This window comes from Xenopus tropicalis, chromosome 1 (assembly GCF_000004195.4).
Source record: "Xenopus tropicalis strain Nigerian chromosome 1, UCB_Xtro_10.0, whole genome shotgun sequence".
NCBI lineage: Eukaryota > Metazoa > Chordata > Amphibia > Anura > Pipidae > Xenopus > Xenopus tropicalis.
The window spans coordinates 29,853,961-29,998,139 of NC_030677.2; the positions used below are offsets into that span (position 1 = coordinate 29,853,961).

Consider the following 144,179-nt stretch of genomic DNA (forward strand, 5'->3'; position numbering starts at 1 on the left):
CCCTATTGGGTTTATTTAATGGTTAAATGATTCCCTTTTCTCTGTAATAATAAAACACGACCTGTACTTGATCCCAACTAAGATAAATAATCCTTATTGGAGGCAAAACAATCCTATTGGGTTTATTCAATATTTAAATGATTTTTGGCAGACTTAAGTTATGAAGATCCAAATTACAGAAAGATCCCTTTTCCGGAAAACCCCAGATCCCGAGCATTCTGGATAATAGGTCCCATACCTGTACAACAGTTCAATTACAGGGAACCATGCAATAAAAAGGTCATTGTGATATGTGCCGTTGCTGTGTAATGTGAATCAAACGTTATAATACAAATTTGTTAAATGACAGCTTTGCGCATCTTTTCCAGGACAAAATGTTCCTATAAACGTGCCCTAAACAGCCTTCAGCTTCATGATTTATGCCTCCAGTGCCTCCATTTGTTCAGAAGTTCAAACAGGAATTGCCTTTTAAACAAATATACTGCAGTGTTTTAAAGGATAACGCATTGAAGCCAAATCTTGCCAAGGTAAGTATTATTCATAGTGTAATCAGATTGCTTTGGAGCCTTGTCCTGTCATAACGTACGACTGGGTTCCCTACAGAAAAGCAATGCTTATTAAAGATCTTAGGATACTTTTATGTTCTCTAAAGTCCCATAAAGGGACACGAGGATGTGGCACTTCCCGTATCCCAATTTGCATGAGTAAGATGTGTTACTATGGAACTGCTTTTATTAAAGCCAAGAAGAAAAATGAAAAGTATTCAATATGATACACTAGAAAATCATTTGCAACTGCTACACATCATGAATCCTAAGTTATGGAAGGCATCATAAAAAAAGCTGTTTTGCATAATATATAACTGAGTATTAGAGCTGAACAGTCTATTTATGGGAGGATGGAAATCACAGCTTCAAATTATCGTCAAAAAATAGATAAAGTTGAAAATCCTTCCGAGATGACACGCGGGCTATATCACATTCTCAAACAGCTGCATAGAGCACATAATATTTTCATCCTGTGAAAGAAGAAAAAATGAATTTATGACCTGGATGTGAATGAAGGAAATCAACTAGTTGAAAGTATGTGTAAAAAAAAACCCAAAAAACTAAAATTTTTGTCCAAAATGAGCATTACAAGGAAAGCAAATCCCCAGAAATATGCAACGGCCATGTCTTTGTTGCCCCATGTTTTTCTTGTCCCATCTACATCTTTTTTTCTCCTCCCCTGCAGCCCAGATGAAGCATCCATACAGTACCAAGCTTATTTTATGAAAATTGTTAGATAAAGACACAGATGGGAAACATTAGGAAGAACAAAGGGCCCAGGGCCACATGTTGAGTATATATATATATATAAAGTCCAGTTTATCGGCACTCACCATACGCAATAGTCAGAAGCTGGGTGCGCATCAAATATCACATTCGCTCCATAGAAGGCACTCATGGCATGTAGGCTATGAAGAAATTCTTTATTGATTCTCCAAATCAACGCGTTTTGACCCACTAGGGATCTGACGTCCTGACGACGATCCCTAGTGGGTCGAAACACGTTGATTTGGAGAATCAATAAAGAATTTCTTCATAGCCTACATGCCATGAGTGCCTTCTATGGAGCGTATATATATATATATAGGCTGTTTATGCTACTTTGAATATATGTTTTGATTTTTCACAAGAAATCCCGGAGTTGCTGGTCTTTTTTATACTATATATATATATATATATATATATATATATATATAGTATATCAGTAAATGTTGCCCTTTTACATCTTTTCCCTTGAGCCGCCATTTAGTGATGGGCTGTGTGCTCCCTCAGAGATCAGCTGACAGGAAATAATGCAGCTCTAACTGTAACAGGAAGTAGTGTGGGAGCAAAAGACAGAACTCTGTCCATTAATTGGCTGATGTCAGCAAACATATGTGTACCTTTGGTGTGTTTGTGTGCACCGTGATTCATATGATCCCAGGGGGCGGCCCTTAGTGCTTAAAATGGCAATTTCCTATTTAGGATTACCCAATGGCACATTCTACCAAAAAGTATATATTTTTTAAAATAGTTTTTTTAAATGAAGCAGGGATTTGCATATTATCTGGTTTATACACTATATTTTTTATATAGACCTAAATTGTTTGGGGTATAGGTTTTCTTTAAGGGTGTAGCTGGAGCAGGCCATGAATGTCTTCTTGGATGCACCCTAGCTTGGCATGATTCAGGTCACTAATGGGCACAAGGTGCTACAGAGTTAGAACTAAAGCTTAAAGGAATACTGTCATGGGGAACATATTTCTTTTTTTTTAAATGCATCAGTTAATAGAAATTTCACATGGGACTAGCCATATTCTTCAATTCCCAGGGTGCCACAGCCATGTGACCTGTGCTCTGATAAACTTCAGTCACACTTTACTGCTGAGCCCCCCCCCCCCCAGCAGCCAATCAGCAGAACAATGGGAAGGGAGCAAGATAGCAGCTCCCAGTAGGTATCAGAATAGCACAGACAAAGCTCATTTACTGCTTTATTATTTGTGCCGAGCCCTAAGCTGATTACCTTCTCTATAGCTGCCCACTGAGCAGGTACCATATCGCTGACACTCTAAGGTTGGAGAGATGCAAAGCACAGATGGGTGCCAGATGCAGATACTCTGTTACTGAGCACTATCACTTGTGCCAGAGCTTTTAATAAATGATCCCTGTAAAAGCCTCTGCTGCAAAATTGTAAAAGTTACAACCTGTAGCTGTAGGACATTTGCTGAAGTAGTTTACTAGAGTGTCACAAAATCAATATTATGCAACAAAATGGGAGGAATAAGCAAACATGAATTCCTGCAAGGAGATGTTTTGGTTCCAGATCTTGAGGTCCTGGGGTGACCTGGAACAAACTCAGGAAATCTTGCTGGAAATAAGCAAATTTGTCTCAGAACCCTACAGAGCTACCAGGCCTGTAACAAAGTGGCTGCGGGGGAATACAGCATGTCCAGCCAGCTCATTAAATTACTGGCCTTCAGTCTCCTGCTTGGAGGCGCCAAATTAAAACTGATAAATTGTGTGTCTATTTCACAGCAAAAGCATCATTATGCTTTTAATAAATACGCACATCTGCTGGATTTTAATTTTCCTGGCAAAAGCAAAAAGCAGGGGAGTTTTACCCAACACGAGAAGAAACATTATGTCCCCTATATTAATAGTTACGGATAGGAGTACTGCTTCCTCTTGTGCCACCATAAAGAATGTGATTCCATGCACACATGTTTATTTATATGACAAATTTTATTAAAAAATAAAAGTAAATTAACTATGTAGAGAATTCAGTTGCGTGGCTTGTCCATGCAGTGTGGATGTGCTTTCTTACAACCCGTTGCTCCATTTATGTAATTCCTAATCTACAAGTGTGAGCCCTAACATAATGTTGGAGCTGGTGTAGAACTATATCTCTCAGGGTAATGTCAATAAAATAGGTGCCGGAGATTCTTGAACTTAAGGAATAAGAGCTTTTTTAACAGGATCTTGACTAGAAGTACTTGAGAACAAACAGGTACAGAAGATAGGATATGACGCCCCTCATATACTCACAAAAACAGCTTTAAGCATTTAGCACTTTGCCCCTCAGGGTCAGACATCGAACAGATGATTATTTCAACTGGAAAGTATTGCTCCCAGCTTTTTCAGGATTGTGAAGGGGAATCTAGACAAACTCCTCTAGTCCCTAGGTCTGTGCACTTGGTCCTTATTCTGGGCAGTGGTGCATTCGGGATTATAATCCTTTCTAAATCTCTTTGGTGGAGCTCAGGCTGCTCATGTAGTTAGCCTTGTTCCTATTTATCACACCTGGGGGGGAGCATTTACTAACGGTCCATTTTTTTTAAAAGATTTTTTTTCTACTAAAACTCACATTTTAATGTTAAAACATTTTTCATGATTTATTATGTGACATAACCACAACAAATCTGATAGAAAATATATGCCATTAAAATCACGTAGAAGTCAAAGGCAGATTCTCCTTTTACAGGTTTTAGAGGTTTTCACGTTTTTTTTCTGACACAAATTTGTGCGACAATATGAAAAAGTTGCTGTTTTTTTCCAAATCTTTTTTTGTTCGTGCTTTTTCAGTTTGGATTATTTAATACAGGGATCCCCAAACTTTTATACCTGTGAGCCACATTCAAATGGAAAACGTTTTGGGGAGCAACACAGACATGAAAAAAGTTCCTGGGGTTGCAAAAAAGAGCTATAATTGGCCATTTCATAGCTCCTATGTGGACTGGCAACCTATAGAAGGCTCTGTTTGGCTTTACACTGGGTTTTATGCAACCAAAACTTGCCTCCAAGCCAGGAATTCAAAAATAAGCACCTGCTTTGAAGCCACTGGGAGCAACATCCAAAAGGTTGGCGAACAACATGTTGCTCACAAGTCACTGGTTGGGGATCTCTGATTTAATAAATGACTGACATGCATGGAAATGACTTTAGTTGTGGTTTCAAAAAATTCCAGAAACACGAAAATCCAAATGTTGAGAAATGCCCCAATGACCAATGTTCCCCTCTGTCTCCTCATTCCTGCTCAAATGCATTCTCTCCCAGAGCACATATATGCTTTATCTTATATCCTTTAAAACAGTGACACCCTCTGGCCAGTGTCTGAACTGCCAGGGGCATAGTTTAACCTAGAAACAGGAACTTGTGCATTTTCTATAACTATGGACCCTTTTAACTGTCTAGTTGACTGCCTAAGAAAAGTGGTAGCCATTTTACCAGTCCCCAACACAAACAATAAAAAATATTTTGGGTACCATTCATTTCATATATGGGGGCTCATTATGAAGTGAACAGAAGGATCCCCAGCAGTCTGTAGATACTGTATGTTAAGATTTATAGAACCTTTTCTGAATGTCAGAAAGATTTTCATAGAGAAAATGTTAGTCATTGTTATTGGGCGCAACAAATTTTTGCCCTGAGTGCTCTAGTAGCTTTTACTCAAAGAGAAATCATTTGTGGTGCATTCATTTTCCCATATCTCTTTTTTTCTTACTTTTTGGCAGCTCTCTATAAATTCTTCTATAGTTACCACTCCATCCTTATTAATGTCCATTTTCTGCAAATGAAAAGAAAAAATGATCCATGTATATTTTTTTTAGCAATACAGCTGGTAATATTAGAGATAATTCTGCAATACATTCTTACCTGGAAGAAATTCTCCACGTGTTGTCTTGGTGTTTCCTCCCTGACAAGAGGATATGTGCACTTTCCCATCATGTCATAAATTGATTTCATTATATCAAACATCTCCTAAAATAAATGAATGGTAAAGGGACATTATACTGGCCACCGTAAAATGTTATTTGTAGATAAATAAGGTTTTCTGGGGGTTTTTATGAGCTACCTTAAAATGTATCTGCCTGTTTTATAATGACTCGTTGATTACTATATATATATATTGCAATATAAATTTAGGGATAAAATTCCAAAAACTTAAACTCAATTGTCTCGGACCTTTTTCTAGGTGCCAGCAGATGCATCACTTACTGTATATACTCGAGTATAAGCCTAGTTTTTCAGCACCCAAAATGTGCTGAAATAGTCACCCTCGGCTTATACTCGAGTCGGGTGCCATGGGTCCCTCTAGACTAGCACCCTCTGTCCTTTGTGTGCAAATTAGGCCACCCGCAACCAGACCCTCCAGTGCCTGTTGTTTTTGTTGACCCTCTTCTCCGCTTACAGAGCTAGTTTACTGTTTTTCTTTGAAATAAATATTGAAAAACATATACCCCACTGATGCCTCATTTAATGTAATTTTATTGGTATTTATTTTGATTATTAAAACTAAGCAGTAGCTGCTGCATTTCCCACCCTAGGCTTATACTCGAGTCGATACATTTTCCAGTTTTCTTAGGTAAAATTAGGTACCTCGGCTTATATTCGGATCGGCTTATACTCGAGTATATACGGGTACATCAAATCTGTTAAAAAGGGAATGGTCCATAAAGTATACCAATCAGTGGGAGAGTTCCCACATAAATACACCTTGACCAGATATGTTTCAGTTTATCCTTTCCAAAATGGATCATTTACACTCATTTCAGAATACACTGTTATTCTTCTTCATTTATATTTGGCCTGACATTTTCTCTTTTACAGCTAATGGACATCAACCTGAAGAGATCCAGCAGTGGGGTTTACAGCCAGAAATGTACGAATATGCCACTAACTCATTCTCTACAAGCACAGTAAGTCTGGGATTGTTGTGGTCTCTCACAGGGTTCAGCAGTGCTCAGACTTGGACACCTTTGGCTAAAACTGTGAGCTTTATCTACCCCATCTTTATTCCCTACTTTTTCTGACCACTCTCTCTAGCCCCCTTTCCAATGTATCCCAAATTAGAAGCTTAGCCTGTCTACAAAATAGGTAAATGTGTAGTATGTGCATCAAAGTCCTCCTTCTATGGCCAGGCATTTACACACTGACCCAGAAAGTCAACACATTGTCCTGTTATCTTTTATTTCCAAAACAGTTCCTCTGTTTATTACACACACAAGGATCCAATCAACAATTTGGAGAGAGGGGGAAATATTGCAGAAGTATATGAATTATTCAATGTTTATGATCTTGATCTTGAAATATGTTCCTGCAATAACTATGCTAATGAGAATGCACAGAAGCAACCATGATTTAGTACAGTCAGTATGGTTGCACATTTCCTATGAAAACAGAGTTTAAAGAAGTTACCTCTTTAGTTATGTATCCATCTTTGTTTATATCATATAAATTAAAGGCCCAGTTGAGTTTTTCCTGAATTGTGCCTCGAAGCAATGTAGATAGACCGATTACAAAATCCTGCAAAAATAAAATAGGTCTTGGTACATTGATAGTGACAATTATACTGGGAAATAGCATGTGAACAATAAAAAGTATATATATATTACTGTATATACTCGAGTATAAGCCTAGTTTTTCAGCACCCAAAATGTGCTGAAAAAGTCACCCTCGGCTTATACTCGAGTCGGGTGCCAAGGGTCCCTCCAGACTAGCACCCTCTGTCCTTTGTGTGCAAATTAGGCCACCCACAACCAGACCATCCAGTGCCTGTTGTTTTGTTGACTTTCTTCTCCACTTACAGAGCTAGTTTACTGTTTTCTTTATTTAAAAACATATACCCCACTGATGCCTCAATTAATGTAATTTTATTGGTATTTATTTTGATTATTGAAACTTAGCAGTAGCGGCTGCATTTCCCACCCTAGGCTTATACTCGAGTCAATAAGTTTTTCCAGTTTTCTTAGGTAAAATTAGGTACCTCGGCTTATATTCGGATCAGCTTATACTCGAGTATATACGGTAGTCTACAGTGAACCATTTTGAATGAGTTCTGTATAAACTGATTAACAGAAAAGGCCTATGGAAATAAATCAAGGGTGGGCCACTCCGTCCGGCCTGGTCCTCCCCCTCCCCCCCATGCATGTGAATATGCGGACACACACATGCACTGACAGTCTGGATAGCGTGGGGCGTGGTGAATATCTACAGCCGGGGGTAAGCGATCCTGGACTAGGGGTAGGCAGAACAGGTACCTAAAATAAAAGCCTCAAATAAAGAAAGACAATACACAACACATGTTTTAACAAAGAGTGAATACAGTGTACAAAAACACCATCATAATAATAATGTGCAAAAGGACAGCAATACAATTTTCATTTCTATTTCCAAAGTGTCACCACAATATATAATAATATATACCATTTCCTTTCCCCTGGGCCAATTTTCCAGTCGGTCATTATAGCACATATCTTGTTTAAAAAAAAAAAAAAGGTGAAAAAAAACCTAAAATTTTTCGAATTGTCGCTGTGAAAACCTGACTTTATCGAAATGTTGCTGCGAAAAAATCGAAAACCAGCATCAAAAACCCGAAACCTCTAAAATTTCAAGACAAAAGAAAGATTTTCAAGGAAAGGAAAGGGACCTCTGCCATTGACTTCGACATGGTCTCCACAAGTTTAAACTGGTGAATTGTCGGATTCGGATTTTTTTGCGTTTAGACGCATAGTAAATCTTGAAAAAGTTGCAGTGTTTTTTCCCTGTGACTTTTAATGATTTTTCGAGAGAAAAAAAAAACAATGGTTAATAAATGGGCCCCTATAACTTATGTTACCTGGGCCCCCTACACTAGCCACTAGAGTAAAGGGTCCTCTGTGCTTCACTTCTGAACTTCTCCTCTTCTTTCATCAGCCCAACCCATTCCTGTTTGCTAGAATTCTCTTGAGCTTCCCTCTCTTCAAATTAAAGAATCACCTGTTTAAACAACCCTATTTGGCATTCCATGAATTCTTGGTCAACAAACCATAACAATGTATCATCAATTATTTTCAACAAACCCAAAGGAGAAAAAAACCCTATAAATGAATATGGCTAGAAATGCCATATTTTATATACTGAACTTATTGCACCAGCCTAAAGTTTCAGCATCTCTTCTAGTAGTAATGGTCCCGGGCTATTAGCTTGTCACAGGTACTCCCCATCTTGGAAAGTGTCAGTGACACTGCACATGCTCAGTGGGCTCTGGGCAGCTGCTGAGAAGCTAAGCTTAGGGGTTCTTGCAAATTATCAAGCAGCAAATGAGGTTTGTCTGTCATATAAGCTGATGCTACAGGGCTGATTGTTACATTTTGATGCTGATTGCACTGGTTTCTGAGGTACCATGCAGTAACAATCTGTATTAATTACTAATAATTAATACACAATATAATAAGCTTTATATTGTGATATTTATATTCTATATGTACAGTATAGTGTGACATTTATAATCTATATATACAGTATAGTGTGACATTTATAATCTATATATACAGTATAGGGTGACATTTATATTCTATATATACAGTATAGTGTGACATTTATATTCTATATATACAGTATAGTGAGACCTTTATATTCTATATATACAGTATAGTGTGACATTTATATTCTATATATACAGTATAGTGAGACATTTATATTCTATATATACAGTATAGTGTGACATTTATATTCTATATATACAGTATAGGGTGACATTTATATTCTTTATATACAGTATAGTGTGACATTTATATTCTATAGATACAGTATAGTGTGACATTTATATTCTATAGATACAGTATAGTGTGACATTTATACTCTATATATACAGTATAGTGTGACATTTATATTCTATAGATACAGTATAGTGAGACATTTATATTCTATATATACTGTATAGTGTGACATTTATATTCTATAGATACAGTATAGTGTGACATTTATATTCTATAGATACAGTATAGTGAGACATTTATAATCTATATATACAGTATAGGGTGACATTTATATTCTATATATACAGTATAGTGTGACATTTATACTCTATATATACAGTATAGTGTGACATTTATATTCTATATATACAGTATAGTGTGACATTTATACTCTATATATACAGTATAGTGTGACATTTATATTCTATAGATACAGTATAGTGTGACATTTATATTCTTTATATACAGTATAGTGTGACATTTATATTCTATAGATACAGTATAGTGTGACATTTATATTCTATAGATACAGTATAGTGAGACATTTATAATCTATATATACAGTATAGGGTGACATTTATATTCTATATATACAGTATAGTGTGACATTTATACTCTATATATACAGTATAGTGTGACATTTATATTCTATATATACAGTATAGTGTGACATTTATACTCTATATATACAGTATAGTGTGACATTTATATTCTATAGATACAGTATAGTGAGACATTTATATTCTATATATACAGTATAGTGAGACATTTATATTCTATAGATACAGTATAGTGTGACATTTATATTCTATATATACAGTATAGTGTGACATTTATATTCTATATATACAGTATAGTGAGACATTTATATTCTATATATACAGTATAGTGTGACATTTATATTCTATATATACAGGATAGTGAGACATTTATATTCTATATATACAGTATAGTGAGAAATTTATATTCTATATATACAGTATAGTGAGACATTTATATTCTTTATATACAGTATAGTGTGACATTTATATTCTATAGATACAGTATAGTGTGACATTTATATTCTATAGATACAGTATAGTGTGACATTTATATTCTATATATACAGTATAGTGAGACATTTATACTCTATATATACAGTATAGTGTGACATTTATATTCTATAGATACAGTATAGTGTGACATTTATATTCTATATATACAGTATAGTGTGACATTTATATTCTATATATACAGTATAGTGTGACATTTATATTCTATATATACAGTATAGTGAGACATTTATATTCTATATATACAGTATAGTGTGACATTTATATTCTATATATACAGGATAGTGAGACATTTATATTCTATATATACAGTATAGTGAGAAATTTATGTTCTATATATACAGTATAGTGAGACATTTATATTCTTTATATACAGTATAGTGTGACATTTATATTCTATAGATACAGTATAGTGTGACATTTATATTCTATAGATACAGTATAGTGTGACATTTATATTCTATATATACAGTATATAGTGACATTTATATTCTATAGATACAGTATAGTGTGACATTTATATTCTATATATACAGTATAGTGTGACATTTATATTCTATATATACAGTATATAGTGAGTGAGTCCCTAAGCTCAGGTAAGTGACAGTAGCACAGAGTATGGGCAGGGAATCAGCAGAAAAGAAGATGGGGGGCTACTGGGGCATCTTTGGGGGCACAGATCTTCCCTACTAAAGGGCTGTGGGTGCCTTGGGCTGGTACAGAAGCACAAAGCATAATTCTTTAGTTAGGCTTCAGTTTAAGAGACTGATTCAAATGTAAGTATTTTCCGCCATTCTAATTTTGAATGTTTGATATTTATTAAGCACACAAAATTCAAAAAACTTGTAAAACCTGTAGGCTTTGAGGAAACCCATAATGAAACAATAGCTGAATAGAGCAACCCTATTCTGTCATTTTTCTGTTCTGTGATGAGAAATGTTTTGGGCAAAATGGTTGGTTGGTATTTAAATGATCATAAATAAGATGTGCGCAACAACATCAGGTTACATTACACATAGTAAATGAGAAAACATTCGGACTGTGTTCTCATTTCTTCCCGCTGTTTTAATCACACAATGTACAATATGACTGATTTGGATTAGACCCTGAAATGACATTTGAATAAATGTTTGTGCTTATAAATATGTGAATGTGTTTAGGAATATAAAAAAGTGCGCCCAAATCCAGACAAGACACAATAAGCACCTTCCTCATAATTTGAAATAAACTCATCAGACTAATGCAAAAGGTTATTGTTATACATCAAACTGATTTATCTTTGTATGTTATCATTTCAATTGAGAATTATTACTTTATATTATTAGTTTTTATGTGTCTGGTTCTACTATGTGGGGGGGCATGAAATATTGTGAGCCGGGGGGATGAAACCATTTATGAAAGAATATCCTTGTTTTATTCCTACATGTGTTTTATGAGTATGGGCACATGTATTCTTTGTATCTTTGTATCTGTACCCCAATATTAGCCAGATATATTCCCCTAATTTTTACATCAACATTCATTCAGATTCACCTTTAACTAATACAAACACTTAACAGCTTCCGACCACAATTCCAATCCTATCCATTATCCCTAGAGAGTTTGTTGTTTTTTTTCCGTTTATATTGTACTTATTTTTATTGCATTTTATAATCAAGCTGTGGTGCAATGTATAAATGAGTGTACTGAGTAAGTGATAATGCACAGCATGCACAAAGTAATGAAACTTTTTTACAAAACTTTTACACATGAAAATCTCTTTTCTAAAATGTCAGCAAATACAACAGTAAGAAAAAGCCAAAAGACCATAATTACAAGTAGTAAGTTAATATTAGAATTCAGCCTATAACGATGAGAGTGCGACATTCTGGTATCAGCAAGCTGCAATGCTTTATACAGTGGCTTGCAAAAGTATTCGGCCCCCTTGAACTTTTCCACATTTTGTCACATTACAGCCACAAACATGGATCAATTTTATTGGAATTCCACGTGAAAGACCAATACAAAGTGGTGTACACGTGAGAAGTGGAACGAAAATCATACATGATTTCAAACATTTTTTACAAATAAATAAATGCAAAGTGGGGTGTGCGTAATTATTCAGCCCCCTGAGTCAATACTTTGTAGAACCACCTTTTGCTGCAATTACAGCTGCCAGGCTTTTAGGGTATTTCTGTACCAGCTTTGCACATCTACAGACTGAAATCCTTGCCCATTCTTCTTTGCAAAACAGCTCCAGCTCAGTCAGATTAGATGGACAGCGTTTGGGAACAGCAGTTTTCAGATCTTGCCACAGATTCTCCATTGGATTTAGATCTGGACTGTGACTGGGCCATTCTAACACATGGATATGTTTTGTTTTAAACCATTCCATTGTTGCCCTGGCTTTATGTTTAGGGTCATTGTCCTGCTGGAAGGTGAACCTCCGCCCCAGTCTCAAGTCTTTTGCAGACTCCAAGAGGTTTTCTTCCAAGATTGCCCTGTATTTGGCTCCATCCATCTTCCCATCAACTCTGACCAGCTTCCCTGTCCCTGCTGAAGAGAAGCCCCCCCAGAGCATGATGCTGCTACCACCATATTTGACAGTGGGGATGGTGTGTTCAGAGTGATGTGCAGTGTTAGTTTTCCGCTACACATAGCGTTTTGCATTTTGGCCAAAAAGTTCCATTTTGGTCTCATCTGAGCAGAGCACCTTCTTCCACATGTTTTCTGTGTCCCCCACATGGCTTGTGGCAAACTGCAAACGGGACTTCTTATGGTTTTCTGTTAACAATGGCTTTCTTCTTGCCACTCTTCCATAAAGGCCAACTTTGTGCAGTGCACGACTAATAGTTGTCCTATGGACAGATTCCCCCACCTGAGCTGTAGATCTCTGCAGCTCCCCCAGAGTCACCATGGGCCTCTTGGCTGCATTTCTGATCAGCGCTCTCCTTGTTCGGCCTGTGAGTTTAGGTGGACGGCCTTATCTTGGTAAGTTTACAGTTGTGCCATACTCCTTCCATTTCTGAATGATCGGTGGAACAGTGCTCCGTGGGATGTTCAAGGCTTTGGAAATCTTTTTGTAGCCTAAGCCTGCTTTAAACTTCTCAATAACTTTATCCCTGACCTGTCTGGTGTGTTCTTTGGACTTCATGGTGTTGTTGCTCCCAATATTCTCTTAGACAACCTCTGAGGCCGTCACAGAGCAGCTGCATTTGTACTGACATTAGATTACACACAGGTGCACTCTATTTAGTCATTAGCACTCATCAGGCAATGTGTATGGGCAACTGACTGTACTCAGACCAAAGGGGGCTGAATAATTACGCACACCCCACTTTGCAGTTATTTATTTGTAAAAAATGTTTGGAATCATGTATGATTTTCGTTCCACTTCTCACGTGTACACCACTTTGTATTGGTCTTTCACGTGGAATTCCAATAAAATTAAATCATTTTTGTGGCTGTAATGTGACAATGTGGAAAAGTTCAAGGGGGCCGAATACTTTTGCAAGCCACTGTACATATTCAGTGTAAATACCATTGCATTGCCAATAAGAATATGCCTTGAATTGGGAGAACCAGAAATAGACTCCAAATACCAGTCAATATGATTCAATCCAAGTTACTCTCCAGACCAGTGATCCCCAACCAGTGGCTCGGGGGCAACATGTTGCTCCCCAACTCCTTGGGTGTTGCTCTCAGTGCCCCCAAACCAGGGAGTTATTTTGAATTCCTGACTTGGGGGCAAGTTTTGGTTGAATAAAAACAAGATTTCCTACCAAATAAAGCCCCCTGTAAGCTGATAGTGTGCATAGAGGCTACCCAATAGCCAAACTTAGCCCTTATTTGGCTCCTCCATGAACTTTTATGGTGCTTGTGTTGCTCTCCAAGTCTTGGTTGGGGACCCCTGCTCCAGACATTCATCAAATGAATCAGTGGCTCTGCCTGACAATAACTGGGAAATATAATCCATACTTTTACATTTATATACCACTGTAAAATGTGACCACTGCCATAGTCAGATATGTGGAAATGGTCATTAAAGAAACATTGGCACAATATTTATAGCAGTATTCTCCTCACCTTAAAAAAATCAACTGCAGTCCTAGGAACAACACACTCAACTTGAATTTCAATAGTCAGAAAATACCACATTGTAAATACTTTATACAAACCTACATCTGTGTACCTGTATAAATCCATACATAAATGTATTTATGCCCTTCCTTCCCCCCACATACTGCCTATTGGGGAGATTTGCTCAAACTTGTATTGGTAGATTCAAGGCAGACAGGAGTCAGCAACACCAAATTGCAGATTCAAAGCAGTTTATCTCAAAGTCCATTCTACAGAGTCACCAGTTTAACAGAGAAATCACCCTCACTCCTGTGGGGGCTAAACAGGGATCCTCCACCCCTAACAAGGTAAGGCAGGGGCCATTAGTGCTCCCAGCTCCTTTTGATCTTCAGCAGCTCTTCAGAGAGACACCATCTGTCCATGTAGCCTATACACACACTGAGAACCCAAACTTCCACCCCCAGCATGAGCTGCCTAAGGCTAATTGTACTTAAAGGGGAACTAAAGCCTAACTAAAGAAGTAGGCTAGAAATGTTGTATGTTATGTTTTGGGCTTCTGTACCAGCCCAAGGCACCCACAGCCGTTTACACATACTCTGTGCTGCTGTCACTAACCTGAGCTTAGGGGCCCGCTCACTATATACTGTATATATAGAATATAAATGTCTCACTATACTGTATATATAGAATATAAATGTCACACTATACTGTATATATAGAATATAAATGTCACTCTATACTGTATATATAGAATATAAATGTCACACTATACTGTATATATAGAATATAAATGTCACACTATACTGTATATATAGAATATAAATGTCTCACTATACTGTATATATAGAATATAAATGTCACTCTATACTGTATATATAGAATATAAATGTCACACTATACTGTATATATAGAATATAAATGTCACACTATACTGTATATATAGAATATAAATGTCACACTATACTGTATATATAGAATATAAATGTCTCACTATACTGTATATATAGAATATAAATGTCACTCTATACTGTATATATAGAATATAAATGTCACACTATACTGTATATATAGAATATAAATGTCACAATATACTGTATATATAGAATATAAATGTCACACTATACCGTATATATAGAATATAAATGTCACAATATAAGGCTGATTGGTAATAAATACAGATAATTACTACATGGCAGCTCAGAAACCACTGCAATTAGCATCAAAATGTAATAATTAACCCTGTAGCATCAGCTTATATGACAGGCCAGGCTCATTTTCTGCTTGATAATTTGCAACAACCCCTAAGCTCAGCTTCTCAACAGCTGCCCAGAGCCAACTGAGCATGTGCAATGCTGCTGACACTTTCCTGGATCATTGCTGCTATTGAGATGCTGAAACTTTAGGCTGGTGCAATACGTTCAGTATATAAAATATGGCATGTTTAGCCATATTCATTTATAGGGTTTAGTTCTCCTTTAACCAGTCCCTCAATATGTATAAGTGAGAAACCTAGGAGCAATGTACACTTTATCCCATTTGCTGCTTTCCCAGACAGTGCTTTACAGTATCAGTATTGTCCACAATTCCCAAAAGTAGCTGAAGTCCCACAAACAACACTTTAACCATTTCAGCATCTGAAAGCTTGCGAGCCCATGTAGAAGTAAATGGGAGCCATTTTTATGCACAGTTTGAACTCTGAAGTCAATTCGAGTTTTTTCCATTTTGCACATTTTTATATTTTTTATTCGAAGTAGAAAAAAAATACAAAAATTTCACAAATACGAATTTTAATGAATAACCCCCTATAGATTATAGAATGAAAAGACAAAAGCATATTTTGTATAATGTGCCCAAATGCTAGGACGTATATCAACCAACAGGCTATCCCCTTTGATCAATACAAATTTGCCCACACCCGAAACCACGTTTTTATTATTTCTTAATCCAATGAAGTGGAACTTGTTTGAATTTTTATTTTGTGCAGTGATGAAGTACAGGGCTTCTCTGTCTAACACAGCAATATGGCACCTCCCAATGCTGCCAGAGCATACAGAGAGGGATTTCCCTAGCGCCATCTAACCACCTTTTCCAGAGGCAATAAACCAACTCCTATAAATATATAAACACTCAATTATCCACAAATACGGCACCTTGTAAATCTGATACATAGTTAGTAGGTTAACCATGATGTGTTTTTTCCCCATTTTTTGAAGCCCATAACTATTTGAAAGAGATGAGTTCATGATTTAACGCTGATTAACTGTCTGGATTACATCTTGTGCAGTGAAAGTAACGGATAGGCCTGGGCTTTGTCATTTTATTTCTGGGTCACAATGGACAGAAATATAGCCTGGTAATCCTTACTGGCATATGTTATTGTAAGCACACATGCCTATACCTAATAAAATATCCATACAGTATACATGTCTATTTGCAATAAGAATCATATGGCTCTTTAAAAATACAGGACCTATTATCCAGAATGTCTGGGACCTGGGGTTTTCCAGATAAGGGATCTTTCCATAATTTGGATCTCCATACCTTAAGTCTGCTAAAAATCATTTAAAGATTAAATAAACCCAATAGGATTGTTTGCCCCCAATAAAGGGTAATTATATCTTAGTTGTGATCAAGTACAGGTACTGTTTTATTATTACAGAGAAAAGGGAATCATTTAACCATTAAATAAACCCAATAGGATTGTTTGCCCCCAACAAGGGGTAATTATATCTTAGTTGGGATCAAGTACAGGTACTGTTTTATTATTACAGAGAAAAGGGAATCATTTAACCATTAAATAAACCCAATAGGGCTGTTCTGCCCCCAATAAGGGGTAATTATATCTTAGTTGGGATCAAGTACAGGTACTGTTTTATTATTACAGAGAAAAGGGAATCATTTAACCATTAAATAAACCCAATAGGATTGTTTGCCCCCAATAAGGGGTAATTATATCTTAGTTGGGATCAAGTACAGGTACTGTTTTATTATTACAGAGAAAAGGGAATCATTTAACCATTAAATAAACCCAATAGGGCTGTTCTGCCCCCAATAAGGGGTAATTATATCTTAGTTGTGATCAAGTACAAGGTACTGTAAAAAAGAGTGTATTTATTCTTTACCTTATCCTTTACTCTGGTTACCTGTTGATATAAGGACACATACCTGCTGCCTTTATTTGTTAAATGACTTAACTCACCTCAAAACTTACAGATCCATTATGGTCTGTGTCGAATGCATTAAACAGAAAATGTGCGTATGTTGATGCGTCTGTGAATGAAATAAACAGAATTAAATTGCTTTTCCACTTTCTGCAAAACAAAGCACTATAGTAGCATTGCTGTTTCATCTTATGGCTGTATAACTTGCTGCAGGGAGTGCGCCAATGATGTTTATAATGCATCTTGCTAATGTTACTGTTTATGGTAGAATTCCATGTACATTTGTGACATTACTTGTAACCTTTACCAATAAAATGACACCTACAGATGGAGCAAGGCTGATGCATTTGATTTAACACAATGCAAAATGTAACAACTTTCACACTACATGACACACAAGTAAGTATAAGAGGGTTAATTATGCAGGGTCAGACTGGGCCAGCCGGACACCGAGGTAAAAGCCCAATGGGCCCTGTTGTCCCAGACCCCATTCCCATCTGCCACTACCCCTACCTTTGCTCCCCCACTGCCCTCCCTCAATCACAGTGAAGTATAAGGTACATGTGTGTGGGGGAAGAGGGGCTGGCAGTAGGTGAGGGGGCAGGCGGGGGCCCGTAAGCAGGTGTGAGGGCCCCAGAAGTAGCAGCCCCAGTGGGCCTTGCACACCCCAGTCTAATCCTGTTAGAGGGCACCAGATAATGTGCAATACATTTAATAACCTGTATCTGTGCTTAATGGTGAAGAAGTAAAAGAGACCTTTAGAATGCCCAAATAAAGAGGTTGTGCTCTAAGTACAATTAGTATTGAAAATAAGAAAACCACATACTGTAACACGTGCTATATTGCTATTTTATAAGTACCACTGCTGAGTGTGCACAGATTAATTAATTTGTCTTTCTAGATTCATGATGATTACACTAAGACCTTGTATGTTTTACTGACTGGGCTGCACATAGGTGTGTGTATAGTGTAATTATAGCATGTGGGGCATTCGTGCAATGTTAGGGTGAAGACACACAGAGCTACTAAGTAGCAGCTACTTGTCAAAGCTACTAAAAGCCAGAAAATACCCTGCCATAGACAATACTGAGAATTGCCTCAGCTAAAACACATGAAGAGACAGTTATCAGTAAATGATCAGCATTGTCTATTTCTGTAGCAGTGACAAGTAGCCAGACAAGTGTGTAAGTGCAGTAGGAGAATGAGAGCACTACAATGTGCCTTCACTATACGTTACCTCTTCTCCACATGATATTGTCTCACACGTTTGCTCTAATTGCTCCGTACTAATCTGCTTTTCCTGTAACTTCTTTCCCTTATTCTCAGTTACCTTTATAGTGAATAAGTACAGTAGGTGCCTTTTTCAGAAATGGCCAGCAGATGAAGACAGAGAGCACTATTTCATTCAGTCCATAACTACTATAGTTACGTGAATGACAGGGTGCACTGGGGCATATACATATAGACTGCAAAACCTGTATGTGTCAATCTTTCCTTCTGGGTTCACTTTTTTTTTTTTTGTATATTTATAGTTTGGTCAGATCAGTCTCACTTCAATTATACTTGCATTTTTTATACTTTATTCTGCAGAACATAAAGCCAAACTTACAAGTGGTTCTACCCCAACACCCATCAATTTAATGGTGACCTGGGCCTTTAAAAATGGCTGTTGGCCTGGAAATTTCTCCCCTATAAAAGCTACAGTGGGGGAGCATCAGCCCATAAGACCAATCCTTTGGTCAGAAACTGGCAACCTGCCTATGAAAAATATAAAGGAAGGTGAATAGTTAAGACCGGCATATGGAGTTTACCTTAACGTGGTATGGTGGCTTATCAGTTTAATAATCATTACCCCTAAAACTCTGTTATTGAAATTATGTTAAAAGAATTACTGATAAAACACAGGGCCAGGGAATGTGCATTGATCCAAACCTCTCTTTTTGGAATGTATATATTTATATAGGCACACTTCCAGTATATAAACACCTTAGCTATAATAATGAATACCCCCTATTGTAAAATATAAAGATAGTCTAAGTCACCGAGGCGTCCCATGCCCTGTATAAAAGCACTAGCCTTTATATGACCCTGTGATTCCTTGGGGACTTATAATATCTTATATTTTACAATAGGGGGTACATTATTCACAATATAAACTATAAAAAAGACATTGTCTTGTAGTCTCACCACATCATTCTCTCTCTCTCTCTCTTTATATGAACCTGCCTATACTTTATATTACATAAATCAGAAAAAAATATACAGTAAGTGTATGGAAAGACCGAGATGGAATCTGCTTGTCTTAATTATCTTTTTGTCTGTCTATTATTATTATCATTAGTAATAATAATAATAAACACATATTTATAAAGCCCCAACATATGTTGCCCACTGTGGGAGCTTATAAAGATGTTATCATTCAGCCGATTGAAGAGAGCATTCCATGAATAGGAAAGTAGGCTACATATAAGCAGTTAATATTTTATCATAAAACAAAGTATTCCTGAGTATCAGTAGTTAGAAAAGTGCCAATTTCGGGCAATCTTCAACATCTGCTGCTTGCATTATTTACATATTTCAATTGCGGCTCTCTGTATTGCTGATACTTTGCCATCTCAGGGATGCGCTAGGGTAAAGCGCGGATAAACAAGCCCTTATGTTTTCTAAAGCTGTTGTCGAATGTTTAAGTACACTGAATCCATTCCCAGAGTAATAGTTCTACCGCATGTGTAAAGACTGAATTCTGGGAAGCTGGTTCTGTTTATATAGAAGCATTGGGAGAATGTGCATAACTCACCTCCTTGTGGGAAGAACTGGGCATAGATATCCTTAAAGGTCTCTTCATTAACAATCCCACTGGGGCATTCCTATAATATGAAGTTTAAAGAAAAACTCATTAGTGTATATGTACATATTGCATACATGTTATATTTACTATCTTGCAATATTCGAGTATATGACTTGTTTCAAAAACATATGCTGAATCTGTACTTGAATCAGGACCCTACAGACCCTTCTGAGATTAAAGTCCCCAACAACTGCTGGGTCTGCCAACATCACACTCCAAAATGGAAAAGATTTGTATTAAGACATTGCTGCAGCCAATATTTCAGGTCCTTTCCCACCTTAGGCTGATGCCACACGAGGCGTTTTTACGCTGCGTATTTTCTAATTCTCTCAGCGGCTGAAAAACGCCCGATATCATCATCCATAGAAATAACTTGAAAAGACTCGAAGCAAACCGCACAAAGCAGAAATACGCTAGAGAACGCCTTAGCATGGATTTTTCAACTGTTGGCCGAAATACCCCAGTATTTGCACAGCAAGCTATTCCTATGTATACACAAAGGCAGCTGCCAGACCTAGAGGAAATACATGGCATTTTTTACTTTTTCGCACTATTAGCACCATTGAAACGGGATTTGCTACGTCACCAGTACTAGGCTGAAAAACGCCATAGTCAGGGGCTGTGTGGCTTGTGCTGCGTTTTTAGGCTGAGAAAAAACACAGCGTAAAAATGCCTTGTGTGGCATCAGCCTTAATGCTTTCTCTCTTGTTGGTCCTTATGTCTAGAGTCCTATCCCTTTTTTAATCCACATGGAATCTTCCCTCTTCCTCTTCAACACTAAACTCAAAGCTTTCCTTTCAAAGTACAAAGCCATTCACTCCTGTTTCTCACCAATTGCCTTCACTTTTTCTGCATATGTTTCTTGATAAAGACCAACTGGGGGTCAATTATAAACACTATGCCAATTTGCACCTGAGCAGTTACCCATAGCAACCAATCAGGTGTTTGATTTTATTGTTCTACTCACAGCTGGCTTAAAAAACTAATCTCTGATTGGTTGCTATGGGTTACCGCCCAGGTGCTAATTTGCCCAGCCTTTATAAATGAGCCCCAGTCCACATCCACTACTTTCTCCCACTATAATGCTTTTTCTATCCCTATCTATCCCTTATTTCCTACATATAGAACCTTTCCTCTTCCTTTGCAAAATTAAACTTAAAGCTTGCCCCTTGGAGCACTTACACAACAACTGATTAATTGAATTATGTTAATGTCCAATGTGTTTTTCTGCTTCATTTCATTTTTTTTTTTTTTGCTTCAGTTTGTAAAATGTTTTTTTATGTTGCAAATCGTTAATGTTATGTTGCAACTTTATTGGCAGTTATTGAACATGTCCAGGTCACGATATGGTGGATCCATAAACTGGTGAGTTTAGCCATGGAGGCTACTGGTAGCCTAAAGCTTCAGCTACACCTCCCATGTCTTGTGATTCCTGTCATAGGGTCATATTTTGTAACTGCCTTATGAAAACAGGATAATGGTTAATTAATTTAATAAAACTGTGGTCTTTTCTTACCCAAAAAGTATGTTGCTGTCTAGTTAATGTGAATGGGGTGAATGAACTGTTGTTGCTCTCCATTTGGTTCTTCAAGGCCATGTATGTGATAGCAATTTATAAAAAAAAATGTTTTTGTATAGATAGAATCATACTAGGAGACAGTTTTAAATGAGTCTCCTCATTGGATATTGAGGGCTTGATGGTCATGGCATCACTTCCTGTATGTCTTTGATTTACTGTGTAGGTCTAGGCATATTACCAGGGTATATTTTCTTTGTACAAGAAGGAAAGAATTGAAACATAATATGAAGTGGAAGCAAATGTATAGTGTTCCTGTCCATCTCCTACAGGTCTAGTGTAATAACATCTATAAAATCGTTACTGTATCATTCCAACTACAATCGTTAATAAAACCTGACGGCACTACATATTCCAGTCAGAAAGCCCAGCAGTGCACAAAGGGTCCATGGCAGACTCAAGCTGCACGTCATCAGCTGCCCTTTGCCTATTCATTTGGTGCTTTGATTCAGTTGGCTGCTTCATTCAATTCAGATCTTAGACAGAATGGCAGCCACGTCACAGCTAAGGGTATTCATTGGTTTGCTCCCACTTGTTGGCAATCACAGCTGAATACTTTGTATTAATTGAACATTCCGTGTCTATCTTGTGCTTTCCAACTTTGTTTTTAATCCCATTGTATAATGTACATATCTCACTTGTGCTAATCTGCTGTATTTTCCTTTGAACAACCAAAAGCCAAGACCATTGCAGCACTTTCCTCATAAGTGTGTCAATATCCCTTCTTGTGTTCTGGGGATATAAATCTTGTCTATTAGAAGCTTTCCTAAACCTTTGTCTTACTACCAAATCTGTAAATCATTCCAACCCTCACGGCATTATACTCATCAATTACTTCTCCCACTCTTATTGGTCCTTAAGAAATTCCTCTTCCTTCTAGAAACATTTATATTCCATTCCTTCAAACTATTCTTTGACCATCTGAATGCTTTTAAAATGTTACTTTTTGTAACATAGGACATTAAATAATGAAAAAGTCCAATTTTTTATAGTGTACAGAGAAATCTATTCTAAACATTATTATAGTTCATTAAAAAAAAAACCCCATTAGAAAACCCCATGTCTTCCAAGTGCTCCAGTTTCAAATACTAGTTTTTTGGAGACTTGTAAAGGTCAGTATAGAACCCTGCCAATCAGCATACTTTAGATTGCAGAAAAAAATGCCATTAACATTAAGTTTACCCCAGAACATTTAGGAATATATTAAAAATGAGAAATTATAGGGGTCATTTATGGCTGCAAATGCAGTGAGCAAAGTGCAATTTTGAGCTCCATGGTTTTTATCCCCACAATTCCAGCACCCGAGGCAGTATGATTGGTGTCTGACAGCTATTTCATGTTCAGAACAAGCAATTTGTTATTACAAATCTTACAATTTCAGTCTGAATGTTAGTTTTAGATTGTTGCATTTAAACATACAATTCATATCCGAACATTCGTTGGAAGAAGACTGAAGAAAAATCTGAATGTGTATGGCCATCTTTAACCTAAAGGTGAGCCACCCCTTTCCACTAACTCTGTTTGTGTTGCATAGGTGTTACCTATTTATAGGAATATACAGTGGTGTGAAAAACTATTTGCCCCCTTTCTGATTTCTTATTCTTTTGCATGTTTGTCACACAAAATGTTTCTGATCATCAAACACATTTAACTATTAGTCAAAGATAACACAAGTAAACACAAAATGCAGTTTTTAAATGAGGGTTTTTATTATTTAGGGAGAAAAAAAATCTACATGGCCCTGTGTGAAAAAGTAATTGCCCCCTGAACCTAATAACTGGTTGGGCCACCCTTAGCAGCAATAACTGCAATCAAGCGTTTGCGATAACTTGCAACGAGTCTTTTACAGCGCTCTGGAGGAATTTTGGCCCACTCATCTTTGCAGAATTGTTGTAATTCAGTTTTATTTGAGGGTTTTCTAGCATGAACCGCCTTTTTAAGGTCATGCCACAACATCTCAATAGGATTCAGGTCAGGACTTTGACTAGGCCACTCCAAAGTCTTCATTTTGTTTTTCTTCAGCCATTCAGAGGTGGATTTGCTGGTGTGTTTTGGGTCATTGTCCTGCTGCAGCACCCAAGATCGCTTCAGCTTGAGTTGACGTACAGATGGCCGGACATTCTCCTTCAGGATTTTTTGGTAGACAGTAGAATTCATGGTTCCATCTATCACAGCAAGCCTTCCAGGTCCTGAAGCAGCAAAACAACCCCAGACCATCACACTACCACCACCATATTTTACTTTTGGTATGATGTTCTTTTTCTGAAATGCTGTGTTACTTTTACGCCAGATGTAACGGGACACGCACCTTCCAAAAAGTTCAACTTTTGTCTTGTCGGTCCACAAGGTATTTTCCCAAAAGTCTTGGCAATCACTTTTTCACACAGGGCCATGTAGATTTGGAGTTTTTTTTCTCCCTTAATAACGTAAACCTTCATTTAAAAACTGCATTTTGTGTTCAATTATGTTATCTTTGACTAATAGTTAACGGTTTTTGATGAGCAGAAACATTTAAGTGTGACAAACATGCAAAAGAATAAGAAATCAGGAAGGGGGCAAATAGTTTTTCACACCACTGTATATATATATACAGACAGATCATAGCTTAGTAGTACAATAGGCAGATATGCATAGTTGCACTATGGAGAAAGTTTCCTTCTGTGTAGAGGGCACACTATTATCTACAGATTCTCTCTGAAGATGTTTTGGAGATTCATTAGTGATTCAAAGCCAAGTCCTTTGTGAATAAGTTGTCTGGACTGTCGCTGTATGTATAATTCCAGCTAATTCAAGTGAAAAGAGCCAAAGATAACAGGAAAATATTCTGTTTAATTACCCTTCACCTTTCTTTCAGCAAGCTTTTAGATATTTATTCAAAAACTGAAGAATGCATGCTCCTACCTAATGTACTGACATGAATTGAAATGTTACTTTACCAAACCCTTGATAATGCTGGTCTGGTACAGAAGATGTTTATCTAGAATGCGTTCCACATTGAAATGCTAACAATATTGCTATTTTGTATCATTATGAATATAAAGCAGTAGCGACATGCAGATATTTATTCCATTATTTATTCCATAGAAATCTGAAAAGCAAACAGAAGAATAATGGGATGCAATTCTTAGGGAAGGGGGGTTTAGTCAATAGTGCAAAGTATAAAAAAGAAAGAGCCATGAATTCTTCATCATTACTTTATATCTATTATTACTGTAAATGTTTAGCATTCAGATTTGTCCCACTGGGGCAATGGCCTCATCAACAGCAGGTATAATAATACACTAAAAGGCAATGTTACATGAGTGTAGTGCTAGGCCAACAAAACCGCACCTCCTTAAAGGGGCAGTTCACTCTACAGTTAAAGTTTAGTATAATTTGGTTTGTGGAATTCTAAAATATTCTTCATTTTTCGAAATATATATACAGGTATAGGACCTGTTATTCAGAATGCTCGGGACCTGGGGCTTTCTGGATAAGGGATCTTTCTGTAATTTGGATCTCCATACCTTAAGTCTACTAAAAAATTATTTAAACATCATTTAAACCCAACAGGATTGTTTTGCATCCAATAAGGATTAATTATATCTCAGTTGGGATCAAGTACAAGTACTGTTTTATTATTACAGAGAAAAGGGAATCATTTAACCATTAAATAAACCCAATAGGGCTGTTCTGCCCCCAATAAGGGGTAATTATATCTTAGTTGGGATCAAGTACAGGTACTGTTTTATTATTACAGAGAAAAAGGGAATAATTTAACCATTAAATAAACCCAATAGGGCTGTTCTGCCCCAATAAGGGGTAATTATATCTTAGTTGGGATCAAGTACAGGTACTGTTTTATTATTACAGAGAAAAGGGAATCATTTAACCATTAAATAAACCCAATAGGGCTGTTCTGTCCCCAATAAGGGGTAATTATATCTTAGTTGGGATCAAGTACAAGGTACTGTTTTATCATTACAGAGAAAAAGGAAATCATTTGTAAAAATTATTTGCTTATAATGGAGTCTATGGGAGATGGCCTTTCTGTAATTCGGAACTTTCTGGATAATGGGTTTCCGGATAAGGGATCCTATACTTGTACTTTCTTTGCTGAATCAGGCTTGGAATTGAAACTGCTGTCTGGCTGCTAGGCATTCATTACCCTACCAATCAGGTAGAAGTCAGTATGGAAGAAGAATAGGAGAGAACCTGAAAATAAATCCAACCTTTACAAAAGATAAATTCAAAATAAAACTGACCCTCACATTCACTTTCAGTTGTAGGCTGGAAATAGGCAGAAAAGGAATGCTTATAATTCAAAAACCATAGAAAAGCAATAATAATTCTGCAAAGCCACTGTGTCCGCTTCAGCTCACTTTGTCATTCAGCTGAAAATAAATGGTCAATTCACAGTGTTTCCTGGTGGCTCTTTTCCCATATCTTTTAGTTCAAAATCCACAACTTATCAATATTTGCTTGCATGTATGGTGGGGGGCAGGAACACAGGCACCCCTTTCTATGAAGCTAGAGAGCTCCAACAGGAGCCTGCATGTACCACCGACCTATAGGAAAACAAAGTCCTACTTGGACTATTAGAGAAGGAAAAATGTTCTTCTTTGAAGCCTCTTTCAAATTTGCATGTCTTGTAACATATGTGGCTGGAACCCTATGCTACTATCTCAGTCTTCTCTTCTGCAGTAGTTATCAGTCTTAGGTGTTTGGTCAACCTCCCTCAGCTGCAGCTTTTATTAGGCATTGAGATAAGTAGATGCCTAAGATTCAGAGGGCTTATCTGCAGACTGGTAACTTGTTTATTGCAACTTCTGGAGCCCTATTTATTGAGGTCATGTTGACAAAGTGGATATACTGGCATTTAATACATCTAATATTACAAGTTTCATTTTTACTGTAATATAGAAAAAACATCAGTTACCTAGTTGTTACATTTACTGAGGAAAAATGGCTGTGGGTTTCAAACTCCCACTGGTGCTTATAGTTATAGCAGTGAGCACTATAACAAATGAAAGGAAAATATCCCAAAAGGCCAGTTAACCAGACTGTAGAGAAATGGTACTGGTATGAATAAATGAAACAAAATCCGTTTAAATACAGGTAGTAAAAAAAGGCTTCTAGAATGCATTACAGTACATTCTTTGCTGTGTATAAGCATGGGAGCATTGAGGGAACAGTGATCATAAGGTAAGGGGTCATTTATATAACAGAACGTAGTGTGGATCATTCAGAAGGGCTCAACTTGATGGATTGTTGTCTTTCAACCCAAATTACTTATATTGCTATGTAAATATATGACAAGAAATCTGCCCCATATTGTGCCAGAGGGATTCTTGCTTAACAGTCATAGGTCAGAAAGGGAATTTGCCCTGGGCCTTCAGCATCACAGAGGCTTCTAGGGGGACGATGTTGATAAAAGCAGAGAGAGAATATCTCTAACAACTCTATTTATGGTGTATAGGTTCAACCTGCAGCCCTTAAGCTGTTGTTGTATTGCAACTACCCACAATTCCACCAACAGCCAAAGGCTGCATGGTTACTTGAATTAACTTGGCTGTTGGGATACTGGGATACTGGGACCTGCACTTTAACAACAGCTTTTGAATTTCTGGTTAGATGTCCATTAGCTCTGGGGCCCTAGTCTTCCTGCACATTATGGCGCTCACCGCAATCATATTCAAAGTTGCTAATTAATAATCCAGTAGGATTCTGAGCTATTTTATGTTTGTTATAGGTTAACACAATTGTTTTCCCTGATGTAACACATTTAAGGCTGATTTATGAGCTATTGAGGTTCTGGTTAATATAAACTGATGAAAGATATTGTAGGAGAATTCCTGAATTCAGGAACAAATGTCAAAAAAATGTGCAGTTGAGGAAATACAATAATTAAAGGTCTTAAAAACTAATTATTATTATTGTATACAGTGGCTTGCAAAAGTATTCGGCCCCCTTGAACTTTTCCACATTTTGTCACATTACAGCCACAAACATGAATCAATTTTATTGGAATTCCACGTGAAAGACCAATACAAAGTGGTGTACACGTGAGAAGTGGAACGAAAATCATACATGATTCCAAACATTTTTGTTACAAATAAATAACTGCAAAGTGGGGTGTGCATAATTATTCAGCCCCCTTTGGTCTGAGTGCAGTCAGTCGCCCATAGACATTGCCTGATGAGTGCTAATGACTAAATAGAGTGCACCTGTGTGTAATCTAATGTCAGTACAAATACAGCTGCTCTGTGACGGCCTCAGAGGTTGTCTAAGAGAATATTGGGAGCAACAACACCATGAAGTCCAAAGAACACACCAGACAGGTCAGGGATAAAGTTATTGAGAAATTTAAAGCAGGCTTAGGCTACAAAAAGATTTCCAAAGACTTGAACATCCCACGGAGCACTGTTCAAGCGACCATTCAGAAATGGAAGGAGTATGGCACAACTGTAAACCTACCAAGACAAGGCCGTCCACCTAAACTCACAGGTCGAACAAGGAGAGCTGATCAGAAATGCACAAAGTTGGCCTTTATGGAAGTGTGGCAAGAAGAAAGCCATTGTTAACAGAAAACCATAAGAAGTCCTGTTTGCAGTTTGCCACAAGCCATGTGGGGGACACAGCAAACATGTGGAAGAAGGTGCTCTGCTCAGATGAGACCAAAATGGAACTTTTTGGCCAAAATGCAAAACGCTATGTGTGGCGGAAAACTAACACTGCACATCACTCTGAACACACCATCCCCACTGTCAAATATGGTGGTGGCAGCATCATGCTCTGGGGGGGCTTCTCTTCAGCAGGGACAGGGAAGCTGGTCAGAGTTGATGGGAAGATGGATGGAGCCAAATACAGGGCAATCTTGGAGGAAAACCTCTTGGAGTCTGCAAAAGACTTGAGACTGGGGCGGAGGTTCACCTTCCAGCAGGACAACGACCCTAAACATAAAGCCAGGGCAACAATGGAATGGTTTAAAACAAAATATATCCATGTGTTAGAATGGCCCAGTCACAGTCCAGATGTAAATCCATGGAGAATCTGTGGCAAGATCTGAAAACTGCTGTTCCCAAACGCTGTCCATCTAATCTGACTGAGCTGGAGCTGTTTTGCAAAGAAGAATGGGCAAGGATTTCAGTCTGTAGATGTGCAAAGCTGGTACAGAAATACCCTAAAAGCCTGGCAGCTGTAATTGCAGCAAAAGGTGGTTCTACAAAGTATTGACTCAGGGGGCTGAATAATTACGCACACCCCACTTTGCAGTTATTTATTTGTAAAAAATGTTTGGAATCATGTATGATTTTCGTTCCACTTCTCACGTGTACACCACTTTGTATTGGTCTTTCACGTGGAATTCCAATAAAATTGATTCATGTTTGTGGCTGTAATGTGACAAAATGTGGAAAAGTTCAAGGGGGCCGAATACTTTTGCAAGCCACTGTATATAGCACTATTATTATACATAGTGCTTTACATAGTAAAGGGATACAACTACAAGACCAAACAATTGACATATACAGATTATCATTTTTTCAAAATGATTCACAGTTACAATTAGATATTGTAAGGGGAAGGGCCATGCTCATGAGGGCTTACAGCTACAGTGGCTCAGTAGAAACATGCTGCTCACCAACCCCTTGGATGCTGTTCTCAGTGGCCAAACAGAGCCTCCTGTAGGCTGTCAGTCCACTAGGGGCTACCAATAGCCAATCACAGCCCATATTTTGCACCCTAATGAGATTTTTGCATGTTTGTGCTTCTCTCCAACTTTTTCTGTGTTTAAATATGGTTCACAGGTTGGGCATACCCAGCTTACATTCTAAGTGGGACAGGAAGTGAGACATATGGTGAGGGTAACTAGAGGGGCTGTAGAGTTCCTGTTGGTTAGTAAAGCGATGGCAAGTACATTATAGGAGTTTAATACTAGTAGTGTGTGAGCAGAGAGTAGGGGGGCTCATGGACAGTCAAATTGCTAAGGGATTAAGTTAGAGGCATGAATGAGTGACTTTAAGTGACTGTCTGAAAGTCTGGTGGCTCTGAGAGGGTCTAATGGAATGCGGCAGAGGGTTCCAGAGGATGGGTGGAGCACATGAAAAGTTCTGGATGCGAGAAAGTAATGAATGAGGAGGTGTACTTTGTTATTATGATGGTTATATACAGTGGTGCGATACTGGTCAGCACTTTGTAGGTGAGTACAAGAATTCTGAATTGAATCCTGTATATGACAGTTAGTCAGTGCAGGGACTGGCAGCACTTATGGAGTGGGAGGAGAGGTGTATGAGTCTGGCAGTGTTCATGAGGGATTGGAGTGGGGTCAGTTTATTCAGGGGAAGCCCACAGAGCAGTGAGTTACAGTAGTGTAAACGAGATCTGAGAAAGGCATGGATGAAAATTTTGGTTTCATGTGTTAGGAAGGGTTGAATATGAGAGATGTTGAAAGTGAGTGTTTAAATGTGGGGAATGAAAAAGAGAGTCAAATATGTCGCAAAGACAGCAGACTGGGGGTATACTGTTATTTTCCACACTAACAGTGATGTCGGGCAGGGAAACAGAGTTGGGAGGTGGAGACATAATCAGTTCAGTTTTGTCCATGTTGATTTTTAGGCAACAAAATTACATAAATGCAGAAATTGCTGTTAGACAGTCAGTGAAACAAGCTAGAAGTGAGGACAGGTCAGGAGAAAAGAGGGGAAACCCAAATGAGCTGATTAGAAGACCAGTGGTATCGATTGAAAATAGGAGGGGTCCAAGAACAGAGCCTTGATATAAATAGGCTGAGGAGTGGAGGCTGTATACGAGACACTGAAGGATTTATTAGAAAGATAAGAGGAGATTTGAGACAGAGCAGTTTCTTAAATTCTTAATAAGGACTGAATATGGAGCAAGAGAGAAGATCAACAGTATTAGAAGCAAAGTAAAAATTGAATGGTGGGCCTTTAATTTAGCAGCAAGTAAGTAATTTGCTACTACAGGTTTGGGGTCCATTAACCAGAAAACAAATTTTGTAAAGGCTCCTTCATAGACTCCATTTTAATCAAATAATTCAGATTTTCTCTGTAATAATAAAACAGTACCTTGTACTTGATCCCAACTAAGATACAATTACCCCTTATTGGGGGCAGAACAGCCCTATTGGGTTTATTTAATGGTTAAATGATTCCCTTTTCTCTGTAATAATAAAACAGTACCTGTACTTGATCCCAACTAAGATATAATTACCCCTTATTGGGGGCAGAACAGCCCTATTGGGTTTATTTAATGGTTAAATGATTCCCTTTTCTCTGTAATAATAAAACAGTACCTTGTACTTGATCCCAACTAAGATACAATTACCCCTTATTGGGGGCAAAACAGCCCTATTGGGTTTATTTAATGGTTAAATGATTCCCTTTTCTCTGTAATAATAAAACAGTACCTTGTACTTGATCCCAACTAAGATACAATTACCCCTTATTGGGGGCAAAACAGCCCTATTGGGTTTATTTAATGGTTAAATGATTCCCTTTTCTCTGTAATAATAAAACAGTACCTTGTACTTGATCCCAACTAAGATATAATTACCCCTTATTGGGGGCAGAACAGCCCTATTGGGTTTATTTCATGGTTAAATGATTCCCTTTTCTCTGTAATAATAAAACAGTACCTGTACTTGATCCCAACTAAGATATAATTACCCCTTATTGGGGGGCAGAACAGCCCTATTGGGTTTATTTAATGGTTAAATGATTCCCTTTTCTCTGTAATAATAAAACAGTACCTGTACTTGATCCCAACTAAGATATAATTACCCCTTATTAATCCCGCTGGTAGCCCATACCTTTATTAGCACGTGTGCAAACACCTAGATACTCAGCAGCATCCAACGAATTGACAATAAAGTGTAAGTGACAATAAAAAGAAATCAGTAAATTTCTGATAAATGACTATGTTTGAGTGCCTACAAGCGCGTGTACATTACAATACCTGAAGCCTTTTGTGCCAAAGATGACATTTTCTTGTCTATGGTTAAAAAAATTTTTGTTTGAAACTTTTTACAGTTTCATACATTATTTATACACTCTTCTTAGTTTTATTTCAACTGCAATGTATACTACAGTTATTTCCAGCTGTGTTTCTGCAATGCTGTTTCCAGTCACTATATGAACCTTCTGTTTTCCGTCTATTTTCCGCAGAGTTCTGTGGCTTTTAAAAAAAGTCCTATAAACACATGAAGCCAGAGTGCAATGCAGTCTCAGCTACTGTAAATGGGTTTTCTACTGCAGTTTTTTTTATTTCAAGTAGTTTCAGTTTAAATTAAAATGCCACTAATGGAGTTGTTCATCTTTTAATTAACGTTAAGCATGTTGTAGAGCAGGGGTCCCCAACCTTTCTTACTCAGTCAAATGTAAAAAGACTTGGGGAGCAACACAAGCACCATAAAAGTTCATGGAGGAGCCAAATAAGGGCTAAGATTGGCTATTAGGGGCCTCTATGCACACTATCAGCTTACAGGGGCTTTATTTGGTAGGAAATCTTGTTTTTATTCAACCAAAACTTGCCCCCAAGTCAGGAATTCAAAAATAACTCCCTGGTTTGGGGGCACTGAGAGCAACACCCAAGGGGTTGGGGAGCAACATGTTGCCCCTGAGCCACTGGTTGGGGATCACTGTTGTGGAGAATGATAGAATGATATTCTGAGACAATATGTTGGTCTTCATTTTGTATTATTTGTGGTTTTTGAATTATTTTGATATTTATTCAGCAACTCTTCATTTTAGAATATCAGTTTAGAATTTGCTAGGTTCCAAATTACCCTAGCAACCAGGCAGTGGTTTGAATGAGATAGGGGAATATAAATAGGAGAGGGTCCAAATAAAAAGATAAGTAATAAAAAGTAACAATAAATAGAAAATTGTAGCCTCATGGCACAATAGTTTTTTTTAACTTTTTGGGTCAGTGACCCCCATTTGAAAGCTGGAAAGAGCCAGAAGAGGAAGACAAATAATAATTCAAAAACTATTAAAAAAAAGGGGGGGGGGGAACAAATGAAAAGTTGCTAAGAATTGGCTATTCTATAACATACTAAAAGTTAACTTAAAGGTGAACCACCCCTTTAATCATGCCAGTCAGGCTCTAACATAGAGATTTCTTCCTTAGGTGGGCATTACAGAGGAAAGACCCGAGTGCAAGATTTAGGTTGCACGCTGCTATAACTCTATCCCCCATGTGTGATATAAGGCACTAAGTTTGCCTAGGAGTCGTAACCCACAGCAACCAATAAGATGTTTGTTTTTAAACAGGTGACTAGAAAATGCTACATTCTGATTGGTTGCTATGGATTACTGCTCCTGGGCAAACCTAGTGACTTTTATTACATAACCCCGTAAAATAGCAGGGCTATAGCTATCCCTTGTACTGTAAGGGGCCTTCAAGATCGCATTTTCTCTTGTGGTGAAAAAACAAGATCTCGATTTTCCCTCAGCAGCTAAATCCTGGTGAGCATCAGTAGAAGGCAATGGGAGATGCATTCTCAACATTAAAGTTATTTTATTTTGGAAATGGAAATATTATTTTCAATCAAGTTTTCCATTTTTTTGGTAAATATTCTAGTAAAAAAAAAAATCTAAATCACAAACAAAAATCTTTTTTGCTATCAAATTTCTAAAAACGTATAAATAGGCCTCCCCCGTGTCAGTTATGGTATGTAACCTGCATGTTTGAGAGATACACCCTGTACAGTTCTGCGGAATACTGTATGTCGGGTACTTTATTAATAATTGTAAATAAATTCTGCAAGCTGATTAGGAACTAAAGGAATCCTGATCCTATTTGAACTTTAAAGTTGATACTGAAGCCAAGATGTCTGACAACCTCTGTATTGGAGACTAAATGGAGTAGTTTGGCTGCACTGCTCCCTTTCTGCAGACTCTAGATGCAGTAGATAAGAGCCCCAGACTGACTCACTTAGAATGCAAATAAATATAGCTTCCCACAACCTGCTAAGAAACCCACAGCATGCTGATAAAGGGCAATATGCACATTTATTTCTACTGTAACACCTGCGATATTGCTGAAAAAGGAATTTTATTCTCCCTGTTTTTTTTTTTTTTTTTTAGATATTTCCAGGAGAATAAGACTATGGACAGGCTGCTGGGAAGGTTCTTTTATGGAAGAGATACCTGGAATTCTCATTATGTCCTATGGTACTTGCGTGTGTGCATTAATGTCTCCGTGATGGATTGTAATGATGATAGAGAGCAGCACATTTATGGGTTACACGACACACAATAAAATATATTTTTAATAGCTGGGTTTATTGTTTGATTTAAAAAAAACAAGCACTAATTCTTCTTGTCCTATTCCTGTTTTTTTGCATGTAGTATTGCAGAGGATGTATGGGATCTGTTATCCGGAAGCCCATCATCCAAAAGCTCAGAATTACTGAAAGTCAATCTCCCATAGACTAAAAGTTATTTGTACCTTGTACTTGATCCCAACTAAGATATAATTAATCCTTATTGGGGGCAGAACAGCCCTATGGGTTTATTTAATGGTTAAATGATTCCATTTTCTCTGTAATAATAAAACAGTACCTGTACTTGATCCCAACTAAGATATAATTAATCCTTATTGGGGGCAGAACAGCCCTATTGGGTTTATTTAATGGTTAAATAATTCCCTTTTCTCTGTAATAATAAAACAGTACCTGTACTTGATCCCAACTAAGATATAATTACCCCTTATTGGGGCAGAACAGCCCTATTGGGTTTATTTAATGGTTAAATGATTCCCTTTTCTCTGTAATAATAAAACAGTACCTGTACTTGATCCCAACTAAGATATAATTACCCCTTATTGGGGGCAGAACAGCCCTATTGGGTTTATTTAATGGTTAAATGATTCCCCTTTTCTCTGTAATAATAAAACAGTACCTGTACTTGATCCCAACTAAGATATAATTAATCCTTATTGGAGGCAAAACAATCCTATTGGGTTTATTTAATATTTAAATATTTTTTTTAGTAGACTTAAGCTATGGAGACCAAAATTACAGAAAGATCCCTTATCTGGGAAAAGACCCCTTATCCGGAAAAGTCCCAAGCATTCTGGATAACAGGTCCCACACCTATAATATACCAAAACTATATATGTGTGCTTGGATTTAGGCATGACTGAGCTTCGTTATTCCGTGTCTCACACCCAAGCCTGGGTTTCATACCTCTGTATATAATTTAAGGCACGTGCTGCGCAATGTGATATTCCCTCATCTGAAGTCAGATGTCTGGAAATTACACGGTTAAGTAGATAATTTCCTGTTGAATGATACAAATGGAGCAATAAACCCCTAAAGTACTGTCAAAAGCTCAACTTAAATTTACTTTCCTTTACTTCCTTTAGTCTTTTACCATAATATTATGCTGAGAATACTGTAGAGTTGTTCTGTCTAAGATTTTCCATGGTGTAAGCCAAGTATACCCTATTTCACATGTTTGGTTGGCTGGCTTATTATAACCTCATGGAGGGCTATATCTAGCCTGTACCATATGGACTACCATTTTTGGTGCGGGTTTGTTGCCACAATGGATATCTCTGTCATAGTGTGGGTGAGCACCTCACTTAGGCAGCACTTGCCAATCAACAAGTGACTGATAGCCCATTAAACAATATCCAACAACTTCCTTTTGGGTCTAAGTTTGAAACCTTGGCATCTGTACCAGAAATCAACTAGAACACCAGTCATAAATCTTGATAGTATTACTGGTTTACCAAGACTGTAAGTCCCCAGTGCAAAACTGTCCAATAGGCCCCTCCTTTTCTCTGTATGGCACATCGTTTTTTCACGACTTGGCTTCAGTGGGCCTTTTACACTTGTCGTTGCTCTGGTTCTCAGTGTAATAGTTCTGCTCGTCATAATTTTTTGTTTCATAAGTCGTACTGCGGTTCCCAGATGAGACATAATTGCTTATTGATTGCTTCACTATACTACCTAGGCTAATGCTTCTATGGTGGGTGCAAGGGAGGGAGGGAATGGAGTTTGGCATACATGAAAGTGCTTTAATAGAAATGTGCTCCCAACAGAGGTAAATGGTAGGCACACACTGTACAGTATCTATAAGTCACCAATGAACGTCCTTTCTTTGGTGCTAAAACAACCTTTATTTTTTGGGGAAGGCTTTCCTCTAGATGTTCAAAAATTGTTGATGGGTTTTGCATCCATTTATATGATGGCCGATCAAGCCTGGTTTACATCAGCATTCCCATTTGTCCCACAGGTGCTCAGGTGGGTTGAGGTCAGGGCTTAGACCCATCAAGTTCTGTCACTAGTGTCTCTACAAACCCATTCTTTATGGACCTTAGTCTTACTAAAATAGGGCCTTCCCCAAACTGTTGACACAAAAAGTTAGAAGCATGGAATAGCCCATGAATGTGATTGTATGATGTAGTGGCACCTATGCTGGCAATAATGGGTTACAATAATTAGGAGCAGTGTCTGTATACATTTGGCCATATAGTTACAATTTCTCCTCCATCTATTCTGCATTGCACTGTTTAGAATCTAGCTTTGGGACACATAGGAGCCAAGCAGCAGTATAAGTCTGAGAAACAAAGAGCACTATCTTTGTACAAAAATAAATATGTCAATCATGGATGACAGGTGTCAGCACGTGGCCAACAAAGCTACCAGCTGGGCATCTCTGTAACACTACCATTGCGTGTCCTAACAACGTTATCAGGCATCTCACTGCTTCTTTAAACCCAACACTGAAAATCCTGAAGAAAAAATCATTATTCATGATTATTATATGAATTGGTTTGGAGCCGTTCTACTGACATAGGTTTAGCTGCAACTCCAACAAGCGCATAATGGCCTTTTCATTAAATAAATATAAAGAAAAAGAAAATGGATGTCTTGCTCAAACATCTTGAAAATAATCAAATCTCACCCCTAAATTGGGATCAATAGCAGCAACTTGTATCCCTTTCAAGGCCAGAGGGATATGTAATGCATTCTAAATCAATGTTTTATTGGATTAAAATAAATAGCAGCAAATCTTTGTCACTGCAATGCCAAGGAAAGCAACAGGCACCATACATCATGGGAACTCCCTCCAAGGCTGCTTCCATCACAAGAGATAATTCAGTGAATATAAAAGAGATGCTTTTTTCCCCAACTTTTGTTTTTCCACAAACAATTTTACTATTGTAAATGAGTACGATACTAATAATGGGGAAATATATAAAATGGTCAAATGCATTGTGGGTATTCACTCAAATAGCATAAGAGGCAATACTTTTTTCAAACAAAAAGTCAGTAATTCCCAGTGTAAGATCAGGCAGGTATGCTCCTTTGTTTTATTCATAGAAGGGGTTTTCCCCCTAGACAGGGCACTTTTCAATTTCATACAACATATACAAACAAACAAACAAAAGGTATTTTTTTCTGAAACCAGACCAGACTGGTTCACTCTAAATATGTAGGAATATGTATGTTTTCTGCTCTCCAAGCGCCACTGGCTTGCTTCCCACTTTCTGGAAAACGTACTCACTCCAAGCCCCGCCCCCCTTTTTTCATAGATGAGGATCATTATGCCACTATTATGGATAGACAATTATACAATATGTCAAGAAAGATAAATAATGAGTTTATCTCCATCAATTGATGCTGAACAATCTTGTTTTTGCCACTTTGGCAACTTTAAATATGCAGCAAATATGCCTGCATTTTGTGAAACTTTTCAAATAATTTAGTCACATCTAATAATGACAGTAGGGGTGATTTATTAATCCCCAGGAACGTGTGCTAGAGAACCAAGGGGCAAAATTGTACCCCTTAGTGCTCATTTACACTTGCTTCAGTGGCTCTCAGAACCACACACCAGATGAAAATTCTGGAGCAAAGTGCAGAGCACAGTACTAGCAGGCACCAAGTAGCCCCATACTTAATGACTGCCATAGGGCATTTGGTAAACACAGGGTTCTCCCAGGATGCCGAGCCTTCCTGCTCTCCCTAACTTGTTAGATGATGTTAGTGGTGGAAGATAGGATGCCTATGTGCCTTCCCCCAGCTGCCCTTCATAAATACAGAGCTGCAACATGGTTGAAAGTAGAACATTAGTCTAGCAAAACATCTCTTCCAGTATAAAAAGTACAATACTAGTGATGAGCGAATCTGTCCTGTTTCGAATCATTCCTGTTTCGGCAAAACAGCGAAAATATTGTGCGTCCAAAAATTCTTTTGACGCTCAACTATTCTTTTGTCGCCCATGACTATTCTTTTGATGCACAACTATTCTTTTGTCGCCCGCAACTATTCTTTTGATGCGCGACAATTTTTGGACGTGCGGCGAATCCATGGTGAAACATTTCACCCATCACTATACAATGCACTTTTGAATAGATGGCATATCACTGCAAAACATGTTTAAATAGAAATATCAAAAGATACATTGTTGTATTGTGATTAAATAAAGTCAATTTTTTTTTTCCTCCAGAAAAAACCCTTATACGTTACTCCTTGCCTAATCCAGTACTTGATGGTGGGTGGTGCTGTCCCCATCCCAGCTTATGATTGGGTGTGTGAGGCCCAATGGGGCTCCAACACCCGCTCAGGGGGCCCCATTGCCTGCCTGCTCACCCCCAGCCAGCCCCTTTTCCCTCTTGTGCATCTAGACTTACTTTGCCGTCATTGGGGAGAGATGGCAGTGGGGAAGCAACAGTACTTACAGGTAGGAATTGGGTCTCCGGGGCCCACCGGGGTTTTTCCCAGTGTCCCACTATCTCAGTCCGACCCTGCCCCATCCTCACTTGCACTGATAACTTTATGTGCAACTCTGGTTGAGAATAGTGTTTACACAGACCAAGGTCCCCGAGGAGCAGAGACATTTTTCAATACTGAATAATACTTTTGGAATACTGCTGTTTGATATCCTTAGAATAAATAAGCAACATTTTAGTGCCTGGTTATTTACACTTTTATTGATATCTAACAGGCATGTGGGAATATTTATATATTCTATATATTTATTATATATTATCATATTTATGATCATTTCCTTTCCTGTTTCGGCAAAACAGCGAAAATATTGTGCGTCCAAAAATTCTTTTGACGCACAACTGTTCTTTTGTCACCCATGACTATTCTTTTGATGCGCAACTAGTTATGATCATTAACTAAAAAGTAGCAGTAGTAACAGAAAAAGTCTCAACACATTCCATTAAAAATATAAATATTAAGTTATGCAAAATTGTGAGCTTATTTTAGTAAAAAAAATGCAGTAAGGGAAGTATAACCTTTAATTAAACTGTTTCATTAATTTTTTATTTTTACCGAACAAAAATATTTTGAGCGGTGGATTATCCGACAGATCAAACTAGCGCTAGAAATGTAATATAGCTAAATCAGTTCGTTAAGTAAATGCCACGACGCGGATAACAGGAACCTTTTTAATGAGTAAAACTATTTTGTAGCTTAAATTGCCAAGTTATAGGTCAATGACAAGTGAAAGGTCTTACGCTGACATTTGGCTCGGTGGCTCATTTTCCCTATTTACACTTGCTAAAGCATTGCTTGGTATCAAATGCAAAAATGATAATGTCACGCAAGGTTTTGCTTCGGTATCAAGTTAAAAGTACTATATACAAATAATTTATATTTGTGCCATACTCTACTAAAGAAACCTAGCATGTTATTTTGTACATAGCAAACCAAGGTTTATTAAAATATTAAACCTTGAAACCATAGAGAAGTGCAAGTGTGATAACATTGTCCACAGTTGTGAAATTTCCAGAATGTTGGTTCTTTATGGTGTCACTTGTGTCTAAACAAATGCAGCTTTCCATGGTTGATAGAGCACATTAGCACATACTGGGGCTTATTATAAACACAGGGCAACTTTGTACCTGGGCAGTAACCCATGGCAACCAATGAAATGTGGCCAAAACAAGCCACTGATTGGTTGCTATGGGTTACCGTCCGTGGGCAAATTTGCCCAGTGATTATAAATGAGCCCAATTGTCAGAGTAACTTTAAAGTATCTTATAACTACTGTACATTTCCTTTATCAGGCAAAACTTGTTTTTTGGGTTTATAACCCTTTTTATTGTCACATTTTCCTTTCCTTTTAAGCTGCTGAATACACAGATGTTGATGGACCAGTCTGTCGAGAGACAACTTTCTATTCTTCAACTCATTGGATTTTTATCTTTTGTTTATCTTAAATAATTGATGTCCTTTTTAAGCAGGTATACAGGTATGGGATCCATTGTCCGGAAACCCGTTACCCAGAAAGTTCTGAATGTTCTTGACTCCATTATAAGAAAATAATTTTAGTTTTTAAAAATGGTTTCCTTTTTCCTAATAATAAAACGGTACCTGTACTTGATCCCAACTAAGATATAATTACCCCTTATTGGGGGCAGAACAGCCCTATTGGGTTTATTTAATGGTTAAATGATTCCCTTTTCTCTGTAATAATAAAACATTACGAGTACTTGATCCCAACTAAGATATAATTACCCCTTATTGGGGGCAGAACAGCCCTATTGGGTTTATTTAATGGTTAAATGATTCCCTTTTCTCTGTAATAATAAAACAGTACCTGTACTTGATCCCAACTAAGATGTAATTAATCCTTATTGGAGGCAAAACTAGCACATAGGGTTTATTCAATATTTAAATGATTTTTTATTATTTCTTTTTTTAGCATTTAGTATGGTATGGAGATCCAAATTATGGAAAGATCCCTTATCCAGAAAACCACAGACCCTGAGTATTCTGGATAACAGGTCCCATACCTGTACAGCTACCAACAGAATTTGAAATCAAAAGCTATCAAGCTATTTTCTAAAAACCGACTGTAGTTACTGTAAGCGTTAAACATATAGGATTAAATTCACTTTTCATATTGCACCCAGGTGAATATCTTATTGACGTGTTGCAGTAGGTTATAATTGGAAATGAGATAAAAAAAAAAAAACCCTTACGTTTTTGAAACCTCTGTATAAAATCTGAAGCTCCTTCTTTGTAAACTTGGTCTGTGCTTCCAGCAGTTCAAGTGCCTCCGGGCGATGACGCACAGTCGCCGTCTCCAATTCATCTTCCACGTTGTCTAAAGAAAAGCGAGGAATAAAACTAGAAAGATTAATATACATTTAACATACACTGATTAGATGAAAACTGAAAGAGAAGTCACCTTTAAAGAGATTCCCCATGGTGCCTAGCTGCAGCTTCTGCTTTAAATTCTTTGTGATTTGCTGTGGTTCCATAGAACATTTGTCATGGTGCGAATACAATGCTGCATTTGATTACACAACACTAAAATGGGTTATCTTTGTCCACAAAGGGACAAATCTGTTTATAGGAAACCATTGTGTTTTATAAATACAAGTGACGTATAGCACAGAATGGGTATAGGACCTGTTATATAGAATGCTTGGGACCTTGGGTTTTCCAGGATAAAGGATCCTTCTATAATTTGGATCTCTATACCTTAAGTCTACTTAAAAATCCAATAGGATTGTTTTGCCACCAATAATGGTTAATTATATCTTAGTTGGGATCAAGTACAGGTACTGTTTTATTATTACAGAGAAAAAGGAATCATTTAACCATTAAATAAACACAATAGGGCTGTTCTGCCCCCAATAAGGGGTCATTATATCTTAGTTGGGATCAAGTACAGGTACTGTTTTATTATTACAGAGAAAAGGGAATCATTTAACCATTAAATAAACCCAATAGGGCTGTTCTGCCCCCCAATAAGGGGTAATTATATCTTAGTTGGGATCAAGTACAGGTACTGTTTTATTATTACAGAGAAAAAGGAATCATTTAACCATTAAATAAACCCAATAGGGCTGTTCTGCCCCCAATAAGGGGTAATTATATCTTAGTTGGGATCAAGTACAGGTACTGTTTTATTATTACAGAGAAAAAGGGAATCATTTAACCATTAAATAAACCCAATAGGGCTGTTCTGCCCCCAATAAGGGGTAATTATATCTTAGTTGGGATCAAGTACAGGTACTGTTTTATTATTACAGAGAAAATGGAATCATTTAACCATTAAATAAACCCAATAGGGCTGTTCTGCCCCCAATAAGGGGTAATTATATCTTAGTTGGGGTCAAGTACAAGGTACTGTTATATTATTACAGGGAAAAAGGAAATAATTTTTTTATAACTAGAATTATTTTCTTATAATTACGTCTATGAAAGATGGTCTTCCCGTTATTCAGAGCTTTCTGGATAATGGGTTTCTGGATAACAGATCTCATACACTAATTAAAATGTGTTCTTTTGATAAAGAAAGGGTAGTCACCATTACAGATAAATCTAACATGTTAAACATTTGATACAGTACCACAAAGAAGGTTACTGGTTAAATTGCTGGAATATTGGCCTGGAACATACTATATGTAAAGTACTTGGATAGGCAACTGGTTGAAGGATAGATTAAATCACATAGTGGTTATAAACTGAACAGTGCACTGGGGTCAGTCCTTGGTCTGTTTTTTAACTTGTCTAGTAATGACCTGGAAGTGGACATTGAAAGTACAGGTATAGGGTCCATTGTCCAAAATGATTTTGTCTGGATAAGGGGCTTTTCTGTAATTTGGAAAATTTGCAATTCATATCTGCTAAAACATGTTCAACCATTAATTAATGTTATTATTGCAACTTCATTATCACGAAGTACAAGGCACTGTCCTACTGTTACAGAGAAAAAAGAAACTAAATTGAAAACTTCTAACTTGTTAAATAGTAATGAACAAATCTGTCCTAAGTGCGGAAAAGTTTGCAAAAAGGCAAAAAATTCAAGAAACTCAGCTACCCCGAGTCTTTTTTGATGGGCGCGGGTTTTCTTGACGTGTAGAAAGCGTAGAAAAATGAAAGTTTACTACTTTTACTCACTTTACCAGCTTTCACTAGTTTTAGAAATGTTTGCTTTACAATTAGTTCTTTACCCATCCATTGGATATAATAGGATGGAACCTGGTAATGGATATTCTGCATTTTGTCAATGTTAAGGGTTGTTATACATAGGTGAAGTTATAGACATCTGAGAATGTTCTGTGTTAAAATTGTCAAGTTTTATCTATTAATGACATTTAAAAATAAAAAATAGCCCAATTTGACAGATTTTACAACTTTGCTGCTTTAAAAAAAGGGGCCCCAAATCCCACATATTTTGTATTATTATTATTATATATTATTTTATAAATACTATCTTCATTTTGGAGAATATTTTTTGAATGTATAAAGTAGTGTTAAGAGACATTTTTCTATTGCAGTGCTGTCCAACTTCTGTGGTACCGAGGGCCGGAATTTTTCCGACCTACGTGGTGGAGGGCCGATAATGGAAGCCAGTTTTGACTACTCCCCTTTTTGAAACCGCACCCACTTGAACACACCCATGTTATCACATGACCATACCCATATTAATGGTTGTAGTACAGCAAAAACTTGCCATACTCTGCCTGCCCTACCCTGCCTGTGTGTGCCATACTCTGCCTTCCCTACCCTGGCTGTGTGTGCCATACTCTGCCTTCCCTACCCTGCCTGTGTGCCATACTTGGCTGGTTTGTGCCATACTTGGCCTGTGTGTGCCATACTCTGCCTGCCCTACCCTGCCTGTGTGTGCCATACTCTGCCTTCCCTACCCTGCCTGCATGTGCCATACTTTCACTGTGTTTGCCGTTCTTGGCTGGTTTGTGCCATACTTGGCCTGTGTGTGCCATACTCTGCCTTCCCTACCCTGCCTGTGTGTGCCATACTCTGCCTTCCCTACCCTGCCTGTGTGTGCCATACTCTGCTTGCCCTATGATGCCTGTGTGTATGGCACACACATGCAGCCTACAGTGACACAATGCTGGCACTGCTCCTACAGTCTGCACAATAACTATTGTATATATTAAAAAACTTTTTAATTGCAGTACCACCTCAGTATATGTTCTTTTTGTAGTGTGCAGGGATTATTTGTGGGTTTCTACTGCTCCTGAGGTGTGAACAGGGGAACAATGGGGGTGATTACAGCCTGAGCCTGAGGTGTGAACACTGCAGGGGGGGAACAATGCAGAGATTAAAAGGTGTAAACAACACAGGGGATTACATATTTAAACAATACAGAGGGATTACAGCCTGAATCTGAGGTGAGAACCATGCAGGGGGCCCAGTTAATCACAGTACTGATACCATTTAAAGCTTACACAAGAGTAAGCCATCAAAGCAGCCAGACAGGTGGGGGGCCACACAGAGGGGGGTCGCCAGTTGGACAGCACTGTTCTATTGTGTTTGGCTGGCAAGTCTTTGCACTCTGGCACCATCTAGAGGCAGGATTTAACTCTCAAAAAATGGTGTCTGGACATGGAGAGACAAAATGTGAAAACTTTCTGGCTGCATCTGTAATTTGCACTGCAAGAAAAAGGGGTTTAATACTGCAGAGAATGAATTCAATTCCTTTCAGCTTAAAATCTTTACTACAGACTTAAGTACAGCATTTTATTCCCTGCTCCCATTCTATCACAGAAGAACTGCATTTCATAAAAGTTCATAAGGTCCCAGTCACGGCGGGTGATTGCGGTAAGCACTGAAACCCTTGGTGAACAAGCACAAAACTACTTTAGAGACAATAAGTTGAATGTTTCAAACTTGCCAAGAATCCCTCCGAGACGCTGGTTCATTTTCTATTTACTTTTAAAGTGTCTTATCTTCTGTGCGGCATACAGCAATTTTCTGTTTCATACAGTGTCTGTGCGAGTCTCTATATCTTTGTAAGCTTTTCATTTGTTTGAATGGATAGCGGTATTATATTTTCTTCTTTGCTTAATAAGTTCCTCTAGAGTTGATCCCTGGAGAAGCTATTAAATTTGAGGAATGATATACACTAGTGTTGGATAAGGACAGCTTTGCCATAGAATAACTCCATGTTTTTTATTTCTTTCTTTGTTTTATCTCATGTTTTTAGTCAGTGGAGTTTTGGTTTAATGGTAACTCGTAAAAGTGTGTCTAAGGGGAATTGAAGAAACCAGAGCTTTCAAAGAAAGCTGGAAAGTGTATTTTATGCCCTAATGCAACCTTAAGTTCACGACTAGTTCAAATGCATCTGTAGTACCAAAAATAAAGCCCACAATTTTGGCTTCCCATTGCAGTTTTAACTATTACAGAAGGCATTTCTAAAAGTCACAAACCTAGGGACCCATAAGGTAAAATTAGCCCTATGGCTTTAAATCCCTACAGGTTCAGTTCCCTTAGTTGCTGGGCAGAAGGGAATGTATCTAAGTAAGTTCATTAACATATTCATGCTATTGGCTAGCAGGTATGGTGACCATTTCCTGCCTCACTTTGATATAGTGCTGGTAAAGGAGTAACACCTTCCTCTTTCCTTCCACCTGAGGAACAGGGTGGATGTTGCTGTGAACCTGGGGCACAGGCCTAGTTAAATTCGGGGAACAGAGCCTCGTGAATGAGGCATTAGATAGAGGCAGGTGTAGCTCCCTTTATAGGACACTCTAGGAGTGTAAGGCAGTTAGGGTTGCGCTAGAACAGGGGTGGGCAAACTTTTTGGCTCAGGGGCCACATTGACTTACAGATGGGCTGGCCAGCATTACGCTGTTTCTGCTCGTCAGTCCCCAGAGGCCAAGTCTCGGTGATGAGACTTGCGGAGTCGGTGGGCCAGATTAAGAAGACCAAGGGGCCGGACGTGACCCGCGGGCCGTAGTTTGCCTACCTCTGAGCTAGAAAGAGCAGTTCTGAGCTCCTACATAGGACTGGCAGTTTTGGAGGTATCTCTCCCAGGCCATATTGCCTGTAGTGTAGGGATCCCAGTGGATAGGGAATCAGGATAGAGAACCCTGAGGGGATCCACTACGGGGTGTGTCGCAGAGGTGGAGTGAGATTCCTGCCAAGTCTGCCCACAGGGGAGTGTCAGTCTGTATTGCACTCTGTATGTGGTGTTGCCTGTACCACTGGCCTCTGAGAAGCTGTATTGTGAGTAATCCTGTGGATGTTAAATAAACACTTGTTATTTTGTTCTTTGCAAGAACCTTTGGCGCCGTTTTTTTAATTTTTCTGTATAGAAGCAAGAGAGGTGTAGTTGCACAACACCCTCACCTTAGTGTAGCAGTGTTTTGACTTTTTCTTTTCTCCCCATGCAGTTATGAAGATATGGTTTATTCATGTGACTCCTCAGTCAATTTCTTACTTGCTGCCAACAACTCCATCATGCTGGTTGGCAGCTGGGCATTACAAACCGCTGACTCTATCTAGTTGATGCTAGAATGTGCTGGTTGCAACAGAAAAATCAGTTTGAAATTCACAGCAAGTTAAGTGGTTTATTGTAGGAAATACATTTAGAATTAGATTATGGACAGATTTCTCAAAATAAAGTTTGTGTTTTGTGATTCGAGAAAAAAACATCTGAAAAACTCTGAACACTTCTAGAATATTCTTCAGAACCCTGAATAGCTAAATACTTTCTATAGAAGTCATGGGGAATTGTCTCAACCAACTTTATATATTTATTTATTTTCTAGTTTATTACGGAGGGGGATTTATTAACATTCAGGTTTTTGTGGTTCTATATTTTTTAAAACTATGACTAAACTTATTTCCATGAATGGCATTTACTGAAAAAAACTCCAAAAACCTCTAAAACCATCATCTGCCATTGACATTGACTTCTACATGATCTCGACAGGCTTTAGCTGGTGTATTTTTTTCATCCAGAATTGTTGCGGTTTGTCGCATAATTTGCATTAACAAAATTGGGTTTTCGATGACAAAAAGCCCAAACCGAAAAAATCTACCATTAGTAAATGCATAAGATGTTTATCCTCTTTGAAAATTATTGGAACAATGTCATTTTCGCTTGTGTTTGAGTTTTTCTCTGCAAAAAAAATTTGGACTGTAAATACTCTGTTTGAAAATTTTTCATCTTTTTTTTCTAGTTTTTTCTTTTTTTTTCTCTCCTTTTTCATGAACTTGAATAATGTTTAAAAAAAATCAAAATTTTCCATATTTGTTAAGGGGAAAAATTTGCAAGGTCTTGTAGAAGTCATTTGGAGCTGTCCTAGGCAAAATATTACCTATTTAGTCAAGTCAAGGTTTTTGTGTTTTTCTAAATTTTTTAATTGTTTGTGAAATATGAGGTATTCCTTTTTTATATTCGGGGTTTTAAATAAATAATGTAACTTACTTTTTTTTTTAAATTCGAGGTTATTCAAAGTAAGAAAAAATAAAAAAAATTACTTAAGTATGAATTTTGATAAATAAGCCTTCATGTCTGAGAATATAGATATAATTCTCTATGAACAAGAAAGGCCAAAACAGGGCAACTTCACTATGTCTAGACATAGACTATAAGGTTGATAGGATTACACATGACAGCCATCAAAAATGTGAAATAAAAAATTAGGGAAGCACCGAATCCACATTTTTGGATTCGGCCGAACCCCCGAACCCTTCATAAAGGATTCGGCGGAATACCGAACTGAATCTGAATCCTAATTAACTTGTGCTAATTAGGCTTTGGAAGGGTTAAATCTGGGAAAAACTTCTGTGTTTATGTGACAAAAAGTCACATGATTTTAACAATTCGGATTCAGTTCGACCAGGACCATGGATTCAGCCGAATCCGAATTGTGCCGAAAAAAGACGAATCCCGAACCGTTTTTTTGTCCCGTCCTGTTCAGCTATAGTTGTTAGTCTGTATCTATCTTGTTCTATTCCAAGAGTAGACATGGGGTTATTTTAGTTAAGCAATTAATATTGCCTCCATCAGGGAATACAGACTCTGAATGTAATTTTCCTGGGCACAAACTGTAAAAATGAAGGATACACTTTGGCAGGTACAATACACAGCATAAACTATATTGCAACTCTATCCCCAAATGTAATTAACATTCACAGCAAGGTTACACTAAAAAAAACTGTATTTTCTGTTTTTGAATTCAATGTAATGATAATAAAACATACAAAAACAACTTGTCGTGTATTAGGCTTTTGTTCTCTGCAGTTGTGATAAATTGTAATATTCTGCCAACTGTAGCATATTTGGGAAAGTGTTTGGATGTGCAAGAACATAAAGATTCTTTATATATACTCGTATATATTTTGGGGGTTGTTTATAAAGTTATCTAAAGAATTGTTGAGAGGATTACAACTGACTGTCGATTTGCACACTGCAGTTTGTAGAGTAAGATTGTGCATAATATATAAAGTTGTACAATGGTTTTTCCCAATAATGTAAATACAAGCTAAATAGTTTTAGCGTTTAAATTCTTAAAATATGGGGGGGAGGGGGCATAAACACTGGGATTTTTGTGGTTTTAGAGTTTTTTGAAACACAACTAAACCCATTTCCATGAATGTCAGTCATTTATCAAAAAATCCAAATTGAAAAAGCACAGATGAAAAAAAGATGTGGAAAAAAACAATAACTTTTTAATTTTGTTGCATGAAAACCTCGACTAGTGGTGAGCGAATCTGTCCCGTTTTGCTTTGTTGAAAAATTTGCAAAATGCATATACGTTGCCTTTTTTGACACAGCCACGCCCTTTTTTGCGCGACCATGGTTTTCTCTAGTGACGAAATGGGGAATTTCGCTGCGAATCCATCACTAACTGTGACCATTTCATACTGTCGTACAAAAGGCAGTGTCTAAAAAAACGTGAAAACCTCTAAAACTATGAAGTGAAGAAAGATCTTCCTGTTGAAAAAAGGACACGTGCCATTGACGTCTACAAGATCTAGACTTTGGATGGCCTATTTTTGCCTTAGGATTTGTCGTGGTTTTGTTGCATAATAAACTGCAAATAAATTGAGGGTTTTTTTGTGAAAAAGTCAGTTTTTCGCATCAAAATCCAAACCAAAAAACTTGAGCGTTAGTAAATGCCCCCTTTATTGTAGAATAAAAAACCTACGTCAATCTTGGCAATTACGTTGATCTACTTTCTTTCATTAGCCAGATCAAAAATCGTCATTCGCGTTGTTAGAAAGAGCCACAAAAGCACTTTTACACATAGAATTTCCATATATTCTTTGGCATGCTTTGCACACATGGGTGTTTTATATACTGTTCAACTGCTTAACCCCTAAGGGGGATATTTATCATGCTGTGTAAAAAGTGGAGTGAAGCATTACCAGTCATGTAGCTCACAGCAGCCAATCAGATGCTTTGCTTTGGTTTACTAACTGTTGAAATCTAATGGCTGATTGGTTGCCCTGGGCAACATCACCGGTAATGCTTCACTCCACTTTTTACACAGCATGATAAATATCCCCCTATCTCAGTTCTGCAGGTATTAAATACACACATATAAATAGGTTAATAACCGGAGGTAGAGAAAATAATGGAAACATCTGCCTTAAAAGCATTAACCAAGCATACTATAATGGAAGATTTCATAGCAGATCTCATACCTGTAGAAAAAAGTCACATCATTTTAGAGCTGGTATTTATTGTTTTTGTTCCATTTCACCTGGCTCACAGTATATTCCACTGGTACTCCCTACTCCCTGTATAGTAGTATAGGCACAAATCTTGTGGTCATTATTATTGGGGATAAACTAAACCTGAATCTCTCTCAAAAGAGGGGATGTACCAATTTCCATGTGACCTAAATTCCTTCTTTCCCTAACTATATGCTCATGATTTGTTAAGGTTACTATATTCTTGCCTTTCTCCTAGTAGTAGAGTGTTTGCCTGTCTCTTTCTTACAGCGCCTGTACGTTTTCTCATTTTTAGGCTGTACATTGTTTACCTCATTTCTCAAGACAGATTGTGTCTTTATTGGGTTTATTTATCTTTCTCTTACAATGGGCCTTTTTGCTGATTTCTTTCTAGCTTTAATATTGTTCTGTTCAAGTGTCCTTTTTTTATCTTTTAAAAGAATGTGCAGTGTGAGATTTAGGCCTGTGCGCTCTCCCTGTCTCACTCCCATCGAAACCAGTTTCTGTCCCTTTGCCTGGAAGTTGCCTTCTATTGCTTATAATCTGCCATGACTATTGGATTTGACTCTGGGCTATGGCGCTTACTGATGCCTTAATCTTTGCCCTGAAAATAGGAGCCTGGATCTGAGACTGGATACACAAAAGCTGTATCTTTCTACACTGGGTCTGAACTTCTGTATGAAAACGTGTGGCATTTGTCATTGTGAAGTCCGCTGTTTTAGAGATTAGTTATGCTATTGCCATAGATTTTTACTTGCAAAGGTTGAGAAATAGTGATGGGCGAAATGTTTCGCCAGGCATGGATTCGCGGCGAATTTCCGCATTTCGCCATTGGCGGATTGTTTCATGAAACGCATGAAAAAATTTGCTGCGGAAAAATTTGCCACACGTCCAAAAATTGTCGCCGGGGTCAAAAAAGAATAGCCGCGGGCGACAAAAGAATAGCTGTGCAACAAAATAATAGCCGTGCGACAAAATAATAGCCGCGGGCGACGAAACTATAGCCGCGCGACAAAATAATAGTCACGGGCGACGAAATAATAGCCGCGGGCGACAAACAATAGCCGCGCGACAAAATAATAGCCGCTGGCAACAATTTTTTTTTGTCGCACAACATTTTCACAAATTTTTCGCTGTTTCGCAGCTCTTTTGAAAGATTCGCTAATTTTTCGGCGAAGAGAAATGGAACAGATTCGCCCATCACTATTGAGAAATGTTTTTTTTTCTCTAGCCTCTCGATGCCGGTTCAGTGTAGGGTTGCCACCTGTCCGGGCAGGACTCACAGCCCCGCCTCTTCCCCGCTCATGATGTTGTGGCTCCACCTCTTCCTCTGCCCCACCCCCTGTCTGGCTAAGAATGCCGGCAGAGGTGGCAACCCTAGATCAACACTCAACCCATTTTTGACAACTAGACCTAGTGAGGAAGAATCAAGAAGTGCCTAGAGGCAATGTATACATTTGATTCACTTCCTACAAGTAGGAGGAGCTTTAATACCCAAGGGTTAGTACTGGCATTGGGAAAGACTTATTATTTATGAAGCTAGAAAACTAAAAGGCAATTTCAAAATTGTTTGGTTTTGACCCTGCTTTCCATTATATACTGTAAAGGACAAACAATATTCAACTTAAATTATTACATAATAAAAAAAACCACTATGATGATATGTCACATATCTATTATGGTGACAAATGGACTTTCCCAAGTGAGAAAGGCAATAATATGCAATACAAAATACATTAGCTCTGATCATTTAAATACAATTTAGTTGAGAAACTGCAAATTTCCAACTGGTAAGCAAAATTAATTAGTATATTAAACGAGACTTGCTTTGAATATCCATAGACGTCGCACTGTCAGCCAAGCAAGGTAAAAGCTTCAATAACCTCTCCTTAATACTACATTTAGTGCTGCTCTCAGTGTAGCGCAAACCTAGAATATATATATATATATATATATAGCAAGTCAAGTTGCAGGAGATTTGTACAGAGAATGATGAACACAGTTGTGTAGATAATTTCCAACACAATCTGGCTACAGTATATATGGGTTAGCCTGAACTGAAATAAACATAAACCACAGTACATAGTATCTCATTAACGTGGCTTATTTTATTGCCCAATTGATGTTTTTGTGCTGATGACATTTATCATCTGCAATACTCAGAGTTAAATGATATATGAGAATTGGCAGACGCTGAAAATTATTTACACATCTCTAATGCCAAATTCAGATGGAGAAACAAGCATGTTATGGCAAACTAAGGATGAACCACATCTTGCATGCAGTTTGGATACTCATCAAAATTTCATTATTTGGAACCATTGGGAGAAGTCTCTGAGTGTTTGTTACACAGGCTAAGCTGTGTTTGGATGCCTAATTAGCTACACTACCTCGTGTATTCTTGTTTAGGATACAATTATAAATAATATATACATACCTCCCAACATTTGAAAAGTGTAAAGAGGGACAAAAAGAAATGGCGTGCATAGCCTGGCAAATTGTTTTTGACCAGAACCATTTTTGTGATCTCACCCCCTAAATACCACTCCTATTTTTACAAAATTTGGCAGATTATTTAAAGTTTGAACACATCTCTGCCAAAAACTACTTGTCTAATTAAGTTTGAGAAACTTTGTATCTTTTTTGGCATTCAGTGCAGGAGATCAAAGGGAAATGAGGGACTTTTTTTTAGCAGGAACCAGGACTGCAGGCTGAGCTGTTAAAATCAGGACTGTCCCACAAAAATCGGGACAGTTGGGAGGTATGTAATACATAATATGTAGAAATAATGAAGTACAGTAACTTTAGAATATAGAGTTCTAGTGTAGCCCAGAAAAGTCTCTTTATCCAAGGGTCATAATTAATGCAGTTGTGTGCCATGTGACCCAAAAGGGCACAACTCATAATGTTCTTGCTACTGTACTTTACTTGTATCATTCCTTTTTTGGCCTTTTGGCACCAGTATTGTACAGGTCCATCAGTGGTGTATCCTTGTACAAAATCTGAGTAAGCCCTTATTTTACCACTTATACAAATAACCCTTGTGGATATAACAGGGCAATATCCCTATTGTTTAACAAGAGTTTAATGACTGAACATGCTTTTTGCCTATTGATTCAATCATGGGTTTTGCTATCTCTCAAGTTAAACAGGAAAATGGGAACTATACCATGTAAGGTCCCTGGGAGGTAGATAATTGGATTACCAGTATTGAACCCCCCTCTTTTTGCCCCCTTTTTTGTACTGTTTTGTCTTACAGATAAGCTAAAGTCAGTTGTGCGCTGGGAATCAAATTATCTCCCTTGTAAGGAACAAACATGGAGTAGCTCCATTTCTCTGTTTGCTAATAAATAACAAAAGCGATATATTTTTAGTGATTAATCAATAGACAAAATGGAAGTTCAGTACAAGCCATATTTTTGGACTTATGTTTAACAAGGGGGTATACGGTCACTTTAACAGGTAAAAATAATTAGGGGCAAGTTATGAGGAGAATGGTTTCACCTGGTAGGAATCTGTGGCATTTTGCATTTCTGTAAGTGCTGAAAAGTTTTGCAAATATGAACTAGAATTTCACCATCCGTTTCATTTCACCCTCAAAAAAATGTTTAAAAAAAACCCCTACTGGTTTCATTCCATTTGGCATGAGAAAAATCTTGGGAAAAAATACCAACTGACTCAGATTTGATGCATAGAAAACATCCTTTGACGAATTCTTTAGGCAACATTTTGCCAAATTGGGGCAGTTTTGCTCATGACCACTAAGACTCACCGACTTTATCTACCAATGGTATTTTAGCGAGAGAGCAGGCATTACTTATCTTTTGTATAAGTTTAGTGATCTGCACGGACACATTTTTGCTGTTCTATAAAGATGGATGGTTATTTTGACAGGCATAAAACATGCAGCCATGCAATATATTTATACTTATTTTCCTGGGTCTTAGCAGAGCAGTCCTATCTGATTTACTGTACCCATTACACTGACTTTATTACATGCCAGTTCATTTTTGCTCCAGTTTTGTTTTGATACAAAAACAGAGCGCATTCATCCTTGAAAATATTCAACCAATATGTTTTTGAGGAAGACCAGGCTTTTCCCTTGAACCAGAGTTCTAATATATCTTAGCTGTTATTTTGTTTTCAGCATAAATAATGACAGCACTAAATGTGCTCCATCACTGTGCCATTAATGATAAGCTGCAGTAAGACTTGATATATTCACAAGCCTGGAAATATGTAGCCACGAGTGCAGCCACTATAAACGCAGCTGATTATCTTGTGTTCTTTTTTAATTATATACTCAATCAAAGTTATGTTTTGTGAATGAATTCTGAAGCTGTGGTTCCGTGGAACAGATGTACTCTATATAGAGATAAGATAAATGTTTACATAGTTATATAAGGTTCAACCCTTCCAAGTAAGCTCAGAACACACAGACCCATACTGACCTATCTATACACTCACATACAGACCCATACTGACCTATCTATCCACTCACATACAGACCCATACTGACCTATCTATACACTCACATACAGACCCATACTGACCTATCTATACACTCACATACAGACCCATACTGACCTATCTATACACTCACATACAGACCCATACTGACCTATCTATCCACTCACATACAGACCCATACTGAACTATCTATCCACTCACATACAGACCCATACTGACCTATCTATCCACTCACATACAGACCCATACTGACCTATCTATCCACTCACATACAGACCCATACTGACCTATCTATACACTCACATACAGACCCATACTGACCTATCTATACACTCACATACAGACCCACACTGACCTATCTATCCACTCACATACAGACCCATACTGACCTATCTATCCACTCACATACAGACCCATACTGACCTATCTATACACTCACATATAGACCCATACTGACCTATCTATCCACTCACATACAGACCCACACTGACCTATCTATCCACTCACATACAGACCCACACTGACCTATCTATCCACTCACATACAGACCCACACTGACCTATCTATCCACTCACATACAGACCCACACTGACCTATCTATCCACTCACATACAGACCCATACTGACCTATCTATCCACTCACATACAGACCCACACTGACCTATCTATCCACTCACATACAGACCCATACTGACCTATCTATACACTCACATACAGACCCACACTGACCTATCTATCCACTCACATACAGACCCATACTGACCTATCTATCCACTCACATACAGACCCACACTGACCTATCTATCCACTCACATACAGACCCACACTGACCTATCTATACACTCACATACAGGCCCATACTGACCTATCTATCCACTCACATACAGGCCCATACTGACCTATCTATACACTCACATACAGACCCATACTGACCTATCTATCCACTCACATACAGACCCCTACTGACCTATCTATACACTCACATACAGACCCATACTGACCTATCTATACACTCACATACATAAAACATATGTACCAACATTAATACTAACTGTAGATATTAGTATCACAATAGCCTTGGATATTCTGCTTGTTCAAGAACTCATCCAGGCCCCTTTTAAAGGCATTAGCAGGATCTGCCATTACAACATCACTAGGAAGGGCATTCCCCAACCTCACTGCCCTCACTGTGAAAAAACCCCTACACTGTTTCAAATGGAAACTCCGTTCCTCCAGTCTAAAGGGGGGGCCTCTGGTGCGCTGATCGTTTTTATGGGAAACCCCCCCCCCCCTATCTGCCTATAATCCCCTCCAATGTACTTGTACAGAGTAATCATGTCCACTCGCAAGCGTCTTTTTTCCAGAGAAAACAACCTCGACAGTCTAACCTCATAGTTTAACCCTTCCATCCCCTTTACCAGTTTAGTTGCAGTCTCTGCACTCTCTCCAGCTCATTAATATCCTTCTTAAGGACTGGAGCCCAAAACTGCACTGCATACTCAAGGTGAGGCCTTACCAGGGACCTATAAAGGGGCAAAATTATGTTCTCATCCCTTGAGTCAATGCCCTTTTTTATACAAGACAGCACTTTATTTGCTTTAGTAGCCACAGAAGGACACTGCCTGGAATTGTTATCTACAAAGACCCCCCTGCAGCAATTTATTAGATTTGTGCATCACGGACATCTGACCCACAAAAGCGAACGCAAAAAAGTATGAACTACAGTATTTTAAGCTGCACTTTCTAACTTTTTTAACGTTTCAACTTTTAATTTGATCGTTCTCTACAACTGAGCCACGTTTATGCCAGCAAACAGATTGCTTGGCCCTAATCCCAATTTGCAGACACACAGTTTTACAATTAGTCCTAACCAGCACGAAATATGGATTTGGAATCTGTCAGGTTTGGCTTGGGAGAGCTTGCAAGTCTGAGCTTCTGGGTGGATGGGATAATTTGAAGTTGATTAAAAAATGTTTTCTCTTAGCTTGAATGTTCTTGGCAAAAATTGCTGTAGCGCCCATTGCCTTCTATGTTTTCCATTCGATTTTTTTTGCACTTTTTTTCATTCAATAAAGATCGGAAATCTGAGGTTTTAATACCATAATTGAAATTCATGAATTAGTGCAAAAAAATTGAATCATAGTAAAAATTAAACTTTAATAGATCAGCCCCGTAGATAGATTTTATTGATGCAAAAATGTGGATATCTGAATTTGGAGAAAAATAGTCAGAACAAATTGAGCAATGGAGTATACAAACGCATATCAGAGAAGACTTTAAGATTGTATTACAGGTATGGGACCTTTTATCCAGAATGCTCAGGACCTGGGGTTTTCTGAATAAGGGGTCTTTTCATGAACCCAATAGGATTGTTTTTCCTCCAATAAGGATTAATTATATCTTAGTTGGGATCAAGTACAGGTACTGTTTTATTATTACAGAGAAAAGGGAATCATTTAACCATTAAATAAACCCAATAGGGCTGTTCTGCCCCCAATAAGGGGTAATTATATCTTAGTTGGGATCAAGTACAGGTACTGTTTTATTATTACAGAGAAAAGGGAATCATTTAACCATTAAATAAACCCAATAGGACTGTTCTGCCCCAATAAGGGGTAATTATATCTTAGTTGGGATCAAGTACAGGTACTGTTTTATTATTACAGGGAAAAGGGAATCATTTAACCATTAAATAAACCCAATAGGGCTGTTCTGCCCCCAATAAGGAGTAATTATATCTTAGTTGGGATCAGGTACAAGGTACTGGTTTATTATTACAGAGAAATGGAGATCATTTTTAAAAATGGGAATTATTTGATTTAAATGGAGTCTATGGAAGATGTGGAACCGGTTTCTGGATAACAGATCCCATACATGCATACAATAATTTTAAATAAAGATATCAGGTTTAGAAAAACCTTTAGAATAAGGGTTAAATCTGAGCAGAATATTTATGTTAAAGCTTTAATTATTTTGTAAGCATTTCAGGTTGATGCCATGCTTTCTGCCACTCAGGGAAAGCTTCAGTAGACTTCCATTTTCCGAGCATCAGTTGCTGTCTAAAATAGGCTCAAGCATCAGACAGGAACACAGCCATTCATGTGGAAAATGGATAGTTAGGAGTCTCAAATAGAAAACCTTAACTTGGAAGAGATACAATTTCATTGCACCTGACAAAAAGAAACCCTTACTACTGCCAACTTTAATTATGGAAATCCAATGTACAAATGAAGATTTCATTATGTGTACGGCCATCATTGCAGCAGGATACAAGAACAATGATGTAAGCATTACCATATAAATTAAAAGAACTCCCATGCAGCCCTTCCCGCTCTTATTAAAGAATAATCATGCTGGAACCATACTGTACTTTTATTTGTACTTTTTATTTGCATGGGAAGTGACAATGAGAAGTATGTATCAGTTATTTTTTAAGTGTTTTTTTGTTTGCAGTAATGTGCAGCATTGGCTCGTCAAGGCTTCTCAGCAAAGCACAGCTTTTTCTAAAAATAAAGACAATTTATAATAGCTGAAGCAGAAAAAAGCACATCCATCAAGTTCAACCTTTGTTCTTTCCTTATTTTGATCTGCATTATATATTATACAACACATTTATAATAATATTACTGCTTTGCAAACAGTTTTACTATTTTTAAAAATACTATAGACCTGGGCAAGTGTTGTGCAGTCAGGGCTGGCGTTAGACATCTTGGGGCCCCCGTACCAGTTATTTATCTGGGTGCACGTTGCATAGGGCTGAAAGTTTTGAGCCACTCCCCTTGTGAGCGCTACACAAATCAGCTAGCAGGTTGGTAGGTTTTGCTAGAACAAAAGGTTAACCTTGATGGATACATTTTTTTAAATCACAGTAACTATGATACAAACTCACAAATCATTTTATTGAAATGCAGGGATTTAACTATAGAGGAAACAGACCCTGCAACTGCTGGGGGGCCCAGGAACTATAGAGTACAGAGTTTAGGGGCCCAATAATTGGATATTCCCCTGCTGAAAATCATACTCAAGTCTTTCCAAGTCACTTTAGCAGCTCTTGTGGCTGGCCAATTCCCCTAACAGCAGCCTTACTAGTTATCTAATGCTGTTCTGTGCGAGACAATCTTAAGGCCTTGGTGGACCATAGGCAAAATAGTGGGCTTAAAAAATACCCCATCCATTTTACCAAAACAGAACCCCGAGGTGCCACAATAATTACTACAGAAAATAGATAATGAGTCTATTAACCCCAGACATGCCACTATAATCACTATGTAAAATGGATAGCAGGCATATTAACCCTAGATGTGCCATTATTGTTGCTACAGAAAATAGATAATCAGCATAGTAATCTCACGTGTGCCAGTATAATTACCAGATGGCCAATGAGCACTCCATTAATCCCAGACAAGCAAGTAAGATCACTTAAAAATAGCCATTGAGTCCAGACATGCCATTAAGAGCAGTACATAGATTCAAAAGCATTACAAAGTTTTCCAGTTTCCTTTCTCTCTCAAATACAGTTGTATATGGTATATATATATTTATATATATATATATATATATATATATATATATATATATATATATATATATATATATATATATGTATGTAGGGATCTCCAAGATTGGGCCCCTAGGATGGGTTCTCCTTTGACAGGCACTAGAGGGTGGCCTTAGGGAATTGGACACCTAAGGGTGGTCCTAGTTGTTTTTTGTGTTAAGAAAGGGAGTATCCCTGCAGTTCAGGGTTATGGCCACAGGGTGGTGCACACAGTATATAAGGCTGTGCAGCCTTGTGCAGCCAGGTCTTCCTGCCTGGGACCCTCTGGCAAGAGGCCAGCTACAGGCCAGGAGTAGTTAGTGAGCTAAAGGTTATAGACCGCTCTAGGAGTGGTAGATAGGCTATTTAGCTGGGCAGCTTGGCCCCTACAGGAGATTTAATGAGATTAAGATCTCCCAGCACTGATTGCTGGAGTCAGGGAACCAAGTGGTAGTAATAGGTGATTTGCCTAATCCAGGGGATAGCCGGGTGATATTCCGGGGTGAGGTCTCAAGGGGGTGTCCGCTTGGCGGGAGTACCGGGAAGTGCCCTAGAGAGGGGCTTCTGGCGTGAAGTACCGGAGGGAATCCCAAAAGAGGGTCATCTGGCTGGAGTATTGACGGTATCCCAGGAGAGAGGGTCCCCTAAGGAAAAGAGTGTTCCCTGACGTGTTCTGTAACTCCTGCAAAGCCTATCTGTCATTCATTCTGCAAATAAAGAAATCACTTGGTTCGGCATAATACCAGAGTGCATTGTCTTACTATCTGGAGGATCCACACTGCCGGGTAAGCAACTACCCCAGGGAGGGGGCAAGGTGCCAGGAGTGCTGGGAGTCCCCAAAGCAGAAGTATAATATCAAGTTCTCAGGAGGGGAGTTATAGTTCAAGCTAACCCTATCCTGGGTGGAGGCACGCCAAATAGTACAGCAACATCTGTTCCCCATAGTAAGCGGGGCTCAGGATCCCTGTAAGCGCCACTAGATCTCAGCAGGTAGCAGCACATTCTCTAAAGTGGGCTACATATATATATATACTTTTGCAGCACTGGCTGACAGGTTCACATGCAGACACACAATTCAGCAGCTGGAGGACAGCAAGTTTTATTTTTTCACTTTTACTTCTCCCTTCTCCCTTGTAGTCACTCCTTTCCTCTTCTTTTCTGAATACCATATTTTTAACTCTATTTTCTGTTTCTCTCTTCCCTTATCAACTGCCCTTCTGCCTGCAGTACCTCTGCACTTCAGAACAAACAAACTTGCAAGACATCACATCAGTCGGGCACTAGAAGGTAAACAGCTCAGCGCAAAGGCCCCCTGCATCCCCTTCCCTTCCTGTGCCCTCCAATTCAGCTGTGAAAAAATCCAAGATGGCTTGCATTCCACAGTGGAACACACAACCATCTTGGATTTTCTCCAAACAAAAGAGTCAACGGCAGTGGCAGCATGTAGGGGCATGAGTGAGGGAGGGACTATTAAATTAAAAATAAAATTGTTGCACAATTGCACCCCAAACCACTGGGCCCTGGGCAGATGCCCCTTTTGCCCATGTACAGGCCCTGGCTCTGTGTTGTTAACCCTTGTACACAAGTTACATGTAAATTGTTATGTAAGATAAGCAAGTTATGTTTGCACTGTCCAGCCAGCATCCCCCTTTTGTCACAATTTATCCTGGTACCCTGAAAACAGACCCTCAGGTAACCCACTGACTGAAGCCCTGAGTGCAATTATCAGATGTGATAACTGCACTATCATTATTTTTCCCATCATTTATATTTTAGAAAATCATATCAGCACCCCACCCATACCCCTGATTTCATTCTTATCAAAGAGTCCTAATTGTAATTATCAGGGGCTATTTCATAAAATCTTCAGAGAGGAAAATAGATAATGAAATAGAATTTTGATAATCTTCTTGATTCTAAATCTTCACTTGTCTCTATTAACCTTGCATAAAGGATTGGCTGAAACATGTATTTCTAAAGTAAGATACTGAAGTCCAAGTCACGGCTAACTTTCTGTGTGCTAAAGAAACATAAATACAGGCACATATTGTCACGATCTGTGAAGAAGGAACCCTGGAACTGCTTAGAAGACCCCTGCTGGGACTGGTCTTTACAGATGTCCGTTTGGGACCCTGAACCTTCTTGGTGCGGACCAACAGGGAGCCCAAACATTAGAGGACTGATCAAAAGCACAGTCAGTGAGTTTTCAGATTCAGTTCAGCCAGGACTGTGGATTTGGGCGAAACCAAATCCTGGCGAAAAAGGCCGAATCTTGGCTGAATCCCAAACCGAATCCTGGATTCGGTGCATGCCTAATATACAGAAGCAAAGCTGTTTTTAAAGCATCCCGGTATGAGCTCCCCTGCTTTTCTATCATTCCCACCATTTGTGCAAAACCTTACATTCCTGAACTGGACAATACTGAATTTCCATTTCAAGTTCTGTAGAAATCTGCCCATACAATTTATCAATATAGCAATCAGTTCTAATAATTGTCATTATTTACTTTTAATCATGTTCTAGAATGTCCTTAATCATGTTATAGAATATTCTATTCCTAGCAACTTCGCAATTGGTCTTTATTACTTTTTATAGTTTGAAGTTCAAGAGTTACACTATGGATGTTGTTGACAAAACAGAAAAGATAATCTTTCTAAAAGATGTAATAAAGAACATTTGAGATTTACAGAGTTAACAGTCCCTATGGCTTTGAATCCCCTACAGATTTCATTCATAGTTACTAGGAAGAAGCCTATGTATCTAAGATATCTTGTTATTGGCCCATAGGTTTAGTGATGACTTCCTGGCACACTTTAATATAGTGATAGGAAAGGTGTGGCCCTTTCTCTTTGGCCTTCCATTCTCTCTCTCAAGGTGGATGTGTCTGGTGTCAACAAATTCCAATAATAGTTCTGCCCTAGAAGGACAACCCTTCTAGTGAGGGGGAATTAGCTTTTGTCATAATACCTTCTGGGAGTGTAAAATAGTAAGGCAAGCTAGATTGAGCATCTGGTGCTCCAACTAGGACTGATAGCTGGAGGTAGCTCTCCCTTAGGCAATACTGGCCTAATGTAAAGGGACCACTGAACTGAAGAGGGATTTAGGCATTTCTGCTGTAGGGGATCTGGACTACTATGCTGGTAACCTAAAGGCATATCTTAAAACCTACCAAGTCAGTCTCCACAGTGGTGTCACATGTATCTGCTCAGCAAATTATAATTGTCTGTATAATCTACCTCAAATGATCATGTGGTGTATTCAACAAGCCTATTTTGGTTTGTTTACAAAAACCTCTGGCATCCTATATTTGTATTTCTTACAACCGCAGAGAGGTGTAGTTATAAAAAAAAACATTTCATTTCCTTCTTCACTTAACAAGTTCCCCCCTGGGTAAAAGAATCCAGTGTAAACTATGTTTTGCCATCACTAGCTGGACAAGATATGCTACAATTATTAAATATAAGGTGGAAGTCTTGAAAGCAATTGAGTTCAGTACATCATGCTTAACACGTCCTAATTATCCCTGTATGGGAACGTGCATGGCCCTGAGAGATTCTCATAAAAAATGGATAATGTTTTTATTTGTACTCATGTACAGTAAGTGATAGTATTATATTCTTATCTTCAGCTCCAGCTTAATTACTCCGATTCTTTGTGTTTAACAAGGCTCTTGTTCTGCTCTATATAACAAGTGATTATTACAGCGCATCCTGTGATTATTATTTACCCTTTGCTTCATAAAACAACACTGGTTGTGAATTTTTGGTTTTAATTTGAAGCCCTTTAACCTTTGTTGTTTTCATTGTGGAACAGTGTTTATCAGATGAAGCTGCAGGGCAAACAGAATGACTTGTATAATTACAGAATTCAAATGTAGACAGAACATTTAGAAGGAAAACGTTCAGATATGAAGTTTGCTTTTAGTTCTTCTACCTCTTTGATGGACTTGGAACCTAACGGGGAGATTTATCAATGCTCAAATTCTCATTTTTGTCGCAATTCAAACTCATGAATTCAGAATATGTTTACAAAAACTTGAATGTTTGATATTAATTGAGGGCAACAAATCCAAAAAGCTTGAATGTGAAACGTCTAAAGCCATGTAAGTTCATGTAGAAGTCAATGGGAGTTGGTCTAGGCAAAAGTTTTGCGTTCTTTTCAGAAAACAAATTTGATGCGTTTTAGTTTTTTTATGGTTTAATTCGACCACGTTTCTTGATTTAAATTTTTTAATAAATAAGCAAATAAAAACTCTTTAGTTGATATATTTGAAACTGGTAAATAAGCATTTTGGGCTTAAGTAACCACAATATACTAGTTACAGATGGGCCATTGCATCTTTAACATTTCATGGCAGCCTTGATACTCTGATATTGACTGAACATACTCATGTCATGATCAGGGGCGGGCCAAGCCGACCGGGCGCCCTAGGCAACCCGGTCGGCCAACTCCGCCCACCTCCCCGCCCCGCGGAGCGATTAGATCGGTCATTGCCTCCGCCGCTAATGACAAGCGGCGGAGGCAATGACAAAGTAGCACTAGGGGTAGGCAGGAGAGGCTCCTGCCTGGTGCCCCTCAATCGTTGCGCCCTAGGCAGCTGCCTCTTCTGCCTACCCCTAGTTCCAGCCCTGGTCATGATAATCATGTATTATATCTATCTGTGCATCATGTAAAAGTTTTAGATCTGGCACATTAAGTTGCATGGATTCTACTGAAAATCAGTGTCTTACTAATAATATATAATAGTAATATATATACTATAATATACCTGATACAATGTTTATGTTTTATTGTCTTCTTTGTGCCAATTTGGTGATAGGACAAAAACCTACCTCTGGCAACTTTCACAGCCCTGCTTTCAATGAGAAATGTAGCCCTTTTAGTGTAGTGATTGTTCTCTACACACAACCCCTCACCCCTATAGTGCTCTCCCTTTTACCCTCTTATAACTGCTTTACTTTTGAAGGAAAAATGCAGTCAGGATGGAAGGATTTTGGATAAGGGGAAAGATAAGAGGGAATTGCATGGGAAAGTGAGGACAACTGAAAAATAGGAATAAGTAGATGAAGGGGAAAGAAGACTGAAATATAGAACAGGTAAAAGAGTCCCTGCAGTTGGCAAAGAAAAGGCTGGACCCAGTATAATGTAGGCAAGCCAATATGCTGGCAAGGAACTAAATCATGTGCCTAACAGGAGCTTCCTGGCATTCTTCTGATCAGTGATACTGTATATCTATGTGGTTTTAAGAAATATTTATTTTATCAAGTACATTCAAGTCCTATGTTTTTTTTTTTAACTGATATTTGATTTGAGAACAAAACTGTCATAATCATTTAGGTGTCGTGCAACTGATATGTCATCCATATAGTAAGGAATATGTCCCATGTTCTCACTAGGATGGATTTTTAATTTACTTTAGATTATGTGAGATGGGACTGGCCTTATTCCAAGACACAATTCTCACCCCTTTCTCACAATATAGCCCTTTATTGCTGTGTTGGTCCCCTGTGCACTTATAAAATCAAAGAATGATTCTAAAAATAAAAACAAATATCTAGCCTTAATATACCTTGAACTTTTATATGTTACATTGCTATCAGTAATGCAGAAGCACACAATTCCCAGCAGGCTAACAGGTGTTACATTACATATATTAAATGAACTCAATATATAATATCACATTCATGCAGTGAAACCTTTCAACCATTCTCCAAGACCACAATGAGGTGTTTTGAGAGCTGTGAGCCTGGCACAGTTACCAGCCGGGGTATGAGTGCACCCCTATTGTGCATGTGTTATGGAAAAATCGGCAAAGTATTGTAAAGCTGTGGGAACTAGGCATAATGATGGGAAAACCGGGGGGAGGGGGGGTGATAGCGCTGAAGTTTACAAAGGCTAACATAGAGGAAAGTATTTGGGCTCTAGAAAAAGATAGCAGGCAATAGTCTAAGCACCTCTCAGACATTAGAATGAGCCTTTCCTCAGAAAATAAACTCTAAAGCATGTTTTAAAAATGATTAATTGGTTATTTACATGTTATTTTTAGCCCCGTGGCTGATGTTTTAACTGCTAGGATAAAGGAAGTAGCCAAAATTGACTTTTTTTTCATTGGCAGCTGCTTCACAATCACATGAATAGGAAACATCCGTCCTCAGGAATGTAATCCAGCAATCCCCACCAGTTGACCCTTTATGGAACAGTGTACAGTTAATTTTTATTATACCATAGAAGGTCCTATTCTTAGTAATCTTCAAATTTGTCAATATTTTTTTTTTTGTTCTTTTTTTTATTTGCCTTCATCTTCTGCCTCCTGCCAACATTCAAATGGGAGTCACAGACCCCAGCAGCAAAGAATAAAATAGCTCTGTGTGGCTATCATTACTGTTACTTTTATTACCTATTTATTACCTATCTTTCTTCTGTCTCTCTACTATTTATCTTTCTGTCTCTCATTTAAACCACCACCTGGTTGCTAGGATTAATTACACCCTAACAACCAGAGAGCTGCTAAAATTGCAAACTGAGAACTGCTGAACCAAAGCTAACTAATTCAAAAACCAAAAAAGGAAGAAGAACATCACTGTCTGCATATTTTACTAACAGTACATTTAAAGGGGACATATCCCACAAAAAGCACATATGTTCACATTAAAAATCCTGTGGTCAGAAGGCAGCCCTGTCCATATGGCGGTGCAAAAAGTATAGTGCTCCTTTGTAGGCCGTCCGTGCTCCAACCCTTACAAGTTATGTAGGGGTAGGCTTCCCCACTTGCCGTCATGAATACAATGCTGCTAAATGTGAAGTGCAGGTTGTTCCCAACAAAAAACATACCCCATGCTCATCCACAGGCTTTGCACCCTGCCCCATAGAAATAAATGATCCATAATGTCTTTTACAAGTCTTGTATTATTGCACCCACTGGAAATGGGTCATGGGTATATACCGCCTTCTGGGTCATGAGTATATACTTCCATGTTCATCATTCACATGTGCATTCATGGGGGCAGAAACTTGCACAAGATGGACAGGGACCTCTGCGCTGGGTCTCATTTACAGCACCAGGAGCAATAGGAAGCTTAATGCTAGGTGTAGATAGTTTATTGACTGCATTTTTGTGCTTAAACTGCTCGCTTAATTGGCACATAATTTTCTGTGCCCCGACTGGCTATGAAATGTTTTATTTCTCTGTATTTTTCCTCTCGTCTGCACTAAAAGATAATACATTTAGAGAGTAAAACACTGGTCAAGAACACAACATTAATTTGGCCAATGTTCCCAAAAACCAATAATAGCGAAGAACATGAAGCCTAAGGGAATCATAATTATAAATCTGCAGCAAACCAAGCAAAACAAACAAGCTAAATGTCTACATGAAAGGAAAATAAAACCTGTCCCCAGAGTCCCAAGGAGATAAAGAATTTCCATTATACAGTCATGTCTTTTACTGAATATCTTATTAAGGTACAATATATAGGGGCTTATGGGATAATACAAGCATTTAGCTCCCAAAATGTCTTTTCAGATCACAACAGAGCTCTTGATTATTCTGGATATAATTTATTTATAAGAGCTAACAAGTCCGGTGCAGAGATTTATCCCTGATCATGGCTGTCTCTCATCCAAAGTTATTTAGGAAGAAAAGATTGTAAAATTCATTTCCATTCCAAGGAAAATAATAATGGTGAATCAGTGTTTCACAGAACAATGATTGCTGCCAATGGGTTCTTTTAAAATATATACTGTGACTGTATTTGTCATATACTATATATGACAGCACTGAGCAACCTGTGGCTCCCCTAGTTTTTCTAAACTGCCACTGACATAACAGCATACAGCCATCACCCTGAGAATGTGGCTAGGGAGAGAGAGGTTGGAGAGAAAGAGAAAGAGAAGAGAAGGAAGAAAATGGAAAATGGCAATGTGAAAAAGGAAAAGAGATAAAAGGCTGAATAAGAACATATAATAGAGAGGAAGAGGACTAGGTATTTGTGAATACAAGCCAATGGAAAATGGTTGTACAAATAGGTTAGACAATTTCAACAATATACATTTGGCAGACTACAGGCTGACCAATAACAGGATAAAGATACTACAAAGATCAACTTCAAGGCAGTTAATAAACCAACCACATTCTCCCAGCCCCTCCTACCCCAGAGTGCCTTAAAAACTGGGATAAGTGGAATTAACTGGAGATTACTAGCCCTATAGATAATCTTTTGGAAACACCAGTGCAACTAATTTTTGTAGGATATAACAATAACTAAGAGCAGGGCATTGAACAGGTGGCTGTGCAAACATATTGATATTTTTGGGTTACAAACAGTAAGTAAATATTACTGGGCCCCACATCAAATTCAATTTGGGGTCCCAAAACATTGGTAAATTGACCTGTTCAACTGAATTTGCTCATTAATTAGGGCCTTACTGGGCCACCGACGCACCTGATAAAAAGGTTTTAACTAGGTCTAGTAACCTATAGCAACCAATCATTTGCTTGACAGTGTAGAAGATGTTGTTCAACAAGATCTGGGAGCCTTTACAGGTTGGACACCACTGATTGGACTTATTCTCAATTTGTTGGTATCAGTAACTATGTTTTGAACTGTTTTTTAACATTGTCCAGAACCTTCTATATTAGGATTCCACAAACCAGACTAAATATAATCTTGAAAGCTTGGACAATGTTAAATAATGATATAGATCTATATTTAACAAATTGATTAAAATAGCCTATTGAATAATTCAGCCATCAAACTCATGCTTTTAAGATCAATGTTTAATAAATCTGCCCTAAAGGTAACTGTCCTTCCTCAGTTCCTATGACTTTGTGTCTCTGGCCACTCAATTCCCCATTTGCAATTTTCAGATTCTATTTTTAAAGATAGTGTTTAAGTAAATGTTTTAACAAATCTCTTGTCTCATTGAGAGATTGAGAATTGCCATGTGAGTTGGTCTATATGTCATACTGTATGTCTACAATTAAGCCATATGTCCAGAAACATTGTCACTAAAATGCATTTAAGAAGAAGGAGACAATAATCTAAAAGAGTATGTACAGTGTGTGTCTATTTCTGCCATGGAAAAATGGCTTCTTCTTGCATTGTAAATATTCAGGTTTTATTCAGAAGGACTAAAATGAATTTAGAGAGATTTATTCCTAATTAAACAACCGCGGTCTTCATTATGAGCCAATGTCTGCAGCCAAGGTAACCATGGAAATGCTATCATTCTGATGATTTATTGGAAGTAAAATTGTACCAGCCTTTGAGTTTGAAACAATGAATTAACAGCCAACCAGACTACACATTTCCAGTGTTCATTAACTGATTAGCTATCTTATATGTCTATATTGTGGATATATTGACACTAACCTGCCATTATCTAGATTTGCATTATCTAGTGCAAAAGAAGCCATTACTTTTTTTCACATTATTAAACAATACTTTCCATTTATCTAGGCTGTAATGAGTAAATGTATGTTTTTGATCACCTCTGGAACTTTTACAAATATTACAATTCCCCTAGCTATTAACTGTCAACTGTGACTGTCAGCTTAAAGAGAAAATATACCCCTGAGCATTGCAGGTCTCTATTAAAATATATTATATAAAACAGCTCATATGTAAAGCAGTTTTTCATATAAAGTTTTTCCATAACAAATATATTCTAACAGTATGTGCCATTATATAATCCCATATTGAAACATGGACCAAACACTCTGATTTGTATAAAGCACTGTGCTCACACACAGACACATACACGCTAGGTTTATCTTACAATGAAGGGACTGGGGCTCCCTTGCCTCTTCCTATTACTGTTACAACCTACTTAGGGCAGCAAAATACTGTTTGCCTGAGGTCTCACTCATATTGATTTTCAGAAGCATATAGGGCAGGGATCCCCAACCTTTTATACCCATGAGCCACATTCAAATGGAAAAAGTGCTGGGGAGCAATGCAAGCATGAAAATGGTTCCTGGGGGTGCCAATTAGAGTTATAATTGGCTATTTAATAGCCCCTATGTGGACGGGCAGCCTACAGAAGGCTCCGTTTGGCATTATATTGGGTTTTCATGTATCCAAAACTTGCCTCCAAGCCAGGAAATCAAAAGAAGCACCTGCTTTGAGGCCACAGGGAGCAACATCCAAGGGGTTGGTGAGCGACATGTTGCTCATGAGCCACTGGTTGCGGATCACTGATTTAGGGTATATAGTACAGAAGTATATAGTGTAAAAAGCCATTGTTTCTCAAATGTCACCCTAACTGGCATTCAGAATTGACCCAGGGGTTGCCACCTGGCTGGTAAATCACCACCTAAGGCTGGGGCCATATTACAAATTTATGGACCAACTTGAAATTTCCCATACTTCCCCGATGTGTTCCATCACCCAACTCAAATTTAAGGCCTTCATTCTCACTCTTCTAAGACACAGCTCCCCACCTGCCAGATCCTCCCACTTCCTGCCCCATCAACCCATTTCCAGCCCCCCATGATGTCACTGCCTGCCCTCCTCCAATGCAGACCTCTATGTCTTACTAAAAGATGTGACAACCTTACTTGGCCCTCAGCCACTGTTTTTACTCCTAGTTGGGTAGTCTTGCAGCCTTACAGTTTGGGGATCAGTAATGTAGAGGAAGATAATTTTTAAAGGAGTTAAATAAGGTTGGGTATATATTTTACAAGTTGCACAGAGAATTTAATTCCATCTAGATAAGCATTACCAAGCTGGCTGAAAAATGCCTTTTGAAAGGGCCTTGGTGGATTTCCTGAGTTCCCTGGGCTCTTCCATTTGCAGTTTTTCTGCCATGATAGCCAGGCTCTGACTGGAAGGTTTGACTGTAGTTTTACATAGCTCCCTTGCTTGCTGAACGCTTTCTATATTTCCACTCTGGCTTACTCCCAGCTGTTATTTCTGTCATGTTTCTGTGAACTACAATTGTGCTAGAACATATATATTTTTTTTTTAGAAGACTCTGCCATTTTGAGAAAAAACATTGATTTCTGTACGTCTACCACAATATTATAAAGAAAAACAAAATATTGATTTCTGCATTGTGTGGCATCCAGTCAGCACTCTGAAACAGCTGCACAAAGTACAGAATTTGTTACATACCTCTTCCTACTAAGAATACTGAGAGCATATTTAACACTCTTTTCATAGAAGGGCCCCTTGAGGTTAGATAGTGTTATCCTATTCACACCCTCACAAATATTGACAATATAAGAAAAAAAAAAGAAATAAAGTCTAACACCAAAGGTCAACCGTATTCCCCATGTCTATTGTTTTTGTCAATAAGATTCATTGCTTTTTTTTTGTCCATTTGGAAATAATATTCCTGCAATAGAAATATCCTGGAATCCCTCAGCAAATAGTCTGTGTAAAGGGTCTGAAAAGTATAAAATATTCCCTTTTCACCAATGAGTCAAGCTAAAATTATACCTATGGACATTCCAAGAAACAAGGTACCCATCTTGCATTGTTTGCCCCAAGTTTGTGGGGAGCACTAACCTTCTTTCATTATGGTGCACATCTTCTATGAATTGTGTTACACCATGGTAGGCATTCGGGAGTTTAGTGCGAGAGCATTCTGGAATGTAGAGGATCAGCCATATGAAATATTGGTATGACTTTCATTTCTATTACAAAATTGTGACACAATGAAAACTGGGGCTCTTTAATAAACAACTTGAATTCTGGGAGCAGTAAGGGAGGCAATGCCTTGAAAAAAACTGCAGGCAAAGTGCAAAACCCAGTGGACAATTTGCTCTTTTTTTAAACAATACAGTGTTTGTAGCCAGGATATAGGCAGGTATATGAAAATATAGGGGTAATTTCAAAATGCAAGTGCAATGGGGAAAGTGTATTTTCTCCCATGGGAAACCTGGAGCTACCACTGGGCGCAAACAAATCTGCTACAGACCCCCATGGTCCAGGCTAAGGATTACAGGCTTTAAAGAAAAACTAGAATGAATATTTAACCAACAAATAGTTTATATCATATTAAGTAGCCTTTTAAAGAATCTTACCAAACTGGAATATATATATCAGTAAATATTGTCCTTTTACATCTTTTCCCTTGAGCCGCCATTTAGTGATGGGCTGTGTGCTCCCTCAGAGATCAGCTGACAGGAAGTGATGCAGCTCTAACTGTAACAGGAAGTAGTGTGGGAGCAAAAGGCAGAACTCTGTCCATTCATTGGCTGATGGGGCCTAGCATGTATGTGTGCCTTGGTTTCTTTGTGCGCACTGTGAATCGTACGATCCCAGGGGGCAGCCCTTAGTACTTAAAATGGCAATTTTCTATTTAGGATTACCCAATGGCACATAACACTTAAAAAGTATATTTTTATGAAAATGGTTTATTTAGATGAAGCAGGGTTTTACATATGAGCTTGTTTATGCAATATATTTTTATACAGACCTACATTTGTTTGGGGGTATAGTTTTCCTTCAGCTGACAATGGGGTCATTTATGTACAGTGAAGGTGAATTTTTATTATATATAACGTTACTTCTATACGCAGCGCTGTTCATTCAAATTCTCCGTTCTACATGACATTATCACACATACAAGCCACAGACTGACTAAGCATTCACATTCTCCCCGTTGGCAGACAGTAGATAGACTATTATATAGTTGTCAAGCACAGCAATAACAGCAGAAGGTAGCACAGATATGCATTCACTCTGCATTGCAATATGACTAATTATATTTGAGTTCAGGATAATGATGTTTTGTCCAACAGAAGTTAAGGTTGTATATTGTATAACAAGCAGCATTCTGTTAAAAGAAATTGTCACTATAACAATTATTTTACTGTAGAAAAAGGAGAGAATATTCCTCATTTTCTCACCAATATACAAGCTCTTTTAAGAAAAGAATATCTTGCCTGATGCTTCCTTTACCATCAATTTTCTTTGCAGTAGTGAAAGAACCTATTATTGTAAACCCAATAAACTTATTAGATCTTTTCATACAAATGCATCTTATTATGCAGCTGTTTTCGGAGTAACAAAATTCCCAATTTAAGTCCCATAAAGCACCCGCAGAGTGTTCTGCGCTGCCTCTTAATGTCATCCTGCCAAAATATGTGTGTAGAGACGCAGTAGAGCTTACCAACCCCTGCTTTACACTTGGCTTGGCTGTAGGAAATGTCTTGCTTTGGAGATTAATGAGACATCCTTACTAGGGGAATATGCAGCAACCAAATCTGTTTGTGTTTTCATTTTTAGCTTCATCCATACTAAAGTTTATATAAAAATGACATTTTAACACCTTCTAGGTTAAAGGAACTGCCACTATTGATCTCGCTGGAAATACGAAGAGGAAAGGCAAAATGATCTGAGTCAATACACGGACACTGCTAATAACTGCCCACAGCCTGCTATGGGGATCAGCTTTGCCAACCAGTTGATTATTTGGCCTTCTTTGAAGGCTGTGACAGCTCTAAATAATCACACACACCAGGGTTTCTACTCGTATCAAATCAAAATATAAAAATTAGCTATAATGAGTCCTTGATTCTTACTGTGGAACAATGTTGCTCCTTAAAGGAGAACTAAAGCTTTACAAAGAATAAGGCTAGACATTATATTAATTATGTCTTGGGCTATTTTTTAGCCCAAGGAAAGCACAGGCCTCTAGCAGGGAAGAAGCTGTAGCACCTAAGAAACCCCCAGTAACTTGCCCTTTTTTCTGTTGGTTCTCAGCACAGGATTACTTTATCCACAGCAACCCAGAACATAAAGAGCATGCAATCAAAATGGCCATCTAAGATATCTAAGATAACAAGCGCCTGTGGACAACCTGGAAGGCATTAATTGTTTCCATAAAGGGGCTGCTGAACCTCGAGTAGTACAGTAACTTCTGCATATATAATACAGCATTTCTAACCATATTCATTTTAGGCTGCAGTTTCTTAAAAAAAACACAGTCAATACACTTAATGCATTGGCAATCCTCACTTTAACTACACCTTCTATAGCTATCTATATCTTGATGTAGTGCCTATACAAAGACAAGTCAAGGCAATACCACAAAGACCTCGCATTCCCATACACAACAGCTTTGTACATAAAAGTGCTGAATCCCAACTAATCCTAAATGCATAAATCCCTATTGTTGACAAAACAATTGTTCAAATGTTTTTAAGGGCAATGACAGATGGGAGGTTTTGTCGCCCACGATTTACAAAGTTTGGAGTAATTCAGAGTAGGTCATGGTATGGGTATGTTTTCCAGTGGTGATTCACATGTTAGCATGTTAGCAGGTGGAGAGGAAACAAGGGATATTTTGTCACCCACTATGGCAGAGACTAAACCTTGCTCTTAGTAGACTATGGTGGTACAAATTACCATAGTGCCCCTGCCGCACCCGCCACAGCCCCCACAGGGGCCCCCGCCATGCCCCATAAGCCCCTGCAGGCGGCCCAGACCGACCCTGCTCCTATGTCATGTTACTACGCTTAAGTTGTTATGGGTCAGAATGCAGGGAATAATATGCAATATCTATTCATATAGAATAGTCTGAATGTAACTGGGCATTCCTTGGATGTATAAAAGAAAGAATTAAAGCTGTAACAACTCAGAGGGAAAGAAGATATAAATATCAAAAGAGACAAAAACATTTAGCAAGGCACCTTGCCCCTTTCAAATGTACTGCTTGTACCTTACTCCGTATGCAGTGCTGAATCAGCAAAATATTCCTACACTGATAGTACATAAATGAGTCCCCTGCTTAAATAATTGTATTTATTCATTCTATTGTTGTTACCTATGGGCACAGCAGTTCTTACTGCATTCCCTATTTATATGGAGAATGCACAGTTTCTTGGTTCTGTCACGCAGCACGTACAGCTCCAACTTGGGAGCCTGAAATGTAACCGAGTCTGGGGAGAGCTGTAAAGTAAAATTATTGATTTAGAAATGGAAGAATTTGTTAAAATAGCAAGTAGTTGTCATAAGTATTGTTTCTGAGACATAAGCATTTGTTTTATAAATTAGGCAATGCTCTTTCTTTCTAAACTGTACAGGTATGGGATCCCTTATCCGGAAACCCGTTATCCAGAAAGCTCCGAATTACGGAAAGCCCGTCTCCCATAAACTCCATTTTAATCAAATAATTCAAAATTTTAAAACTGATTTCCTTTTTCTCTGTAATAATAAAACAGTACCTTGTAATTGATCCCAACTAAGATATAATTACCCCTTATTGGATGCAAAACAATCCTGTTGTGTTTAATTAATGTTTTATTGATTTTTTAGTAGACTTAAGGTATGGAGATCCAAATTACGGAAAGACCCCTTATCTGGAATACCCTTGGTCCCGAGCATTCTGGATAACAGGTCCTATACCTGTATAAGGATATAAAAGAAAATATTTTGAAGTTCCACAACCTTTATAAAACTACTCACCCTGCAGCTTTGAGCTTTTCTGTGGCCACACAGCTGTTGGCTTAACTAACTGACATACTTCAAGTATATACATTAAAGTATATGGGATCTGTTATTCCAAATGTTTGGTTCCTGGGGTTTTCCAGATTATGGAGTTTTCCATCATTTGGATCACCAGATCTTAACGTCTACTAATCAACATTCAAACACTAAATAAACCCAATAGGATTGTTTTGCCAGCAATTTGGATTCATGCAGCTTAGTTATCTTTAGGTACAAGGTAGTGTTTTATTATTACAGAGAAAAGGAAACTGATTAAAGAAAAATAGAATTCATTGCTTAAAGGGGACTTTATGAGAGAATAACCCTATCTTGGCCAGTCTTTCCCCATAACTGAGACTTTCCATACCCTTTGCCAGCTTAGTTGCCCTTCTCTGGACCCTCTCTAACTCAATAATGTCCCGTTTGAGCACTGGAGACCAGAACTGAACAGCATATTCTAGATGGGGCCTTACCAGCGCTCTGTAAAGGGGAAGAATAACCCCCTCCTCCCGTGAATCTATACCCCTTTTAATACAGCTCAAAACCTTGTTTGCCCTTGCAGCTGCTGCCTGGCATTGCTTGCTACAGCCAAGTTTATTATCTACAAGGACTCCCAGGCCCTTCTCCATTATGGATTTGCCTAGTGCAGTTTAGTTACCCAGGCTCCAGTAAGTCTCCACAGCCCTGGATGATAACAAGGGCCAAGAGGGGCATAAGAGGGCAAAAAAAACTGTTATTTGCTATAGCAGGGAAACAATCCTTCCTGACTCCAAGATGGAAATTGGAAAAGTCCCTGGATCAATTTGTACTTAGAGCTTTTTTGCAATAAACCTGTGTTTCCTCAGTTGCTACAAACCATCCAAACATGCTCCATGCCCTTTGCCTTCAGCGTAGGCCTATGCTCTGGGCAGAATCGCCCTTATTTGCTAAACCTGGGTACCCTAACTTTTGATGGCTTTATCTGTTGAAACTGTTGTTTCTTACTCTATATGAATTTATGTATAACCCTGACAAAAATGAAGGTTGGAATACAGATCTATATGCAATGCAACAAATCCAAACAAATACACATTGAAAATAAAACAACCCTACTGGATTTTGTTTAATGTTTAAATACAAGCCATAATAATCCATATTACAGAAGGAACCAGAAATCCCCCAGGTCCAAAGCATTTCACATAATAGACCCAAATCCTTTAATAGCGCTGTAAATGCTTGCGGATATGTGCTACTATGCTATTTCCAGTAATACATTTAATAGCAAATGTTTGCCTTCATTTTAATGTTCAAAAACATTAATGTTTAATGGGTTATTTTACCCTTGAATGCCTCACGAACCATATTTGTGCACAATACTATAGAGGCAAGTAAATAAAAGATAATATAAGCTTAATATAAGTTTGTAGTCAGCATAGGCACACACCCAACCCAATGGCATTTGTTGTTCTACTGGTACCATAATCTTGCTTTATTGGTAATAAAGGACCTCCGAGCCTATTGCTAGAGGTATCATGACTATAACCTCCTGTGCATTTAGCCTTGAAAAAATGAGCCCAACTTTCATTCTAAATGGGTGGAACCTCCTTTGCCAGTTCAGAACTGAAAATCATTACTCTTTTCAGTGTCTATCTTTTTCATTTACAAAACTGTAATATTTATATTTTTCATTAGAAAGGCAAATGTGTAGAGGACACGCTTGTTCCTATGGGTGATTTCCATTGTTTAATTCACTGGTGCGAGAAAGGTGTGAGCACAGAAGTATTTACCTAATTGTGTAATCAATCATTTCTCCCTTAACATATGTAAGTCTAACGTTTATAATCAGGTGGGAAGCTCCCCGGCTTATTTCAGTTACATAATCATGCCAGGGCTATTTACTGTATGTAGAGGAGAACAATTCAATTAATCTGTCTTATGTTGTTTTGCTGAATGTTCTTATGCAATGAGAAAATTGCATGTTCCACAGAAAACATGTGTAAGGCCTAACCCATGGGATTTATTAATGATGTTTCTAGAGAGCCAATTGTTGTCTTCCAAGATAGTCTGCTCTCTAGGTGGGGAGGGAAAAGATTTAGATTTACATCTTGGGGTAATGTATACTTGTGCTTAAAAAAGTTGTGTTTCAGACTGATTTATTGAGAAATTCCCCCAAAATTCGCTGCCCATCTGTTCCTCTTCCTGCTGGCTGAATTCTCTGGATATGCAGGGGGGCCGGCAGTTCTCAGCACACTGCACTGTAGGATAGGAACCAATCAGCAGCTAGGCTGACCTGATAGGGAACTGAAGCTGTTTTTGCTTCTGTGAGTGCAAGGCTGTGATTGGCTCTCCCCTTCCTGCTGTGCTTCTGGAAGGGACTGTTAGGAAACACCCACCCTTCATTTGAAAGACGGACAGAGACCTGATAGGATCTATAGGAAGCTCCAATAAAGGGGCCATTTTTGCAGACATTATTCAATTTTAGCCCAAAGTGGAACCAGCACCATATATTATTCATAACTGCCTACAAATAAGGAATATCACCTTTCGGAATAATGAGAGTACTGAATATCTGCTATCAGTATTCTTCAAGTCCTTACCATTGGTATAATATACTGTACTTTATGCAGTCTGGTAATACTAGTACAGGACCTTTTATCTGAAATGCTGGGGACCTGGGTTTTTTTTTGGATAAGGGGCCTTTCCGTAAATTGGATCTACATACTTTAAAACTAAAATCATTCAAACATGGAATAAAACCCAAAAGGACTGTTTTGTCTTTATATCTTAGTTGGGATGAAGTACAAGGTACGGTTTACAGATTAAAGAGAAATCATTTTTGAAAATTAGAATTATTTAATTAAAATAGCGTCTATGGGAGATGATCTTCCTGTAATTTGGAACTTTCCAGATAATGGATCCAATACCTGTACATGATTTACCACTTTCATGACCATTCTTTGACCATGTTGGTATTTCCAACACACAAAGAACTGAATATACTGTAACATTCATTGTAATAATCTCCAGCCCTGATCACTTTATAACTAAGTGACAGTACAAGCTGCTTAGGAAGAAAACATAAACTGCTTCAAGGCAATAAAGTTCATACTTTATAAAATATCCTACTGGGCCCAGCTATATCACTGAAAAATACCGCTGCCAGAATTAGGCTATTTGTTGAAATAATGGCGCTGTCGAGACACAAAGAATAGATTCAAACCAAAATAACACACATTATAATTAAAATATGCAACTGTAATTGAATGTACGCATGTATATTTATTTGGCACCCTAATGTACAGTACCCAATAGGAAGCACCATCTAATAAATTAAACAGGAGGTAACAAGTAGGTCACTGCAATGACTAAGTGTATCATATTAGCCATACAGACACCATTTGTTCCCGAGAGCCGCGGGGTGGATGAATGAGTGCTCTTCTAGCGCATAAGGAAATATAGCTGGTAATGCTTTAAGGATAAATAGTAAAAGAGAGAAGACTTTGGTGCTGATATTTTTTCATTTGTTTTGTAATAAAGTGCATAAAAAGAAACATAGGCACTATTTTTCATACACACACATATATATATATATATATGTGTCTTTTTAAAACTAAACTTAAAGACTACCTTTTGGAGCACTCGCCCAGCACCTGATCTGGAAACTGGCACTTATACTGTAATGTCACCCACTGTGACCTACAGCACTTATATTTGCCTATTTGTGTCTGTTAGTTACCCCTCCCATATAGATTGTAAGCTCTACGGGGCAGGGACCTCCTTCATCTTGTGTTTCTGACTCTTATTGCAACTGCACTTTGTATTTATTGTATTTATTGTTGTACTTTGTATTTATCCATTATCTTTAACCCCCCTGTCTGTATTAATGAATTCTACTGTACAGCGCTGCGCAGGCCCGGATTTGTGGCGAGGCCACAAAGGCCCGGGCCTAGGGCGGCATAAACATAGGGGCGGCATGCCGCCCCGCCGCACGCAAATTTTTAAAATTTTGCTCCCATACGGAGCAATGGGGACCTCTCCCCACTGCTCCGTATGGGAGTTTTAACTTTGGCGCATGCGCATGCGCGTCAGCGCGGCGGCAGGGGAGGAGGAGGTGGTTTGCGCATGCGCGCTCGTACTGCGGGTGGGGGCGGTAGGGGGCGCCGAATGGGGGCGGCCTCGGGGCGCGTCATTTAGAAATCCGGCGCTGGCGCTGCGTACATAAGTAGCACTTTATAAATAAAGATATACATACATACATACATATATATATATATATATATATATATATATATATATATTTATATATATAGCAAGAGAATGAGCTGCACACACCAGGACTTGGCAAAAATATAAGTTTATTTAAGAAAAGAGATCCAACATTTTGGGCACTAACTGTGCTCTTCCTCAGTGGTTTTTTCGAAACGTTGGATCTCTTTTTTTAAATAAACTTATTATATTTTTGCCAAGTCCTGGTGTGTGCAGCTCATTCTCTTGCTTTATATTTTTTTGCTAGCACCCTGGGCATTTGAATTTCAATAGGGTGTGCTCTTGTTATATATATATATATATATTGTTGGAGGCGTAGGCACACACGCTATGAGACTTGACCTGGGTGCAACTCAAAAATATAATACAAAATTGGAAAAAATGGAATTTCTACAAAAAATGTTCTGTTTATTGGATCAACGTTTTGGTCCTCACCTGGGACCTTTATCAAGGTACAACAAAATAAAACATGTGCTTTATAGACTCACCCATCAATGGGTGTATATATACACACAGGTATGGGACCTGTTATCCAGAATGCTCAGGACCTGGGGTTTTCTGGATAAGGGATCTTTCTGTTATTTGGATCTCCATACCTTAAAGGAACAGTAACACCAAAAAATGAAAGAGCTTTAAAGTAATAAAAATATAATGCACTGTTGCCCTGCACTGGTAAAACTGGGGTGTTTGCTACAGTAACACTACTATAATTTATATAATAAGCTGCTGTGTAGCCACGGGGGCAGCCATTCAAGCTGGAAAAAAGGAGAAAAGGCACAGGTTACATAGCAGATAACAGATAAGTTCTGTAGAATACAATGGTGTTTTATCTGTTATCTGCTATGTGCCTGTGCCTTTTCTACTATGAATGGCTGCCCCCATGGCTACATAGCAGCTTATTTATATAAATTATAGTAGACTTTCTGAAGTAAACACACAACTTTTACCAGTGCAGGGCAGCAGCACATTATATTTTAGTTACTTTTATACACTTTCATTTTTTGGTGTTACTGTTCCTTTAAGTGTAAAAACCACAAAAGCCACTAATATAGAACATCAGCATCTAAAAGCGCTCAAAATCAGGTAGAAGTCAATAGGATTTGTTCTAGGCAAATAGTAACAATCTTCATTTAATTCATGCTTTTAGAAGTTTACAGGGTTAATTTTTTTTTTTTTTTTTTTTTTTGAAAGGCCACGAGGATTTGTGGAAAAACGTAAAAACCACAAAACAATGTGTTTTTTGTGTTCCTTATGTTTTCATTCTCCATTTTAATTGTTCACGTTCATGTGTTGTTAATAAATGACTAGATATTTGAGGTTTTAGTAGAAATGAGTTTAGTCCTGGTTTCAAAAACCTCTAAAACCACAAAAATCTGAATTTTTAGTGCTAAAATTTGCAGGAAAAAAGTTTACCAAAATTTACCCTGCGTTAAAATGGATAAAATCAGAATCCGACAATTCGCCAACTAACACTTGATGAGATCATGTAGAAGTCAATGGGCGATGTCCCTTCCCTGTAGGATCCATCTTCTGCTTTGAAACTTTCGAAATGTCAGATTTTTGACACTGGTTTTCGTGCAACAATTTCAAAAAGTTGCAGTTTTCATGTGACAAGTCAAAAAAATTCCGTTTTTGCAACTTTTCTCTGACTTTTCCTGCATGGACTTTTCAGTTCAGACTTTGTGGTAAATGTAAGACATTGGTAGAAACTAGTTTATTTGAATTTATTTTATTTTGAATAAAAATAAATGTCCGAATTTTAGTAAATCTGCCCCTTAGTGTTAGTGCAGAGCTAAGAATAAAGTTTCTTCAAAACCACCCCCCCACAAAACCGTGAGAGCCAAAGTCTACTTTTCATTACATCCATCTATTGCTCCTTAAATAATCCCCAATCGGACTTCAGAAAACCCAACATACGCCGCAATATACAAACATGACCTTGGTAAGACCAAAGGCTTTCAATGGAGATTCCTGTAGGAGTCCAATTGTTGCCGGCTAATAGCATCATCCGCTTTAGTTTGCAAATGGAACAGTGTATTCTATTCATTTTGGCAGCTCTTTTTAGGCCAGAGGGAGTGATTATCGCATCAAGGAAACTGCATTCCAGTAATATTTTTCATCTTGGAAAGCGGAGACAAGAGCAGTTGCTATTACAAGGCCTCCAGCAGCGCTCTTCAATTAGCCGGATATGTGATGCTAGGCAGTTGCTAAGGTTCGGATTTGCAGACACTGCTTCACTTCTACTTAGTTCTTATTATATCTCAATGTTACACAGTGATGCATTGATATGTTTCATACATATTTACATTTCTAATTCATTCTTGATGAGAAATAGAGATAATAAAGTGTGTTTTTTTTTCAATATTGTATTAGAGTTTCTCCCTCTTATCATTCTATTTAATTAGGAAACAAACACTACAATGCTAAGCCTAAGGTTATTAGTTGAGAAGGTAATGAGGCCCTTCCCCACAAGGGCAATAACAGAACTGAGGGGATATGTCGCTCAGAACTATGCAGCCACATTGGGAATGGTCACAAATCTAAATGTGGTAAATAACAGCATAGAAAATATCTTGCTGGTTGAACAAACTTAAAGAGGATCTAAAAAAAACTAAAAAAAATGATGCTAAAGCCTCAAAAAATCATATAGACTTTCTCAATCATAAATTTTCTATTTTTAGTGGTTTCTAAAATATTAGCAGTTCTAGGCTGCTGATATCAGACTTTCGGGTACTATCAGTGACCCTAACTGACTTAACTGAAGTGAATCTATGCATGTCATATATAGTCATTTAATCCTACGATTGCTCTCAGTTTTAGTGACAGCTGATACACCAAAAACCTAATGTTAGCAGCCTAAAACTGCTAATATCTCAGAAACCAATAAAATGTATGCAGTGTATGTAAATTGATAAAGTGCTTGAAGGATTACTCTGAGTAAATTTACTTTAGTTTATTTGGGTTTAGATCTCCTTTAAGATGGGCAAGATGTGAGGTTTTGCAAGTATTAACATATTTCCAGTCAATAAATATCCTTTGGCTGCTTAGTATATGTAATAATATATAGCACGTGATAGTGGGTAAGCCCATTTTTTTGTATTATATGGCAGATAGTTATGAGCCAATCTGTTCCATTTTTTTGTGAAACTGCTGACCATCTAAAGCGGGAGATATCAGGCTAATTCAATTGTTTGGCCCTAGAGCCAAATGATCAAATTTATATAGGCGCCGTCGAACTGAGGACTACATCAACCAGCCGACGTGGTCCCCGATCTGGAAAATCAAACCTCCCCAATCGAGATCTGGACAATTTTAGGCCAGATATTGGTCAGGTAGGTGAGTCGGGGGTGGCCATAGATGGGCAGATAAGCTGATGAATCAGTCTGAAGGACCTGAATCAGCAGCTTAAATCTGCCCGTGTATGGCCACCTTAAGAGTATGGCTAGTAATGTAGCCCTTCCCAAGAGCCCCGAGTTGTTTATCTACAGGGGCTACACTCACTCTCAAGCAGACATACATTATGTGGCATTATTTCAGCAATTATTGAGCCTACATGTTATATAGATATTTATGATACAATGGAGCAAAATATAGGAAATAGCATAGGAACAATGCATTTACAATACTGTTTGAATACACTGAATGATTTAAGGTTGATAAGCTCTTTCCCTTGTCTCTCTTCGAATTGCCTTCTCTATCAGCGCGCCAGTGCCGTTCCCTTCTGTGCCCCTTAATGATGGTTTCTGTTTTTCCGACAACCGACTGCAAGTACATTGTCAGCTCTGGCTGTTCTGCCTAAAGCGTATGTCCATTTGTTCCCTCTTCTGCCAATCCTACGCCCCAAACAATTCCACCTCACATTGTCCTTTCTATTTTATAGCACTAAATCAAATAAATAAAAATACTTCTGAGTACCAGGTCCACAAAAAATAGTCAAGGTTTTTTTTATTTGCTTTTATAAATAAATAAATATTGTATTGTCCTTCAGACTTTGCATGCCAATGATTTTAAAGCTAAGGTCATATACACCTGAAGGACCAGACAGGGCTTCCATAATTTGAAAGGGATGCATATGTTATATGCTATTTCTACCTTTCAAGTTAAATAATTCCCAATAGTGGCACTGTTCTGTTGCTTCCTATGGAAACATTAGTCATTAGGTGGTGCAGATGAGAAGTGGTATGGCAGGAAGTCATTCCAAAGTGAACTAATATGAAACATGGTTACGGTGGCCCAAGGCAAATGCCCTTCTTCCCAAAACAAACTCTTTGTTCCAGATATACCAGAGGTCTGCCAATGTGTGGGGGGTGCCCATCCGTAGGACTTTTGTTCTACTGTGTAGGTCATGGTGTGACTTAAGCTGGCCATACACGCACCGATACTATCGTACGAAACCTCGTTTCGTACGATATTCGGTACGTGTATGGCATGTCGGCGAGTCGACCGATATCGCAGGAAGCTGCTGATATCGGACGACTCGCCGATCGGCCAGGTTAGAAAATTTTGATCGGGCGCCATAGAAGGCGCCTGACCAAAATCTGCCGTCAGGGCTGAATCGGCAGAAGGAGGTAGAAATCCTATTGTTTCTACCTCCTTATCTGCTGTTTCAGCCCTGACCGTGTGTGGCGGATCTGACGATGTTTCGTGCGACCGATGGTCGCACGCAACATCGTCAGATTGCCACGTGTATGGCCAGCTTTACAATTGCCCAAGTAGGACGGCACACAAGTGAGTATCAACTGCAAGATTTACTAATGAACTCTCATGGTTCACCGGTTGCCTTGTTATAATGAATGATTCACAGCTTAGAGGGCAACCAATTGCAATAAAATATAACGCTAAGAATACCACAGTCACTACCCTGCCCACCATACTGCAGTCATTGGAAAGCACACCTTCTGGCACTCACAGTGTAGCAATGTCTTGTTAGTCTAAGCAGTCAACAGGAGTATCAGGGTGAAACAAAAAACCCAGCTTGTCCATTGAGGCATTAGCTTTAAACAGTCCCATACCCTGGATTAAATAAGTCAAAGCAGTAGCTGATTTTGTTGACAGTCCCACAAAACGGTATTTTTTACCTTAGGCATCTTGCTTGGAAAAACCGCTAGCTTTGCCATAACTCATCAACTTTCTCTGGGATTGTTTGCTGTGTTGCTATTTTATTTATCAGGGGAACAGGCTACTGCCTCAGTCATTCAGTTGCCCTCGTGACCCTCCATTTAATTCTATATAGACAAATGATTAATAATAAAAATTCTTCTGATAAAATATTTACACTTTGTTATTCATTAGCGGAAGCTTTCTAACAATGCCACAAACAAGGGAAAGGTTACATATCAAAGGAAGCTACTGTGTTATTGTAACCAGCCATAACACTGATAGAATACACCACTAAATCGCATAGTATCTTCATTTGTTTAGATTTATCTTGTTTTACATAAGGGCTCTGGCACATGAGGGGGATTAGTCGCCCACGACAAATCTCCCTTGTTGCGGGCGACTACTCTCCCCGATATGACATCCCACCGGCGAAAATGTAAATCGCCATTGGGATGGCATACGCGGCGCCTCGATTTGTGGAAATCGCAACTTCGGCGATCGCGCTGCCACGTATGCCATCCCACCGGCGATTTACATTTTCGCCGGTGGGATGTCATATCGGGGAGATTAGTCGCCCACAACAAGGGAGATTTGTCGCGGGTGACTAATCCCCCTCATGTGCCAGAGCCCTTAGTGTTACCTACAGTCAAGGCTTTATAACTGGTTATTTGCTTTGCAGTTTCAATTGCAAATAACTTATAGAACTAACAACTTTCTATTAATATGTATAACCAGTGTCGGACTGGCCCACCAGGATACCAGGAAAATGCCCAGGTGTCAGTGGGCCCTCTTGCTCCTGACCATTTGGCCTGTTTCATGGTCATTCCCTATTTCTGAATGAAAATAAAGTAGATAAATAGATGGAAGAATAGATGCTAGCATGTAAATAAAAGAGACTAGGAGAATAAAAAGGTTGGGTAAGGAAAGGAGGAAAATAGTTTGGGCCTATGGTAAGGTTTTCTGGTGAGCCGCTGTAGTCCCTGTGTATAACCTACGTATTGAAAAACATAGGGAGGGGTAAAAAAAACAAACACGTAAATGCTAAAATGTATGCTCAGATATTAGATACCCAGTTATACAGTATGCCTTTTCATTTCCCTGACTGTCATGTAGCTTTTTCCCGACAGTCAGGGAAGGGTTAATTTGCTTGGTTAAATTCAAAGACAAGATTCCTAAGTATGACTTTTATTAAACAAGCCCCTCGGTGCATTGTTAAATGAAAGCATGTAGAGGCCAAGGAAGCCCGAGGCTCATGTTGAGAGGAACAATAGAACAAACTATAGAACTATCCATGAGTCAGGAGTCTGTGCAGTCCAGCCATGGGCTAACTGCTACCTCTTTCCCTATAGCAGTGCTGTCCAACTTCTGTTGTACCGAGGGCCGGAATTTTTCCGACCTACGTGGTGGAGGGCCGATAATGGAAGCCAGTTTTGACCACTCCCCTTTTTGAAACCGCACCCACTTGAAACCACACCCATGTTATCACATGACCATACCCATATTAATGGTTGTAGTACAGCAAAAACCTGCCATACTCTGCCTGCCCTACCCTGCCTGTGTGCCATACTCTGCGTTCCCTACCCAGCCTGCATGTGCCATACTTTCACTGTGTTTGCCATTCTTGGCTGGTTTGTGCCATACTTGGCCTGTGTGTGCCATACTCTGCCTGTGTGTGCCATACTCTGCCTGTGTGTGCCATACTCTGCCTTCCCTACCCTGCCTGTGTGTGCCATACTCTGCTTGCCCTATGATGCCTGTGTGTATGGCACACACAGGCAGCCTACAGTGACACAATGCTGGCACTGCTCCTACAGTCTGCACAATAACTATATATTAAAAAACTTTTTAATTGCAGTAGCACCTCAGTATATGTTCTTTTTGTAGTGTGCAGGGATTATTTGTGGGTTTCTACTGCTCCTGAGGTGTGAACAGGGGAATAATGGGGGTGATTACAGCCTGAACCTGAGGTGTGAACACTGCAGGGGGTGAACAATTCAGAGATTAAAAGGTGTGAACAACACAGGGGATTACATATTTAAACAATACAGCCTGATTACAGCCTGAATTTGAGGTGAGAACCATGCAGGGGGGCCAGTTAATCACAGTACTGATACCATTTAAAGCTTACACAAGAGTAAGGCATCAAAGCAGCCAGACAGGTGGGGGGCCACACAGAGGGGGGTTGCGGGCCGCATGCGGCCCGCGGGCCGCCAGTTGGACAGCACTGCCCTATAGGAATAGAACAAGAACATGTTTCCTGGTACTGTCTGTAAGAAACAGATAGAGAGAGGCCTGGGGAAGGATAGGGGGTCGGGGGTGATGAACAATAATGTCAGTTGGGTGGGGATGAGACATGAATAGAAGGCAGAGCTGCAGATCAGGTAGAAGAATTAATAGGGAACAGACGTGTATGTTTGTGCTTATCCACCTGTTTCAATGAGCCAACTGCTCAGACTTTGCAGTTTCTACATCTTTTGACCCCGGGGCAGAATGAATAAATGCAGGTGAAATGAATTCCCCCACTTTCCCAGAAGAATGACATTTAAAGGGATTCTGGCCTGTTTAAATCGATATTCTCATTTTACAGTGTATGTGATAGATACAAATATACAGAATAATTACAGTAAGTCCAAATACACAGAACCAATATCACTTTATATGAATGCAATACGTCTCCCATGCTCTTCTATTAGCAGCCCAGGGCACGGGGCTAATTTGTACTGCAGCAGTGTAAAAGCCAATGTTCATCTTAAAGGGGCAGCAAAACCAAATATCACATTTTCAACAAAAAAAAAATCAATTTAATTCTGGACAAATTTCCAACGTACAATAATGACACATTTGCAATGATTTAGACATGCAGCTGCACTTTGCTATGGAAATCGCTATTCGTTTTGCTGGTCTTCACTTCCAGGATCACTAAAACAATGCTCAGAATAGGCTACAATTCCCATCATGCTTTGCATACTCCTTTGATTCTCATTCTTTACCAACAGAACATTCAGGGCATTGTGGGAGCTGCAGTATTGGCTGGAGAGGAGATGGCTACTGCTACATTCTTTCAGATGTTCATGTACTTAGAACCACAGTGCAGGGAAGAGCAAAGAGAAAACATTACATTTAGGCTGATGCCACACGTGGCATTTATACGCTGCATATTTTCTAATTCTCTCGGCGGCTGAAAAACGCACTATATCATCATCCATAGAAATAACTTAAACAGTCTCGATGGAAAACACTCTATGCGTAAATACGCTAGAAAACGCATTACCACGGACTTTTCATGTGTTTGCCGAAATACGCCGTTATTTGCACAGAAACCTATTCCTATGTATACACGAAGGCAGCTGCCAGACCTTGCGGAAATACGCTGTGTTTTTTACTATTTCGCACTATTAGCTCCATGGGAAATGGGATTTGCTACGTCACCAGTACTAGCCTGAAAAACGCCATAGTCAGGGGCTGTGTGGGTTGTGCGGCGTTTTTAGGCAGAGAAAATACGCAGTGTAAAAACGCCACGTCTGGCATCAGCCTTACTTTATAATCCTTTATAAGCCTGGACAGTTGCTTAGAATTAGCTTTAATTATACAAATTGGGGCTCCCATCCCCTTAAGTGCAGCAAGCTGTATCCTTAGAAAAAATACTGAAAATACTGTATTCCCCTTCATGGAAGGGCAGTCTAGAATGAAGCGCAAACGGCTGTGTTTTTCATACACTGCCTCTTGCTTTCCAGCCATAGGCGTCTCTATGATGAATACAGTGCTGCCTACATTTGTCAGCATTGTATTCAGAAGGTGTGTTCTAAAGGTAACGCATAGGTGCCCCCAATCTGCCCCCTTTATTTGCACACCATTCAAATATAGTGCAGTACACAGTGGGACCCTGGTCTTTCTTTATCTGTATTAAGCCTGCAGCACTGCACCAGCAATAATACCAAAGCACAGGCTGCACTTTAATTGACTACAGAGGTCGCCGACCCCATGAGTGTGGGGGGCTCATGTCTGCTTCATTTGTAGAGTGGCCCCAAGTGACCTGTGATGAATGTGAAATTGGGGCTCACTTCTGGTTGACAGAGATTTTGCTCGGGAAGGGGTGGGGGCCTAGAGAAAAAGAGTTTTGGGGGCCCCAACCCCAAGTTAATGCCACTGATTCTAACCCCCTGCTGCAAGTGTTCTGTAAATGAACAGTATGGCACAATTCTGTGACTCTTTGTGCTCTATAGCTCTTGATAAATGACCCATCTGAGTTCAGTATCCCACCTGTAAATGAACCTTGCACAGCAACAGAAAAATACAGGACCTAGGGTGCCCTTTCTCAACCTGAAATTAGATATAGCAATAAACTACATTACTCTGTCCAGTTATACAGTGGATATGCTGGAAACTTGCAATGTAGATTTATGTGCTTTTCTATTACATGTGCAGGAGATTCACTGTAGCATGGGAAAACAACACTGTGCAGATGTCTCTCTTTGGCCTTCTTACCAGTGCCAGGGCATCTCTCTTCTCACATATAAAACCCCTTTGCTGCATGGCTGATTAATCTGATTCAGGCTGCAGTCAGCACTGGTTCTTAAAGAAGGGATTCACCATTATGTTATAGAATGTCACATTCCTAGCAACTTTGCAGTTGGTCCTCATTATTTATTTTTTATAGCTTTGAATTATTTGACTTCCTTTTCTACATCCTTTCAGTTTTCAAAAGGGGGGTCTCTGACCCCAGCAGCTAAAAAAAATGATCGCTCTGTGAGCATACAATGTTATTATTATTGTAACTTTTGATTTCTTATCTTTCTATTCAGGCCCCTTCCTATTCATATTATTGTCTCTTATTCAAACCACTGCCTGGTTGCTAAGGTAAACAAGACCCTAGCAACTGGATAGCTGCTGAAATTCCAATCTGGAGAGCTGCTGAAGAGAAAGGTAAAAAAAATGATAATAAAAAATGAAGACCAATTGCATATTGTCTTAGAATAGCATAGTTTACATCATAATTAAAGTAAAAGGTGAACTAAGGTCTATACTAAAAAGCGAAGGAGCAGGAGGTCCTTATAGGGTCCTGTGTTTCAGTGTTTTTTATTGAACCCCACAAAGCGCTAAACAAAACCAGTCTTCACACTCTGGTGTTTTTTTTGGAATTTACTGTTAAAAAAAGAAAAGACAATAGAACAGGGAGGGTCATTTTAATGCTGTCGCTTTGCCAGAACCACAAGCAATAGATTCAACTGTGCTCAGCTAAAAAGCACGAACCCATAATAGAATCTCAAGGGGGGTTAATTTATCATGCTTTGATGTAAGTAGATGAAGAACTATCTCCCAAACTCCCAGTTAACTCCAATTAGTTTGATTAATAAGCCCCCGGCTTAGCAGAAAGAGGATTAAGCTGGTCATTATGCTTTCCTTAGGCAAACATCTTTTATTCCTAAAACAGGAGGTAGCAACAGTTAGGTGGCCTAGAAATAATAATGACCTATGAAGTGTGTGGAATTCTTATGAAGATCAAGCGCCCAACAAAAGAATAGAATGTATTGTTATTAACACCTGGAGCCCTGGGAACAAAGTTTTCTCCAAGTACTTTATACAAACACTATTTGCTTGTGCAGATAGAAAGAAAAACTACTAAATACACAAGTCGCTTTGATGACCCCTGAAAATAGGCAAAGGTGAAGCATAAACCATTGCCCAATGAAAGAGCCCACTATACATTAAACACAGTTTTGTTGATTCTCATTTGTAAATGTAATTGCCATTAAAAACAGCATCAGCCACAGTACTGCTGGCTGTGACTACTGAAACAAAGTAGCAGAAGCCTTCTGTGACTGACTCCAGTTCCTACAATGCCCCGTATGCTTTGGTTGCTACATTATTTCAGTCATCAGAATCAACAGAGAATAACCTTACAGCCTTTGGAAATGTGTAATAAATGTATACGGAAAAGCTGCTTAGAATTCTATTTACATACTGAATGCACTGAAGCCATATCCTACACTTCTGCTTGCATATAATCTTGTTTCTTTTCTCCAGAGTGGCATTTCTTTCTCACGTGCCCTGCTTGCCAGCTCTGCTCAGCTCTCTCGGACAGGCTTTCCTATTGCCTGTCAAAACCAAATACTCCGAAGGGACAGGTAGGGCTGCCTGTCGGATGTAATAAGGTATAAAGCGCTATTAGTTGAGATTTAGATGTATCTGTCCCATGAAAACTGATACATATTTAATATATACAATTGGAATGGCAATAAAATAGGATCAACAGGAGTTGGTACTGAAAAAGGACAAATTATTCAAAGTCTTAAACTGTTCCAAGGAGTCAAGCTGACATGAAACCAATACTGTCAGTCAACATGGCCACCTTTAAACTTATTGTTCAGCCATGGGTGCATGTATTGGCCCTAGGGAATAGGTTTCACTCTATTAATGTACATCTGTCTGGTCAGACAATATCCCTTTGTGATTCTTCCCACTGCCATGATGAGCAGTATCAGCATTCTGCCTGCCCCACTCCCTGCCACTTCTGCCAGATCTGGGACTCTAGCCATGCCCATATTATAGGCCTCTCTATAGCTGCCTGTGGGGTAATAAGCCTTTTATAATAGGGGTCTTTCCTACCCTCAGGGCTAATAGAGGTATGGGATCTATTTGGCTTCCAGAAAGCTCTGAATTACAGTATTTAAAGACACCTTTTGCAAAAAAATGTGTTTCCCCACCTACATGCATTAAATTAATGTTCCAGAGCCCTCAATACATGTATTCTTGTGACCCCGATCCTGGGGAACCTAGTGTGTACCCCAGTATAACCACCTGCACCAGGAATAGGCACCCAGACCTCCACAGAAATTATTGGGGGGGGGGTTGTAATTTTGAAATACAGGTATGGGATCCCTTATCCGGAAACCCATTATCCAGAAAGCTCCGAATTACGGAAAGCCTGTCTCCCATAGACTCCATTTTAATCAAATAATTCAGAATTTTTAAACTGATTTCCTTTTTATCTGTAATAATAAACCAGTACCTTGTAATTGATGCTAACTAAGATATAATTACCCCTTATTGGGGGCAGAACAGCCCTATTGGGTTTATTTAATGGTTAAATGATTCCCTTTTCTCTGTAATAATAAAACAGTACCTGTACTTGATCCCAACTAAGATATAATTACCCCTTATTGGGGGCAGAACAGCCCTATTGGGTTTATTTAATGGTTAAATGATTCCCTTTTTCTCTGTAATAATAAAACAGTACCTGTACTTGATCCCAACTAAGATATAATTAATCCTTATTGGTGGCAAAACAATCCTATTGGGTTTAATTAATGGTTTATTGATTTTTTAGTAGACTTATGGTATTGAGATCCAAATAATGGAAAGACCCGTTATCCGGAATACCCTTGGTCCTAAGCATTCTGGATAATGGGTCCTATACCTGTACTATTGTTTCTTCTATTATGAGTACAGAAATCGCGTAAACAATGTTTTTTAGCAATAGATGCCCTTAATATGTTTTTAGTAACTTTACTTTATGGTGCAAAAGTAAAGGGAAAAACCCCCAAGTCCTGAATATTTCATTCTCTGAATACCTGTTCCGAAATGTTATAGAATTTAGGCTATTCATTTCCTTGCCAGAACATATTGTATAGTAAATTGTTAATGCTCTGCAAAAATGACTGAGGATTGAATGTTCTGGGATTGTATCACTCTTCTCAGATATCAGCTTCTTTCTAAGAATATCGGAACAGCTCAGTATCCTGCGTTACTGATGAATGGATGAGGTATGGCAACCCCTCCCAAGGCAAAGGAAATGCAGATGTTCCATCATTTATGTAAACTGGAGCAATGGACTGTCAATTATGTTAAACCATAATGATCAGCATTTGCTACAAATTGGGGAAAGGGTGGGATACAGTGGGGCATTGCCATCCCATTCTACTATCCCAAGTGTTATTTCCTATGCACAGGGATGGAGCTAAGTGAAATAAATAGGTGTAATTATCTCCGTTCATTCCCCTCCCATCCCATTCACCCCCCTATTTGCCCACCATACAGGAGCAAGTTAAAGCAGGCAGTAAAAATAAGTTATACTGATCCTTTAAGGATTTCTGAGGACTCAAGCTGGATAAATGAATACATATATAAATAAAATAAATCCATGGCTGAGTTTGCAGTTATCAATCCTTTTTTGGCGCAAATAGAAAAAGTGAGATAACTATTGAGCTCCGCATGTCAGCAACAGCCTGGTATCAGTAAATCTCCATTGAAAAGTTATTGTTCCTGGGAGGCTGAGCCTCACTCCAAAGCCGACTGTACAAACAACTCGTGCATACAGAGCCGGCAGAAGAAGACATTTATCACAGGCTGGGATGGCAAATACTAAGTTTGTTACATTGGTTTAAAGTTTGGTGCTAAGAGTCTATTTATTTGTCATTGGCTCGCTGCAATAGTGCCTTAAGCTCTCTACATCTTTTAGTGTAGAATTTGCAAAGTCCTATATCACTAAAGCTTTTGTGGGAAGTTCTGAAGTGTTTTATTAGAACACAATATAGAATATGGACTATATTATGCACACAGATCTTTGGGGAACCCTGTTATTCACACCTGCCTTTGATGGCTTTTAAATTCCGAGTTGCACTTTATGCTCTGGGCCCACACATTATAGGAGTCATTTAATACATGCAGGGTAGAGTGCAAAGATCCCCCAATGGGGCATTTGGCAGAGCTGTATTCATGAGGGCTGGGTTTGGGGAGGCACTTGGATGTGCCCCTTTGCGCTCCCTGCACGTCCCCTACCTTACTGTCATTCAGACACTGTAATGCTGAAGGGGCACAGGCAGCAAAGTTGCCCTGCCTTGAGCCTAAATTTTTATCTGGCCAGAGGTGCAGGGTAGAGCCAGAACCCAGTGAAAGTGGTGTATTTGTAAAGAGTACACCAAAAAAAAAGAGTATGCTTTTGTGCCCCTAAGGGCTTTCACACATCTGTCTGGGGTCTAGATAAAAGACATGGCTTTCATACTTTCATCTGGGGTCTAGATAAAAGTCCCCTTCATGACTGAAGCAACTGAACTGGATGAGTAAACTAAAAGCATCTCTCCATTCATCCAAGCAGCTTCTTCAGAATGAGTGGATAACCATCTCTAATATCACTTAGCAAGTTCCATTGAGTTGGACTTATCACTTAGGGATGTAGCGAACCTAAAAAAAAAAGTTCGCGAACATGTTCGCGAACTTACGCCAAAACCCGCGAATATTCGCGAACTTTGCGAACCCCATAGACTTCAATGGGAAGGCGAACATTAAAAACTAGAAAAGCCATTTCTGGCCAGAAAACTGATTTTAAAGTTGTTTAAAGGGTGCCATGACCTGGACAGTGGCATGCAGGAGGGGGATCAAGGGCAAAAACTTCTGTGAAAAATACTTTGTTGGCACAGAGTTGCGCAAAAAACGCAAGCTATTCTAGCGAAAATATGTGGCTTTTTTGCTATGTCGCGCTAAACACCATGAAAACGGGATTTGCGGAAAAACGCCATGTGTGACTTGTGCGGCATATTGTACAATACTTTTGCAACGATAAAAACGCGGCGGAAAACGCGGCGCGAACCCAAACTGCGAACATACGCGTTCGCGAACACCCGATGTTCGCGCGAATTTGTTCACCGGCGAACAGTTCGCTACATCTCTACTTATCACTTATACTATATACTATATCAGTGATCCCCAACCAGTGGTTCGTGAGCAGCATGTTGCTCCCCAACCCCTTGGATGTTGCTCTCAGTGCCCCCAAACCAGGGAGTTATTTTTGGATTCCTGGATTGGAGGCAAGTTTGGTTGCATAAAAACCAGTTGTACTGCCAAACAGAGGCTCATTTAGGCTGCCAGTCTACATAGGAGCTACCAAATGGCAAATCACAGGCCTTATTTGGTCCCCTCGTGAACATTTTTCATGCTTGTGTTGCTCCCCAACTCTTTTTACATTTGAGGCTCGTGGGTAAAACAGGTTGGGGATCCCTGCTCTATATCATCACCCTGATGAATTAAAAATGTCACAGTTATAACTCATATCGCGTGTATATGATGCATATATTCTTAGACACAACTTACAAAAGCCTCACCTCACCCAACTCCAGTTCTAGCTCTTTGTGTCCCCAACTCTTGATTGGGCTCCATCTGGCTGTCCTGTTCATTTGCTAATGGTCAGTCACATGATGTCACCGAATGGGTATATGACATAAAATGGAGCTGGTGAACCCCACTCTACTAAATTGGGAAGAATGCCACTTTTTTTTCTCCAGTATATGATGCATACATAAATAAATAAATAACAAAATTGATTATTCCAACTGACATAGAATGATCTTTTTGGCCTTTAACAAGGGCACACATGCCTTGGACTAGAAGGAGGAAAGAGATAAATGCCCCTGAAAAGAATAAGCATATGGTACATAGCCTATCATTTTTCTTTATTGAAGGAACACACAAGCAAGCTTCCTACATAAGGGATGTGCTCACTAACAACACAAATGAAAGATGAGACAAGAAATATATTTAATGCATATTTCTGAGAATGTCAAGGCGTCGACTTCTCAGGCTCCTGGGTTTATAATGTCATAGGAGGAAGTCAGAAATCCAATAACTTGCTGCATAAAAGAATCCCAGTAATTCTCTGGTCACCCTAAAAGGCTGCAAGGATTTTCTTTCTGCCAGCTAAACACAGGTTTTCATGGTAACATTTGAATATCCTCTGTTTAAACTGATATGACCATTCCTGCAACAATGCAAGCTTTTACTTTTTTCTGAATGGAAAGATATAAATATTTTTAACTAGCAACACACAGGCCAATAAAAGCTGTCGAATCAGCCCCAGAATCAGCAGCTTATTGGGGGATGAAAAATTGTCCCAATATTGAACAGACAGGCTGGATAACATTGGTATGTTGATGTGGTGCTCTCCCAACAGGTCTTTGTAGTTTGCCTTGGGCAAACGAGATAAGATCAGCCTGATTTGGGCCACCATATTAGTTGCCAAAAGATCTGCTCATTTGGCAAGCCTGCCAACTGAGTGGATTTTACCTTGCATGCCAACACAGGATTTCCTCTCTCCTTTTGTGTAAACATGTTCTTCAGTATCTGAGAGAAAAATCCTCCATTCCTGGTGCCAAAATCTGCTCAGTTCTCTCCTCTGCTCCCCCCTTCCATAAAAATTCATAACAGCTCACTCCCCCCTCCCTTAGAGATGTATGATCTGAGCTTCCAATGGCTACAGCTGTAGGAAGAAGCTACGAAGACCAATCTTAAACAAATAGAGGGAGCTCTTTATTCAGGTATAGTAAAGCTTTCTGCTGAATAAATATAGTGTTCTAGGTGGCACTAATGTGGCAAATCTATTGGCAGTAAGAAGCAGAAGGAGTAATTTATACTTTATACTCTACTACTTTAATGGTGTTGCTTTCTCTTAAGTGCTGTCATGGTGACAAATAAATATTGCCTTTTATTAATCCAATTGTATGATCGTGGTTGGCTTGATCCAGGGTTAGCACCCCTTATAGTTAGTATTGTGTGTGTATTTTATACAAGAGACACCCTGGATCAACCTATATTTGATAATCTAGTGTGTATCATGCAGGTTCAATGAAGTTCTAATTTTTGGTCAGTATTCCTAGGGTAAGATACTTCCATGGCATCCGCTGCAAACACTGTATAATGATGCACCATAGGAGAACTCTACAGAGAAACTGCACAGGCAGGGTTTGACAATGACTGTTTTTATTTCTCCTTATTTCTCTAGGGGGCTACAGGCATTTTTGCCTTTCTGCAGTCATGAGCAGCATCTGCTTTAAAGGGGACTTTCATAACCTCAGCATATAAATATGCTTTGTGAAACTGCTAAGGCACAAGCAGCAATAGACCCCCTGTTGATCCCAAAAGGGATATATATGACATATACTTGTGATGGAGAGTGAGTTGTGTGGGTTTTTGGCTGTGTGGGTTTGCAGGGGCTGGCATAACCAGATATGAATCCTATTAAAGCAGGAAAAGATTCACGTGCAGTGGTGACACTTTCAAACAATAGTGCCCTGTGGAAGCTTTATCTTCCTGGTGCCAACGTTTAATAATTTAATTGAGATCGCTGGCAAAGACTCCGATGATTTGTGAGTTTCATGTAATGACGCATCAGGATGATAAAAGCGAGTCATTTCTGATCCCAGCTGGGGGCCCCTCTGCTTTCCATAATGGTGAGATATGTATTTAAAGCAGCAGTTCTTTATATGTGATGCTTCCTGCAGAGCACTGGGATCTTTATGAATATGAATAGAAACAGAGAAGAGTTACTTTATGGTATGCTGTAAAGTATAATGGATGATGAAAGAGGGGAAATGTGATAGAGAGGTGGCTTTTACTTTGTATTTAAAAAATCCTGCTTTGTAACACCAAAGTTTCTAGATATAAAAAGCAAAGTAGCAATAAGTGGTGTATCTGTATATGAAATAATCAGCAGCCCTATCAGCTCACAATAGTGACAGCCAAGAAACACTATAAAAAGGGAGCGGCAATTTTTTATTAAAGTTTGAAATTGCTTTCATACCCAGAAGCTCTAGATGATGCTAAAGAAGAAATGGTTCTATTTTATTTATTTTTCATTTTTCTATATTTTTATTTTTCATGCAGATTTTGAGATGACCTTTTATTTCTGTGCTACCTCAGGCTAACATTGATTTGGTGCAACCAACTGACCCTTGATAGCTGTCCCTGACAAAAAAATGACTCAACTATCAAAGTTCTATGTGCAAAGCACTAAATATTAATATTAACAGAAATTGCTAGTTTTTTTCTCCCCAGGATCTAGTTTTTGTCCATTATTCCAGCCTGATCATTGCTGTACAGGGATGGGACCTATTGTCCAGAATGCTCGGGACCTGGGGTTTTCTGGATAGAAGGTCTTTCCGTAATTTGGATCTCCTACCTTAAGTCTGCCAAAAAAATTATTAAAAAAAGTAATTAAACCCAATAGGATTGTTTTGGCGCCAATAAGGATTAATTATATCTTAGTTGGGATCAAGTACAGGTACTGTTTTATTATTACAGAGAAAAGGGAATCATTTAACCATTAAATAAACCCAATAGGGCTGTTCTGCCCCCAATAAGGGGTAATTATATCTTAGTTGGGATCAAGTACAGGTACTGTTTTATTATTACAGAGAAAAGGGAATCATTTAACCATTAAATAAACCCAATAGGGCTGTTCTGCCCCCAATAAGGGGTAATTATATCTTAGTTGGGATCAAGTACAGGTACTGTTTTATTATTACAGAGAAAAGGGAATCATTTAACCATTAAATAAACCCAATAGGGCTGTTCTGCCCCCAATAAGGGGTAATTATATCTTAGTTGGGATCAAGTACAGGTACTGTTTTATTATTACAGAGAAAAGGGAATCATTTAACCATTAAATAAACCCAATAGGGCTGTTCTGCCCCCAATAAGGGGTAATTATATCTTAGTTGGGATCAAGTACAGGTACTGTTTTATTATTACAGAGAAAAGGGAATCATTTAACCATTAAATAAACCCAATAGGGCTGTTCTGCCCCCAATAAGGGGTAATTATATCTTAGTTGGGATCAAGTACAGGTACTGTTTTATTATTACAGAGAAAAGGGAATCATTTAACCATTAAATAAACCCAATAGGGCTGTTCTGCCCCCAATAAGGGGTAATTATATCTTAGTTGGGATCAAGTACAGGTACTGTTTTATTATTACAGAGAAAAGGGAATCATTTAACCATTAAATAAACCCAATAGGGCTGTTCTGCCCCCAATAAGGGGTAATTATATCTTAGTTGGGATCAAGTACAGGTACTGTTTTATTATTACAGAGAAAAGGGAATCATTTAACCATTAAATAAACCCAATAGGGCTGTTCTGCCCCCAATAAGGGGTAATTATATCTTAGTTGGGATCAAGTACAGGTACTGTTTTATTATTACAGAGAAAAGGGAATCATTTAACCATTAAATAAACCCAATAGGGCTGTTCTGCCCCCAATAAGGGGTAATTATATCTTAGTTGGGATCAAGTACAGGTACTGTTTTATTATTACAGAGAAAAGGGAATCATTTAACCATTAAATAAACCCAATAGGGCTGTTCTGCCCCCAATAAGGGGTAATTATATCTTAGTTGGGATCAAGTACAGGTACTGTTTTATTATTACAGAGAAAAAGCATTTTAAAAAAAATAGAATTATTTGATTAAAATGGAGTCTATGGGAGATTGCCTTTCCGTAATTCAGAACTTTCTGGGTAATGGGTTTCCGGATAAGGAGTCCAATGCCTGTAATTATATCTGATGCTGCTCCAAACACCAGACTTCAGTCCTCTGCCTTTCTGTTTAGCCATTGGCACATAAACAGACTGTCCTGCACACGTGTTAATTGTGAAATAAAGGGGGTACCCCCTCCTCTTCAGCTCCAACATCAAATTTAGTCACAAATGTCCTACAGGTGGGAGTAGGATATTATTCTAGAATTTTTTTTTTACATATAGGCACCTCTGGGCTGCTCCCCTAAAACTGTTGCCCTACATATGCCCCCCACGAATATGACCCCGAGCCATTTAGCAGCACCTGCATCAGTAATGCTAAACTTTGTATAGTTTAAATTTAATAGTATACTTCCTGGAATTCTACCCAGTTTTATTCCATTATAAGATTATATTTGCTTCTGCAGCTTTTCCCTGACATTCAATACTGATAGGAATCTCGTATCCCCATATCTCCTGCCATCAATAATCTTAAAGTTCTCCCATGAAATACATAAGTAGATTGTCTTATTTTTTTATCTGCCTAGGAGAAGGATTATTATTTGATTGTCAGTTTAAAGGAATAAGAAAGAGATGAGTCAGTTTCTCTAGTTTATATGCAATGTAGAATACATAGGCAGCCCCCAATCAGACCTGATTATTTTGAGTTTGTCTGGTCATGACTGTCTCTTTGGGTGAAGACACACAGAGGCACTAGTAGCAGCTACTTGTCATGGCTACAAAACCAGACAATGCTGATCATTTACTGATAAATACTCTGCTTACAGTTTACGTTGTAATACAAATTCATGTCATTACATAAAGATGAAGTGTAGATTCTTTCATGATTTTAATAGTATAATTTTTATGTCTAAATTACACTGTTTGCATGGCAAATAATTCACTTTACTTTATTCTTGAACTAACAAATATATATGTTTTACTTGTTATATTGGTGTGTAGGCGCCATCTCAGTGCATTGTGCCTGAGTCTGAGCTTTCAGAAGGAGCCAGCGCTACACATTAGAACTGCTTTCAGGTAACCTATTGTTTCTTCTACTCCCATGTAACTGGAGGAGTCCCAAGCCGGACTTGGATTTCTTACTATTGAGTGCTATTCTGATACCTACTGGGAGCTGCTATCTTGCTCCCTTCCCATTGTTCTGCTGATTGGCTGCTGGGAGGGGGGGGGGATATCATTCCAACTTGCAGCACAGCAGTAAAGTGTGACTGAAGTTTATCACAGCACAGGTCACATGGCTGTGGCACCCTGGGAAATGAAGAATATTGCTAGCCCCATATACAATTTCAAAAGTAAATGTAAAAAATCTGTTTGCGCTTTTAAAAAACAGATTACAATGCAAGAGAAGCGCTATTAACTGATGCATTTTGATAAGAAAAACATGTTTTCCCATGACAGTATTCCTTTAAATCCAGATTATGTGGGGGTTTGTACGCAGCTGGGTGTCACCAACACATCCCTCTTAATACATATGTACTCCAGTACCATGAGCCCTGGGGGTGCATGCCCTTAGGTTTAGAAAACAGTAGGAGGAGAGAGTGATTTTGGCTACTGGGGGTGATAACTTACCAGGAATGGGGCCCCTAGCATTTAGTTGCACTTTGATAAAACCAAGAGACTATATAATTAGTGGTGCAGTTAGTTAGAAACTTTATTCTGTATAGATGGTAAATGAAGCACAGGCTTGGGAATAACAATGGACATGTGCAAGGGGAAAGAAATAGCCAAGGCGCATCCTTCTCAATGTGGCAAAGATAAATCTGTACAGGTAAGAGCTATGTCTGGCTTATCACAAAAGCCTTGACCAAGTTTGTATAATTCATACAGGAGGTACAGTGTTATATAGAGCGTACAAGCTGGGGCACTAGGGGAACTCAAGGCACAAGATTGCTCTGTACTTAAAGGAGAAGAAAAGGTATTAACTAAGTAAACTTTATTAGAAAGGTCTATGTAAATACAGCCATAAGCACTCACAGAAAAGCTGCACAGAGTCCTCTATCAAAAGAAACACAGGATTTCTTGTCTCCTTTTTTGTAAACATGGTCTTTGATGTCAGAGACTTCCTCTCTCTCAGAAAAATCCTTCATTCCTGAGGCTCGGAGTCTGCACAGCTCTCTCCTCCTTTCCCTCTCCTGCTCCCTCCTCCCTCAATAATGCTAAGAACTCCCTCCCCCCTCCCTTAGGAATGTGTAATCTGATCTATAACAGCTAGAGCTGCAGCAGGAAGCTATGAAGACCAAGCTAAAATGGCAGCTGCAATCTTAAGCAAACAGAGAAAGCTTCTAGGGCTATTTGCTCAGGTATGAATAAATATAGTGTTCTAGGTGGCACTAATGTGGTAAATATATTGGCAGTGAAATGCCAAAATGACTTTCCTTCTCCTTTAATGCTTACTTATAGAAGGTTTGGACTCTAAGATGTGCAATTTTTTGCACTATAGCACTTATATCTGTACCAACGCTAAATGACTGCTAAATTCTTTTTCGTTTTTATACTTACTCTCTGAACTTACACTCTGAAAATGGAATAATTAGTCCCAACCTTACTAGAAGTTTTCCCTCCTCTGTATAATGAAGGCAACTTGCAGCACAGAAGTGGAAGGAGTATCTCTCTATAGAGCTCAATATTAGTAATGAGCGAATCTGTCCCATTTCGCTTTGCCAAAAAACTCACAAAAGTTTGAAAAGATTCGCAAAACCGCGAGAGATTTGCGGAACGCAGAAAATAACGTGCAGAAATTTGCTGCAAATCCATGCCTCATCACTACTCAATAACCCTGATTCCACAGTTACAGATATTGTTACTTTAAAGTTATGCCTCAAAACAGTGAATAAGAGTTAACTGCACCTGAACCCTGGGCCCTAAATTGGAGTTCTTTGAGTACAGGTATAGGACCTGTTATCCAGTATTTCTGTAATTTGGATCAACATACCTTAAGTCCACTAAAAAAATCATTTAAACATCATTTAAACCCAATAGGATTGTTTTGCATACAATAAGGGGTAATTATATCTTAGTTGGGATCAAGTACAGGTACTGTTTTATTATTACAGAGAAAAGGGCATCATTTAACCATTAAATAAACCCAATAGGGCTGTTCTGCCCCCAATAAGGGGTAATTATATCTTAGTTGGGATCAAGTACAGGTACTGTTTTATTATTACAGAGAAAAGGGCATCATTTAACCATTAAATAAACCCAATAGGGCTGTTCTGCCCCCAATAAGGGGTAATTATATCTTAGTTGGGATCAAGTACAGGTACTGTTTTATTATTACAGAGAAAAGGGAATCATTTAACCATTAAATAAACCCAATAGGACTGTTTTGCCCCCAATAAGGGGTAATTATATCTTAGTTGGGATCAAGTACAGGTACTGTTTTATTATTACAGAGAAAAGGGAATCATTTAACCATGAAATAAACCCAATAGGGCTGTTCTGCCCCCAATAAGGGATAATTATATCTTAGTTGGGATCAAGTACAGGTACTGTTTTATTATTACAGAGAAAAGGGAATCATTTAACCATTAAATAAACCCAATAGGGCTGTTCTGCCCCCAATAAGGGGTAATTATATCTTAGTTGGGATCAAGTACAGGTACTGTTTTATTATTACAGAGAAAAGGGAATCATTTAACCATTAAATAAACCCAATAGGGCTGTTCTGCCCCCAATAAGGGGTAATTATATCTTAGTTGGGATCAAGTACAGGTACTGTTTTATTATTACAGAGAAAAGGGAATCATTTAACCATTAAATAAACCCAATAGGACTGTTTTGCCCCCAATAAGGGGTAATTATACCTTAGTTGGGATCAAGTACAGGTACTGTTTTATTATTACAGAGAAAAGGGAATCATTTAACCATGAAATAAACCCAATAGGGCTGTTCTGCCCCCAATAAGGGGTAATTATATCTTAGTTGGGATCAAGTACAGGTACTGTTTTATTATTACAGAGAAAAAGGAAATCATTTTTGAAAATTGGAATTATTTGCTTATAATATAGTCTATGGGAGATGGCCTTTCCGTAATTCGGAACTTTCTGGATAAGGGATCCGATACCTGTACAAGGCTTTTTTAAGAATAAGAAGAAAAAAGGTCCAAAAGCCCTGGGTAAATCTGTAGTTAAGCTCATGATACTGTAGTCGGGAATTCCTGCTCCAAAGTTTGCTCTGCTAAACCATCCATTCATGCCATGAATCAGTGTCAGCCTGGCACCTTGGGAAATTACTTTCTATCCACGTCTCACTGATAAAAAGATGGTTCAACCATAACATTTACCTCTATTAATTAAAAAGAGAAGAACTTCAAGAAGAGCAACAAGAAAAAGGCACAGGCAGTCACGTGAATTCTAAATTGGTAATAACATTATAGCACAAACAGAACCCTGCACAAGCAAAGGCAAGCCAGATGGAGAGTTCCCTGGCTGGAACTGAACCCAGGACAGTGCTGTGGGGCAGTACTGTAACCCCTGTGCCATCATGCTGCTGCTGCTTTGGGCTAACCCTTTGCATGCCATTAAGTTGCTACCTTCCCTTCACCAGAGAGCTCCTGATTAGTGGCAAGGCACAACCACAGACATGAAATAGTTAACAGGTATAAAAGCTCCACAGGCTTCTGGGACAGAGACCTTTAACAGAAAGTAAATATTTAAAGGACAAGTAACTTCTAAAAAAGTAAAAAAAGATAGATATTCTTGCAGTTTGTATCTGTCTGTTCAGCACTTACATATAAACTACTTCTTGGCAGCATATGACCATTATCATGTAGAAATCCACACATCGCATTTGTTTATCTCACAAAGCAAGAACTATACTGTATTCTTCCCAGCTGAGCTGCTCCCTGCTATGGAAACGTGTGCCCTGTCGCCCTATTTCAGCTTGAACTCTGCCCCCCATGGCTACTCAGAGGCTTATTTACTGTAGCAGTGCTAGCAAACACACAGTGGAGGGTAATATATATCTTATACAGTAAAAAAACATTAAGAAAAAACATTGTTGGTATTAGTGGTTTTTTAATCTCTGTTCCAGGATCTTCCACAGGGAAAACTCACTTAATGCACATTCCATTCCAAATAAAATCTTTTTGTTTTTACATAATACTGTTAATAACCTGAAGTATTTCAACTTCGTTAACTAATTGCAATTAGCTGTCAGTTACCCTGACACCTAGAAAGCTGCTATTATTAATATCACTGCTATATAGAGAATAAATCCCTCTGGAATGTATCCAAATACAAATTCACTACAGACAGACGTACAATTTATTCCACAAAGACCCTATAAACGTCTCCATAAAAAGTAGCACAATTACAGCACCCACTAAATAATCTCTGACTTCTGTTCAATGAACAGAAATATATTTTATAATCAATTAGGGGTGGGAAATCTAACTGAGGGGCAATTAAAAGCAGCGAGCGCAGGAGGAAGAACTTTACCTTCGGAGAAGTCGATTAAGCCCAAGAGATGCAGCAGCTTGAGAGAGGCACAGATAATCATTACAATCCCCACCGTCTGCAGTCCCTCCGACTCCCACTCCACGGTTATCATGCTTGATGCTGGCAAATCATTCCTGTTTGAACTTTCCAGGTGATTAGATGGGCTTGCCAGGGAAAGGGAGCATATCAGAAGGCTGCAGTCATGAAAAAGCAGAAAAGGCAGTCTCCCCTTGACAGTGGAAAGGACCACTGCGACTGAAGCACAATCCCTGTAAGAGCTACACAGTTCATGCTTCCCGGCGTTGGGTTGTGTTAGCACTGAGTGGGTCTCACATTCTCTGCCTGAGCCAGCAGCCCTTCTACTTTGACATCATCAATAGGAGCTGATTGCACTTGGGCTATACTGATACCACATAAGCCTCTGGCAACTTATAGCAACCCTTATAAATGAACACTAATAAAGTCTAATCACCCTTATTGTGCCATTGCACTTTTATAATGCTTTAGTCTTCCCTATCACATGCCCACATTACAGGGCACAACTGTGCAGCCCCAAAGCACTAAAGAAGTTAAATCTCAATTGATTAAGAGTGTTCAGCCAAGTGGAGTAATGCATTCTTTCTTTAAGCTCTTATTCAGTTCATGGTGATGGGGTTTGCAATGTAAAGGATCAACACAAATTCCTTTCTTGATGGGTTAATAGATGTGGGGCCTCACTTCTGACAATGATATCATCTATGATATCACTTCTAGTTGAATTTATTGATAAGAAGCCGGAGCGGTTCTGTGACTAATTGAGCTCTTATGACCTGGGAATGAGGGCGATCCCTGAGGATCTGGATGAAGCTATAGTAGGAAAAGCAGCGAGGATACAGAGGAACAGAATGGGATGGAAGTCTTTGCCTGTGTGGCACTTTGTAAAAGAATTAAACAATAGCCAAAAGCGTAAAAGTAGCCATAAAGGGGTCATTTATTAAGTGCGGAGTAGGGAGCAAAGTATAGAAAATAGGTGCAATCAGCCATGATGTTTGCACTTTGCTTCCTGCACTCAATAACTGCCATAGACCTTCATCCCCCCCGAGAATACAGCACTGTCTGCGTTCCACTCGTATGCATACTCCTTCCATCACAGCACTGTGTTGCACCCGTTAGCACCAGATTTCCATTTGCAGCACAGAATGACCCTAGAAACAGCTTTGAAAATGAGCACCCCTTAGTTCTCTTATACTTGCATCTGGGGTCTCTCTAAAGGTCTATGAATCAGTTTGAATCAGTCTACATTAAAATCCCATAGGATCAATGGATTGAGCAAAAAATAAATAATCATTATGCAACACTTGTATCTGCCAATACACAAGGCAAACCAGACTTTTTGGTTTTGTGCTCTCCTTTGCAGTCCAACGTTATGTATGACCCACTTAACACATAATCAGCAATTATTTTTTTAGTTTTAATGTAATATCAGATGTAAGGGCAGAGTGCTAAGTACCCTAAGCTGTTTGGGAAACCCAGAGATGGAGGTGCCTGTGGGATCAGAAAGTTGGGAGTACAAAGTCTGGAGCGCATAGAACATACATGTGTGCACATACTGGAATTTAAATAACATTAAATACATTAGTTCATTGTTCTTTCTTTGAGTTCTGTAGTTGGTTGCTCCTTTGCTACCCATAAAACTATATGTTTTTCTGCTGGTGGTAAAACACCGGAAATGCCTCCCCTGCGCACGTGGATTGGAATTGGGTTAGGCTGAACCCTGTATTCACAGTAACGGGAGGGCCCCATTCAGGCCTGTTGGTACACAAACAAAGTGCTGTGTGGCGGGATATGCAACAGAAAACACACATTTACCAGCACAAGTGAAGTGAAATTTTTTGCAAATTCCCATTTTTTACCCACAATGCAGTGTTTCCCCTCCCCTCAATTTTGTGGGTAAAGATTTGTGCTTTCTAAATGTCAACATGACATCTGTTTGTGATTCTTTAGACACAAGTATGTTGTTCCCTAATGTCAATAGGCAGACTTGCATACAAAAGCAGCAGTTCAAGTACAACTATGCAGAAGTTCATGGACCCAAGTAACTTTAATGAGTGGGGTCAAATCACTGTGGCCATTTTTGTGCAACTGTGCTTGTGCTATAGTGTGACATTGGCCCAAAGGGGAGGTGCCTGCAGAGTCACGAGAGGCTGTTCTGAGAAGAACCTCAAATGAAAGAGTAAATTACTGTATTGCTGTACAATAAAATGTCATGTTTTCCTGTTTCTTGGTGGAACCCACTTTGCTATGTACATGTAGCTTCACTGACCAAGATATGAAAAAGATATATCTAGAGCATAGTAAATTGCACTCGGTTTCAAATGCCTAAGCTGCACTAACAATAAAATAAACATCAATATCAATGAAATAAATGAAAGGCTGGCTTCTGTCAGAAATACTACGACTCTTTCATTCCCCTTATTAACCTCATCTGTGCTGCATTCTCCACCATTCCGCGTCACCCAGGGGTCGCACTGCTCAATGCAAGGCTCAGCGGGATCTGAGAATGATATTCTGCAGGCTGGAGCTAAAATCGATGCTGTCCTACTGAATTCAATTTCAGGCAAGTTTCCCTTGGTGATCAGAGCTATTCCCTAATGGTGAAACAATTTTCAGCCTCACAAAATAGGTCACTCCATGATCTTTTTCTTTCAGAAGATTTCACCTGGCACAAATACCATTCTTACCTGCTGTGGATAACCTAAGTGCCAACCTGTGATCTCTCCTCCTACTCTCCAATACTAATATTCTTGTGAATTCACTTATTTCTGCTGTTAATGGAAGGCTCCATCCATTATGGTATAGATTTCTGGATTACTCATTGCACATGAAGTGTTTTGCCTGTTGCTCTTATTTGCTGGAGGCAGCAGTGGCCAAATTGTCTGTGTGCCACTAACCATAAGGAATAGTTTAGTCTGTTGTCTTAATTTACTGGAGTAGGGCTAGTGGACTAGTACAAGTACAAGATTCAGGTTTGGATTCGATTTGGCTGATCGGTCCCTTTGATTTGGGCAAATCACCATCAGAATCCTGGAACCAATGTATGGTGAGTGGTGCAACAGGGACAGTCTGAGCTGGAAAGCATGATATTATATAAAATTAACTTATCTTCCAATGTTATTAAGTTGGGGATTTTAATGTGGCAATAATGACAGTTGGACCAGTTGGTTTTAAAGGAATACTGTCATAGGAAAACCCATCAGTTAATAGAACTTCTCCAGTAGAATCCTGCATTGTAATCTGTTTTTCAAAAATGCAAACACATTTTTTTTATATTTAATTTTGAAATGTCACATGGGGCTAGCCATATTCTTCATTTCCCAGGGTGCCACAGCCATGTGACCAGTGCTCTGATAAACTTCAGTCACACTTTACTGCTGAGCTGCAAGTTGGAGTGATATAAACCGCCCCTCCCTTTTCCCTCTCAGCAGAACAATGGGAAGGGAGCAAGACATCAGCTCCCAGTAGGTATCAGAATAGCACTCAATAGTAAGAAATTAATTTTTCATTTTCATATGCGACGCAACTTTTTTTGACGCACAACAAATTTTTCTGTGTTGAATTTTCATGCAACAATTCACTCGTCCCAGGCAATTCAGGATTCAAGGGGACCTCAGTATGAATAGAATATGTTAACTCTTTATAAAAATGATAAAAATCATTGTTATGCAGTACAATAATATACTATATATTTTGTACCTTTTTTCAAAGAAGAACCCAAACCCAATGCTACTTGTTACATAGTTACATAGTTACATAGGGTTGAAAAAAGACCTGTGTCCATCAAGTTCAACCCATCCAAGTAAATCCAGCACATCTAACCCACACCTACCAATCTATACACTCACATACATAAACTATAAATACAACCACTAGTACTAACTGTAGATATTAGTATCACAATAGCCTTGGATATTCTGATTGATCAAGAACTCATCCAGGCCCCTCTTAAAGGCATTAACAGAATCTGCCATTACCACATCACTAGGAAGGGCATTCCACAACCTCACTGCCCTCACCGTGAAAAACCACCTACGCTGCTTCAAATGGAAACTCCTTTCCTCTAATCTAAAGGGGTGACCTCTGGTGCGTTGATTGTTTTTATGGGAAAAAAGAACATCCCCCAACTGCCTATAATCCCCTCTAATGTACTTGTACAGAGTAATCATGTCCCCTCGCAAGCGCCTCTTTTCCAGAGAAAACAACCCCAACCTCGACAGTCTAACCTCATAGTTTAAATCTTCCATCCCCTTAACCAGTTTAGTTGCACGTCTCTGCACTCTCTCCAGCTCATTAATATCCTTCTTAAGGACTGGAGCCCAAAACTGCACTGCATACTCAAGGTGAGGCCTTACCAGGGACCTATAAAGGGGCAAAATTATGTTCTCATCCCTTGAGTCAATGCCCTTTTTTATACAAGACAGCACTTTATTTGCTTTAGTAGCCACAGAATGACACTGCCTGGAATTAGACAACTTGTTATCAACAAAAACCCCTAGATCCTTCTCCATTAAGGATACCCCCAACACACTACCATTCAGTAGATAGTTTGCGTTTATATTATTTCTACCAAAGTGCATAACTTTGCACTTATCAACATTGAACCTCATTTTCCAGTTTGCTGCCCAGTTATCTAATTTTGTCAAATCGCTCTGCAAAGCGGCAGCATCCTGCATGGAACTTATAGTTTTGCACAATTTAGTGTCATCAGCAAAAATAGAAACAATACTGTCTATGCCCACCTCCAGGTCATTAATAAACAAGTTAAACAGCAAAGGACCAAGGACTGACCCCTGCGGTACTCCACTAACCACACTGGTCCAATTAGAAAATGTTCCATTTACCACCACTCTTTGTACTCTATCCTTCAGCCAGTTCTCTGCCCTAAAACTGACTGACAAGTCCTAGCTTAGTTTCTTATGTCTTTTAAAGGGGCTTTAATTTAAATTATTCAGAATTTAATGACATTTTATGCATTTAGATGGCAGCGAATGTGCACTGTGCGCCCCCTGCCCATGCCCTGTGCTTGTGGGAAACCCTGTCCCATAAAGAATGAGCGGGGTGCACGGAAGCCAACGGTTTGGGTGCTGTATTAAAACCATGAATTATACTGTTTATCAACTTACTTATACAGACATATATATAGAGAAACCATTTATGTGGGCAAATATTGAAAGGAATATGTTATGTGAGGTGACCTTAGTCTGGGTATCATGTTATATATCTTGCTGGGAACTGCAATATGCAGCAATGTAAACTCTCCATAAATAGAATACTTCAAAACCTCATCATTACAGAAGAGCTGAGGCAATAATTATTCTGCATTATGTCCCATATGACAAATGCCCTTGATATTTAAAACAATTATATTTTAGAGAATTTTAGCTATCATTCATTCTCCTGGACCCTTTGACTGCAAGGCAGCCGACTGCTCTGGTGCTAAGCAACACCTACATACTCTCTTCCTTTAATTGTCTTGAATAGAATGCGAAATGTAGAATAACGTGGCTGGAACTTTGTGGGTTAATATTTTAGCCATCAATCATGAATATTTTAGAAGATACTATTTAGTTGGAGATGGGTTTTTACCATTTGGGTTGCTCCCCAGGCAGAGGCACCCAAGGGGCAGACTCTGGTGAGAGAATACAGAGAAACAAGGATCACATCCATTCAACTCTTTCTGCAATAAGAAGAAATAATAAAGACATACAGAGGCAAAGGAATATATTGAGCCAGCAACAAATTGTATTATCTAAAACAAGACCAGATGGGACTTTCTGTACAACAGACACACAATCGATGTTACTATGTTGTAGTGAAGAAGTACAGCACTATCTGCTCTTAAAGGAAAACTATACCCCGAACAATGTAGGTCTCTATAAAAATAAATTGCATAAACAAGCTCATATGTAAAACTCTGCTTCACCTAAATAAACCATTTTCATAAAAATATACTTTTTTAGTAGTATGTGCTATTGGGTAATCCTAAATAGAAAACTGCCATTTTATGAATTAAGGATCTGCCCCCTGGGATCATAGGATTCACAGTGCACACAAACTAGCCAAGGCACACATACATGCTAGGCCCCTAGTAAATGTTAGACATTTGTGTAAATTAGCTTATTCAACATTCTTAAAGAAAAAAATGAGAAATGTTAGAGTTTTAATAAATCTGCCCCTTAAGGTATGGAGACCTAAATTACATAGAGACCCCTTATCTGGAAACCCCCAGGTTCTGAGCATTCTGGATAACAGGTCCCATTCCTGTAGATTCAGCCGAAACCGAATCCTTAAAAAAAAAGCCGGATTCAGCCAAATCCCGAACCGAATCCGGGATTAGGTGCATCCTTAATTTATTACCTATTACCAAGCACACCTACACTGCCTATGGGAGGTGATATTTAAAGTGGCTCAACCACATGTGCAATATTAGGAAAACAATTTCCAATGTCCCTATGCCCACACATATATATATATATACACACACGGCATGGCATTACTGTAGCCCTGGATATTTTGCCTCTCCAAAAAGACATCACTACCCTAAGGAAAACTGCCATAACAATTTCACCAGCCAGGCAATTCCATAGTGTTATTGGCCTCATGGCGATGTACCAACTAACAACATTTTATCTGATTTTATAGTATTATTACAGTCTATTCGTTCCCAGATCGGACACAAGCCAAGCCATAGGCACTCATGCTGGACATCTAACAGTCTTCTTTAGGCCTACAATAAAGAAATCCGTCTCTATACCTGTATCTCCTGCTGTTTCACTTTGCCTCTGCCTGGCAATGGTTGTACTTTGCTTGCTGTGCTGTATAACAGATAGTTTCCATCTGCTCGAGGGTGGCCTCCGGCTCGGTTGCTCCGTCCTGCGTCGCCCTGTGATTAACCTGTAGTAACAGGATTTACCCCCAGAGCTGCCACACTCTGTTATTCACTGTAAAACACATTTTTATTCCTAACCTTGGACTAAGCTCTGCCCTTTGCTTCCTAGCCCACTACTTACACTGTACAAGTATAACACATTATCTGCTGGGATGGCTACGGCCCAACTAATCCTCTTTTTATTCCGAGAGTGTATGTCGTGTCAATCAGCTTTACCTTCTCCTTATTATTAATGTAAGGCAAAGCCAGCAGGGATGCGCCCTGTTCCAAACGGAATGTAGAATTAAATCCTGTGATAGTTGCAATACACTATACTGACATTAATTTATACTTCCTTTAAAAAAGTGTGAAAATGTTCAGTTCAGGTGAATAATTCCCAGTATTTGGCTAGTATCAGCAACGTATTCCCCTACATTCTAGCAATAGCTGAGACAGGTACCTGAATATGTATTATTATTGTTTGTATCGTTATTTTAATTTATGGAAATAAAAGCACTATTTTCTTCACTGATGTAAGATACAAAAATATCCTGTATTACAGGAAACAGAGATTCTTTGAACACTGCATGATGGAGAACTTTCTTATTGCTTACCTCTGCTGAGGCAGCAACGCTACGGGAGAGCTCATATACAGTATATATAAAACCAGCATGACTGATCCTACCTGTGAGTATATATGTAATCTAAATGGAAGGAATGGTCTGTGTATAGATAAAATGAATTAACCTTCCAGCCCTTTTTCCCTGACCTGCGCCGGAGTTTGCCCCCATAGGTCGCCCCCCCCCGCAAATGCGCATTACGCGCTACGCACATTTGCGACTCCCCCTCGCAGGGCTCATGCGTATCGATTTATACTCACATATGGAGCAGTGGGGAGAGGTCCCTACTGCTCTGTATGGCAGCAAATTTCAGATTTTCGGTGCAGTGGGGCAGCATGCCGCCCCTAAATTGTTGCCGCCCTAGGCCCGGGCCTTTGGGGCCTTGCCACTAGTGATGAGCGAATCTGTCCCATTTCTCAAATTATAAGTGTAAATGGCGGCTGTGAAAGGGGAGGAGCAGGCAAGGAGTGGGCAGGGATTACCTGCCAGGCAGGTCAGGGCACAGAGCATTTTTTTTTTAAATTGGAGACCAGTTCTTCTTGTTGACATGGCCTGCTGCCCCAGGTGCCCAAGTGACTGGTAGGCTAATAACTGAATACTATGGGGCCCCATGATTACTGATGGTGGCCCTATGTACAACATTTGGTGCACTGAAATCTGTATCTCTCTATAATTTCCAGCTATGTCTTTAAACTGTTATGGAACAGCTGAAGTTTAAACCCTGCACACAAGCAAAGTATTCTAAGTGGCAGAAAGGGTAGGGAAGGAGACATGGGCAACTGATTGTCTCAGATAAATATCAATAAGCTGCCCGAGCCAGTTGGAGAGCAACAGAATGGCCGCAGTTCTCCTTTTAAAAGCTTCTTTAAGAAGAAAATGTTGCAAATTTGCTTTAGCATTGCCATGTTATAATCTCTTTTCTTACTTTTATTCAATTTACGTTTCTTTTATGCCAGTTTTAATCGTATTTAATGCATAATGAATAGAGGCATTTAGCAGTTTCTCCACGTATCCAGTGCCAAGCTGGCATCCTGTAGTTAATCTCTGTCTAATAATGAGCAAAATATTATCAAAGACCCACAGCTAAATCCGCAGTACCTTACACAGCACTCCTCTCTATACAAACATAATGCATATTTGATGAATGGGGAAGTTTGTGGTTCCAGATAATTTGCCGGATAAAACAAAACAACTCCACAAGCTTCTGGGATTTTGGTTATAATTAGGAATGAAAGTTGTCTGATCATGGATGATACCCACTGCTAAGTATTCTGTATATATACAGACAGAGTTACTGTACATGCTCTGATTACTTAAGTTTTTAATTGATGTTGCAGTCTGCAATGCAGAACAGCATGTTCCTACTTACTAAACATGATGCTTTTTAGATTGTGAGATTTATTATAGTATTTTGATTCGCTGATAAGGATGCAATTTTAAACAGCTCAAAGAGTTTCATTTTTAAAGGGACATTGGAACTTTTTCATTTTTTTTGCCCTGATTACTTAATTTCACGCCATTTAGACACAAGGGCCAAAATTGGAACATGTATGGAGCTTTGCTGGAAGCCTGTCTGACCAATATCAGACAAATATATATGCAGCAGGTTAAATTATAGGTGCCCAAACACTGACTATAAAAGCTGCCAACTAGACCAATAATACAGTGGCTTATTGGTGTTTGTATGGGGCCAGGTGGTAGGCCTGCCCAATCATGTTGTCTATGGCCAGCTTTAGTCCTCATGGTAGGAAAATTCATTTAGGAGACACTGTGTTTATAGCCAACCAGGGGACTACCTAAGCTAGGCACTTCACTCTCAATTACCGTATATACTTGAGTATAAGCCGACCCGAATATAAGCCGAGGTACCTAATTTTACCTAAGAAAACTGGAAAAACGTATTGACTCGAGTATAAGCCTAGGGTGGGAAATGCAGCAGCTACTGCTAAGTTTCAGTAATCAAAATAAATACCAATAAAATTACACTAAATGAGGCATCAGTGGGGTATATGTTTTTAAATATTTAATTAAAAAAAAAACAGTAAATTAGCTCTGTGTGTGGAGAAGAGGGTCAACAAAAACAATATGGTATCAATAATGATAACTTATGTGTACTACCCCCTTAGCTAACCAAGCTAAAACACAAAGAGTTAAAATCCTTCAAAACTATATATAGTTTATATAGAATATAAAGTGCAATGTCTAGTGCAGAATGGAACAGGTGAGGATGGTAGATGAAGATGAATTTGGGTGCGGGACAGGGCACTGGAGGGTCTGGTTGCAGGTGGCCTAATTTGCACACAAAGGACAGAGGGTGCTAGTCAGGAGGGACCCATGGCACCCGACTCGAGTATAAGCCGAGGGTGACTTTTTCAGCACATTTTGGGTGCTGAAAAACTAATCTTATACTCGAGCATATACAGTAACTAAAATAGATTTTGAATAAGAAGGAGGTTTTTACAATGATAGTGACCCTTTTTTGTTTATAGGTATTTTAAATATTATTCAATATACTCCTGCCCTTCTAGTTTCCCTCGTGGCTACCTTCAGGCCAATGCCAGACTGCAGCTACTCCTGCATAATGATAATAACATATATAATGTCAGTCTGTCAGTTTAACTTAAGCCATACCTTATACTTCTATTGGACATGGAGTCACATTTACCTTTTCTTTATAGGAATAATATAACAACAATAAAACAAAGAAATAGCATTAACATGCAGAGCACATCCGTACCACTGATAGAATATGTAAAGTTCCAGATGTTGAACAAACAAGTTTGCCTTTGTTTCTGTAAAATTTATTAAGCAACTTATTGTCATATGAGACACCCTGGAAACTGAGATAACAATAAAAGGCCTTTCGTATTCAAATATATATTTGAATTTGTGTGTGTTTATTTGGCTTGGGAAGTTTTCATTCACTGTTCTATACAAGTGAGACACAGAAAGCACAATGGCATGGTGTTATCTGGGAATTGCATAATAGCATAATATTCAGGCTTCACGTGTTTAACTTTAGCTAACATAGGGGCAAATTTAGCAAAATGTGAGATTAGAGTTCACCACAGAAAAGCTGATCCACTTTCTATTCATTCCTATGGGATTTTTAAAAGTGTATTTATCAATGGGTGAAGTTAGAGTTCACTGTTTGATAAATATGTTTGTATCCCATAAGAATTAATAGAAAGTGGGTGAGTTTTTCCTTGGTAAACTCTAACCTTACATTTTTATAAATCTTCCCCATAGATAAAATCATATATTATATGTAGATGTGGGGGTCCTTAATGTCTAATGTCTTCAGACCAGTACTAGTCCCCTAATTTTGTTATATGTATGTTACATATAAGTACCAGATGTGGTCCTTCTTTAGAACTGTAGTCTTCAAACTTTTTGGGCTCAGCCCCCTATTTGAGATTCAGCATCTGGTTGAAGCCCCCTTGACTCATATCCAGGTTATCCAGATCTAGATATCTGAGAAGTGTGCTGTTTCAGCTTTTCAGCCATAATTCGAAGATATATCTTGGGCCAGTGATCCCCAACCAGTGGTTCTTGAGCAACATGTTGCTCCCCCACCCCTTGGATGTTGCTCTCAGTAGCCTAAAATTTCTGACCTGGAGGCAAGTTTTCATTGCATAAAAACCCAGTGTAAAGCAAACCAAAACCTTCTATAGGCTGCCAGTCCACATAGGACTCCCCAATACTTTTTCCATTTAAATGTGACTCACAGGTATAAAAGGCTGGGGATCCCTGTCTTAGGCACTTATTCACCATAAATCTAGCCCTAATTAACCTACAAGCTTGGCTTCCAAAATTACCTAGAAGTGGAACAAGGCATTCACCCCCAAATCTATCACTAATTGGTGTTCATGCTGTGCACCACAACCCCTGATCTGGGCCCCCTTAGGGCCCAAGCACAGATTTCAATTATAGACCCCTACAGCTGCCTCAATAAATTTGTAGGAGATCAAACCTCAAGCAGGAGAACTTGATTATACTAAGGCAGGAAAAAGTACACGAGGTAGAGGTGCACTGCCCTGAACATTTAGGGGCACAGTTACTAATCCACGAACGTCCAAAAAGCGTCCGAATGCGTTTTTTTCGTAATGATTGGTATTGTGCGATTTTTTTCGAAAATTTTTGCAGCTTTTTCGTAGCCGTTACGGCTTTTTTGTAAATTGTCGCGACTTTTTCGTAGTGTTACGACTTGCGCGAATTGTCGCGACTTTTTTGTAGCCGTCGCGCCGAGTACGAAAGTTTCGGATTCATTTAAGCTTCAGTATCGTGACTTTCCTTGGGCCAGGTTGGAGCTGCAGAGTGCCATTGAGCCCTATGGGAGACTTTCCTTGGGCCAGGTTGGAGCTGCAGAGTGCCATTGAGCCCTATGGGAGACTTTGCTTGGGCCAGGTTGGAGCTGCAGAGTGCCATTGAGCCCTATGGGAGACTTTCCTTGGGCCAGGTTGGAGCTGCAGAGTGCCATTGAGCCCTATGGGAGACTTTCCTTGGGCCGCGTTGGAGCTGCAGAGTGCCATTGAGCCCTATGGGAGGCTTTCCTTGGGCCAGGTTGGAGCTGCAGAGTGCCATTGAGTCCTATGGGAGGCTTTCCTTGGGCCAGGTTGGAGCTGCAGAGTGCCATTGAGTCCTATGGGAGGCTTCCAAAATCATGTCTGAAAGGTTTGCCCGCCGTTTACGAGCGTTCAATACGAAAAAGTCGCGACAATATACAAGCAAATCGTAACGGCTACGAAAAAGTTGCGACAATTCGCGCAAGTCGTAACGGCTACGAAAAAGTTGTGACAATTTACGAAAAAGTCATAACAGCGACAATAAATCGCAAAAAATACGAAAAAGTCACAAAATGTTTGTTTCCAATCCAAATTTTTCCCATTTCAATTCGGATTCGTGGATTAGTAAATGTGCCCCTTAGTAAATAAAAAAAGTTATGTTGTGATCTAACTGGTTAAAATGAGGGGCCTGTCATTTCTTGGGGATGCCTTAGTAAAATGCAGATGAAAGATCTGATGGTGGGCCCCCAGTCCTGGTGGGCTCTGGGCAAAAGTCCTTTAGCGCGTTTATTAAATAGGTCCTGCCCTTAGGGGACCAGTCCCACAGTTTGGGAACCACTGCTTTAGACGTCTGTAGAAAAGTCGTGCTAGATTGGTATTTTGAAGGCGCAGGTCACCCTCTCTTTACTTTGCACTTAGCTTAAATTAAATATTGATTCATGGAAGGGGCACTTGAAGATGAGCAAAACTTTTAAGACTGTTAGAATTTTAGTGTTTTGAACTTTAAAATTGTTCCTCAAATGCTGACAGGAATAACCTTTGGGCTTATAAATCAATTGCAAAGAACTAAAGGCTACTATGCCAACCTGAACAAGTAAATGGAGCCTTAATGCTGCTCCAGCTGTGCTGCTGAATTGTCCTATTCTAGGCAGATTGTTTTAGTCCATGTTATACGACGTTCCAATATCGCATATCTGTGTTTATGGGAAATTGAAATGCAATGAGTTTCTTTAATTACTATTTAACCTGCTGGTGGCATTGTTTTTATAACTAGATCTAAAAGGTAATTTATGACCACATGTGCAGTGTGCAAAGAGCAATTTCAGATGCAAATCAAAACCATAATGCAGTTTCCCCCCACAATTCCAGCATAATTGTGGGTAAATGAGCAATAGTTGCACATGCATATTAGTGATCAGCAGGGCAGCCTCGGGGGTCCTGGCCACCTGAGGTAGCCAAGTTGATGCCTCCACCTCGTCTCCCACACACTTTGATTTTAAGCATAAGAGGGGACAAAGGAGGGGCCACATCGCTAGTGCAGAGAGCACAATAGCCCTCTCTGCATTAGGGGAGCCAACATTCTGATTTAAAAATCTGAATTTCGGCTCTTTAAGTTACCAGAAGCATCTTTTTGCCACCCCTGGTAACTTGCCAGGCTCTGCCATCTGAGGTGAGTTCCTCTGGTAAGCAGAGGTTTGATCCAAAACCTGCAGGCCACCATGTTGGGGCAGGTTAGGGTCAAGAAAGTGAGCACCAGGTGTGCATTCAGATAGACAAACTCAAGCAGGGCCCCTTCCCTTCTGTTGATACAGTAGTGTGGACCCCTCCCCTATAATGGCTCATTCTACCTAAGTCATCAGAAAAGAGTCAGACTGGGTGAAGGCCATAAAGTAGAAGAGGACTTCAGGCACAGTTGGTAAGTAGCTGGTTAGGGTTGGGTTCAGGTTGAAAACAATGCGGTAGCAGAGTCTGGATTGTGTCACTTTGTGCATTCGGTATTAAAATGACACTGATGGGAACTCTGGTATTACAATCAGATTCAGAATGGTCGGAGCTCCAGGGTTCCCCAGCATCAATAGGTGCCAAAATCATATGCAAGTGCATGGAGCATGTTTAAATGCAAGTATCTTTATTGAATAGTGTCAATAAGTACAACATTTCCATGCAGTTTAGCATGAACACACTGGCCGCTGCCTTCATAAATATTCGGGGAAAGATATATTCTCCTTTTACGCTGCATAAATGTCTCCAAAAAAGGACAAACTGTAAAGCAGCAAGTGGCTGATTGTTAGGAGATTAAATCTTTAGCTATCCTATTTCAAGGTCACCTTAGATAGCTTGCGTTTTGGGCATGTATATAAGTGATACTCACTGACCATATATATTGTAAAGGTAATTACAACTTACAATTTGTCACTTATATATAGATGCCTAAGGGCTCGAGTTCATGTCCAGATAAAGGGCTGCTACTTTATCCTCACTGGCGTTTGCATTAGGGTGTATTATATCCTGTTATCAGTGTGTCCCTACTTTATCTAAGCTTAAGATATATCTGCAGTTTATTTATACGCTGAGAACGTCTAATTCAATGTCATTCATTTGTTGAAACTTTGGGCACCTGTCTTGCTGTTTATATCCTTTTAATGTTTCTAACCTTATCTCAGCCGTTGGCATATAGAGAATGTCAGGATGTTTTGTGCTCTGCTCAGTACAATGAAATGATCTGGTCTATTCACTGACCTAGGCTACTATATTTAGCCTGAGGTCTATTTATTGTTCAATTATTACTAAGAAAACAGAATGAAACATGCTTTTGATCTTGAAAAATGATAAGGATAAAAAAGTGCAAAATCAATACAATATTAAATATTAATTTTACAATAACTGTAATCACTCAATTGCTCCATTTTGCATAAAGGTTTATTGTAAGGTGAATAGTATGAATACTATTTTACTGGAAAAATAAAACACACTGCCCTAGTTTGGATTGTATGCCGCCCTTATTGCTCATTTCATTGGCAAGTCAGGTCCCTGCAGAGTTGTGTTATGTCTGTGCATACAGGTCCTGGAACTCAAGGTGACATTTATAGCCATGATACAGATACTATATAACTGAGGCTACATATATATCATTATAGAGATTCACTAAAATGAATGTATAGCTTTTCAGGTTAAACAAGGTTACTATTGTCCAAGCAAGAAATCTACCATTGCTTGGCAGAGCAAAGTGTTTGCCATGACTATCTAATATTAATAAATACTAATGTAATTCTCTGTGAAGTGCAAATATTTTGTTTAATAATAAAATACATTGAGTATAAACCTGGGATAAAAGAGGTTTATAAAGGGCCAAACATTGAGAAGCTTCATTTTCCCTATTTGTCCTGTTTAACTCAAGGAATAACACAAACCACTTTTTCTGATTAAAACAATAGACAAAAGTATGTTCATCACAAGCTTTATTGATTGCGCTCATGTTGATTAAAGGGGTTAACTGCCTTGTTAATGTGTATGGTAAGGTAAGTTCCACATTCAGCAACAGGGAATCTGTAATTAGTGATGAGCGGATTTTTCGGCAGGTAAAGACTTGCAGCGAAATTCTGAATTTTGCCATCGTCAAATTTGTCAAAAATTCAGTCACTTCAAAAAAAGTGGTGGGGCGTGTCAAAAAAGTCATGGTCACATATTTATCAAAGAGTGACGTTAGAGCTCACCACAGTCCACCAGCGTCGAATGACACCACTCTCCATTCATTTCTATGGCATTTTGAAATGCATGTTTATCAAAAGCTGAACTTTTACTATCAGCTATTAGTAAATACTTGTAAAAATCTTGTAAAATCTTGTAAAATTTTGTAAAAAAATACTAAAATCCCATAGTAATGAATGGAGAGTGGAGGGATTTTACTGTGGCGGGCTGTGGCAAGCTCTAACTTCACTCTTTGATAAATATGCCCATTTATATTATAAGTCACCAAGGAGTTCTGTGACCACATATACAGGTCATGGAAATCCAAGGTGACTTCTAACATCCTCAAATTTTACAACAGGGGGGAAATTATTTATTATAATTATTTATTAAAATACACAAGTATCAGTGAGTCATCTCTAAGCACCAATTGTACTGATGACATCACTAAGCTCCATTTATAAGGATATAATTTACAGGATATTCATGGCTCTTATGAGATTATTATATAGATTTAAATGCATGGAACCTGTTCTTCAGGAAGTTTAGGACCTGAGGTTTTCTGGATAACGGATATGTCTGTGATTTGGATCACCATACTTTAAGACTACAAAAAATATTTGAAAAATTGAATAAACCCAATAGGGCTGTTCTGCCCCCAATAAGGGGTAATTACATCTTAGTTGGGATCAAGTACAGGTACTGTTTTATTATTACAGAGAAAAGGGAATCATTTAACCATTAAATAAACCCAATAGGATTGTTCTGCCCCCAATAAGGGGTAATTATATCTTAGTTGGGATCAAGTACAGGTACTGTTTTATTATTACAGAGAAAAGGGAATCATTTAACCATTAAATAAACCCAATAGGGCTGTTCTGCCCCAATAAGGGGTAATTATATCTTAGTTGGGATCAAGTACAGGTACTGTTTTATTATTACAGAGAAAAGGGAATCATTTAACCATGAAATAAACCCAATAGGGCTGTTCTGCCCCCAATAAGGGGTAATTATATCTTAGTTGGGATCAAGTACAGGTACTGTTTTATTATTACAGAGAAAAGGGAATCATTTAACCATGAAATAAACCCAATAGGGCTGTTCTGCCCCCAATAAGGGGTAATTATATCTTAGTTGGGATCAAGTACAGGTACTGTTTTATTATTACAGAGAAAAGGGAATCATTTAACCATTAAATAAACCCAATAGGGCTGTTCTGCCCCAATAAGGGGTAATTATATCTTAGTTGGGATCAAGTACAGGTACTGTTTTATTATTACAGAGAAAAGGGAATCATTTAACCATTAAATAAACCCAATAGGATTGTTCTGCCCCCAATAAGGGGTAATTATATCTTAGTTGGGATCAAGTACAAGGTACTGTTTTATTATTACAGGGAAAAGGGAAAGCATTTTTAAAAATGTGAATTATTGATTACAAAGGAGTGTTTGGGAGATGGCCTTGCCATAATTCAGAGCACCGTCTAACCATTCCTGGTTTCCATTTTCCTAGTTTGCAAATCTGTGAATGGAATTGGTTGCATTCCAGCAAGGATCATCCCTTTAGAATCAAAGGAAACTAAGGCAAAGGGCAAACGAGGTACTCTAAGATTTCCATTCAAACCAGCATTAGGGATTTCTTTCAGAAAGATAAAACCGATTATCCTTGGAATATTGGTACAACAAGCAAGTTTGATCACAGAGAGGAATGGCTGCCCACTGATGACGGAGGTCCATGACATTAGCAATCAGTGCTGCTTTACTCCAGAGATGTTTATCCCAAGGCTTATGGAAATTGGTACTTTAAAGCATATACACTATTCTCAATATTTACTGCCCTCAAAGTACAATGATACAACTATACATATACTTAAAAACGTAAAGCCCTTTGTATTAAAATATATACCCCTCGAGGCCAATTATTTAGTATGCTTATACTTTATCTCCACTAGAAGTTTGACTTTGTACTTCTAGAAGCCACTAGGGTTTCTGTGCATTTACATACAAAAGTGGCAAAAGAATGATAATCAGGTCACGAGAACCGTAGAGCGATGCAGGTGCAAAGATGCCTTGTTCCAATAGCTTAGAAATATTATGTCTCGGGACATTTATATTGTTGTTAAATGCACAGCGCTCATGTTTCATTCATAGAGACGTTAAATGACAAGCTAGCTAGTCCAATTTTTCTCCGCCCCAAGCAAAATGCCACCTGCTATCCTGAACCACTGCTCCTGCAGCAGCAACGTTTAATTATATTAAACTGCGGGAATTTTGGGTTCCTCTGCTTCCGACATAAGTGCTATTAGATATACATCGGCAAGCTCAGACGATTTGAAAATAAAACATTGTCAACAACCACTGCAAACGAGACGGGGTGCTTCAGGGGGTTTAATGAAGATAAAAAATGACTTTCTACAATCTTTAGCCAGAGCTCTACTGGGAGACCGTTAAGAAACGATTTTAATAATTTATGAAAAGTAATAAATAATCAGAGCTGCACAGAGTTCTCCTAATTAATAGGAAACACTAACAAATATATTTGTACAGTAAGCAAAGAGCAACATTTTCAGCTAAGGAACAAATCTGCCCTCAGTTGTACAGTTGGCCATGCAGGAAACAATGGGTTCGGCCAGGTTGGATGATTGGACTATCAGCCCAACTATTGGTTCATATAAAGCAGTGATCCCCAACCAGTGGCTCGTGAGCAACATGATGCTCAGTAACCCCTTGGATGTTGCTCCCAGTGCCCCCAAAGCAGGAGATAAGTTTTTAAATTCCTGGTTTGGTGGTAAGTTTTTGTTGTAAAAAAAATTGATGTAATACCAAATAAAGCCTCCTGTAAGCTGATAGTGTGCATTGAGGCTACCAAATAGCTAATCACAGCCAGTATTTGGCGCCCCTATGCTTGTGTTGCTCCCTACATTTGAGTGTGACTTATAAGTAAGAAAGTTGGGGCCCCTGATATAGAGTATGAGCAGAAAGGCAGGCAGTCTCTATGGGCTGTACTTCAGCTTTATCAGATAATAGTAGGTCTGTCCAGGCTGAAAATCTGGTCTGTCAATGCCTCGTTTGGGGCATGTTTGAGTCATTGCTAGATCTGGAAGGGAAGAAAATGGCAACTCCCTCGTTCAAATCAGTTCAACATTGGCCAGACAGGCAGATAAATGGTATCTGGGCAAATGATATCCGTCCAATTAGTTAGAAAAATCTGTACTGCTACCTTAAAAGAAAGGCTCAAAGCTTGGACATCAATGATATACTTATAGCTACTGTGATCAATTGTAGTCAAGTCAGACTGCTTCCTTTTAATGCCCACAGATAGAGCACAGCACTACTGTTAGCAATAACCAAAGCTTTATATCAGAAGGCAACTATAAAAGAAAACTATATAATGAGATTCAATTTAAACAAATAGTCAAAAACATAATTCTTGTTTATTTCTTGAGAAAATGATCCAAGTTACATATTTCTGTGGGGCAAAAGTATGTGAAACTTTGCTTTCAGTAAACGCTGTGCCCACCTTGGGAAACAATAACTGCAGTTAACATTTCTGGGAACTGTTGATCAGTCCTGTGCATTGACTTTGAGGAGTTTTAGGCCATTTCTATTTAAAGATAAGCTTCAACTCAGGGATGTTGATAGGTTACCACACTTAGGATTAAGACCAGAACTTAAACTTGGCAATTCCAAAACATTCACTTCTGTATCAACCCTTCTTTAGTAGACTGACTAGTCACAATGACATGCAGGGCCTTTGCATTTAGCACACCTAGCACATATCCCATGGTTAGAACAACCCTATTTGGTCTTAATATGCTATACAGTATGGGCACACACAGAGAACTTATTTCTGAAATACGTTTTTGCAGCTGGTCAAATTTACTTTAGGTTATCTTTTATAATGTTTTCAATTGGTGTTCATTTTTTATTTTTTTTAGATTTATAATTATTTGCTTTCCTATTCCAGTTTTCCAGTTTTCAAATGGGGGGTCACTGACCCTAGCCTTAAATAACTATTGCTCCGTATCAGGGGCGAGCCAAGCCGACCGGGCACCCTAGGCAACCCGGTCGGCCAAATCCGCCAACCTCCCCGCCCCCCCGAACAGCGCATGCGCGCCAAAGCACAGGATGAGGTGCAGGGGGGGGGGCGGGGGCGGTTAGATCAGTCATTGCCTCCGCCGCTAATGACAAGCGGCGGAGGCAATGACAAATTAGCACTAGGGGTAGGCTGGAGAGGCTCCTGCCTGGTGCCCCTCAATCGTTGTGCCCTAGGCAGCTGCCTCTTCTACCTACCCCTAGTTCCGGACCCTAGCAACTAGATAGCTGCTGAAATTGCAAACTGGAGAGCTGCTGAACAAAAAGTTAAAAAAATCAAAAACTGCAAATAATAAAAAATGAAGACCAATTGCAAAATTGCCTCAAAATAGCACTCTCTCCATAATGCTAAAAGTTAATTTGAAGTTGAACAACCCATTTAAGAGATGACAAATTCCAGGCAAAGAGAATTCCAAGAAAATCAAACCCTACTTGACATCAGTGATATTCGATTTGCCATATTTTAGATAGGGTTATATTTCATGCTCTGGGTTGAGATCCTGTCATGTCCAACTGTTACAAAGCACATTATTTCTACCCATGCTGCTCTACAAAAGAATCACATTGATGACAGGTCACATTTTTTTCTTTAATTTGATTCAGAACAACAGATTTGTTCCTTATGACAACTGACCTACATTGCATTGTTGCTCATATTATTGGGTTTGTTCTGACTAATCTATTGAGTTATATTTAGTTGCTATAGTAACAATTACCCGAAATAACAAAAAGTGTAGCTTAAATCAATAGGTTTTATGGTTTCGTTTGATCTTGATGCCTGTATGACCCAGATCACAGCACAGTCCAATTAATCATTATAAACATCCAAATATGTAAAAGTAATATTTTTTTGTTGGTATGGAAACCTAAGATTTCCTCATTTTTTTGTGTGGCAAGGATATATTGTAGATTTCATGATATCAGTAATTGTATCAGCAATGGCACTGGGTGATTTATTGAGAGTTCTAAAGGAGTAACAGCCTCCCTTTTCTATTGAGCTCTTACCCATAAGTAATGCTTGTAACTCTCCAACTGAAATCTCTACTCAACCCTTTCATTCTCACGCAGATTGGAATAAGAGCTATGAATCTGAAGAATTCTAGATTGAAGAGGAGAATATAAAAATGTGCCCTTCTAAGGCAATACACTAGGGGGCAGAGTTTGAATCCCGAAATGGGTAAAATTCGGATTAGATACGATAATTTCTGATGGTCGGAAATGTCAGGAAATGCTTACGAAAAAATCAGAATAGTCACGATAATATCATATTGGCGATCCGACAGTCACGGAATTTTTGTATCCGAATGATCGTAAACGGTGGGAAAACCTTTCTGAATTCAGAGGCTACTAGACACCCAAGTAGCCTCTTTGCCTATAATATAGTAGTCACATATCACTGTGATTGAGAACATTATTGCTCTATGTGTTTTTTCAGCCAAATTGATTAACTACTGTATGCGAATTTATTTTGCTGACTTTATAGGGCCCATCTACTAAACAATTTTGAGTAGATTTGCCACAGGACAGATCATGTAAATCTGAGGCTGCAAGGCTCTTTTTGGGCAATTACCCAAGGGACCACTGTTTTTGCCATTGATCATGCCTCGGGCATAGACACAGGGAAGTCAATTCACTTTCCATTCAGCACTTCCTAGATGTCGCTGCACTGCTTACATTCCCCCTCCTTCTTTATGCCCTATACCAGTGTAGCCTGTACATGGGCAGGGTCCCCCATCCTGGTGCATACACAAGGGTGCCATAACAACTTGTCTAAATACATGTCCGCAAAATGGTGCCTGTCTGCTTGCTGTGAAAGTGAATTCCAAGACTGAAGGAAACAAAAGTTAAATATTTTTTATAGTGTAAGTAAAGTTTATTTTGCTTCAACTAACATGATAGGAAAGGATTTGATTAGTTATATTAGTTTTGGTGATGGGTTCCCTTTAACAAAGTGACTGCCCCAGTGTTGCTAAAGTAAGTAAAGCTGCTGGAAGCCCAGTTATTCATTAATTTCCTAAAAACAGCTTTTCACACAGAAAAAGGCAAAAGATGTCACCGTGCAATATTGTTGAGGCCCACTTGAGAGAAAGAAAGTCTGTACTTGGGAGAAGAATATGGACTGGAGCTGAAGAAAAAAGCTTTTAATAAAAACATGAAGGAAGTCTGTTTAACACTGGGTAGTTAATAAGATGGATCTAATTAGGACAAAACGAAGTCTAACTTGTGACCTTGCATCTTAAACAAAACAACTGGGAGATGTTCTACAGATGCTGGAGATGCCTACAAGCTGAACATGCCTGTTCTGTATTTTTCTTGAAAGCATACCTCCAAACTGTCTGATTTTCATGGGACAGTCACAATTTTAACATCTCAGCCTGTTGTCCTGGATTCTTATTGAAAAAGTCCCTCATTTATTATTATTATTTATATAGCGGCGTCATTTCACACAGCGCTTTACAGACGAAAGGGTTGAGACTCTGAGAGTGTCTAATGCAGGGGCGATTCTGGACATATCGCCGCCTGAGGCGGCTCCTGGATGCCGCTAGTGCAGAGAGCGCAATTGCGGAAATTAGGCTCTTAAAGTTACCAGGAGCGGCTTTTTGCCGCCCCTGGTAACTGGGGCGCTTCTGCCGCCTGAGGCGAGTTTCTCAACTCGCCTAATGGCAGAAGCGCCCCTGGTCTAATGGGACGGGGCTGAGAGTTCCAGAGGATGAATGCAGCGCGTGAGGAGGAATGAAGCAGGTTGTGTGCAGAGCGAAGGTTACATCTGGGGGTGTACTAAAGAGGTGGTTCTAAAGAGATCTGCGCCAATGGTGAGTGCTTTGTGGGTGAGTACAAGAATCTTGACCTGAATCCTGTACGTGACAGGTAGCCAGTGCAAGAGAGAGGGGCGGCACTTGTGGAGCAGGAGGAGAGGTGTATGAGTCTGGCACTGTTCATGATGGATTGGAGTGGGGTCAGTTTAGACAGGGGAAGCCCACAGTGCAATGAGTTGCAGTAGTCTAAGCGAGATATGACGAGGGCGTAGATGAGAATTTTGGCTCATGAGTGAGGAAAGGTTGCATATGAGCAATGTTTTAGAGGGGAAACCAACAGGATTTAGCCAGTGTTTGAATGTGGGGAGTGAATAAGAAAGTCAAATGTGACTCCTAGACAACAAACTTGTGGAACTGGGGTTATATTTTTACTTTCCTCGCAGACAGTAATGCCAGGCAGGGAAACAGAGTTGGAGGGCGGAAAGATGAACAACTCAGTCATTTCCCTTTGATCTCCTGCACTAATGCCAAAAAAGCAGGACTTATTAATGGCATTCACTTAACTATTATTCTATAAATAAGGAATGAAATCCAAGAGTGTAAATAGAATTGCAAATAGTGGAGATTGGATAATACCGCATTTGTATTCTGAAAGCCTAACAGCACAAAGCTTTGCAGGGGAAGCACCTTACTTGCTAATGCAGCATAAATATAGCTTTGAGATGTGGCTATGAAAAGGTTGTAATGAATCACTTCTCTCTGTCATTTGTATTAAAGGGATACAGTCTTGTTTTTTATGGTGTACTTTTTATTTCACTGTATTAATTACACTATTTACATAGCAAATAATTCACTCTACCATTTAAAATTTTATTCTTAAACCAACAAATGTATTTTTAGTTGTAATATTGGTGTGTAGGAACCATCTCTGAGCTTTCAGAAGGAGCCAGCGCTACACATTAGAACTGCTTTCAGGTAACCAATTGTTTCTCCTACTCCTATGTAACTGGAGGAGTCCCAATACGGACTTGGATTTCTTACTATTGAGTGCTATTCTGATTCTAATATCTACTGGGAGCTGCTATCTTACTCCCTTCCCATTGTTCTACTGATCGGCTGCTGGGAGGGGGGGACATCACTCCAACTTGCGGCGTAGCAGTACAGTTTGACTGTTTATCAGAGCACAGGTCACATGGCTGTAGCACCCTGGGAAATGAAGAATATGGTTAGCCCCATGTAAAATTTCAAAATTAGATATAAAAAAATCTGTTTGTGTTTCTGAATGATGGATTTCAGTGCAGGATTCTGCTGCGGAAGCTCTATTAACTGAAGTGTTTTGAAAAAAACATGTTTTCCCATGACAGTATTCCTTTAAAATACAGGGAAAACATGTGTATGTGTATAAGCATGCTTTACTGCAGGTGATAATACACTAGGGGGCCTATTTATTAAAGTGCGATTGAGTCCGAATGCAAAAAATTGGAGACCTGGCCCAAGGAGACTTTCCTTGGGCCGGGTTGGAGCTGCAGAGTGCCATTGAGCCCTATGGGAGAGTCTCCTTGGGCCAGGTTGGAGCTGCAGAGTGCCATTGAGCCCTATGGGAGACTTTCCTTGGGCCAGGTTGGAGCTGCAGAGTGCCATTGAGCCCTATGGGAGACATTCCTTGGGCCAGGTTGGAGCTGCAGAGTGCCATTGAGCCCTATGGGAGACTTTCCTTGGGCCGGGTTGGAGCTGCAGAGTGCCATTGAGCCCTATGGGAGAGTCTCCTTGGGCCGGGTTGGAGCTGCAGAGTGCCATTGAGCCCTATGGGAGACATTCCTTGGGCCAGGTTGGAGCTGCAGAGTGCCATTGAGCCCTATGGGAGACTTTCCTTGGGCCAGGTTGGAGCTGCAGAGTGCCATTGAGCCCTATGGGAGACTTTCCTTGGGCCAGGTTGGAGCTGCAGAGTGCCATTGAGCCCTATGGGAGAGTCTCCTTGGGCCAGGTTGGAGCTGCAGAGTGCCATTGAGCCCTATGGGAGACTTTCCTTGGGCCAGGTTGGAGCTGCAGAGTGCCATTGAGCCCTAGGGGAGACTTTCCTTGGGCCGGGTTGGAGCTGCAGAGTGCCATTGAGCCCTATGGGAGGCTTTCCTTGGGCCAGGTTGGAGCTGCAGAGTGCCATTGAGCCCTATGGGAGAGTCTCCTTGGGCCAGGTTGGAGCTGCAGAGTGCCATTGAGCCCTATGGGAGACTTTCCTTGGGCCAGGTTGGAGCTGCAGAGTGCCATTGAGCCCTATGGGAGGCTTTCCTTGGGCCGGGTTGGAGCTGCAGAGTGCCATTGAGCCCTATGGGAGACTTTCCTTGGGCCAGGTTGGAGCTGCAGAGTGCCATTGAGCCCTATGGGAGACTTTCCTTGGGCCGGGTTGGAGCTGCAGAGTGCCATTGAGCCCTATGGGAGACTTTCCTTGGGCCGGGTTGGAGCTGCAGAGTGCCATTGAGCCCTATGGGAGACTTTCCTTGGGCCGGGTTGGAGCTGCAGAGTGCCATTCAGCCCTATGGGAGGCTTTCCTTGGGCCAGGTTGGAGCTGCAGAGTGCCATTGAGCCCTATGGGAGGCTTTCCTTGGGCCGGGTTGGAGCTGCAGAGTGCCATTGAGCCCTATGGGAGACTTTCCTTGGGCCGGGTTGGAGCTGCAGAGTGCCATTGAGCCCTATGGGAGACTTTCCTTGGGCCGGGTTGGAGCTGCAGAGTGCCATTGAGCCCTATGGGAGAGTCTCCTTGAGCCAGGTTGGAGCTGCAGAGTGCCATTGAGCCCTATGGGAGAGTCTCCTTGGGCCAGGTTGGAGCTGCAGAGTGCCATTGAGCCCTATGGGAGACATTCCTTGGGCCAGGTTGGAGCTGCAGAGTGCCATTGAGCCCTATGGGAGACTTTCCTTGGGCCGGGTTGGAGCTGCAGAGTGCCATTGAGCCCTATGGGAGAGTCTCCTTGGGCCGGGTTGGAGCTGCAGAGTGCCATTGAGCCCTATGGGAGACTTTCCTTGGGCCAGGTTGGAGCTGCAGAGTGCCATTGAGCCCTATGGGAGACTTTCCTTGGGCCAGGTTGGAGCTGCAGAGTGCCATTGAGCCCTATGGGAGACTTTCCTTGGGCCAGGTTGGAGCTGCAGAGTGCCATTGAGCCCTATGGGAGAGTCTCCTTGGGCCAGGTTGGAGCTGCAGAGTGCCATTGAGCCCTATGGGAGACTTTCCTTGGGCCAGGTTGGAGCTGCAGAGTGCCATTGAGCCCTAGGGGAGACTTTCCTTGGGCCGGGTTGGAGCTGCAGAGTGCCATTGAGCCCTATGGGAGGCTTTCCTTGGGCCAGGTTGGAGCTGCAGAGTGCCATTGAGCCCTATGGGAGAGTCTCCTTGGGCCAGGTTGGAGCTGCAGAGTGCCATTGAGCCCTATGGGAGACTTTCCTTGGGCCAGGTTGGAGCTGCAGAGTGCCATTGAGCCCTATGGGAGGCTTTCCTTGGGCCGGGTTGGAGCTGCAGAGTGCCATTGAGCCCTATGGGAGACTTTCCTTGGGCCAGGTTGGAGCTGCAGAGTGCCATTGAGCCCTATGGGAGACTTTCCTTGGGCCGGGTTGGAGCTGCAGAGTGCCATTGAGCCCTATGGGAGACTTTCCTTGGGCCGGGTTGGAGCTGCAGAGTGCCATTGAGCCCTATGGGAGACTTTCCTTGGGCCGGGTTGGAGCTGCAGAGTGCCATTGAGCCCTATGGGAGGCTTTCCTTGGGCCAGGTTGGAGCTGCAGAGTGCCATTGAGCCCTATGGGAGGCTTTCCTTGGGCCGGGTTGGAGCTGCAGAGTGCCATTGAGCCCTATGGGAGACTTTCCTTGGGCCGGGTTGGAGCTGCAGAGTGCCATTGAGCCCTATGGGAGACTTTCCTTGGGCCGGGTTGGAGCTGCAGAGTGCCATTGAGCCCTATGGGAGAGTCTCCTTGGGCCAGGTTGGAGCTGCAGAGTGCCATTGAGCCCTATGGGAGAGTCTCCTTGGGCCAGGTTGGAGCTGCAGAGTGCCATTGAGCCCTATGGGAGACTTTCCTTGGGCCAGGTTGGAGCTGCAGAGTGCCATTGAGCCCTATGGGAGAGTCTCCTTGGGCCAGGTTGGAGCTGTAGAGTGCCATTGAGCCCTATGGGAGACTTTCCTTGGGCCGGGTTGGAGCTGCAGAGTGCCATTGAGCCCTATGGGAGACTTTCCTTGGGCCGGGTTGGAGCTGCAGAGGGCCATTGAGCCCTATGGGAGACTTTCCTTGGGCCGGGTTGGAGCTGCAGAGTGCCATTGAGCCCTATGGGAGACTTTCCTTGGGCCGGGTTGGAGCTGCAGAGTGCCATTGAGCCCTATGGGAGACTTTCCTTGGGCCGGGTTGGAGCTGCAGAGTCCCATTGAGCCCTATGGGAGACTTTCCTTGGGCCAGGTTGGAGCTGCAGAGTGCCATTGAGCCCTATGGGAGACTTTCCTTGGGCCGGGTTGGAGCTGCAGAGTGCCATTCAGCCCTATGGGAGGCTTTCCTTGGGCCAGGTTGGAGCTGCAGAGTGCCATTGAGCCCTATGGGAGAGTCTCCTTGGGCCAGGTTGGAGCTGCAGAGTGCCATTGAGCCCTATGGGAGACTTTCCTTGGGCCAGGTTGGAGCTGCAGAGTGCCATTGAGCCCTATGGGAGGCTTTCCTTGGGCCGGGTTGGAGCTGCAGAGTGCCATTGAGCCCTATGGGAGACTTTCCTTGGGCCAGGTTGGAGCTGCAGAGTGCCATTGAGCCCTATGGGAGACTTTCCTTGGGCCGGGTTGGAGCTGCAGAGTGCCATTGATAGAGATGTAGCGAACTGTTCGCAAACTTTCCGTGTATGTTCGCAATTTGGGTTCGCCGTGTTTTTTTTTCCGCTGCGTTTTTTCTCAGCCTAAAAACGCCGCACAACCACACATGGCGTTTTTCAGCCTAGTACTGGTGTAAGCAAATCCCGTTTCCATGGTGCTAATAGTGCGAAATAGCAAAAAACGCAGCGTATTTCCGCTAGGTCTGCCCGTTTTTACGCAACGCTGTGTCAACAAAGTATTTTTCAGAGAAATTTTTGCCCTTGATCCCCCTCCTGCATGCCACTGTCCAGGTCGTGGCACCCTTTAAACAACTTTAAAATCAGTTTCCTGGCGAGAAATGGCTTTTCTAGGTTTTAAAGTTCGCCTTTCCATTGAAGTCTATGGGGTTCGCAAAGTTCGCGAATATTCACCCTTTTTGGCGTAAGTTCGCGAACTTTTTTTTGAGGTTCGCTACATCCCTAGCCATTGAGTCCTATGGGAGGCTTCCAAAATCATGCACAGAAGGATCAAAGTCAGAAAGTTTAGCTAACTGAGCAGCAACCTGGCACCATTTGCTATTCAGGGATACCGTTTGCCCTGCATAGAGCAGTACCCCTGATATGCATAGGTTAAAGGAACAGTAACACCAAAAAATGAAAGTGTAAAAAAGTAATTAAAATATAATGTACTGTTCCCTTGTTGTGTAGCCGTGGGGGAAGCCATTCAAGAAAAAAGTAGAAAAAGCACAGGTTACGTAGCAGATAACAGATAAGCTCTGCGGAATACAATGGTGGAAAATACATTACAGAGCTGCCCCCATAGCTACACAACAGCCTTGTTTATATAAACTATAGTAGGGTTTCTAATGCAAAGTGCAGGGAAACAGTACACTTTCATTTGTTGGTGTTACTGTTCCTTTAATCCATAAATGTCAGTATATCAGCAAGAAACCGGCACAGTAATGTACTCTAACAACAACCAATACATATATTTATTAAATGCAACGTTAGGCTGAAGATATCTCAGTGGAAACCTTATCTCTAGTCACTTTCATTTATTAACAGTTGTTATCAGTTTCAAGGCACAAACTCTTCACTTTTTTCTCTCTCCCCATTCCTGAAATTGCGGTTCACGGTTGACATTTTTAGGTCCTTGAAATTGTGACTTTGACTACAATGATGTTTAGCTCCCAGGTGTAACTATTTTTATTTGGTTCAGCGTATTGCAGAGTCAGATGACTGCCTTTTGTGCATACTGTACAATAACTCAGGCAGCGTGTGTATGTGTGTGTGTTTGGGAAATGCCAGGCAATGGAAAATGCTTCTGCGGATAAAGATTTATTCTTCTGGTCTGCTGTTACTGTGATGGGGGAAGGGTAAAGATTTATAAGGAAAGATTTAGTAATAGGAAAGATTAGTAATTACTCACTCTAGTATGGTGGCTAGATGATTAACCTGAGGCTCCAACAAGGAGGCCAAAAGGATTAGTTCTCTGAGTGTCACCCTGCAGTGTGTTAGGCTCAGGGATAGGAGATTCCTGGAGTAAGGTACCACTGTGAGCATCTGCTAGTATCAGGGACTAGTTCACCTGTAAGTAAGTAAGTACTACCTCTGGGTGTCTGCAACATCTTTGCCTTTCAGATCACTATGTGAATGATATTGTCTTCCGTATCTGTAAAGTGAGTTATGACTGTATCTGAACAGTACCACCAAAGAGATTACATATCATCCAGCAAATAAAGAATTATCAATTTGTTGCAAAAACCACTGGTACCCCTAGTTCGGGTTTTGCCAACCTTTTTAACCTGTGAGCCACATGTAAAAAGAGTTAGGAACAAAACAAGCCAAAAAGTTCCCTTGGGTTTCAAATAAAGGCTGTTATTGGCTATTTGGTAGCCCCTATGTGGACTGGCAACCTACAGGCTCTGCTTGGCGTTTATGCCTCCAAGCCAGGAAATCAAAAATTAAGCACCTGCTTTAAGGCCACTGGGAGCAACATCCAAGGGGTTGGTAAGCAACATGTTGCTCCCGAGCTACTGGTTGGGGATCACTGCTCTAGTTAATCTGAGATCACGTCCTGTGTGTGTGGTTCAATGTGGTTAAACCTTCCTCCCCCAGTACAGAAAGGGCTGAGAGAAAGACTCCCATCTAAAATGTCCTCTAATAGGAGTTGCAAGAAGTTGGAACTTGCTAAGAACTGGTCCAAGTTGGCTAAGAACATGGAAGGTACTAGTTGCCTGAGAGTAAGCCATTGTGCAAAAGAGTGTTACAGTACCTATCAGTGATATATAGTGTCATGAAAACGCCACTCACAGACGCGCCTGACACCGGGACGGGGAACAAGGGGTTACACGCAATCACCTTTCACACAGGCTAGACTAGTATCCAGCACCCCCAAACAAACCACCGCCCCAAATACAACTATTCGCTGCCACCATCTATCATTAACAGGCGATAGAAACCGAGTTACCCAAATATATCATGCACAAACGTTCCTACTGCAGTGAGGGATAGTTCTACTACTTCCACACACACCAGCAACCACAGGGTTAATTTACATACACACTGTCCTACTGACAGCCCACTAGCTAATTAGCATCCACACAGCCAAGCAATTAGTACACGTCTAGAGTCATACAAGGTACGTGGGGATTGACATAGAGCCGAAGGGCAGAACTTATTAAATTTTATATTTAATATTACAAGGGTAAACAGTGCATTAAAAGGATATTACAAAAGAGACACGTACAAACAGTAAATAAAATAAAAGGGGATAAAAACACAGAGAAACGTTACCGGGATCTTGGATCAAGAGTTTGGGAAACAGTGAACTCACAATCCAAAAGAACATGGATGCCCCACAATATGAGTTACCTGGCACCTGGGTCTGTGCCCTTTTTTATCCTACTCCTGGGCCCCTCCCTCATTACTGTATTCATGAGGAGGGAGTGCCCGGGGGTGTGTCACAGGACCTCCCCTGTATAGAGCTGTACTTCTCCTGCCCGTTTCTGGTCATATAATATTGGTACTTGCCAGTACCCAATATTATTATGACAATAGGGGCTTGTCTTAACCCACATGGGGATGATCAAAATGATACCAAACATGGGGGGTGTCTCATGTCCCAGTCCCCCAGAACCCATTCCTGCTCAGAGAGGGGTATAGGCTGCCCCTGTTTGGTATCATTGGGAAGCCTGGGGCCTCCTCATAAATCCTATGTGAGTTATGAGGATGTGGACCCTAAAGCAGCGGAGATATGGATCAATTTCTATAATCCATATTTTCTGATAGCTGCACCCCCCTGCTGCTCTGGGTCCCCAGTTGGCCTCTTTGATCATAGATCAAAGAAAGCAATAGCCCCAGGTTTCCCGCCCACCAAATGGCTGGATACGGATAGTCTGCTCCCTCTGTTGGAGTTGCCCCCTTCCCGCAGCCCCTAAATGCATATTTAATTAAGGGTCTCTGCAGGAGACTAGATGGTGATAGGGGTTAACCCTTTGCCAGGTCCGGGCCATATGGTGCCTGGCATGACATATAGGATCCATATTTCTAAGGTCTCCTACATTACTGGGAGTGTGAAAATGTATATTTAGATCCTGCACAGTATAGTAAAATTAGCTCAATATGTTAGCCCTGTGCTGAGCCCTTGGATACATGCCCTTTGCACCAAAAAAATATTAGGAACCTAGAATTTAAAATAATAGGCATAGGGCTACTGGCTGAAAAGTGTCTAAACTATTTATATTTATGTCAATGTGACATTGGCTTTATTTATGCTATAAAAATAGAATTGCATCAGGCAGGTAGAACTCTTTGCTTCAAGTCAGTATCATTTTCCCATTACATGTAAAGTACTGGAATTGTTTTTCAGTATAAAGCTGCAGCAATTTGCCCTGTGATATATTCAAAGCTGTGTATGACATTTTTACTCCATTAATTTGTACTTTTCAGTGGTGCTGCCAGCATATCTAATCAGATGTGCCACCGTCTTGTGTAGCCTCCAAATGATGTTAAACCTGAGCTAGTTTCAATTAGGAGCCATACTTAAATTGTCAACTCTTTTACTGCAGGAAGGAAACAACAAAAGTGCAGCTTTCCTCATTATACAGTAAGATTCCCAACTCAACTCTTTTCTTTTTATTCCAGAGATATAAAACGTATCTGGCACTGCCGCGTGTGTCGCAAAGCTGGAAAATGGAAAAGGTTTAAGGCACCAAAACGACATACGAGTCATTTACAAAGCAGAACGCAGTGTGCAAAGCCCAAGAAGAGGCCTCAGTTGGCAAATGTTTGCACTCTGCAAACTGCAATCTTCTGTGAGTGGGGCAGGTCTCTGTGTTTCAGAGTGCACTGACCTGCCATTTCCCAGATGAATACGGCATTGACTCTGCACTGTATTGGTGAGGGGCTGAATGCTCTCATGTGATTTCAAATATAATAAATATGCCCTAAAGGGCTGATTTACAAACAATTCTAAATTGTTTCTTTCTTTTCTTGCTGAATTTTGCATGAGAGATGTGGAAAACCTTTTTTTCTCTCTTTCGCTTTCCTGGGATTTATCAATTTTCTCAAGCGTGAAAGCTCTCTGCAAATAATTTCTTGTGTTGCACAAGGTTGCCATAGACCTTAATGGCAATGCAACTCAAGAATTCACGATGCTTTGGAGTAATATGGGAGTAATAGGGGAGTAATAGAAAGATTTCTATTCAAATGGATGGTTTGAATGGATCTTCGATGCTCCAGAATTCTTCAATCAGAAAAACACCAGCAGAAGACTCGAGGAAAGCTTCAATGTGAGGGAAAAAATGTACTTTTTTATTGAGAATGGATAAAATTTTGAATTTGACCTTTGATAAATCTTATGATTTTGCTAAAAAGTCCAGGAGAATACATGAACCAGACATTAGGTTTTTACACAGATTAACAGAGGGAGAATTATTAAAGATCAAATTGTGCAATGCTGAAGGATTTCAACAGTTTTATATTTTTTAATATGAAATAACTTCTTTCATATTTAATAAGATTTAGTTTTTTAAACCCTTAATGCAAATTGCATGCAGCTAAACAGGATTCTAATTCTTCTCAACTTCCTTCTCAGTAAAGTGGACCAGTCAGTTTTGGTTTAGATTAAACATGAATTTGTTGGTTGCATATGCCGTATAAACCTTAAAAGCACCTTATTTTTTTATAAAAAAAAGAAAATCCTGCTGTGAATAAAACACAGGTGAGTACTTGCTTAAATATTACCCTGGGTGTAGCTGGCTCTGCCTTTTGGCAATGATATTACCACTCCCACCATTCAAGTGAATTCACACAATATCTAACAAAATTATATAATTGAGATGGAACGGGTGAGGTTTGCTTGTACAAAAATTAAAGATGGTGCAAAAGTAACTAATACCTAATCATTTGTCAAATTCTTTGTTTCAAATAGAAATAACAATTTTTCCTTGAAAGCACAACTAAAGGTGCTGTAATTATCCAGTGCTTAATACAGCAGTGTAAATTATTTAAACACTAATGACAATAACATTGTCAAGGAAATGATAAAATATTTATTTTTCTTATTAAATGGAATGAAGGAAATCTGCAGTGTAAGGCTAACGGGATGGCAATACAGCAGCTTGTCATTCAATAACTACCACTTCATTTGTGTTCAGCGTATCATTCATCTTGTCAGAGTATATTTAATATGCAAGTGGCTATTTAGGAACAGGAAGAATGACACACATGATATAAAATCGATGCCATCAAAGCAGCTTGGGTAGCATTTAATAACTGTGCAGTCATCATGGTCTGACTGACAGATACCTTGGAAACGGAGATATGTAAAAGGTTAGAAAGCTATTACATTTCTAATGATTGCAGTCATTGCTAGAAATGATTTTGGGAGCACATCTGTCTTTGTAAATGGAGTAACCAAGTGTTGTACTTTGTATGCAGCAAAGAGACATCTTGGAGTTGGTCTGCAAGTCTAGGATAGGAGAAACAGATATAGTGAAATATAAAAGCTGAGGTATTGTTGTGGCAAAGCCTTAACCTTCTATGATATATATTTCTATTACCTTTTTTATATACAGTTTTTTTTATATACCAGTTTGTGACACCAGGGATTCTGTACACTGACAGGGTATATATACTAATGTGTTTGCTTTTCAGCCTGTTCCTGTGTCTGTTACCCAATCATCTTATGGGCCTGGGACTCCCCTGGGAGGGATTCTGCATACTGATATCAACAAGCCAGCTTTATGAAAGTTGGATATTTAAACCCCATTGACACCACTGGACCTTTCCAGTTTGTATGGTCACCTTGCTTGTGGTAGGCCCTCCTGCTATCCATGAGTTCTTGCTTTATCTGATCCTGTAATTCTGATTTGACATTAGACTGTCCCTACCTACCGGATCTGATCTGCTGCCATTTCATTTGTACTGTATTAACCTCTGTTCTGCATGCCTTCTTGGTCTTTACTCTAAATACTGTGATCACTGGCCCTTGAGACTCTGCTGTTTCCCTTTGATTGTAACACCCTATGGGACATCCAAAACTGCACAGCCGAGCAAAGGTGTCGGTAGCCACAATCTTTGGCCCCATCACTTTCCTTCCCCATCTTGATATCAGTTTTTAGTGCCAGGAGTGCGCACACTGTCACAGGACTATGAACCAGAAGTAAGTGGGCCTGATAGAGTTGGATAAATGAGGTATGTGGTGAGCTCATTCCTTCTAGAGGGCATGTACCTTTTCTGTTGCCTTCCCCTAGCGCAATTGCTTGTCCTCCCATCGCCAACGCAGCTTTTACCTCTACCGCCTGTGATTTTTTGAGATTCAACTTTCCTGAACTCTTAAAATTATATCATATATGAGAAGTCTGTGCAAAAAGAGTTCCTCCACTTTATCACATAAGCATTAATAGCCATAGCCACACTTGAATGTGTGAATGTCTGCGTGTAAGAGCTTCAGTCTGAGAAGGTGCAGGATATAATTGAATTTTCTGTTTAAGCTGTGATTTTTTGCAGGGCGTATTGTAACAAATGATATTCTACACGGACGGTTGGAGAATTCAGCGGTGATGTGATAATTAAAGAGCATGTCACTGCTGCACTCTGCTGGTTACTAAGAAAATCGATGGCTCAGGAACAAGCTGTATTGTTTAACCGCAGGGGTAGAATTGTGCAAGATGAAAAAGTAAAATTTCAGGGCTTATGGTGTTGCTTTGGTGTTGCAGATTCCCAGCATTTTGCTTTTGTACAAGCCATAGAAACGAAGCTGGGGGATGTATAGTTCAGCAAGGGGGTTATAAAGTATAAGTGATGTCACAATTAGTGGCCTTCAGACAATATAACAATACTATAAAAGACTAATGGAAAAATATGAAACGGAAAGAATGGTGTACTTTAAAAAAGTCCAGTCTGTCTCTATCTATAAAAGAAAACAAAAGACTTTAGGGGCAGGGTCGAATTGGGCACAAAACCCGGTCGGCCCGAAGAAATTCCTACTGGGTGCTCCGGGGTCCACAGGTCCCCCTCTCCTGATGCACCTAAGTATGCACGCTCTGGGGAGGGGGTACGTTCGGTGGGCATTGGGCATTTTACTGTGAGAGCTGTGAAGTTGTGGAATTCCCTCCCCGAATCAGCTGGCTGATACATTATATAGCTTTAAGAAGGGGCTGGATGGATTCTTAGCAAGTGAGGGAATACAGGGTTATGGGAGATAGCTCTCAGTACAAGTGAGGGAATACAGGGGTAGGGGAGATAGCTCTCAGTACAAGTGAGGGAATACAGGGTTATGGGAGATAGCTCTCAGTACTAGTTGATCCAGGGACTGGTCCGATTGCCATCTTGGAATCAGGAAGGAATTTTTTCCCCTCTGCGGCAAATTAGAGAGGCTTCAGATGAGGTTTTTTGCTTTCCTCTGGATCAACTAGCAGTTAGGCAGGTTATATATAGGCATTATGGTTGAACGTGATGGACGTATGTCTTTTTTCAACCTAACTTACTATGTTACAATGTGACTCTGGGGCTTACCAACACCTCCTGGCCAGGCAGTAGTTTAGGGTTCACACAGAGCCCTGAGTTAATCGCCACAGAGCAGTTGTACCAATAGAATAGGGGCACACATTGATTACCAGGAATGCTGCCACACAAACTTAAAAAATATTCAGCACAACTGCACTGCATGCAGCATTGTGAGAAAAAACATGCTGATTTTGGTCAAAATTGCACTCTGCTAACTGCATTTGCAGACATACTGTAAATGAGCCCTCAACTATAATATTTAGGGATGCACCGAATCCAGGATTCATTTGGGATTCGGCCAAGATTTGGCCTTTTAGGATTTGGATTCGCCTGAATCCATGTTAGTTTTAGTCATGTAAACACGGAAGTTTTAACCCTTCTGTAAACTAATTAGCATGTACTAATTAGGGTTCAGATTTGGTTCAGTATTCAGCCGAATCTTTTATGATGGATTCAGTGCATCCCTAGTAATATTGGACGCAAATTGCCACGTTTTTACCCATAATGTAGCATTTTTGTATCTGCTGCAATTGCTAGCAAAGTGTCAAACTTGTTGCAGTTACACTTGCATTTTCACATGAACTGGGTACAAGCTGCATGTAGCATTTTTAGAGCGGGGTTCCAGAGCACGTACAAAACAGCGTTTGGCTGATTCACTATGCATAAGTCTGGTGCGCCTATTGATGCAGCCTGTTATGGGAATCCTGGTGCTAGAGTCCTACAGTGGGTCTGGTACCCACGCAATACCACAAATTGGTCAGGAATTGGGCAGAAATGCTGAATGTACTGACTGTGTGGGCGATCCGCAGGTAAACAGCGGAGGGAATCTGGGGAGGTTATGGGCAGCTTTAAAAGAGCACCACAGTGATCCTGCCAATTTATGACCTTACTTCTGGTTTCCAAGTCAATCCCGGTTTGGCAGGGGTTTCGGGAAGGCACTTCTTCTGGTATGTTCGGCTATTGTAAGACATCATAGTCAATGTGGGTGTTCAGGTCAGGGTCAGTTTACAGATACATGGTTGCGGGTCTACAAAAACAGACTCATCCAGGGCTATAGCTACCACCTGGTTTAGGGAAGAAGTAGGCCAAGGGTTCATGCTCGGTTTATGCCCGGAAAGTGTTCACAGACAGGGAAACTGTCTAAAGGTGTACATACACATAGCAATAACAATCTTTCCTGTGACCATTGCTTGCAAGAAAGATTGTTTGTTCCCTCCATTGACGTTCAGAGCTGAATCTTCAGATACGGAGGTGGAAACAATAGGGATTTTACTTCTACCTGACGATTCAGCCCTAAATGCAGATTTTGCTTGGGCGCCTTCAACAGCGTCCAATCAAAATCTTTTGACCTGCCCGATCAACGAGACGACCGATATCCGAAGCTTTTGCTATATCAGATATCTCGTCGATCCGCCATACACGCCCGAATATCGTACAAAACTAGGTTTTGTACAATACTATCGGTGCATGTATGGCCAGCTTAAAGTGCCATTGCATTAAAGAAGTGATTTGTGGGGAATACAATAGGGTTTGGATGGGTGGGCGTAAACACAAATCCCCCACATAAGCCTTTTGTGCAATTCAATCCAGTGGGAAGATTACCAAATAAGTACATCTTCAGTTTTAATGTAACTTTCTCGTGGCAAAGTTTTCTTTTATCCTGTTATCGTTATAATCACTTTACTTATCCATGGGTTAGTAGAATTATATTGAATTCTTGATTAGTAAGATGACTTTGAAAAAATATAAATGAAAAAAAAAAAGAATGTCTTATCAGATTTCTAAATGTCTACAGCTTGCATTATAATCCAAATATTAAGGCTTATTTATTTTTAAAGCAGGCAAAAAATAGTTTGCTTTTTTATAGTAAGCCATATGCCTTTATTTATTAATTTATGGAATGTTCTATATTTCAGTGCCAAGGCATATGGTTGCTGTATGATTCACAAGAAATACGGAATTTGGAAAAGGCAAAATTCTTTAATTATTCTGAAGGGCCTCTTTCTTAGAATTTTTCAAGGAGATGCGCTTTGTTAATGTGCTTGCAGTAACAATGTATGCCTATTGCTCAGTAGGGTGACAAATGAGCGGGGGAGTGGGAGATGGCTAAATAGAACCGGCTTCCATGTATTACTACAGTTACACACTATTAATGTCTGAATGTACTTCTTATCTATGTTTTACTTGCTTGATACCTCACAATTCAATAAGTAGATAGATAGATAGATAGATAGATAGATAGATAGATAGATAGATAGATAAAGAATAAGAGATAGATTATAGATGATAGATAGATAGATAGATAGATATGCCTCTCTCTCTTTCAATGTGGTTTTGCCTCTATATGGCACCACTACATACTGAAGGTGTAAGACATAAGAAGAGCTTGGACATTTCCTGGCATACCCCCCCTAGCTTGCTCAGCTCATCATTTAGGACACACAAGCCAGAAGTGCTGGAAGACTCATGTCCTTACTGCCTGTTTATGGTGCAAGTACTTTGTGTATGTGGCTCTAAGGCGTGATCCCCAACCAGTGGCTTGTGGGCACCATATTCCTCCCCTCCCCTTGGATGTTGCTCCCAGTGGCCTCAAAGTAGGTGCCATTTTTACATTTCTGGCTTGGAGACAAGTTTTGGAAGCCCAGAGACACTATTTTACTCCAAGCAGAGCCTCCTGCAGGCCACATGGAGCTACCATATAGCCAATCACAGCCCTTATTTGGCATCCCCAAAGAACTTTTCATGCTTGTGTGGCTCACCAACACTTTTTACATTTGCATTTGGCTAGTGAGTAAAAAAGGTTGGGCATCCCTGAACTAAGGCCCTTAGTTCCTGCACTTGTTTCTAGCCCTATAGAAATCAGCACAGTAGACTGTACAAAGATAGACAACTACGTGAATAGAGATTATGGATTCCAGCTTCCAGTGTTTCATGTATCGTTATTTGATTAATTCATTGCTATTTTAATTATATTTCATAAGCAGCTTGGATTATTGCATGAAATGAGCATGTAGAATATACTAATGCAAGCAGTAATTAATCTGACAAACACTGTACAAAGTACTGGATGGGAACTTCCCCAGCTCAGCAGATTGCTGTTTACAACTGTCAGACCCCTCGCAGGTCTATACATGCTGTGTATATTTATGGCACTTGATAGGCACCTTTTAAATCTGATATTAATAGATGGCAGCTGCTGATCTCCTTGGAAAAGGAGGATAAGGTATGTTATTGGTAGCAGTGTGCATACTGTCTATGGGTCCTGCTATGGAAATTCCTGATAGAATTCTACAGTGAGAAAGTGAAACAGCAGAAGTTGGAAATGAGCAAAATTTATGAGAACGATCATTCCCATGCTCTTTTTTTGCTTTTTAAAGGAAAGCAATACCCTTGAACAATACAGGTCCCTAAAAAATGTATTGCATAAACAAGCTCATATGTACACCCCTGCTTCATCTAAATATAAACTAATATTTTTTGCTAAAAATATACTTTATTTAGTAGTATGTGCCATTGGATAATCCTAAAAAAACATTGCCATTTTAAGTACTAAGGGCCGCCTCCTGGGATCATAGGATTCACAGTGCACACAAACAAGCCAAGGCACACATACATGCTAGGCCACATCAGCCAATGAATGAATGGACAGAGTTCTGCCTTTTACTCCCACACTACTTCCTGTTACAGTTAGAGCTGCATTATTTCCTTTTGGCCGAACCCCCGAATCCTTGGTAAGCCGCGCACTTTTCAACTTCCGCGTTTACGTGACAAAAAGTCACGTGACTTTTGGGATTTGGATTCCGTTCGGCCAGGACCGTGTATTGGCCCTAATCCAACTCCTGCTGAAAAAGCCCGAATCTTGGCCAAATACCGAACCAAATCCTGGATTCAGTGCATCCCTAATTTCCTGTCAGCTGATCTCTGAGGGAGCACACAGCCCATCACTAAATGGCGGCTCAAGGGAAAAGATATAAAAGGACAATATTTACTGATATATATATTCCTGTTTGGGAAGATTCTTTAATAGCCACTTAATATGACATAAACTGTTGGTTAAGTATTCATTCTGGGGGTATAGTTATGCTTTAAGACAAGCTTTGCAAGCCCATAGCAGCTTATTATCCAACAGAAAAAAGCTTGTGTATTGTGTAGTGTGTGCCAGTGCTTAATGTAATTAAAATACACACTACCTTACACAAGCCTAGAATATTATAGAGCAGATATGAGTATTTCTGTACATTATGTTCCCCTATAAGTGTCTAAATCAATTTTTTGCCACAGGGCAGATAATTTGAAAATGTCATAATTTACCTTATTGATCCCAAAGTGGCTGGTGTCTGGTCGCTTTGGGTTACTTCTACTTTCATATTTAATTGTGAATCAGTACAATCCAATACAAAGGTTTTTCAATTTTATATGTTATCCTGTAATTTACATGATTTCCCAGTACCAGCATCCCCTGAGAGCTCTAAATTGAGGTTCTACTGTAATGCATTTATTAACATAAACTCGTTTGTAGATTAAAAGCAAGTATGAAAAGGAAACCTATTCAGGATTAGGCTGGAGCCATATCATACATTTTAATGAGATTATTACATATCCTTAATCATTTTACTATTGTTAAGGTGTTGGTCAGTATCTGTGGGGAATTAGTATGTTTGATGTATACACCCTTCTATTCTACAGCGCTGTAGACTATGTTGGTGCTTAATGGAATAATAATTGAATAATTAGACTATGAGCTGTGTATGTGAATCAAACCAGCTCTGCTTTCCTGCCCTTTGGAATGCAGGGCAGGGCTGACCATTTTCCTACTACTCTGGTCGGACAGTCATGAAAGGATTCTTCAGGAGAGAGAGGATTTTAAAGAAACGGTACAACATTTTTTATTGAAGTACATTGCAATATTGTTTTTTGCCTTTACATCCCCTTTAAATGTGCAGCACAGACGTTTTCTAGCAGTGCTTCTGTTTTATAGTGCGGGGGTTCATTTAAATGGCAGAAGTAGGAATATCTTTTTCAAAGAAACAGCAATACCCAGTGTACCTCTCAGCATGTGTTTAATTCACAGCAGGGTTTTCCCAAAAGACACAACACTTTTCCACTCAAACAAATAAACTAGTAAAATAAATGTATCCCTCTGAAAACAGAGCAGACTGGATCACTGGCCTGAATTCCAACGAAGCCTGAGGGGCCATTTATATAGGACAAATCAGTCCCAATACCCGCTCTGGCTTTTAGCCTGTGTTGACTTTGCTCTGCCTTATAGAGCATTCTGGGATAGATATAGCCCATCTATATACCATGCTCTTGCTTAGACAAGTTCCATTGACTAATACAAGTCACATCATTTAAAACTCGGGTCATTATTTTTTTTAGAATAGTTCAGTCATGATTTCAATTTGATCCAGGCCACTATCTCCCCATGTCTGCGTGGGTGTCCTCTGCAGACTCTCCAAATACACACAGGCAGGTTAATTGGTTCCAGATAAACTTGACCCTAGTGTAAATGTGATAGGAGCCCCAGTGCTTGCGTGGGTTTCCTCCACATACTCCACTTGCCTCCCACACTCCATAAACATTCAGGCAGGTTAATTGGCTCCTGATAAATTTGACCCTAGTGTGCGTGTGATAGGGCCATCAATTTGCAGCCTCCACTGGGGCAGGGACTGAGGTGAATGATCTGTAATGAATGTAAAGTGATGAATAAATGTGCTACATAAATAAATGCTAATAACTAAAAGGAATTCATTTAATAAGGACATGTTTAGCATAAAATAGTATATTTTAGGAAATATATTTCAATTAGCTTCAATACTGAAGGCACCAAAACTATACAATCTGTCATTCTACAAATGTAACCTTTGTTAGATATCGTTAAGTATAAGCAATGAAACGTCAAAACATTAATTACCGATTAATTACTTTGAGTTCTCTGTGAATAAAAATAGTGAAGAAGCCATTATTGTCTTGTGATGACAGACCTGCCATTTATCAATGTTTTATGTGGCTCGGGGAATGTTTCACGTGTGCGAATTCCATGGCAAATTATGTATTGCAATATATAATCGGTACAGCATTAATGAAACATCTATATATCTAAGAACAAGAGAAAGGGTGAGGGATTATGTCAAGTTTAGTCTGGATTCACTTAGTGGCATTTAAGACGTCTTAGAAATGCCAGGTTGGCCAAGTGGAAAAGTTATTAGAGACTGGCATTTGGAACAGTTTCAGCGAACATTTATAGTATTGCAGAACAGATAAAATGTCAGATCCTTTTCTTGCTGTCTCACATTAAGATAAATGCGGCTTCTATCTGTCAAGGGCTA

General features: G+C 39.5%; 1 protein-coding gene across 1 annotated transcript; it reads right to left on the reverse strand.

Annotated features, from left to right (window-relative positions):
- Window positions 1-712: 712 nt before the first annotated feature.
- kcnip4 (Kv channel interacting protein 4) lies at window positions 713-103,035 on the reverse strand. The gene is made up of 8 exons (XM_002936712.5): window positions 102,690-103,035; window positions 40,694-40,818; window positions 20,113-20,182; window positions 17,354-17,424; window positions 6,723-6,830; window positions 5,181-5,285; window positions 5,029-5,091; window positions 713-1,018 (listed from the first exon to the last, which is right to left on the reverse strand). Exons 1-8 carry the CDS (start codon window positions 102,799-102,801, stop codon window positions 971-973), a joined length of 702 nt encoding a protein of 233 aa, XP_002936758.1. The 5' UTR covers window positions 102,802-103,035; the 3' UTR covers window positions 713-970.
- Between the last annotated feature and the right edge of the window lie 41,144 nt (window positions 103,036-144,179).

Bases quoted from the DNA above. Each gene is read 5' to 3' on its own strand.
- kcnip4 (XM_002936712.5), bottom strand. From the start codon at position 102,801: ATGATAACCGTGGAGTGGGAGTCGGAGGGACTGCAGACGGTGGGGATT. The intron at 40,819-102,689 runs GTAAAGTTCTTC...GCTTTTCTTTAG, and splicing joins CTTAATCGACTTCTCCGAAG to ACAACGTGGAAGATGAATTG. The intron at 6,831-17,353 runs GTGAGTTAAGTC...TTATTTTTGCAG, and splicing joins ATGGATCTGTAAGTTTTGAG to GATTTTGTAATCGGTCTATC.